This window comes from Hyaena hyaena, unplaced genomic scaffold (genome assembly GCF_003009895.1).
Source record: "Hyaena hyaena isolate Hyena2069 unplaced genomic scaffold, ASM300989v1 scaffold_322, whole genome shotgun sequence".
In the NCBI taxonomy this organism is placed as follows: domain Eukaryota; kingdom Metazoa; phylum Chordata; class Mammalia; order Carnivora; family Hyaenidae; genus Hyaena; species Hyaena hyaena.
In genome coordinates this window covers 1,461,896-1,606,074 of record NW_024080954.1, presented here as the reverse complement: position 1 = coordinate 1,606,074, position 144,179 = coordinate 1,461,896, and the positions used below count along the sequence as shown (strand labels likewise).

The 144,179-nt window shown below is 40.0% G+C and overlaps 4 protein-coding genes and 1 pseudogene across 5 annotated transcripts; 2 read left to right on the top strand and 3 right to left on the bottom strand.

Moving 5' to 3' along the window:
• Positions 1 to 33,674: 33,674 nt before the first annotated feature.
• On the top strand, positions 33,675 to 37,925 carry EEF1A1 (eukaryotic translation elongation factor 1 alpha 1). Its single transcript, XM_039248918.1, has 4 exons — positions 33,675 to 33,756; positions 34,742 to 35,804; positions 35,894 to 36,128; positions 36,223 to 37,925. The coding sequence occupies exons 2-4, from the start codon at positions 34,776 to 34,778 to the stop codon at positions 36,345 to 36,347; spliced, it is 1,389 nt and encodes a 462-aa protein (XP_039104849.1). The 5' UTR covers positions 33,675 to 33,756; positions 34,742 to 34,775; the 3' UTR covers positions 36,348 to 37,925.
• Positions 37,926 to 47,516: 9,591 nt separating this feature from the next.
• On the bottom strand, positions 47,517 to 73,225 carry MTO1 (mitochondrial tRNA translation optimization 1). 2 transcript variants are annotated; one of them, XM_039248935.1, is made up of 12 exons: positions 72,921 to 73,225; positions 69,156 to 69,355; positions 68,958 to 69,075; positions 63,246 to 63,535; positions 60,658 to 60,770; positions 60,380 to 60,570; positions 60,014 to 60,144; positions 58,639 to 58,843; positions 58,389 to 58,560; positions 53,584 to 53,702; positions 49,754 to 49,914; positions 47,517 to 48,053 (listed from the first exon to the last, which is right to left on the bottom strand). In XM_039248935.1, the coding sequence occupies exons 1-12, from the start codon at positions 73,135 to 73,137 to the stop codon at positions 47,892 to 47,894; spliced, it is 2,079 nt and encodes a 692-aa protein (XP_039104866.1). In that variant the 5' UTR covers positions 73,138 to 73,225; the 3' UTR covers positions 47,517 to 47,891. The 2 variants fall into 2 exon arrangements, with proteins under 2 accessions (XP_039104866.1, XP_039104867.1); XM_039248936.1 differs by lacking the exon at positions 47,517 to 48,053 and having other exon boundaries at positions 49,767 to 49,885.
• Positions 73,226 to 79,293: 6,068 nt separating this feature from the next.
• CGAS (cyclic GMP-AMP synthase) lies at positions 79,294 to 105,793 on the top strand. The gene is made up of 5 exons (XM_039248930.1): positions 79,294 to 80,128; positions 87,743 to 87,962; positions 93,837 to 94,073; positions 101,148 to 101,250; positions 104,485 to 105,793. The coding sequence occupies exons 1-5, from the start codon at positions 79,499 to 79,501 to the stop codon at positions 104,834 to 104,836; spliced, it is 1,542 nt and encodes a 513-aa protein (XP_039104861.1). The 5' UTR covers positions 79,294 to 79,498; the 3' UTR covers positions 104,837 to 105,793.
• LOC120242951 lies at positions 88,272 to 88,360 on the bottom strand (annotated as a pseudogene).
• A 3,678-nt stretch (positions 105,794 to 109,471) lies between the features above and the next one.
• DDX43 (DEAD-box helicase 43) lies at positions 109,472 to 126,759 on the bottom strand. The gene is made up of 17 exons (XM_039248933.1): positions 126,446 to 126,759; positions 124,695 to 124,750; positions 122,685 to 122,811; positions 121,523 to 121,654; positions 119,194 to 119,275; positions 118,182 to 118,338; positions 117,867 to 117,985; positions 117,323 to 117,433; positions 116,748 to 116,889; positions 115,890 to 115,990; positions 114,921 to 115,008; positions 113,417 to 113,544; positions 113,130 to 113,239; positions 112,670 to 112,808; positions 111,920 to 112,007; positions 110,983 to 111,132; positions 109,472 to 109,524 (listed from the first exon to the last, which is right to left on the bottom strand). The coding sequence occupies exons 1-16, from the start codon at positions 126,693 to 126,695 to the stop codon at positions 111,019 to 111,021; spliced, it is 1,944 nt and encodes a 647-aa protein (XP_039104864.1). The 5' UTR covers positions 126,696 to 126,759; the 3' UTR covers positions 109,472 to 109,524; positions 110,983 to 111,018.
• Positions 126,760 to 144,179: the final 17,420 nt, after the last annotated feature.

The window sequence follows — 144,179 nt, the reverse complement described above, 5'->3', positions numbered from 1 at the left end:
TGGCTTTATAGAGGGTTCTTTATAGAGGATGAGTCCTTTATAAATCAATAACAATTATAAATGTAAATGCACCACCACAGCCATTTATCATAGTGCTCATCATCTATCATAGGCACAGAAAATGCCCAAAACTTTTCCCATTTTTCTGAAGAGTTAAAGGATTTCTGCTGTTAATACTAGCTTAAAATATTTAAATGAGGTTTTCACACTTCTCAGAAAAGCCTAGACTGGAGAGAGCTAAAATAATCCACATATACCTAAAAATGAGCACTGCCTTTAGAGTTCAAATTAATTTCCCTATTAGAGAGAAAGGCACAGCCAAGGCAGCTGCCGTGGTTTTCAGTCCTTGGATGTAAATTTTCTGCCCTCAAGAGCAGCTCGAGCTCTCCTGAAACAGCCGCGGCAACCGGGCCAGCTCGGCAGTGCCTTCTCCAGGGGCTGATTTAGCTTCTCCCTCTGCGCTCAGTGGACAATTATAGCTGGGTTTCAAGTACTGACTGAAAAATTAACAGTCTCTAGAGTAATGAGGGAAATTATCAAGGCCACTTGGCCCCGGGATTGAGAGCCTGGAGTGGTAGGGCCTGCAGGGGACTTTTTTTTTTTTTTGCTTTTTCCAGATGTACGAGGCTGTTCACGCTCTGGGGCTACCTTCATCCATGCTTAGATGGACAGAGAGGATTCTGAGACCCTTCCCCAAAAACAAATCAACATACACGTGTTTTCCTGCTTTCCTCAAGGTCTTCTCAGAACAAGAGGTCTGGCTTCTTTAGGAATGTCAGGAAGAAATGATCTAAGACCCCTTTCTAAACTGCCTGCAGATGATCTGTGTTATATGACCCAGGGGAAGCCAGAAATTTGGAAAACTTGTGACGGGCTCAAAGATGCAAGGACTGGCTTTCTCCTTACCCTGTAGGGATGTTAAAAATAGCAGTGGAATTATAAAGAGACATCTCAATCCTCCAGGAGAAAGAGGCTATCCATAAATGCAGCGTGGTTTATACTTAGAGAGCGAGGCCAGACCGTGGCTCTTTCATTCCAGCAAAGTGTCATCCAGCTGCTTCCCTAACACAGAATTCACAGTTGGGGAGAGAAGACAGGAGCAGCAAGACAAAGAGAAAAATAGGGCAGAAAAAAAGAAAGCTAAACTGAAGAAATAGTTTTAATTTTTCCAAAAAGTACACCTAGCAGACGAAGAAACATGAAGATATAAAGTAATTAGTCTTGCCCTGTTCTCCCTCCTTTTTAGTTAGCCAGTGGTTAGGGGGTTCTTTCCATAGATTTTTCCATTCTCATACACATGTGCATGACTTAACATAGGCACGCCTGAAAGTAGAAAGCAGGGAAAAAAGAAAGAAAACCCCCTATTCACAACCCTATTAACCAGAGACAACCACTGTCAACATTTTAGCGTATCAGTTTCTTGCACTTTTATACTAGAGAGGAAAAAGAGACTCTAAAGAGGAAGAAAAATGAAAGCAGATGAAAGGGGAAAAAAAGATGGTAAACATTTACATCAAAGATAGCATTATTAAGTGTTGAAAGCTTCTTGCCTATCTAAGAAGTCCAAGTACATTCCTCTCTCCCAAGAGCCTATTGAAACAATGGAAGGTAAAAACTAAGGAATTATGTCTATTTGCATTTAAGAGTGATCTATAATTCCTAACTCCTGGGACTGATATTATTTGCATTTCTAAACTGAAAACTCTTGCTTCCCTAACAACCTGGAGTTCAAGCCTACGCACAAAGTTCCGCCAAAGTGAAGTGATCGATTGTGAGAGTTCTTGGCAACAGATGCAGGAGGGCATGAGTTCAGAAGTGTGGGTGGAGAATTGAAAAATACCAACTGTTTTTTCATGCTTGAATGTCTATAGAATTACTTGGGGGAGCTAGTTAAATGGACACAGGTCCAAACCCCTCCCCAGAGATTGTTATCCAGTGAATCTTGAGGTTAGACAAGGCCCCCAGATTTGCATCGTTAGCCTATGTCCTGGGTAATACGAATGCACATCAGTCATAGACCTCACTTTGAAAAACACAGCATGGCACTGAAATTTAGCAGTCACTTAGGTGGGAGGAAAAAACTTTTTCAAGTGAAACAGAGTTCAACAGATTTTTGGCTCCAGGACTTTTGAGAGTCTTTACGAGGCTAATGGCCACTGTCAATATCCTAGTGGAGACAGTATGCTGAGTTTTTCAAACTTCTTTCACTGAGAAGGACTTTATCTTGCCCAAGGAACATCTCTGCATTAGTGTTCTGTGGAACACACTTAGTGTTGCCAGTTTATTTGAGAATCACTTTCTTCCTGTTTTCTGTCTTATGTTACCACTGGTTTTTTTTTTTTTTTTTTTTTTTGGTCTTGGATACTGCAGTAATCAAATGTAAGAAAAATCAAGAACTTTCTCTTTAACTTGTTTTCATAAATCTACCATTCTTCTAACCTTTCCAAGGGCTGTGGCATGATTCCAATATATGGTAATCTCAGGATAGACACTGCAGGAAGAATATATTTGAGATAAAGATGAGGAGTGTTAGATTCCTTGCTAAACCTCTGGGGTGGTGGCAAAAGGCTTTGGAATCTGTCATACTGGGTATCAAAACTTGCCACTATCTGCAGATCTATAAAAGGCTAATGTCTCTGAATCTTTGTTTCCTCACAGGCAAACTGGAAATAATAACACCTATTACACTGTCAGGCCCATTTGTGAAGATTAAATGAGACAGTATTTGTGAAGCACTTGGGCCTCGGTCAATAAACGTTCATTTACCCTTAACAAAGGTTTATCTCTTTGTAAATCATTTACTGGAAAGAGCTGAATGCTACTGTAAAGATTTCACTTTAGTGATTAAACTTTCATTTCTGTTAGGTTTGGAAATCAAAAGGAAAGTCAGATGGGAAGGTATACTTTGGTTTTACATATGTAGATCATTAGAATGTTTCCGATGGAGCTGTATCCCTTTCCCTATTATGATAATACCTAAGTTGTTGAAAAAAGTAAACAATTTTTAATTTTTAATAGCCGATATTTTATAAGTGAACTAGAAAATGTTTACTACACTAATAATGTAAAGAAAATTATAACTAAAAACATTATAACTAAAATTCATTCCCATGTGAGAACAAATACTGATTATTTATGCTTTTACGTAGGGTGGTTTACTTCTTGGGGTAACTTCCCGATGTTTTTACTTCTAACAGTAAAAAGCTGCTAGGATTTCATGGGGCTTACAAAATCCAATTTGGGGGAAGGGAATTGCTTCCCACCTCCCCACTGAAGGAAGTGAGAAATAATCAAGATGTCATCAAAAGATATTTTTAAACAGCATTTTGGAATAATTTTAGATTTACAGAAAATTGGCCAAGACAGTACAGAGACTTTCCATATACTCTCAGGAGAAGATTTATTTTAAAAAATAACCTAAGTACAGGGGTACCTGGTTGGCTCAGTTGGAAGAGCATGCAACTCTTTTTTTTTTAAATTTTTTAATGGTTTTTATTTATTTCTGAGAGAGAAACAGCGTGAGCAGGGGAGGGTCAGAGAGAGAGGGAGACACAGAATCTGAAACAGGCTCCAGGCTCTGAGCTAGCTGTCAGCACAGAGCCGGATGCGGGACTCACACCCACGAACCGTGAGATCATGATCTGAGCCAAAGTCAGATGCTTAACCGACTGAGCCACCCAGGTGCCCAGAGCATGCACCACTTGATCTCAGGGTCATAAGTTCAAGCCCCACATTGAGTAGAGATTACTAAAAATTAATACATAAATAGAGGTAAAAGAAAAATAACTTAAGTACTTTGTTCTGGGTGAACATCAGGAGATGTACACATGCAGGAGATGGTTACCCTGTGTGCCCTTCATTCTAACTCAAAGGAGTATGTAACATAGTACTAAGTAGGCTGGTTGAATACCTTGGTGGCAGCTGGCCTTGACCTATAGATGACACTATCGACCAGCGTCGAATGCCTCAGTGAAAGGAATCAACACTTCAAAAAAAATCTAAGTAGGAGACATTCTGGTTTCTTTCCATTCTTCCATAAACAAAACTTAGTGGCCTTATGTCATGTCTGCTGGGGACTGACATAAATGATCTCTGCAAATATGATAGGCAGCAAGTCACATGTCTACCTTCCTTGATGGATTCCAGCACTGTAGCTTTATTTTAAAACTTTAATTAAATTTAGATTTTAAAAAGTTTTGAATTTTATTTCAGTAATTTCTACACCCATTGTAAGTCTCAAACTCATAACCCCGAGATCAAGAGTTCCATGCTCTTCCAACTGAGCCAACCAGGCTTCCCTAGATAAAATGTTTTTAATTTTAACATTAATATGTTCTCTTTGCAGCATTTAGCCCCAAATAAAATACATTCTTGTAGGTGAGGTTGTCTAGTATGAACTTCTTACATCAGCATGGCCTTTTTGTCTAAGCACCTTACTCTCATTCAGCTGAATCTAGCAATAGCCATTATTTATAGATCATTGGATTAGGAAATAAATAAGTTATTTTTCCCATGTTAACTCTGTATTTCCTTCATGTAGGAGATTGTACTAGATAACCTGAGTGGTGGAATAGGGGAAAGAATTTGCTTTGGAGTCAAGCAGTCAGTTGTGTGTTGCCACTTTAAGTAATTTTTAAAAATTCTCTTTGTCTCTGGGCACCTGGGTGGCTCAGTCAGTTAAGTATCCAACTTCAGTTCAGGTCATGATCTCGCAGCTTGTGAGTTTGAGCCCCACGTCAGGCTCTGTGCTGACAGCTCAGAGCCTGGAGCCTGCTTCAGATTCTATGTCTCCCTCTCTCTCTACCCTTCTCTCTCTCAAAAAATATACTAAAAAATAATAATAAATAAATAAATAATAAAGTTTCTCTTTGTCTCAATTTCCTCACCTGTATCTCATTTAATAGTGGCAAGTGACAAAGTTCAGAACATACTTTACTAAATGTGGCACCATAGCACATTGAATTTTTTCTTAATGTTTATTTATTTATTTTGAAAGAGAGGAGAGCAAGTGAGAGCAGGCAAGGGGCAGAGAGAGAGAGGGGGAGGGAGAGAATACCGAGTAGGCTCTATCCGTGCTGTCAGTGCAGAGCCTGACATGGGGCTTGAACCCACAAACCATGAGATCATGACCTGAGCTGAAATCAGCAGCTTAACCGACTGAGCCACCCAGGTGGCCCAGCATATTGAATATTTTAACTGAAGGAATTTGAGGGGCACCTGGGTGGCTCAGTCAGTTAAGCATCTGACTCCAGCTTAAGTCATGATCTCATAGTTCATGAGTTTGAGCCCCACATAGGGCTCTGGGCTGACAGCTCAGAGCCTGGAGCCTGCTTTGGATTCTGTGTTTCCCTCTCTCTCTTCCCCTCCCCCACTCACGCTGTACCTCTCCCTCTCTCTGAAAAATAAACAAACATTAAAAAAATAAAATTAATTAAATAAATAAATAAACTGAAGGGCTTTGAGAAGCAGCAGGCACAGAAAGGACTTTCTGACCAACACCTTCTTCCCTGAAGTGGGTCATAAGATCTTCCAGGGAGAGGTGCCCTTCTTATACTTAGAGGAAAGGAATATCTTTATCTCCAAAGGCAAAGGAATGCCGAGAGGAATCCTAATGAACAGGCCTTGCTTTGTTTGCCCCAGTTTACTACCTTTAGCTCACACTCTTTTGTCCTATCTCATTTTCCCACAACTTTCCACTCTTCATCAAACCTAGTATAAAAATGCTTAGGCTTAATTGTTTCTTCAGGTCTTCATTTCCTTAATGAGGGCTCCTGTGTCATATACAGACTAAGTTATACAAATCGGCGTGTTTTTCTCCTATTAATCTACCTTTTGTCAGTCCAATTACAGGGCCCCAACTTGGTCGAGTGGTAGGAAAAAGAAATTGTGCCTCTACTACATTAGGACCAAATGATACGATCTGTAATGCAATTACTTGTAGCAAATGGGAGTGCTCAATGAATTAATAATCAATTCATTATGGTTTCTTGTGCATTCATCTTGTCTTTCCCACTGAACTGTACGCTCCTCAAAGGTACAGTTCTTTTCTGTCTTCACTGAACCTAGCACAGCACTGAACAGGGAGTGAACTCCAGTTGACGATATTATTGTATTTTCATTCTCCAAATTACCAGCTGGTTTGAATTTTAATGAAAGCTGCTCATGAGGTGATATTGACTCACCAAACTCTCACAGTTGCAACATAAGCCATACAAATTAAGTAATGTTTCAGCTTTAATAAACAACACCAACAAAACCCCTAGCTATTTAATGAGGTTATTACAAAACTACTTTTCCTGTACTGGAACAGTTCAACACTGATGAAGATAAAGTTCAAAAGCGATTAAGTGGGTCTAAGTGTGAATGAATTTGGAGGGTACAGAGGATGAGGTCATGCCTTATTGTGTGACCAGCGGGTGTGAGTAACTTCAAAAAGAGCTATTGGAAAAGAATAATTAGCAAGGCTTTAATTAAAGTGCAGTTTGTAGTCTTACCTTAAAGAACAATAACCTGAGTAAGATCTTGTTTTTTGATCAGTACTTTCACTGTTCAAACATGAGTGGGACTTGACATCCTAAAGAAATGCTAAGATGTTTCACCAATTGTGAAACTCAATGGGCCTAAATAAGCCATAAAGACCTCCGAGCAAACATTATGCTAGTGAAGAACAGAGGTAGGGAAATTACTGGGGCCCACAGGCCAAATCCGACTGCCTGTTTGGTAGGGCCTGAGAACCAAGAAAATTTTCACATTTTTAAATAGTTGAAAACAAGTCAAAAAGAAGAATAACATTTTATGAAGTGAAAACGAGATGACATTTTACCTTCAGTATCTTTAAGTAAACTCCTACTGGGACACGGCACACTCACCATTTACACATCATCGATGGCTGCTTGGGCCCCACAGTGGCATGGTGGCATGGTTGTAACAGGGGCCACATGACCAGCAAAGCCAAAAATGTTCACTATCTGGGCCTTGTCAACCCTTGGTAGAGACTATAAAAGAGGTTTAAACCGAGCTCAATAAATGACTTTAAGTAACATCTAATGTTCTTAACGTGTCATTAATATTTTCTATTGAATGTCATTGAATCAAGAACGATTGTGTTCTTTTCCGTATGGGCACTGAGGAAGGGCGGGGCCTATGGCCCAGAGCTGGCTCTTGGAGGTGCAACAAGGCCTGTGAGTTTTGAAGATGTATGAAGACTTTCATGACAAATGTTTTCTAAAACCTTCTCATAGAGGACGGCTGCGGAAAAACCACTAGGAGCACAACTGCACATCCATCAGAAGTTCACAGGGAGCTGCAGGTGAACGTTCAAGTCCTCAGCCGTGATGTTAAACCTTCTTCACCACCTTAAATGTGGCATGAAATACATTAGAAGGAAAGAGGAAGAATTGGTCAAGGAGATGTGAATAGAAGCAAATGATGAAAAGTAATATTTTATTTGGCATTGATCACCTCTCAATAAATTATATAGAAAAAAAGGTGTCTCTATAATACATTGTTTGTTGTTTTCATGTTATTTGACGTCTGAGAACAAACTCCCATTTTCCTTCATTCTCACACTTTATTTCCTTCACTCTGACCCCAGAAGCATGGGTTTTCCTGACACCAGCTAAGTATCCTAAGATTCAATTCAGCTCCCGTCAGACACTGTCTACCTGGAGTCAGCATCGTATCCCACAAATTAAGCACTCAGTCCTGCATCCTGCCCCCAGCTTCAGATGCCAATCAGCAGCACGGTTCCCATAGCCTCCTCGGGCTTGATAATTTGTTAAAATGGCTCACAGAACTCAGAGAAACACTTACTTAAGTTTACTTCTTTTATTATGAAAGGTATGACTAAAAAAACCCAGATGAACAGCCAGATAAAGAGATGCAGGGAGCAAGGTGTGGAGAAGCAGAGAGAAGCTTCCTTACCCTCTCCAGACACACAATCCTCCCAACACTTCCACGTGTTCAGCAACCCAAAAGCTCTCCAAACCTCTCACTTTTCACATTTTTATGAAGGCTTCATCACCACAATCAATGATCCATCCTTAATTCAATCTCTAGTCTCTCTGTCCTTTCTAGAGGAAGGGGATGGGGCTGAAACTTCCAAGCTTCTAACCGTGGTTTGGTCTTTCTGATGACCAGCCCCCCATCCTGAAACTATCCAGTAGCCCACCACGTGTTGCCTCATTAGAACAGAAGATGGTCCTATTACCCAGGAAACCCCAAAGGATTTAGGAGCTGTGTCAAGAACCAGCTGTAAGCCAATTGTAATACATATCTCATGCACAACCCTTTTACCCACGCTTATATCAGAATACAGAGGGTAAAAGGCTTGGTAAGTGTCAGATGTATCCCTAAGGATAAGGTAAATAAAAATGCTTTCCTGAACAGCTTTAAAACTTAAAATTTAAGAATCTAGCATTTAAGGTGTGCCTGGCCATCTCAGTTGGAAGAGCATGTCACTCTTGATCTTGGGGTTGTAAGTTTGAGCCCCACAATAAATAAATAAATAAATAAATAAATAAATAAATAAAAATAAAAAATAAAAGAGGGCACCTGGGTGGCTCAGTCAGCTGCGTTTCCAACTTTGGCTCAGCTAATGATCTCTCAGGTTGTGAGTTCAAGCCCTGTATCAGGCTTTGTGCTAACAGCTCAGAGCCTGGAGACTGCTTTGGATTCTGTGTCTCTCTACTCCATCCCTGCTTATGTTCACTCTCTCTCTCTTTCAAAAATAAGTAAATACTAGCCATTTGCAACTACGTAGATGGAACTAAAGGGTGTTATGCTAAGTGAAATTAGTCAGAGAAAGACAAATATCATATGACTTCACTCATATGAGGAATTTAAGATACAAAACAGATGAACATAGAGAAGGGAAGCAAAAATTATATATGAAAACAGGGAGGGGACAAAACATAAGACACTCTTTTTTTCTTAATTTTTAAAAATGTTTTATTTATTCTTAAGAGAGACAGAACACGAGCAGAGGAGGGGCAGGGAGAGAGGGAGACACAGAAACCCAAGCAGGCTCCAGACTCTGAGCTGTCAGCACAGAGCTCGATATGGGGCTCAAACTCACAAACCTCGAGATCATGACCTGAACTGAAGTCAGATGCCTAACTGAACGAGCCACCCAGGCACCCCAAACATAAGGGGCTCTTAAATAGAGAAAACAAAGAGAGGGTTGCTAGAGGGGATGTGGGTGGGGGAATGGGCTAAATGGGCAAGGGGCATTAAGGAAGACATTTGTTGGGGTGAGCACTGAGAGTTATACGTAGGGAATGAATCACTGGAATCAACTTCTGAAATCATTATTGCACTATATGCTAACTTGGATGTAAATAAATAAATAAGTAAATAAAATTATAAAAATAGATAAATAAAAATACGATACAATAGACACTTTTTAAAAAAAGGATCTAGTACTTAAAAGTCTGTCTTTGGTAGAAAGAAGAGAGGTTACCAGGGCCTAGAGAGAGGAGGAGTAGGGAGAATTGTTATTTAATGGGTATAAAGTTTTTGTTGGGGATAATGAAAAACTTTTAGGTATAGAAAGCTGATGGTTACCCAACATTGTAGATGTATTCAATGCCACTGAATTGAATACTTATGAATGGTTAAAATGAAAAACATCATGTTATGTGTATTTTACAATAAATTCTACTCTTAGGGCACCTGGGTGCCTCAGTCATTTGAGAGTCCAACTCTGATTTCAGTTCAGATCATGATCCCAGGGTTGTGTGATGGAGCCTGCCTAAGATTCTCTCTCCCTCTCCCTCTGCCCTTCTCCCCTGCTCATGTGCTCTCTCTCTCTCTCTCTCAAAAAGTCAATATAAAAATAAATAAAATTCTACTTTTCTCATCCTTAAAAAAGCTGTCTCTGGGTTATTTGAAACTTTTGATTATTTTCTATACAGAAGGTACCTGACCCAATGATTTGTGTACAACACAGAAGGGAGAAGAGATATTTGACCTCTTTAAGCTCATTCTTTATGGCTATTTTTAACCTACTTGGGGGAGTAATCAATTACTCTTCAATTCTCAAACTCAAACTTGATAACTACAAACTACAAAACAAATCAATACCAGGACAAAAAAAAACAAAACCAAAAAAGCACGTAATAAATAAATCAGGAACTTGGAGAAGCAAAGTAGTGATGAGAGCAATGTGAATGATATGCTCTTCTTCCTACTGGATTCTAAAAACTTGTTTTTGACTACTGTTTATTAGAAAGAGGTTATTTCAGCAGTGGGAACTCAAAACTGATCATGTGATTTCTAACACCATAGTCATGATTTAAAATGTCATTAAAACACAACTGGATGACCAATGGATAAATCAAATTAACTGCCTATATGTAGATAATGTATATTTTGTGTACTTATTATCAAAGATAAACAAAGCTGGACACTATCATGATAGGGAAAAGTTCTTAAAATTTTTTGTTTATTTATTTATTTATTTATTTATTTATTTTCAGAGAGGATGTGCACAGGCAGGGGAGGGGCAGAGAGGAGAGAGAGAATCCCAAGCAGGATCCACACCATCAGTGCAGAGCCCAGCGCAGGGCTCGAACCCAGGAACCATGAGAGCATAACCTGAGTCAGATGCTCAACTGACTGCACCAGCCAAGCACCCCAAGAGCAGGTTTTACTCAGTGATATACCATTGTAATAGGAAAGCACAGTGTGAACTGAACTTGACTTGAACTTGACAGAGGTGGCTGGGCATTTCATATTTATTTTTGTTTATTTATTTATCTTGGGGGGGAAGGCAGGGACAGAGATAGAGGGAGAGAGAGAATTCCAAGTAAGCTTGGCACTGTGAGTATGGAGCTCCATGCGGGGCTCAAATTCACGAACCATAAGATCATGACCAGAGCCAAAGTCAGAGGCTTAACGGACTGAGCCACACAGGTGCCCTGGGGCCTGGACATTTTAAAGGGAGAATGAAGAAATAGGGAGGGGGTGAATGAAGATTCAGTAGAGTCAGGGAAGTGAAAAATTACAAAATGCAGGAAGAGGGGTTTTGATGCATGTGAAACCTCTCTGGGTTTGTTAACTGACTCTTATGGAAGTTAGGCTCCCAACCATCCACAGAGGCCAGGAGACAGGGGACTCATCATCAAGTGTTGGCTAAAACAAACAGTAAATCCTCTTAGCAGCCTTGAGTTTTCTCTGCCAGACACTTTAAGGGGGAGCTAGGCTCCTCCTAGGGATGTGACCTTGAGCTGTTAGAAATATGTTAGTATTGTGTTCAAGTCTTTCTAGACCAAGGTTGAGGTCTAGTCTAGGAGAGGTCTCAGGTGCCATGAGTTTGATCAAGAAGACTATCTTAGTCCGTGTAAACACATGATAACTTAATGACCTGAGAGCTTTAGGAAAGGAATTTGAGATTTTAACAGTATCCTGCCAAAGGAATTTTAATGTTTGGGGATGATTAGTTGAGACTATTTAATTTTTTAAAATAATTTTATTGAGAAATAATTTACACATCATAAAGTTTACTCATTTTTTCAATGCATGTTTCATCGATTTTAGTAAATTGACTGAATTGCACAGCCATCACCATAATTCAGCTTTAAAACATCTCCATCAGAGACAATTTCATCTTAGTAAGTTATAAAGACTATCCTCCAAGTGAGCATAGTGACAGAAGAGCATAACATAGCAGAAAGACTCTGGGCTCTGACGTAGAGACTCTGGTGAAGACCCACCTCAGCTCCTACCAGTCATACAGCATTGTCTTGTCATTTCACCTATTAGAGCTTCTCTGTCTCCCCTTGAAAATGAGAATGAATGAGTCATGAGGATAAAAGGTACAGCATAAGGAATATAGTCAGTGATATTGTAATAGGGATGTTTCAGGATAGATGATAGCTATACTTGTGGTGAACATAGCGTAACGTGTAAACCTGTCAAATCACTATGTTATATACCTGAAACCAATGTAACATTGTGTGTCAACTATACTCAAATGAGAGAGAGAGGGAGAGAGAGGGAGACAGAGGGGGAGAGAGAGAGAGAGAGAGAGAGAGAGAGAGAGAGAGAGAGAGAGGGAGAGAGAGAGAGAGAGAGAGAGAGAGAGAGAGAGAGAGAGAGAAAGTGATTGGGCCTACCAAATAGGAATATTCTCAGAATCAAATAAGAAAATGGGTAGGGGTGCCTGGGTGGCTCAGTCAGTTAAGCGTCCGACTTCGGCTCAGGTCATGATCTCACAGTTTGTGGGTTCGAGCCCCACATCTGGCTCTGTGCTGACAGCCAGCTCAGAGCCTGGAGCCTGTTTCAGATTCCGTTTCTCCCTCTCTGTCTGACCCTCTCCTGCTCACGCTGCTTCTCTCTCTTTCTCACAGAAATAAATAAAACATTAAAAAAACTTTTTAAAATAAACAATAAAAAATGTTTTTAAAGCTTTTTAATTTATTTTTGAGAGAGAAAGCACGACTGTGTGCCGGGACAGAGGTGGGGGGGTTTTGGGGGGTTGAGGGTGAAGGATCAGAGGATCTGAAGCAGGCTCTGTGAGCTTTGGGGGGTTGGGGGTGAAGGATCAGAGGATCTGAAGCAGGCTCTGCGTGGACAGCAGTTATGGGCTCCAAACTCAGGAACCATGAGATCATGACCTGAGCCAAAGTCAAATGCTTAACCAACTGAGCCACCCAGGCACCCCAAGCAGATGACTCTTAATCTCATTGTTGTAAGTTCAAGCCCCAATTGGGAATAGAGCCCACTTTTAAAAATGTAAAAAAAGGTTTAAATAATAAAATTTTAAGGAGTGTCTGGCTGGCTCAGTCGGTGGAGCATGCAACTCTTGATCTTGGTATTGTAAGTTTGAGTCTCATATTGGGTGTAGAGATTACTTAAAAATAAAGTCTTAAAAAAAAATCTTATTCCTACTAACCACTATTAAAACATGAGTATACATTCCAGACATTTTGAAGTACAAAAATTGATGCATATTATGTCCTCCAAAATTCAAACATTACAAATATGTATGAAGCACAAAATGAAAATACTCTTTCTTTACCTCCACCTCTGAGGAGGGCAAAATTCTTAGATGACCTCAAGTTTTCCTGTCTCCTTGGTGTACTTACATGTCCTGGTGTACAGGGATGCTGAATATGAAGGATAGTCAACCTCAACATAGATTATCTGAGTTTAACCTGACAACATGAGTCTTTTAAAAGCAAGGTATTCTCTGGCTGGTGGCAGAAGAGGAAGTGGTAAGTTTGAAGTATGAGAAAGATTAGGCAGACCTGAAGATAGAAAGGTTCACCTGACGAAGAATGCGGACAACTTTGGAGAGCTAAGAGCAAGCAGCCCTCACTACTGGCTGCAAGGAAATGGAAACTCAGTTTTACAACTAAAGGAACAGAATTCTGCTAATAATGATTCTGGTTGCCGATTTCCATGGGGGAGGGGGTGGGGTGTAGCTTCCCCACACCGCCAAGCAATTCTAGAATTTTTTTTTTTTTAAGATTTTCATGTTGTGGTTTTTGTAAGCAATCTAGACACCCAACGTTGGGCTTAACTCACAACCCTGAGATTAAGAGTTGCATGCTCCACAGACTGAGCCAGCCAGTCATACTGCCCCCCCACTTCCACTTGCTGTTTTAAGTAAGTTCTATCTCTGCCCAATGTGGGGCTTGAACTCACAACCCTGAGGTCAAGAGTCACATGCTGTACCAGTTGAGCCAGCCAGGCATCCCTCAACTTGATTTTGACACAATATGCCCTGAAGTAGCATAGGATCCCACAGGTTAGGGGCTCATTCCTACAAAACAATACATCTCCTGCCCCCTACTTGCCCCCCAACTTGAGATGCCAGTCCCTAGCTCAGGTTACCACCTCTGCTTCTGACTGACTGGCTATAAATTAGAGGTTCCAACAGCCCCCACCCCCTCCTTGGGTTCAACCAATTTGCTAGGATGGCTCACAAAATTCAGAGAAACATTTTACTTAAATGATTCCAGTTTACTTTAAAAAGATAGAATTCAGTAACAGCTGGATGGAAGAGATACCCAGGGTAAGAAACAGGGACAGGACGCAGGGCTTCACCAGGTGTGCCACTCTCCCCAAATTTACACAACCTGGGAAACTCTGAAACCTATCCTTCTAGGTCTTCAATGGAGGATTCACTACACAGGCACGATTGATTAAATCTTTGGCCATTGCTTGTTCATTCAACCTCCAGCCCCTCTCCCTTCTCGGAAGATCAGGGGGGATGGGACTGAAAGTAACAACCCTTTAAATACAAAGCTGGTTCTCCCTTCTACCAGCCCCTATCCAGAGGTGGGGTCCAAAAGTTACCTTGTTAACATAACAAAAGACACTCTTTATCAGTCTCCTCACTTAGGAAATTCCAAGGGTTTTAGGAGCTCTATGTTAGAAATACGATGGAGACCAAATATGTACTTCTTTCTATAAATCATGGTATCACAGTCAGCAACTCGAATGAGTTTGGAAGTGAAGTCCACATGAGAACTTCACCTGGCTGATAATTTTTTTTAATGCTTATTTATTTTATGAGAGAATGGGAGAGGGGGCAGAGAGAAGGAGACAGAATCTGAAGCAGGCTCCAGGCTCTGTGATGGACATGAGGCTTGAACTCACAAACTATGAGATCATGACCTGAACCGAAGTTAGAGGCATAAAACGACTGAGCCACATAGGCTCTCCATCTGGCTGATAATTTGATTTCAGCCTTGTGATTCCCCACACAAAGAACCAAGGCGCACTGTGCCTGACTTCTAAATGTTGTTGTTGTTTTTTTTCTTTTTTGAGGGAGACACAGAGAGAGAGCATGAGCAGGGGAGAAGGGAGGAGAGAGAGAATCCTAAGCAGGTTCCACACTCAGCGCAGAGCCCGACTTGTGGCTACATCTCATGATGTTAAGATCATGACCTGAGCTGAAATCAAGAGTTGGACGTTTAACTGACTGAGCCACCCAGGCACCCCCTTGACTTCTAACCTATAGAAGGCATAAGGTGATCCACTAGGTGTTAGTTTAAGTCTCTGAGTTTGGTAATTTGTTACACAGTAATAGAAAACTAATAAAACCCCAGTCCCACTTCTCAGGAGGTAATCATTTAACACACTTTGGAGACTTCCCTTCCAGATATTTCAACTCTTATGCAAGTCTGTATTTAAAGGGGATCACTGCTATTATTTGCAAATTATTTTCTTCATTTAACATATTGTCAGCATCTCTCAATGTGGCACTTGTGTATGTTTTATAAGACGAATCTGTAGAAGCTTTGTCAAAGGGTATGCTACTTAAAATTTTACAAGTCTTTCAAATTACCTTCAAAACTAAGGTAAAATTACTGAAATTTGGCTTAGTTGTTGATTAAGCAAGTGTTGTTTCTAGATATAAATATCTATTTTGGAAGAGTCTCAAAATTCTCCTGAGATTTGGCAGGATATCTTTCCAAATCCACTTGTATGAACTTTTATTTTTTATCTCAGACACCCAAAAAATATATATATTTTTAAATCTCCAATATTGCCTACTTGAAATACTTATTTTTTAGTCCAAAAAGCACGGTCAGCCAAAACTTGGAAGCAACCAAGGTGTCCTTTGGACGGTGAATGGATAAATGAACTGTAGTACATCCAGACAATGAAATGTAATTTCCCTAAAAAGAAATGAGCTATCAAGCCACAAAAGAACATGGAGGAGGGGGTGCCTGGGTGGCTCAGTCGGTTAAGTGTCTGACTTCGGCTTAGGTCATGATCTCACAGGTTCGTGGGTTGGAGCCCCACATGGGGCTCGGTGCTGACAGCTCAGAGCATGGAGCCTGCTTTGGATTCTTTGTCTCCCTCTCTCTTACCGCCCCTTCTCCACTTGCACACATACTCTCTCTCACTCTGTCACAAATAAATAAACATTAAAAAAAAATTTTAATAGAAAGAACATGGAAGAAACTTAAATTTACATTATTAAAGGAAAGACGCCAATCTGAAAAGGCTACATACTATAGGATTCCAACTATATGACATTCTAGAAAAGGCAAAACTACAGAGATCATTTTTAAAAAAAAATCAGAGGTTGCCAGGGTTTGGGAGGAAGGTGGAATGAATAGGTGAAGCATAGAGGATTTTTAGAGCAGGGAAACTACTCTATATGATACCATGATGGCAGATATATGTCATTATACATTTGTCCAAGCCCATGGAATGTGCAACACTAAGAACCCTAATTAAACTGTAGACTTTGCACATGATAATGTAGGTTTATCAGTTGTAACAAATGTACCACTCTGATGGGGGGGGGGTGTCCTTTCTGGGCCTGTTGACCAATGCCGGGTAAGAGAGTCAAGGACAGAAAGCAGTCGTAAAAAAGAAAATCCTTTGGTAACAGGAGAGCCTGGCTCTAAAAATAGCCACCCATATAACTAATTATGGTATGTCTACAGTAATAGAAACCCAGGGTCCACAAGGATGGTGTGAGCACTTTTCCATTCCCTCGAGGCCCCACTTCCTCCAGTCCCTGTCGATGATCACCCTGTGTTGATTTGCTTCTAGCATTAAAGCAGTCTTCTGTAATAAAAGTATTGTTTTGATCTGTGCAGTGTCAAGTGCTTTCATTTGCTCTCACTGAAATCTTTTAAGACTACTCAGGGTCACTTACAAATCCCAAACAGATAACGTAGGACTAACCATAAGCATTCTATCTGATGGAAATTTTTCCCCTTAACTTCTAGTTGGGCACTTTAGAAGAAGAAATCCTCTGTGGCTTTAAGAGTTCAACCTTGGACTTCAAAATAATTTTTTAACAAGTTAAGGCAAAAATTGCCTTTAGGTAGAAATTACTAACTATAATTTAGTAGTGTACAGCTGCATGTGCAAGGACTTATTTTTTTAATAGACTATTTTTTAGAGCAGTTTTAGGTTCACAGCAAAATTGAGCAGAAGGTACAGAGATTTTCCATATATCCTTTGTCCCTACATATGCACAGCCCTCCCCAACAGCAACAGCATCCCCCACCAGAGTGGTACATTTGTTACAATTGATGAACCTGCATTGACACATCGTTATCACTCAAAGCCTATAATTTACATTTGAGTTCACTCTCAGTGTTGTACATTGTGTGGATTTGGACAAATGTATAATGACATATATCCACCATTATGGTACCATACAGAGTAGTCTCCCTGCCCTAAAAATCGTCTCTGTTCCACCAATCATTCCTCCCCCACTCCAACTTATGGCACCCCCTGATATTTTTACAGTCTCCATAGTTTTGCCTTTTCCAGAATGTCATATAGTTGGAATCATACAGTATGTAGCCTTTCCAGATTGGCTTCTTTCACTTGGTCATATGCATGTAAGTTTCCTCCATATCTTTTCATGGCCTGATAGCTCACTTCTTTTCAGTGCTGAATAATATTCCATTATTGGGATGTATCACAGTTTATTCAAGCATTCACTGCCTGAAGAACATCTTGGTTGCTTCTGAATTTTGGCAGTTACACATAAGCTTCTGTAAGGGCACCTGAGTGGCTCAGTCAGTTGAGCGTAATTTCAGCTCAAGTCATGGTCCCAGGGTCATGGGATCCAGCCCCAAATTCGGCTAGGGCTGAGCATGGAGCCTGCTTAAGATTCTCTCTCTCTCTCTCTCTCTCTCTGTCTCTCTCCTTCCCTCTGCCCCTCTCCTCTGCTCATGCTCTCTCTCTCTAAAATAAAAATAATGATAATAATTTTAAAAACACAAATAGGCTGCTGTAAATATCCATATGCAGGTTCTTGCGTACGCATAAACTTTCAACTCTCCAAGGACTTTTTGTTTTTATTATCCATTCCTGAAATTTAACTAGATTGTCCTCAGTTATCAAATAAGATCAAGCTGCCAATAAAATGTAACTGAAAGAATTGTCTTTTTTTTTTTTTTTAAGATCCTATTATTTTTAAGTAATCTCTCCACCCAGTGTGGGGCTCAAACTCACAACCTGCGTTCAAGAGTTGTATGCTCCACCAACTGAGCAAGCCAGGTGCCCTGAAAGTATTAAGTATTATTTAAACTGCTGAATTAAGTTTCAAACATGTCTATTGATCCGTGGAAATAAAAAGTGGTTCTTTTTAGAACAAGGCCTTTTTAAGGGAACTGAACCTACATCTACCTGAGAGAAGAGGAAAGGTGCTTCCTCTTCCATTCTGTATGAAATAAAATGTCCTTCAGCATTTGTCCTGAATTGAACGTTTAACTGGGCTTTCAAGACTTCAATCCTTTGCACAGGTATTTATTAATATAAGTGTGTCCTAATCAGTGCTGAGGATTAAAAGATGGACTTGGGTCCTTCCATGATAATGCACCAAACTGAATATCCCGCTTTGTTTATTCTAGAACAGGATTTCTCAACTTTAGCCCTATTGACATGTTGGGCTGAATAATTCTTTGTTATAAGGGGCCGCCCTGAGCACTGTGAGATGTTTAAGTAGGCCCAGCCTCTAACCACTTGATGCCAGTAGCATCCCCAAGTCATGACACTAAAAAATGTCTCCACACGTTGCCAGTTGTCCCCTGGGAGAGACATGGGTGAAATCACCCCTGGTTGAGAAAACCCCTGGTTTTAAAACCACACAGAACTACTCTGTTTTCCTGAAATAAGTCATGAATTTACAGGTCTCAAATTACCGTTTTCTCAGCCCTGAATGACTGTAGAAAGCCTTTACTCTTTCTTTTTTTCTTTCTTTCTTTTTTTAGAGTTTTTAAAAAGTTATTTATTTATGGGGCACCTGGGTAGTTCAGTCAGTTAGGTGTCCAGCTTTGGCTAAGTTCATAATTTCATGGTTTGTGAATTCGGGCCCCATGCTGGGCTCTGTGTGTGTCTCCCTCTCTCTCTGTCCCTCCCCTGCCCTCTCTCTCTTTCTCTCTCTTTCTTTTTCAAAATAAATAAACATTGAAAAAATTTTTAAGTTATTTTCTTAAGTAATCTCTACACCCAATATGGGGCTCAAACTCATGTGATCAAGAGTCACATGTTCTGACCGAGCCAGCCAGGCACCCCAGAAATCGTTTAATCTTTCAAGGCCCACATTCTCTATGAGGATTCCTCTGGCACAGAGAGAGACCCCAATAGTGAACCGTATATACCTGATCCCTCCTTACTTTCTCAAGGTCTGTGGGGCTAAGGGGCTTATTGGGTTGGGGAGGCTTAGTTTGTCCTACAAACTAGGACAAACAACTTGGTTCTATAAAAAAACTATGCAAAGGAAACAGTGCTAGATTTGAAGAAGGAGGGCGCAGTACAATGGGTGGAGAGAGAGCCAGGGCAGGCTTCCCTGGGAAGGTGACTGAGGTGAGATCTGAGGAACCAGTCAGATTTAACCAGAAGTGGGAGGTACACTCAGCCCCTGTCGGGAGCAGGGAGCATCCCCACACACTGTTGCCTCGAAGGAATTTATAATCTAAAGAGAGGGTCATACAAAAAGTAAATTGTTTTTCAAACTTCATTATTGTTTTAATTTTTAAAATTTATTTTCAAGTTAGTCAACATACACTATAGTCTTGGTTTCCGGAGTAGAACCTAGTGATTCATCTCTTACTATGACACCCAGTGCTCATCCGGAAAAGTGCCCTCCTTAATGCCCATCCCCCATTTAACCCAGCCTCCCAACCCCCATCAACCCTCAGTTTGTTCTCTGTATTTAAGAGTCTCTTATGGTTTGCCTCCCTTTCTATTTTTATCTTATTTTTCCTTACTTTTCCCTGTGTTCTGTTAAGTTTCTCAAATTCCACATAGAAGTGAAATCATGGCATCTGTCCTTCTCTGCCTGACTTATTCCACTCAGCATAATACCCTCCAGTTCCATCCATGTTCTTGCAAATGGCAAGATTTCATTCTTTTTCATCTCCGAGTAGTAAAAAGTACTTTCAGTGCGACAAATGTTATACAAGCCTTGCAAAAGGTGATGGAGAAGCACAGAGGAGGGGAATTCAGGAAAGATCACTAGTATAAAAACTAGGTGTAGTTGTTGTTCTCGCTTCACAGGCATAAAAACTGATGCTTACGAGGCAGAGACCTGATCCAATCAGGTGTCTCCAACCCCAAAATCATGCTCTTCCCGCTCCTCCGGTTTCCTCCCTGTGGCCACAGCACTCCGCCTTTCTCTCCTGTTTAGCACTGCCTTCATCCTAACATGTATTATATGGCAACATTACCCTAACTCTGGGATAGTATATGTAGCTTTGTTTAAATACTGTTTCATTATGACAACATATGTCAAAAATGATTTAGAAAATTATCAGCATTTTCGTAACATTATTTATGTTACTCTAAAAAGATTGCCATCTCCTTCTCAAAGACCACTGAAGAATAATGCTTAAAAAATGGTTATTAGTAGGGTTCCTGGGTGGCTCAGTTGGTTAAGTGTTCAACTCTTGAATTCAGCTCGGGTCACAATCTCATGTTTCATGAGATCAAGCCTAGTGTCTGGCTCTGCACTGACAAGGAGCCTGCTTGGGATTCTCTCTCTCTCTCTCTCTCTCTCTCTCTCTCTCTCTGCCCCTTCCCTGTGTCTCTCTCTTCTTCAAAATAAATAAATATTTTTAAAAATGACTATCAGTTTTCTCATTAATAAACTGGGTATAGTAACAATACAAACCCATAGGGTAGCTGTACAGATTAAATCACCATGCATAAAACATTTAGAACAGTTCTGGTAGAGGTCGAAGCTTAGTAAATATTATAATTATTGAATGAAGGGATGATTGATGAATGCAATGGGTGGGTAGATGAATAGGGACATGCCTTTTCTCAGTGAGCTCCCTCAATCTTCACCACCCTCTACTTGTTTCTAAGCCAATCACAGGTATGAATGTAATCAACTCCTTTTTTTAAAGTCACATGGAAATATCATTCTCTATTTGCTAAACTGACATCAGGATAGTGATGTCTAGAAATGTTCCCTGTCCTCGCCAGGCCTGGGGTGAACCTATCACTCCTAGGCAAACCTAAAAAAAATCAAACAAGAAGGGTACCTGCCTGGCTCAATCAGTAGAGCATGTGACTCTTGATCTCAGGGTTGTGAGTTCAAGCTCCATGATGGGTATGGAACCTACTTAAAAAAAAAAAAAATTAAACAAAAAAACATTGTGCAAGTCCAAACTCAAAAAAGAAAAAGACCAGGGGACATTAGGAGGGCTACTGGTAAACCAGAATTTTGAAACAGTTTGTAATACCAAAGAAAAGTTTTTATGATTGATTGGTTGATTCTCAAACTGGAGATAGCATGCATGCGTCCAGGAAGAAGTTTACTTGAGGAGAAGCAGATTGCAGTCCCAAATTTCTTATTCATTCATTCATTCATTCTTTAACGAATGTTTATTGACCATCTACTATATGTCACGCACCAGATACCAAAGTAAAAAAAAAAAAAAAAAGTAAGAAAAGATTTTTGTTCTCCTGAAATGTATATTCTAGTAGAGGAGACAATGCTGAAATAGTCCCGGAAAGAATCAGATAATTACATGTTGCAATAAGCTTTAAGAAGGAAACAAAGAAGCGGCAATAACAGGGAACCTTTTTTGATGTGATGGGATCCCTCTAGAATGCAAGGTATGAAGTGAAACCTGAGAGAGGAAGTGAGGCCACCACGCCTGTGTCCTTTCCTTTGCTCATCTTAGAAATTCTTGTGGCATTGTGCCATAAAAAAAGTCACGTGAGCAAAATATTCCTGTACCAATATTGCTTCATTTTATGATGAGTAACCAAGACAAAATGCATTTTTGTCCAGTTTCATAGATGCCTGTCTTCTAATTCCAGTTGAGCATTCTGACACGGAAGGTTCCCAGGTTCCATTCTGTAGCTGCATATTTTTTATGTTCTCCCACACTCCTGTTACATGACGGACATGTGCACATCTGAAGAAGGTTTCTGCAGACAACTTTTGCTTGAGGTTAGGAATCTAATAATAGACTCCTTCTGCCGACTGGCTCTTAGTTGCTTCATTTGACTGTTAAAGTTTGGTGTAAGAATATAATATTTTCAACCATAGGAAGACTTTGATAGAAGCCAGCTTAATTTAGTAGGAGACATTATTTTTTTCATTGTTGAATATTTAGAGACCTAGGGGATCATCATATAGTCAGGTATTTTTTTGCTTCCTTTGCATTGTTGTGGAGATTTTTGCATTTTTTTTTTCATTAAAATACAGTGTTGGTTATAAATCTACTGAAAGTAGCAACAGGAATAAAAACTTCAAAAAATCTTTTCTCATCAGTTGTGGTTTTTTAAATATTTATTTTTGAGAGAGAGTAAGTGGGGGAGGGGCAGAGAGAGATGGAGACAGAGAATCCCAAGCAGGCTCCTTGAGGTCGGCATAGAGCCCAGTGTGGGGCTTGAACTCACAAATTGTGAGATGAAGACCTTAGCTGAAATCAAGAATTAGAGGCTTCACTGACTGAGCCACCCACGTGCCCCTCATCCGTTCTTTCATATAATGTTTTTTTGTTTTTAATAATTTTTTTAAGGGGCACCTGGGTGGCTCAGTCAGTTGTGTCAGACTTCAGCTCAGGTCATGATCTCACGGTTCAGTTCATGGGTTCAAGCCCCGCGTCGGGCTCTGTGCTGACAGCTAGCTCAGAGCCTGGAGCCTGTCTTCAGATTCTGTGTCTCCCTCTCTCTCTGACCCTCCACTGCTCATGCTGTCTCTATCCCTCTCTCAAAAATAAATAAAACATTTAAATAAATAAATAAATAAATTTTTAAATATTTATTTGTTTGTTTGTTTTGAGAGAGGGAGAGAAAGAAACAGAGCTCAGTGGGAGAGGAGCAGAGAAAGAGAGAGACAGAATCCAAAGCAGGCTCCAGGCTCTGAGTTGTCACCACAGAGCCAGATGCAGGGTTCGAACTCATGACCTATAAGATCATGACCTGAGCTAAAGTCAGACACTTAACCACTGAGCCACCCAGGCACCCCGTTTTTATATAATGTTTTTAAGAAGATACTACATTGATGAAGGAACTAAAAGATGAAGGATGAAAGAGCAAAGCTCAATAAATAAGGTTAAGAAATTTGCCTGACGACACATAGTCGATGTCAAAGCCAAGAGAATTCAGGGCTCTTTGACTCTAAAACCATAATTTCAGTTATTCTATGTAGTAAAAATATAGTATAAAACAGGAATAAAGAAAATGTTTATGTGAAACATTGATAAGCTTGCTCAAAGTGGAGCAATGGAAAGCTATAATAAAGTAAATGTATATTACATAATTATTATATGGAAATGATAATGCCACCAAACAGTACATATTTGCAAAGTCAATTATAACCATTTAATTATTTTTAACCAATACAATCTTGGACAGTATAATTATTTCCAATCTTATTATAGGATACCTTATAGAAATAATAGTGATTAAGATAAGCAAAGTTTAAAAGCCACTTCTAGGTATGCCTGGGTGGCTCAGTCAGTTAAGTGTCCAATTCTTGATTTCAGCTCAGCTTGTGAGTTCATCGTGAGTTCAAGATCTGTGTTGGGCTCTGCTCTGACAGTGTGGAGTCTACTTGGGATTCTCTCCCTCTCTCTGTGCCCCTCCCCCTCTAAAATAAATGAATGAATGAATGAATGAATAATAAATAAATATTTGAAATATAAACATAAATTAAAAAATAAAATCCATTTCCAATGTGTCAAAATAAGTAAAATCTATTCACAAAATCATTTAACAATTTTTAAAAATATTTAAAATGGTGTCTCTCATAGACAGCATACAGTTGGGTCATTGTGATTTGTTTTTTTTCTTAATCCATTCTGACAAATTCTGCTTATTAATTGGAGTGTTTAGTCCATTAATACTTACTGCAACTGTAGAAATGGTTAGATTTAGGTCTATCATCTTACTATTTGTATTCTTTGTCCCATCTGCTTTTGTTCCTTTCCTTTTTTTGGATTGTTTAAAAATTCTTTGAGAATTTCACTTTATCAAATGGCTTTTTAGCTTTATCTCTTTGCATTACACTTTTAGTATTTGCTTTATGGGTTACAATAGACATACTTAACTTTTCAGTTATTAGAGTTAATATCAGCTTTTGTACAATGTAGAAACCTTGCACACCATAGGCCCATTCACCCCCCAAATCTGTCCTTTAAGCTACAGTTGTTACATGCACTCAATCCACATCTATTATGAACCTGTAAATGAATGTTAAAAAATTTGTGTTTTAAGTAGTTTTATATATTTTAAAGACATTAGGAGAAAAGGCACTCTTTTATATTAACCTAGATATTTATCATTTCCATTTTATTTCTTCCTGAAGTTTTGAGTTTCCATTTGGTATTATTTCTCTTAAGCCTGAAGAATATCCCATAGCACTTTTTATAGTAAAAATCTGCTGGCAATAAATTCTCTTAGTTTTTATATATATTAGGATATATATACATATCTCCAAAAACTAATCTATTTTGCTTCATTCTTTTTTGTTTGTTGGTTTTTTCCCTCTATTTTTCTAATTTTATTGAGATGTGATTGTCATTTGATAAATTAGGTATATTTAAAGTATACAATTTGATTTTTCATATATACCAAAAATGGATGGTAATAAACTGGTGCAGCTACTGTGGAAAACAGTATGGAGGTTTCTCAAAAATATAAAAATAGAACTACCCCACGATTCAGTAATTGCACTATTGGTATTAACCTACCCCCAAAACCCAAAAACACTAATTTGAATAGATACATGCACCCCGTATGTTTATTTCAGCATTATTTACAATAGCCAAACTATTGAAGCAGCCCAAGTATCCATCAACTGATGCGTGGATAAAGAAGATCCATGGTGTGTGTGTGTGTGCGTGTGTGTGTGTGTGTGTGTGTGTGTAATGGAAGATTACTCAGCGATAAAAAAAGAATGAAATGTTGCCATTTGTAACAACATGGATAGAGCTAGAGAGTATAATGCTAAGTGAAATAAGTCAGTCAGAGTAAGACAAATACCACATGATCTCACTCATGTGGAATTTAAGAAAGAAAACAAAGGAGCAAAGGAAACAGAGAGAGAGAGAGAAACCAAAAACAGACTCCCAACCATTGAGAAGAAACTGATTGTTATCAGAGGAGAGATGGGAGAGGGGATGGGGTAAATGGGGGACAAGGGTTAAAGGGTACACTTACCATGATAAAATAAAATTAAAATAAAATAAAATAAAATAAAAAATTTAAGAAGCAACAACAAAAAGCAGATGGTACTAGAAACAGATAGCAGTAATTTAAAAGGTACTATACTATTTTTAAAAATAATTATTTATATTTTAGAGACAAAGAGACAGAGTATGAGTTGGGGGGTCGGGGAGCAGAGAGAGAGGGAGACACAGAATCTGAAGCAGATTCTAGGCTCTGAGCTGGCAGCACAGAGCCTGACACCAGGCTCAAACTCCTGGAACGCAAGATCATGACCTGAGCTGAAGTTGGCTGTTTAACCAACTGAGCCACCTAGGAGCCCCTATACTAATTTCTTTTTAAAAAGGATGCAAGACATTTAATCTTAGAAAGTACAAGGAAGTGACAGGGCTTTAGAATTAGGGGTGACAGTTGATACTGCCTTTAATTTTTAAAAATTCTAGTTATAAATTTTTTTTATCATTTCTAACTTCATGATTATTCAAAAATGGCATCTTTAAGAGTCTGAAAAAGGGGCTATGAGATAGATGGGTGTCTGAGTCACTTAGTTGGTTAAGTGTCCAACTCCTTTTTTTTAAGAGAAAAAAAACTCCTTAAAAATTTTTTTCCAATTATTTATTTATTTTGAGAGAGAATGCAAGCCAGGGAGGGGCAGCGAGAGAAAGTAAGGGAGTGTGGAGCCCATTGTGGGGCTCGAACCCATGAACCACGAGATCATGACCTGAGGTGATTTCAAGAGTGAAATGCTTAACTGACTGAGCCATCCAGGTGCCCCAAGGGTCTGACTCTTGATTTCAGCTCAGGTCATGATCTCACGGTTCGTGAGTTAGAGTCACGTGGTAGACTCTGAGCTGACAGCATGGAGCCTGCTTGGGTTTCTCTCTCTCTCTCTCTCTCTCTCTCTCTCTCTCTCTCTGCCTCTCCCCAGCTCTCTCTAAATAAATAAATAAACTTTTTAAAAATGGGGGCTATGAGAGAAATTAGTAATTAACTAAAATGCAAGGATGTTAAACACAGAGCTTAAAGCAAGGTAATTGTGGCCTTTTTTTTGGAAAAGAAACTTCATTCTGTGACAAGATTCCAGTTAATGAGGATCCTCCAATAAGAAAAAGGAAAATAACAAGCAACAATTCAGATTTATTGAATGCTTCCCAGGTGCCAAGGCATTGGGTTAAGTACTTTATATTGATTTACTTACATAAGCTTCACCACAATCCCATGGGGTAGATACTATTTATTATCGTCTGCACTTTATAGATATGAAACCTGAGGTTTAGAGAGGTTAGATTCCTTGCCAAACATCCCCTCCCTAGGGGTGTGAGAGCCAACAGAGATTTGAGTGAAGGCTTTCTGACTTCAGAGACGCCGCACTCTGAAAAATGCTGTATATTACAGACAACAGGTAAAAAACAAACAAAAAGGAAAAAACAAACAGTTCCATGACAGTTACTGTTCTGACTTGGTGAAAAAAACATTTCTTATCTAATTTTCATAGCAGTCTTATAGGGTAGGTATTATCATCTTCTTTTTACAGATGAGAGAGCTGAAGCTTAAAAAAATAATAATAATAATTTCCCCAGAGCCACACAGTCAGTAAGTGATGGATGCAAGACTTGAACCCATATCTTTCTGCCTCTGAAGCCCCAGTGTTCTACACAAATTCCTCAGGGGCCTCAGTGAATACCAAATAGTTGTATCTTTCTTTTTTTTAAATACTTTAAAAATGTTTATTTGTTTTTTGAGACAGAGAGAGAGAGAGAAGGAGAGAGAGACAGAATCTGAGGCAGGCTCCGGGCTCTGAGCTGTCAGCACAGAGCCCCATGTGGGGCTCAAACTCCTGAGCTGCGAGACCATGGCCTGAGCAGAAGTCGGCTGCCTAACCAACTGAGGCACCCAGGTGCCCCTTTCTCCTCCCCTCCTCCTCCTCCTCCTCCTCCTCCTTCTCCTTCTTAAATCCAAGTTAGTTAACATATAGTGTAATAATGATTTCAGGAGTAGGATTTAGTAATTCATCACTTACATATAATACCCAGTGCTCATGCCAGCAAGTGCCCTTCTTAATGCCTATCGCCCATTTAGCCCATCCCCAGACCCAACGCCCGGCCAGCAACTTTCAGTTCTCTGTATTTAAGAGTCTTTTACGGTTTGTCTCCCTCTGTTTTTCTTATTTTTCCTTCCATTCCCCTATGTTCACCCCAAACAGTTTTACCTTGTTCTCTGCTCCTCTCTGCAGAAGAGCAAACTCTTCCTCTCACCTAGTTTTCTGAGGCAGTCACCCAAAACCTATCCCCTCCATGGCCTCCTTCCACTGGCTGCCTCGGGCGGTTCCTAACCAACCAAGGTGACACTGTACTTCCCCTCCCGCTGTCCTCTCCTTCCCCCCCTCCCCAATCTGAGTCCCTCCAGAGCACTCAGAAACACACGAGGGTTTCCTGGTTCCAGAATTCCTTCCGCCTGGAGCCACCTGTTTACTGTTAGCATTCCCTCTCCCTCACTGTCCAGAACTCTGCTACACACACCATCCAACCGCGATTGTTTATCAGCTCAGTGTCTAGCTAAGTGCCTGATGTGCTGTTTATGTTCAGTGAATGTTTTATGGATGTATGAATAAAAACGGACCTCTGAGGTCCTCTACAATGACCAACATATACTGAATCCCATCATTCAAAAGTCTCTGCCACTTACAGAACCCATCCGGTGTGTGCCATGTGTATTGCTGAATCTATATAGTTCTAATGCTTAAATGAAATGGACAGATAGTACTCATTAGGATGAATAATGACATGGGTTGAGTAAATTTCTCTATATTTTGAGCAGATTTTTCTTGTTTTTTGAAAGGGTGAATCACTATTTTCTAAGTATAATGAGCATTAGCATTTGTAAAAATAGTCCACATCTTAAGACATGTTATCTCATGTAAGCCTTATGATCAGTTCTGTGAAACAGGTGTTATTAGATACTGTATAGTAGCATAATGAGCTCAGGGGTGATGAATTCAAGGTCATACAACTAATCGATAGAATTGATAGGAACAGGGGCGCCTGGGTGGCTCAGTCTGTTGAGCGTCCGACTTCAGCTCAGGTCATGATCTCACGGTTCGTGGGTTCAAGCCCCGCATCGGGCTCTGTGCTGACAGCTAGCTCAGAACCTGAAGCCTGCTTCAGATTCTGTGTCTCCCTCCCTCTCTGACCCTCCCCTGCTCATGCTGTCTCTATCTCTCTCTCAGAAATAAATAAAACATTAAAAATTTTTTTAGAAAGAAAATAATTGATAGGAACAGACTCCAGCTCTTTAGTTCAGTGTTCTTTCCACTATGTTACCTATGAAGACATGGAATCCTGAAAGTGAATGTTGCCTATAAAATGCAGATTCACAAAAAAAATAGTAAGGGGAGATTATCTTTTCTTTCTTACTAAATGAGAGAGCATTTATTCTAGTAAGCACTAGTCTTAGAATCATGAGAGCAGTAGTAGAAATATCTTTAGTTAATTTTCCTGGCATAGTCTTCAGACTTTCTCTAAACTGATTAAAAAAAAAAAAAGACTAATGTTTCACTGTACTGTTTTACTATGTATATGTATTAGCTATTTCCAAATTGTTATGAATAAAAAGATTCTAATGAGTTTATTTTCTTTACTGAGTCAAGTTAGTGTCATACTGTATACCAACCGAGGATAGGTATTCTCCAAAAAGCTTGCAGAAACACCCTCTTTACTAGATAATTGAGTGCCCCCATATGTTTTCATGTTGTTGCATGTTAGAATTGTGAAGTAGGTACTAAATAGGAAGAAAGAACAGACCCATGTTACAGATGCACTGAGAAACCAAGAACTGCTGGCCCTCACACATCTGTAAGCAGCAGATCAAGGACTGAATCCCTGATTTTCTGACTCCGATGTCACTGCAATTTTCATTTTCTAAGCTGCCTAGACCTGCCGATAAAAGTTATAGCTAACACTAGGTCAGATTACCTGGGTTGCAATGTTGCTTTGCTGGGCCCTAAAGTACTCATAAGATCTGCAAGATGTATTAAGTAAGAAGCAATGTGATATATTGTATTTTACCATTTTGTGCAAAAAAGGGAAACCTTTTAAGAGAATGTATGTCTGCATTTGCTTATTATGCATAAACTTTCAGTTGCCTACAGGTTCTCCATCTGTAAAATGTGGGTGATGGGATTTCATTAAATAATACAAATATTAGAACAGTGCCGGTAATACTGAAGTACCATTTTACTTGGAATCTGGATCCAAATAATTCCAGCTTAATCATATTTTAAAACACCCCTTTAAAGATAATTTTCAATTGCATAGGCAAAATGAAAATGTGGCAAGCCACGCCAAAATGTAATTACTTAAAGCTGCTTTAAATTAGGCCCAATAGCAGAGTGATTAGCCAATACTGAAAGATGTTTGGTGAACCACAATTATAGATCTTAAGGAACTATTGCTGTTCACCCTTTTACTAAACTTAATAACTAAAATCCTTTTTTTCCCTAAATGGGGTCATGCAGATGTTTACTACAATGTACTACTGTAGTACTCCAAATGGTATGAATAACTTTAAGGAAAAATCTTAAACAACATATGACCTTAGATTACAACCTAAAAATAGATTTACAGTCTCAGCAATGTTACTGTTGCCATTTTAACTTTAAGTTAGTAAAAGACATACTTTATCTGCTGTAAAGTCATGGGGAAAAAAACTACACTAGGATTATGTTCAAAACACGGGGGCTAGGAAAAGGGGCTTAAAAAAATTTTTTTTAATGTTTATTATTTTTGAGAGAGACAGAGACAGAGACAGAGACAGAGAGAGAAAGCACGAGCGAGGGAGGGGCAGAGAGAGAAAGAGGGAGACACAGAAACAGAAGCAGGCTTCAGGCTCTGAGCTGTCAGCACAGAGCCTGACCTGGGGCTCGAACCCACAAACTGCAAGATCATGACCTGAGCTGAAGTGGGAGGCTTAACCGCCTGAGCCAGGTGCCTCAAAAGGGCTTTTTAAAACCAATACCTGCTTCAGCCTTTTAGAGGCCAGACAAGGTAACAAAAACAGACTCCCACCCGGAGCCATATGGGGTTTCCTGTCTCCTCCCCAGCGTTTTCTTGCTTTCTTCCGCAGTCCGGGGACCAAAGAAACAGACCTCATGGTGGGGGCGTGTCCAAGGGCGGGCCAGGGTGGCCTCTGTGCTTTGGTGACCCGAGTGTTCGGGTCTGGCGGCCGACAGGTGCCCCAGCGCACCCACGAGCAGCCGCGGGGAAAAGGCAGCCAGGTGTGCGCCTTGCAGCCAGGGACCGCCGGGTACTGCCGGCGCCACCCCAGTTCCCCTTCCTCGGAACCTGGGTGCTCCCCAAGCAGCGCGCGACTTCCTCGGGACTCGAGTTCTGGTCGCGTTCCGGCCCCAACCGAGAGCAGAATGTGACCTCTGCCTTGAGAAAAGGTTGTGGCTAGTGTCTAACCCTGACTCACAGTATGGCTCGAGATACCTCCCACCCCTCAAAAGTCTGGGTCATTCCTGCAACAGGAGTAAGAGCACCTAGTCAGTGATGCCCAGTAAGTTACTTAGATATAAATCAGGGACTTATGCATAATTTTGCTGTTCCTTAGGTTCTATTTTTAAAATGCATTTATGAGGTATCTACTCATCTGTAACCATAGGACCTTGGGAAAGACTTGCGTATAATCTGGGATGGCTTTGGAGTCATACTTCTTTAATTTTCCATTCTTTCCTGGGCATAATTATGAAAGTTTCACTGTCTTTCTTTGCTCCCGGAACATTCTTGGGCCATTCTGCTACTTTATTTGGAATGCTGGATTGTTTTTTTTCACCATCCCAAAGGGCTGTAATGTTGAAGTACTAGAAAAATTAAAAGTAAGATTTGACTCAGGAGCTGTACTTTTTTATAAGTATCTGTGGAAGTATTTGTGGGCATATACTCAAGAATTCTAGTGTCCAATGTAGTGCTGAATACACAGACATAGCTATAAAAATTTCTTTTTTAATTATAGTGGGTCCATATTTTCAGACAATAAATCAACTGAAAATACACATATGTCCAATCATTACAGTTTTAGGATTGTATAAAAGTACTTAGGTGTGCAATGTCACATTTTAATGAACTGTGCAGATTTCAGAGAGGTCACATTTCTCACTTTTATTTTACTAAATGGAAATCATCTTTGATACTTTTCCCTCTTACCAACATCCACTTTCATTTGACTTTTTGGAGATTAGACGTTAACTGCAGTTTTGGATTCCATGTATAACTTTCAAATACTCAACGTTTAGTCTTCTTTAGTCTTTGCTTCCTTCCCTCATATCACTAGCCATTTCTTTACAGTTTCAAAATTTTGTCATTCCTGTTAAAATTTTATTTATATGGCCTAGTATTATCTCCAATAATGTTCAAATCTAACGCATTTGAAGTTTGCTCAAGAAGGCATGGAAAAATAATAAATCTAGGGTGACACCCTAATTTAATTTTACATAACACAGTGTGCAGTTAATATTACTATGATGTACAATTATGACTGATTGTGGGAATCTTGTTCCAAAGAGAATAGTAATTAATTAATATTTCCAAGGAATTAAACAAGAGCAGAGATATTGCATTGTTCTATTGGTAGTGACTGATTTTAATTGGTATTTCTTACATTTTAATCTCATTACGAACACTGACTAGCATATCAAGATAATTTTATTCCACATGTATATGATTGGGTAAGGGCACTAGGATAATGCAGTGTGACAAAAAAAGAATTTATGAAAGAAAAAAAGCTAGAAATATAGACTTAGAAAAGGGTTCTGTTGCTACAAAATGAGTAGTCATATGAACTTCAAGGGAAACTTTATATGGCCTGGTTTCTTTCATGAAAATTCTCTCTAAACGAGAAGGCTAGAAACCTCCTAATGAAGAAATTTAAAAAGACAAAACCAAAAAACCCCCTCATTTTGCTAAGTTTGTATCTACAAACAGTGGTAAAATAAGAAGATATAGGAAGGCTATTCCAGAAGATTTCTTTCATTTAAAAAGAAAAAAACGTACCTGGGTTGTGAGAAGTAAGTAAAAGCTAAGATAGAACTATATTCTACAGTGAAATAGTAAGCAAGCCCCATACAAGTTTGCCTTTAGCTGCTTCCTAGTTGTTTTATATATTCGTTTTCCCCTTCCAATTTGATTGTGGGTTCCTCTCCGAAAAGAAGGATTTCTTTTGCACAAGCCACAGAACTTCGTTTAGCACTGGACACATAGTAGGTTTCAAGCATTTGTTAATAGATTGGCTCTAGGAGTTGTAGTGATGTTCCACACGTGGAAGAGACATACTGATGTAGTAACTAGTCATTAAAAATAAGTTTTCTTTAAAGGAGCATTTCTCAGAGCTGCCCTGATTGCCGACCAAAAGGGCCTCATCCGGTTTTGCCCTAGAATTAAGCTAACATTTAGTTAAACTCAGTAAGACGATAGAAAATGATTCCATTTATTTAAATGGGATAGGCCACTTGAAAAGCAGTGATTTCGCAACAAGTATCGAGCATAGGAAATTGCGTAGATAAGATTGCTAATGCTGTAGATCCGTTTCTACATGAGATCAAGTGGAAAGACTGAAATTTGAAAAATTCTTTTTAGGTTTCTCATGCTAGCAATCGAATGAGTGTACACTGGAAAAAAAATGTACCACGAGAGTTAGACACACACAAGTCTCTTTACAGCGTAATAGAATTAGAATTAAAAAGCAAACTGTGGGCTTGAAATCAATTCTAAATTAAAACACTAGACGTCTGGAGTACCATATGGGGTGAACGTGTGATACGGGCTTCGATAAAAGCAGCTGGCTTTGAATGGACCAAGCCAAGAGACCAGACCAAAGGCAAATTCGTTAGGGGTTAGGGTCCCGGCCACCGAGTTGAAACCCTCGCCGAATCACCGGCTGTGAAGGCGGACCCTTGGGTCCTCCGCCCCTCGCTGCCCTGGGTGCCTGGGCCGTGTACGCTTCTGCAGCCGGGCGGTGATCAGAAGGCAGGGTCGGGGGAGGAGCCCGCCCGGGGCGGACAGGCGACGAGCAGTGGAAGCGGCCCAAAGGGGTTGTCCCGGTCCTTCGAGAGGACCGGGCTAAAGACTGGAGGTATATTGCCGAGGGAAGGCACACTCCACACCACCTATGCTTGTTAAACCGGGAACCGTAGAGGGACTATTCTGTACAATCCAGCCCGGCACCCTTCTGGCCGCCCCACCCCCCAGCTGGAGCCGAAAGTAATTCATACAAAGGAAGACTCGCCTCTTGCCTTGGGGAATCCCAGGGACCGTCGTTAAACTCTCGCTAACCTAGAACCGAGGGCTCGCTCGACCCCACCTCCCCACCCACTCGCTCTCGTCATCATCGGGATCGAAAGGAGCATGCGCGAGATGAAGTGTGCTCTTCAGTGGGCTGAGCGCACATCGCCCACGGTCCCCGAGATGTAGGGGGGAAGGGATGGCGATTGAACGGGTGCCTGGTAGAGTTGGCGCGGGGTAAACTGGGAAAGTGGTGTCGTGTGCTGGCTCCGCCCTCTTCCCCGAGGGTGGGGGAGGATCGTATATAAGTGCCGTAGCCGCCTTGAACGTTCTTTTTCGCAACGGGTTTGCCGCCAGAACACAGGTGAGTACCGGGTGTGGTTTCCGCGGGCCTGGCCTGTTTGAGCCGGCTGCGGCCCTCGCGTGCCTTTTATAACTGCCGCGCCATCCAGCCGTTTTGCGAGGTTCTTGACCCCGAATTTCGGGCTGTGAGTGGGTGGGAGGGTTCGCGGCCGGGCGCCTTTTTAAGGACCCTCCCTCCCCCTTCGCCTCGTGCTTGGGTTGAGGCCTCGCTTGGGCGCTGTGGCCGCCGCGTGCGAATTCGCGGCACCTTCTCGCCTGCCTTCTTGCAGTCTCGAGCAAATTAACGTGTCAGGAAAAAGCGGCTCTGGTTATCCGCGTCGAGACAGTTTAGCGGAGGTTGGTCAGCATCTCAACAGGGCGGGCTTTTTCGCGGTCGTCGGGTTTTTGGGGTTGTGGGGCCGCCCCGGGGCGCGGAGGGCGGCGGCGAGGCCCGCTCGTCCCGGCGCACATGTCTGGCGAGGCGGGGCCCGCGAGCCGTGGCCATCGAGTCGGGCGCGGGAAAGTCCGGTGGAGTGGGCCCGGCGACTTGGTGGCCAGCCTCGCGCCGCGATGTGCCGTCCCGGCCAGGCCGGCCCGCTCGGCACCAGTTGCGTGCACGGAAAGATGGCCGCTCTCCGGCCCTGCTGCAGGGAGCTCAAAATGGAGGACGCGGCGGCCCGGGAGAGCGGGCGGGTGAGTCACCCACACAAAGGAAAAGGGCCTTTCCCTCTCCGGCCGCCGCTTCCTGTGACCCCACGGTGTACCCGGCGCCGTCTTGGCACCTCGGTTTCTTCTCAACGACTTGGAAGCAGGCCTTCCTCGAGGGGGAGGGGATTTTGTGCGGTGGAGTTAACCCCACGCTTGGTGGGTGGAGACGAGAGTTGGGCCAGCCTGGCACTGGCTGTAATTCTCCTTGGAATTTGCCCTTTAAGAGTTTGGATCGTGGCTTATTCTCCAGTCTCTGGGACAGTAGTTTTAAGGTTTTTTTTTTTTTCCTTCCAATGTAGGTGTCGTGAAAACCACCGCTAAACCTAATCCAAAATGGGAAAGGAAAAGACTCATATCAACATCGTCGTCATTGGACACGTAGATTCGGGCAAGTCTACCACTACTGGTCATCTGATCTACAAATGTGGTGGGATCGACAAAAGAACTATTGAAAAATTTGAGAAGGAGGCTGCTGAGATGGGAAAGGGCTCCTTCAAGTATGCCTGGGTCTTGGATAAACTGAAAGCCGAACGTGAACGTGGTATCACCATTGATATTTCCCTGTGGAAATTCGAGACCAGCAAGTACTATGTGACCATCATTGATGCCCCAGGACACAGAGACTTTATCAAAAATATGATTACAGGCACATCTCAGGCTGACTGTGCTGTCCTGATCGTTGCTGCTGGTGTTGGCGAATTTGAAGCAGGTATCTCCAAGAATGGGCAGACCCGTGAGCATGCCCTTCTGGCTTATACACTGGGTGTAAAACAGCTTATTGTTGGTGTTAACAAAATGGATTCCACTGAGCCACCCTACAGCCAGAAGAGATACGAGGAAATCGTCAAGGAAGTCAGCACCTACATTAAGAAAATTGGCTACAACCCTGACACAGTAGCATTTGTGCCAATTTCTGGTTGGAATGGTGACAACATGCTGGAGCCAAGTGCTAACATGCCTTGGTTCAAGGGATGGAAAGTCACCCGTAAAGATGGCAATGCCAGTGGAACCACACTGCTTGAAGCTCTGGATTGCATTCTGCCACCAACTCGTCCAACTGACAAGCCCTTGCGTCTGCCCCTCCAGGATGTCTACAAAATTGGTGGTATTGGTACGGTCCCTGTGGGTCGAGTGGAGACTGGTGTTCTCAAGCCTGGCATGGTGGTCACTTTTGCTCCAGTCAACGTTACAACTGAAGTAAAGTCTGTTGAAATGCACCATGAAGCTTTGAGTGAGGCTCTTCCTGGGGACAATGTGGGCTTCAATGTCAAGAACGTATCTGTCAAAGATGTTCGTCGTGGCAATGTGGCTGGTGATAGCAAAAATGACCCACCAATGGAAGCAGCTGGCTTCACAGCTCAGGTAACACTTGAAAGTGGCACAAAGTTCTCATTTATTTAACTGCCATACCTGGTCTTTTGAGACTCCTTAAACGCAACTCCTTTTCTCAGGTGATTATCCTGAACCATCCAGGCCAAATCAGTGCCGGCTATGCACCTGTGCTGGACTGTCACACAGCTCACATCGCCTGCAAGTTTGCTGAGCTGAAGGAGAAGATTGACCGTCGTTCTGGAAAGAAGCTGGAAGATGGTCCCAAGTTCTTGAAATCTGGTGATGCTGCCATCGTTGATATGGTTCCTGGCAAGCCCATGTGTGTTGAAAGCTTCTCTGACTATCCTCCTCTGGGTAAGGATGATTTGAGTGTAATTTCAGACTCCACTGAAGCTGGGAAATAACGGAGTATGAGTTTCTGATGACAATCTAAAATTTGTTTTAATAGGCCGCTTTGCTGTTCGTGACATGAGACAGACGGTTGCTGTGGGTGTCATCAAAGCAGTGGACAAGAAGGCAGCTGGAGCTGGCAAGGTCACCAAGTCTGCCCAGAAAGCTCAGAAGGCTAAATGAATATTATCCCCAATACCTGCCACCCCAGTCTTAATCAGTGGTGGAAGAACGGTCTCAGAACTGTTTGTGTCAATTGGCCATTTAAGTTTAATAGTAAAAGACTGGTTAATGATAACAATGCATCGTAAAACCTTCAGAAGGAAAGGAGAATGTTTTGTGGACCATTTGTTTTTGTGTGTGGCAGTTTTAAGTTATTAGTTTTTAAAATCAGTACTTTTTAATGGAAACAACTTGACCAAAAATCTGTCACAGAATTTTGAGACCCATTAAAAGAAAAGTTTAATGAGAAACCTGTGTCTTCTTTTGGTCAACACTGTAACCTTGTACTATTCAGGTAAAAGATTAAGTTGCCCCCAACCTGTTGGTGTTAACATCTGCTGAAACTGAGAATTGGGTTAACTTTTTTTCCCAAGGCTGGGAAAGTTTTTTTCTCCCACCTTGACTAACTGAAAACAAGTACATAGAGCTTAGGGGGAAAAGGGGTTTTGTGCAACACTTAGTTTAAAACAGTAACACCGAAAGGTAGGTTATAAAAAGTTAAACTGTAATAATACCAAAGTCAACGTGTTGCCTATAAAATTTGTATACAATCACTATTGCATAAGTGATCTACATTGTCGGATTTGAGTTTCCCAGTTAATTGTAATGCTTTTGTCACATTTCTAAATCTTGAAGGTAGCTAGAAGTTCTCTAAAAGGTGAGGTATTCAATAACAATTTGTATTTAACAATAGAGTTCATTGTATCCAAACTGTAGGGGAACAAAGTATATACTGGAAGTTTACTGTCCTATAAGAACTAGAAACCCACCTCCAATAGGAATTTTCATCTAAGCCAAGGTTGAGTGAAGAGGGAACATTGCTGCACTGGAGATTTAAAAACCCAAAGTGGCAATACTCCGCCTAAAAGAGGACCCATTTCGGACTGGAGTGTAGGGTAAGCTTTGTTTTTAGTTGAAAATGTTTTGGAGGTTTTGTTAAGTGTCCTTCCAAAAAAGCATTCCCTAATTTGAAGCAATAAAATAACCATTGGAAGATTTGATGGGTGAAAACTGAAGAAGAGCTCATTTAAATTCTGGTAATTTTGTAACTTCTGTAAACTATGCAGTGACTGGTAAATTAACGTTGACAACAATCTAAAGTATTTGGCTTTGGATAGCTGGCAATTCTCTTAACACTGGTGCATTTGATAGAATGTTCTGTGGATCTTGACTTTATTCTGTAAAACCCTATTTGACCAGTAAATTTCAATTTGCTTTGAAATATGGCAAAATCACATGATACCTTGTGTTTTCTAATGCAAACGGTTACTAAGTGGGATGTGTCCTATAACTTAGTGGTCATAAATGAGAATTGCAATTGAAAATAACTTTTCTAAACTAGGTAAGATGCTTGGTCTCTTGACAGAACTACCAGAGGCATTGTAAATTAAAAGTTAAGATTTTTGTCCATGGCTCCAAAAGACCATTTTTTTCCCCTCTTTGTATAAATATGTTGCTTAATACTGGTTTATGATTAAGGGAGGGGAGATAGGTAAGGTTCTTAAACGGCATGTCAATAAATGGTAGCTGGTATAAGAAGTCTTGTGTACTGGAAGGGATTTTTGTTCGTCTTGCCTCCCAAACAGAAAATGGCTACCACTAAATGGAGAAAGGAGAGTAGAAGTAGTGTCCAGACAAGCTTCAGTGGGGCTAGTTGAGATGCTTAACTCCATAGAACCCAGTGCCGTATAAATAAGCTTGTGAAGACCACTGTCTGGTTTGAGCACCACCTACTGGTAGTCCCTACGAATTTACAAACTAGTTGAGGCTATAGTAGCTCTTTAGCGTTGAATTTTATGTACTGTTGGGATTAAAATTTAAGAGTGGTTTTGTAAAACTAGAATTCCTCAAACATGTTTGACCCTCAACCATGTTTTAAATTGGCCAACTAAGTGTTGAATTCACCCATGTTTGCAATCTTAATTTGTTCTAGGAGTGCTCTGATCTCAGAATAATGGGAAGCTAGTAAGGCATATTTGATTTTCAAATTCTCTGGGTGTTCTCAGACTGCCAGAATAGGCAGTCAAATTAGTTTTGACCAAATCAGCTCAGTTTTAGGCCTTTTTCCCCTTAATCTTACTGGTAAGTAAGAGCATGAGAATTTTGGGTTCTGCCCAAAAGGTTATTGGCTGTGCAAGTAACGCAGTGCTCCTGATTTTTAGGTTTTTTTCAGTATGGAGTTTAAGAACCCTGGTGAATATTACTGGACTTGACTCACATTTTAGTTCATTTCCCTGGATAGCAACCAAGCTCTCCACCCAAAGCAAACTTCTTGGCCTTAAGTGTTGACATCCTAAAATGAGCAACTCTGGAAAAAGGGTAACCATAAATTTCTTGGGTGTTAATGTGGCTTTAATAGGCTTTAGATTGGTAGTATGTTCATTTGTTAACAACGCTGTAGGAATATTCAACTTATCAAGGTTGAATTATTGAAGGTTTCTCTGGTTCCTTGGAGTGAGTTCCAGGTGTTCTGCAAAAGAATATGCTGTTACAGCTGAGAGGAGGAATAAAATGTTTTCTCCTTTTTACCTTGCTGAAGTTTTCATTACTGCTCTGTTTTACAATGTCTTAATTCACTCCCAAACCCAGAGGTTCTTTCTCATCCAGTGGCATCAAAGTCCACCTCCGTTACTGACAGTTCTCAATTTCTGTGACTTAAAACTAAAATTAAAGCTTAACGTAAGTAATTATGTCTAGGAAACTGCCACATGGCTCCTGAAAGGTAGTTGATCCTTGGAAACCTTTTGAGAAGGATTGTGATTTTGTATGATTTCTAAATAGGAGCTAAATGTCCTGTCACTGGCAGGAATGTGTGAAATTGTCATTGACCTTGGACTGCCCTTATTATAAGGAGCCTGTTTATGTGTGATAGGTTTTCTTGTGTAAATACTTTGCAGTAGGTTCACTGGGTTGTATGACCAGTGTATGTATGCCTTTTGTAGGAAATTGCCAAACTAGTAATCGGTGATTTTTAAGCTGCACCAGTTTCTAGGTACTGGAGGTAGAACTGGACAAAATGGACAGATCTTGCCATTTGAGTTTAATCTAGTTGGGGAGATCCTACCTTAAAATGAGTAGGTAATTCTGAATTGTAATGCTAAGGAGAAAAGGATACTGTGAGGGAAAAGAGTAAAAGGGACAACAATTTGGAATGGCTAGGAGAAGGTACTTGTCAGGAATAGCTTGAGAGATCTGAAGGACAAGTAGGAGTTACTGGAATACATGAAAACAGACCTCAAAATGTCTAGTGAAAAGCCTCATAAGGACATAAATAAAAGATTTAAGGAATGTAAGCCTTATTATAAAATATATAACCTCAAATCAACAGTATATTCATTGAAATTTTTGCTTCAATATGCTCATTGTGTATGTCAATTGTTGGGGGCCAGAGACCACAACCTTAAAAGTATTCACCTTTATTAGAGATAAAGTGATCTTTATTAGAGATCGAGTGGCTCCTAAGTCATCCTATTGCAAATATATTTGTGGATGCGTAAGTGGGTAGTCCCTTATGTTGACCTAAGAGCTCTATCTGCCTGACTTGGACTTTGATGAAAAGCTGCCCCTTGAATCTGATGGGCATAATTGTCTATCTCTTAAGATTGTTCAGAAGATGAAATGAGTTGGTGTGGACTCTAGCCCACTACCTGGCCTATAATAATAAACGGCCAGTAATAAAGGTAGTTCTTACAGTTAATGGAAGATTAGTTGCCTTAAAGTTTTTTAAATGTTTGTTCTTAGAGTGACAAGAGCAGCAGAGGAAGTCCCAAGCAGGCTCCATGCTGTCAGTGCAGAGCCTGACACAGGGCTCAGACTCCTGAACTCTGCAATCACAGACCTGAGCCAAAATCCAGTCAGTTGAACCAACTGAGCCACCTAGGCACCCCAAGGAAGAAGAGTTGCTTTAAAGCAACTCAGTTGTAACTCAAACCTATTTTGCATTATCACGTTTTTTTTTTTAATAAAGCTTATTTTTGGAGTAACTAGATTCATAGAAAATTTGGAAAGATGGGATAAAAGTTCCTGTATACCCATCACGTAATTTGTTTCCCCATTACCATCTTCCACTTCCATAGTAGTACGATTGTCACAACTGAAAGCCACATTGGTATGCTACTGTTAATCTCCGGGCTTTATTCATAATTCAACAAGGATCCAATCTACTGCACCACTATCTTGGTTACTTTCAAAAACTCCTATTGAGGTGCACCTAGCTCAGTTGCTCCAGTCATGAACTTGGAGTTGCTCTAGCTCCCTCATGCCCTCTCTCTCCCTTCCTTTCTCCCCTCTCCTCTGCTGGAGGCACAAAGCTAACTTCAGGTCCTCTGTCCTGCTCTCTTTGTCCTTCCCCCTCCTCTGTGCTTTCTCAAAAATAATGAAAAAAATCTCAAAAGGGAGCTGACATCCCTGATGTGTATCATTTTGTTGAGGTGATCTTGAATCTGGAGCCTGCTATCTAAATTTTTTTTTTTTAATGTTTATTTCTAGGAGAGAGACAGTGTGAGCAGGGGAGGGTCAGAGAGAGAGGGAGTCACAGACTGAAACAGGCTCCAGGCTCTGAGCTGGCAGTCAGCACAGAGCCCGACGCGGGGCCCGAGCCCACGAACCGCGAGATCATGACCTAAGCGAAAGTCGGACTCTTAACCGACTAAGCCATCCAAGCGCCCCAGGAGCCTGCTATCTAAAAGCGACTTTGTTATTTATAAATCTGATATTCACAATATTTAGATTTCTTTAGTTTTACTTAAATTATTTCTAGGTTCTAAACAAACCAGGTCCAAAATCAGACCTGAGATACTGCACTAGAGAACTGTTTTTTCTTTGCTTATGATGGTCCAGCCACCTGCAAATTTACCTAACAAAATCTAGGTCCTATTTCACCATTTTGATCACAAGATAATCATGATGAAAGTCTTAACAAGTGTTTAGTAAAAGTGAGGTGAGGTAGGTAATAGCTTTAAGTTTACTCTTTTTTTTGACAGACAAAAATAAATTGCTGTGCCACTTAAGATGAAAATGGGAGTAAAATCTATACTAGGAATTTAAATTTTTGGTCTCTAACCAATCATGATTGGTGGTTACTCAAAGATATCGAGTTATTTTAGCCTTTTATCAAAATGACATCCAGAAGTGAGCAAAGCAGCAATATATGCAGTCTGGGTATTCCCTTTAACACAAATTTCTTTTGAGGCATGGTCTGAAATACAGATTATTGCTTACATAAAGCAGAATAGGTTTGAAAATAGGCATAAGTCAAAGGTAGGTAGTTTTGCTTTTTCTACTGAGAGTAACTGGCAGCAAAGATGACAGAAGACCATGTGGTATCATCCTGCAAACATGGTTCCCAGAGGTTAAGTGACTTGGTTAAATTTTCAGTAAAATCATGTGGTTAGGGGAATATTCTAGTTGGTGGTGTGATAAACTGTAGGGTTACCACATAAGCAATTTGAGGTTGGAGTTCAGAGCTATTTGGAGCCACCCAAACTGAGGGAGTGGTTCTTTCAGCCTTCTGATGAGGGCATCTGCAAGGCCTCTGAGGCCTGGGTTGTAACCCCTGAAGTGTAAGGGGTGCTGCTGTGTCGTTGTAACAAAGGAAGGGCCTTACCCACCCTTGACCTGGAGCCCATCTTTTTAGCTATTGTCAACCTTGATTGATTGACCCTTTGGACATCTCTCTTGAGCCTCCTACAAGATTCTGTGTAGAGCTGCCATACTCATTTACTGCCATTTCAGTAAATGTCTAACAAGAAATGAGGTGATTTTTATTCAGTTATGTATGGTTGGGTAAAGGGAACATTTTCTTGTAGCTAAATCTTTATATTGAGATTAGGGAATACGTCTCTTGGAACTCCGTTTCTCCTATTTTATGTAACTGTTTATGAGTATTATGTCTTCAAAGCCCTGGTGTCGGTCTTTGAAGTTTGATAAACTACCCTCTCTCCCCACCTTTAGGTTGTTCTTTGTGAAGTTGGAAATACAGAAAATTCAGTAAGTTTCCTTTTCATTGCTTGAAATGTCATGAGTGCTAGTCTTGTGTGATACACAGTCTAGAATGTTTCCTTCTAAATTCAGATAGTCTTTTTTTTATGTATTTTAACGTGCTGATTTAAATTTTGATTGTCATGTTTTAAATAGTGTAGACCAAGTCCAAGACAATTCAAAGCAACCAACATAAATAAAAACTAAATTTGAATTATGAGGTGCACTGGGTTTGGAAAATAGTTGTTTAGTCTGGCAAACACTAAAAAAGTACTATTGTCTTCCAAATATGTGAAGAGTATTTTAAATCTGCAGAGAATGCTGTTCAAAGTGAAATTCACATTCTAAATTCTCCTAGAGTCTCTAAACTCTGGAATAACACTTAGATTCAGTGCTATAATGGTTCATTAAGCATGGCAACTCCGTAAATACCTAACATGAAATAGGCTACAAAAAGCCAAAAGAAAGAGACCTGGATTGTTCAGGACAGCTGGAGAAACTTTTCATACAGTGGAGGACTTCTGGTCCTTACTTAGGAGGAAACAGATCATTGAAAGTTGCAGAAAAGGTATTGTGAAGTCAATACCTGAGATCCATGCTCAACAACAACTTGCAGTTATACTTTAATCACGTCACTTAACCAGGCTACAGCATAGGAAGAGATCAGGAAGTTGTTTTTAAGTTCTTAAAAAAGTCTTCCTTTGAGAAATACACAGATGTCAGAGAATATTGATGTATTGGGGTTTTTGCACTAGGGAGTAGTGCTATTTATTCAGATTAGTTTTTTTCAAACTTTTTTTTACTAGGATCCACAGTAAAAAATATTTTTTTTTGCAACACATATAAACAGTATTTCATTGCATGAAAGCTGTTTTCAATTGCAAGTCACAAATGCTGCCAATTGTAAGATACGATTGACTATAGACTTTAGACTATTGACTAAAGACCATAATAATTTAGAGATGATAAAATTAAAGTATCTTAATATTTGTATATGAAATAGGGAAACAAAAGTGTCAGAAAACAGTACTTCTATCACCTATGACAAAAGTTGTCATGACTTGCTAATGAATTGCAGCCAGCAGTTTGAGAATGTTGATTCAGAAGTCCGTTAACTGTCAAAATGAAGTTCTAAATCAAAATGTGTCCTTTCTTTAGGGTATAAGAGTCTAGGGTGTCAACCTACACTTGTCCAGACAGGCATTCAAGTATGCCCAAAGCTTACATTTGAAAAAAATATGGCCTTGCTCACAAATATATCCCATCACCCTTTGGAAGGTGGAATGGTTTTCCTTTAGACTTGAATTTCTGCACAACCGAACAACTCTTCGTACTTCAATCAACAGTACAGATTATTGGTATTTTACATTCCTGAGGCAGCACACTGTAAAATTAATTGCAATCTAGTTTCTGCCAAAAGCAGCTGAAACAATGGATATTTATGGAGGCAAGCCAGTGGTTCTCACATTTGGCTGGGCATTGGAATAACCTATGGAGTTAAACATGTTAAACATGGATACCAAGACCTTTCTAGGCCAACTGAATCAATTGCTTATGATAAAGCATGGCCCCCTACTTTTACAAGCTCTGTTAACGAATTTTGATGTCTAACCAGGTTTAAGAATCCTTGCTCAAGGGCTTGCCAATCATACATTCCTTTAGAGGCTTGTTTTGTTTAAAAAACCGCTCTATTGACTGTAAAATATACCCTTTTAAAGTGTTCAATTCAGTGGTCTTCAGTATCTTCATAGAATTGTACAGTCATCGTCACAATCTAATTTCAGAACACTTTCATCACCTAATAGAAAAGTTACCCTTTATTAAGGGCAAAGAAGCCACCCCAGGAGTCTCCTTTTACCATTTGTTGGGTTAGTTTGCACACAAGCCTTAGGCCCAAACTGGGGTTGGGAGACTGCAGTGACCTAGCCTGGCTTAAATTAATGAAGATTTAGCTCCTGGGACTGTGAAGGAAAGAGTGAACAAAATCACGGTTCTTTGGAAAGGGCAATGGACAGATGTGATTGTTAGGAAGACAGCCCAGCAGTGTTTATCTTAGGCAAATGAGTTATTATCTCCAAGTCTTTTTTCCCTTGTCTCCAGAACAAGGACAGCTTTATCATGGGCTTAAGTGCAACAGTTCACTCCCTATCTGACACACAGAGAACATTATTAGGTAGTAGCTACTTTTATCTTTTATAAGATCACTAGCAAAGGCATTGTTTTCTCTAAGAGGTCATGCAATAAGTTTCTCTTAGATTTTCCTAATAGGAAGAAGTTTTCTCTTGGTCTCCTTGATGAGACAAAACCATGTCATTGACAGGAAGCTTGGAGCTGGAATTTTAACATTAAAGTTTAATCTGCCTTTTCCTCAGTCGATCCTTAATTTTCTTCTCTTTAAAATGTCTCCAGTATATTTTTAGAAATAAGCAGGGGATAAATTGTCAGTAAATAAATAGGTTTTAGAGCTGAGCTACATATACAAATTCATTTAGCTTTTTAAAAAAATTGTGGTAAGACATACACAACATAAAATTCCCCATCTTTACCACTTTTAAGTGTTTAGTGGCATTGTTGTGCCACTACCGTCCTCCAGAACTCTTCAGTGATCATCCTCCAGAACTCTTCGGCTTGCAAAAACAAATTCTGTACCCTTAAACAATAACTCCGTCTTCCTCTGTCCCCCCAACACCATTCTGTTGTCTCTAGGATAATCTGACTACTCTAAGAACCACATATGAGTTCATCCATGTTGTAATGTGTCAGAATTTCAAGGCTGAAAAGTATTTCACTGTTATTTATGTACATTTAGTTTACCCCATTTATCTGTTGATGGACGCTTAGGTTGCTTCCACCTTTTAGCTATTGTGAATAATGCTACTATGAATGCTACTACTAATAATGCTATATGACCCTTGAACAGGGTCTTCAAGACCTTGCTTTCAATCCTTTTAGGTATATATCCAGGAATGTAATTGCTGTGTCATATAATAATTCTTTTAATTTTGGCAAGGGGAGCAGCTACACCAATTTACTTTTCCATGAACAGTGCATAAGGGTTCAAATTTCTCCACAGGCTTGCCAATGCTTGTTTTTGTTTATCTGATAATAGCCATCCAATTAGGTGTGAGAGGACATCTCATTGTGTATTTGATTTGCATTTTCTTAATGACTAGCAATGCTGTGCATCGTATCTTTTCATGTGGTTATTGGCCATTTGTATATCTTGTAGGGGAGAAATATTCAGGACCTTTGCCCATCTTTTAATTGGGTTATTTGTTGTTGAGCTGTAGTTGTCTTTTAAATATTCTGGATATTAGGGGCACCTGGGTGGCTCAGTTAAGCGTCTGACTTCGGCTCAGGTCATGATCTCACGGTTCGTGGGTTCGAGCCCCGTGTCGGGCTATGTATTGACAGCCAGCTCAGAGTCTGGAGCCTGCTTCAGATTCTGTGTCTCCCTCTTTCTCTGACCTTCCCCTGCTCACGCTATCTCTCTCTCTCAGAAATAAATAAAACATTTTTTAAAAAAATAAATATTCTGGATATTAGCCCGTTATTCAATACAGGATTTTTCTTCCATTCTGTGGGTTGCCTTTTTACTCTTTTGTGTCCTTCACCTGACTCTTACATTAGGAAATAGTAAAAATCTGCTTCATAAATAAAATGAATATCATAAAAATAAACTTCATATTAGGGGCAGGAAAAACACAGATAGTACAGGAAGATAGGGAGGAAAGGAAGCTGAAGAAATTGTGAAGACAAGAGTTATGGAGATAGAGAAAGGCAAACACAAGAGTATAAAATTCTTAAGATTTATTGTCATTTTTATCCCATTTAATTCACTTTTAGTTTTGTCATCTATTGCTTTTAGTAATATTCATTCATTCAAAAAGCATGCCCTGAGTGTCTACAGCTGTGGCACTGCAGGCATTCAAGAGGTTTATATTTTAAGAGGTTAGGGGAAGCCAGATATTGCAATAATGGTAGAATGAAATAAATACAACAATAAAAGTATTGTGAAGAGGGAGCCCAAGAGGAACAGGTTAATTTTTTAATTATTATGTGTGAGTTTTTTTAATGTTATTATTTATTTCTGAGAGAGGCAGCATGAGCAGGGGAGGGTCAGAGAAAGAGACACTGAATCCGAAACAGGCTCCAGGTTCTGAGCTAGCTGTCAGTACAGAGCCTGATGCGGGGCTCGAGCCCACGAACCATGAGATCATGACCTGAGCCGAAGCTGGACGCTTAACTGACTGAGCCACCCAGGCACCCCACGTTACAAATGCTTTTTACTTGCTACTGATACTACTTTAATGGAAAGACTAAAATTAGATGAAACAAATCCGTGAAAACTGAGCTATATTCAAGCAGCCATATAGGATTATAGCAACAAAATATTTGGCTGCCTCACACCCATAATCAGGCTTAACAAATACTGTAGCCAGAGTGACTTCAGGGCCTTTGGTACTGTCTTAAGTATCTTCTTTGGCCTGAAGCTGACATGGGAGCTTCTCCCTTGATTGATACCAGATATCTGAGTTAGCATTTCCAGGGACAAGCAAGGCTCTCTGGCCCACTTGTCTGTATTCATCCTCTAGTCTATCTAGAAAGGTCAAGATGTCTCAGCCAGCCAGCCAAAGGGCCCAGGTGGTCATCCCACCCTAAACCCTGTTACAACACAGAATTGAAGTACTGAAGAGGAAGAAGAGTGGCAGCACCATTCCAGCTTTTCTGTCAATTCTGACCTAAAAACATGGAAATGCTAGTTAACAGTTACTAAGGATTTGTCTTTAGTGTTAAGAAATTGGGCCATAACAGTTTCATAAGAAAATACTGTAGGATATAAAATAACTACCTTTATTATCCCTTCAACCAGGTTGCCAAAAAATTTTCCATATGGAGGATCCTAGGAAACTGATAATTTCTATTTCATAGGGTTTTCATTGATGTTCAAAGATAATTACTGGTGAGGATTTCCTGGAGAAGTACAGGAATCTTAGAAATCAACTTTCATCCTACATACTACATTTTTAAGTGTTGGAAACCAGTTGGATAATTCTAGATGATTTTGTATAGTCTCAAATATGAAGTCCTAAGAATCTGAGGGCTTTGAAATTGCCTCCTAATGCAAACAAAAGACTACTAACTTTCAAAACAGGTTTAAACATAAGATTTTTACTTTGGTAGTATTTAATGGACAAAGTCCTTATGAGTAAGCAAATCTGTGAACTGAAGTTTTTTTTTCTGGTTTATGTGTGGATCCACTGAGATCTCTCTTTGATGAATACTCCCATTATGTTAATAGGCTCACTGTATTAGAGCACCTAAGATGAAGAGTATAAATGAAGACTTTATAACTTTCTTCAGATACATAAAGAAGCACAGTTATTATAATCTCTGTCCTCTTCATATATTAATGACAAATCCATAATAACCTAAGGTTATTTTAACAGGTGCTAAACGAGAATACAGTACTTCTTTTCGCCTCTCTCTACTCGTACTATTTAAAAGTCTTCTATGAACAGAAAGCTATAACTGCCTTTCTTCCAGTCCGTCTGTGTCACAAAGGCATTGATGAGTGTTGGGCAAGTTGTTCACAGCCGCCTGTCTCTGCTGAGTGGTCTTCACAAATCGGAGCAGATTGATGATGGCAGCAGGTGTCACTCCAGGTATACGTCCAGCAGCCCCAATCTAAGAATTAAAACCATAAGGGATATAAGTCAGTGATGAATCACTAAATTCTACTCCTGAAGCTAATACTACACTATATGCTAACTAACAAATTTAAATAGAAACTTGGAAGAAAAAAAAAAAAACAACCGTAGGAGAAACATAAGTGAGCTATGTCAAAATCAAATCTATTTTGCTCCTAATAACAACCTGTATATTATAGTTTATAAAATATTTTTAAAACTATTATCTTAATGTATCTTCAAAATAACTATAAAGTAGATAAAGGGAATGTGATTATTATTAATACCTTCATTTTATAAGTTAGGGAAAATTAGGCTCAGAAAAGTTCAAGTGACTTGTCCAAGATCATATATCTAATAGAGGGTTAGACTACCTACGTTTTCATTAAACTAATGTAACCACCTCAGCAGTCCCTTTAATCTCATTAATATTTCTGTGGTATATTTTTATAGTGAAATGTATGAATATTCACTCAAAGTGGTATAAAGACTACATAATATCATGTCAGTTCAGGTTTGCTACCAGGTTTGTCTACAACAAAGACTTGTCAGAGCTTTTTGTATCCTAGAATTGTGGATAAGGGATGTGAACTCCAATGACCAGTTCTGTCCAATTGAACTTTCTGTGATAATGGAAATTTTCATAACATTTTCACTGTAACAATGCACTGTCCAATATGGGTAGCTATTAGCCATATGTGGCTATTCAGCACCTGAAACATGGCTAGTATGACTAAAGAGCTGAATGCTGAGTTTTATTTAATTTTAATTAATGTAAATGGTCACATTTAGCTAGTGGCTATCCTATTGGGCAGTGTAGCCTATGATTACCCATAAAAACCCAAAATGAGTAGGATATACAGAGTTATAAATTTAAGGCTTATTTGCTTGGTTTCTATTTCTTATTTGCTATGACTATTGCTAAGAAAATCATGTTTATATTGATGGAATTACTCCTCCCTTTAAAAATAATTTTTTTCAAAAAATTTTATAGGTCATACTTTTGTTAAATGCCTTTTACTTTATGAATCACCACTAAAAAAAAAGCCACTGCCTATTAAACTATGATACACCATCCATTTTTAAGATACAACTCAGTTTCAGAAATGTTAAATGTGCATCTCAGAATCAGTAAATATAGCACTGTCAGTGTAGGCCCTGATGCAGGGCTCAAACTCACCAACTAGGAGATCATGACTTGCGCCAAAATCAAGTCACTTAACTGACTAATAAAGTTTTTAACTTATTCATAGATGCTTACACACACACACTCTTAGGCTGAAGTGTGGGGTGAGGGACCTCTTTGACTCCCCTCTACCTTCTAGTAGCTTCTAAGCCAACACTGTGGAACTCCTAATGAAGATTCCCAGCAGTGATTTGAAAACCACTCACATGTATTATATTTTAAAATAATGTGGTTTCTCTTATGTCATGAGTTATATTAGTTTGCACTGATGGGTTAGCACATGGTTGGGACTAGAGAATAATTTTAATCAACCCAATTCTTGATTTCTAGTTACTTACTTAGACTGTTTTTTCATCTCTCAAAACATACCAATATCTTTCATACAAAGAGATATAATAAGAGATTAGATTTTTTAATGATGAAATAAAGTATTAATTATGTGACCGCTATAAATCCAGGTTTAATAAATTAAAGCACTAGCTCTTTATCCCATCCACTGCCTGATTTCTTACCGTCTCTGGGCGACTGAAATGTAGCTTCTCTCGAACTTCGTAAGACAAAGACACATCTCTGAGAGTCAAATAATCTAAGTCTTTTGGCAGCTGGAGAGCTTCATCTTGCTGAACTTCCTTTATTTGTTGTTGCTGATAGAACAACACTGACTCATAAATGGCTGGTGAACAGAATTAATTATGTTATGATACTCCTATTAATAACATATTTAAAAACATTTTTTTAAGGTTTATTTTTGAGAGACATAGTATGAGCAGGGAAAGGGTGGAGAGACAGGGAGACACAGAATCTGAAGCAGTCTCCAGGCTCTAAGCTATCAGTACAGAGCCCCAGACTTGGGGCGTGAACTCATGAACCATGAGATCATGAGCTGAGCCGAAGTCAGATGCTTAACCGACTGAACCACCCAGGCGCTCCAAGAACTATGATTTTAGAGCTTTTTTACAATTTACAAAAAACTTTTATTTTTAATGTTTTTGTTTTTTGTTTTTTGGTTTTTTCTGAGAGAGAGAGACAGAGTGCAAGCAGGGGAGAGGCAGAGAGAGAGAGGGAGACAAAGAATCCGAAGCAGGCTCCAGGCACAGAGCCCGATGCAGGGCCTGAACTCATGAGCCACAAGATCATGACCTGAGCTGTTGGAAACTTAACAGCCACACAGGCGCCCCCCCCCCCCAAACTTCTGTATATAATATCTCATTCAACAGTTTTTCCAACACTACAAGGTAAGTGCGGTAAGGGTTCCCGTTTCCAGATGAGGAAATTGAGGCTAAATCAGAGGGAGTATCTTGCATAACAACTACAACATTCTGTCTGGTAGTTTATGGCATGTCCTTTCATTTCAAAAATTGAGTAGAACATGTGACTTTTTATTTCTCTCTCTCTCAAAAAAAAAAAAAAAAAAAAAGAGTGAGATTAGGAGAATCTTAAGCAGGCTCCATGCCCAGCACAGAGTCCCAACACAGGGCTCAGTCTCACAACCCTGAAATCATGACCTGAGCCAAAATCAAGAATCAGAGGCTTAACGGACCGAGCCACCCAGGCATCCTAAGCATATGATTCTTGATCTCAGGGTTGTGAGTTCAAGCCCGATGTTGGGTATAGAGATTACTTAAAAATTTAAAAAAAGCAAAATCTGGAAAATTAAAAATAGAAGATATTTCTCTTCCACTCAGTGCAAATTTTTCCTCTCAGTGCAAACCCTCAGTAGACTAAGGGCTATAACTATAAGCTGTTTCTCTAAGAAAATGTTTTTCAGAATTATAGCTTGATATGGACATAATCTTTAAAAGTAGAATTTTTTTTACATGTAACACAATATAAGGTTTTTATTAAGAAGCTAAGTTAGAAGGATAATTTAGCAATTATTTTGTAAAGCATTCTGTTCTTAGAAAAATAAACTCAAAACCTGTTTTAAAATTTAAATTGAGGTGGTCATTTCTATCCTGTCAAGAAACCAGTCTTCCTTAAGATGTTCTGATTCTATGTTTCTTTTTTAAACGTTTATTTTTGAGAGAGAGGGAGAGAGGGACAGTGTGAGTAGGGGACGGTCAGAGAAAGAGGGAGATACAGAATCCGAAGACAGGCTCCAGGCTCTGAGCTGTCAGCACAGAGCCTGACACAGGTCTCGAACCCACAAACCGTGAGATCATGACCTGAGCTGAAGTCAAACGCTTAACTGACTGAGCCACTCAGGCGCCCCTGGGCCTTAGCTTCTTTATCCACAAATTGTAAGGGCTGACCCAGATGACTTCAGATGGTCTTTATGGTAACAAAGGATAGTTGTGAGGTGCACAGGCCTTGTAGTCAGACAAGTTAGGTTCAAATCCTGGCTTTGCCACTCACCAACTGTGTGACCTTAGGCAAGTTAGCACTTAACTGTAAAGTTAAGACAATAATGCTAATACCTATCCTTCACAGGACAATTCTATTCTTTTTCTTTTTTTTAAATGTCTATTTTTGAGAGAGAGACAGAGCGTGAGTGGGGGAGGTGCAGAGAGAGAGGGAAATATAGAATCTCAAGCAGGCTACAGGCTCTGAGCTGTCAGCATGGAGCCCGAAATGGGCTTGCACCCACAAACTATGAGATTAACCCACTGAGCCACCCAGGCGCCCCCACAGGACAATTCTAAATACCAAACAAACCTGCATGTAAAGGTCTTAATACAACATTGCAATATGACAAATTAACAAAAAAACTATAATACAATTATATGACTTAAAAATAGACCTTATATAGGATCATGGGATATAAATGAGGTAATGTATATGTTAAACGCATATTAAATTTTTAAATATATACATAATAAAACGAGAGAGAATACAAAGAAGAATCTGAAATTGATTTCTGCCATTAAGAAACTTGCTATCTGGTAGAGGGTCCATGCAGTGATTTGAAAACCACTGATATATTTTAATCTAATGTTTCTATTAAGCCATGGATATAGAATCTTTCTATATGCCCGTGTCTTTAAAAAACAAGGTAAAATAGTAGCTACTCCATGGCTGAAACCAGTGTTTCCTATGAACAAGTTAAAGATAATTACTCTGGATTATTCTAACTCAAACCTGGTGATTTATGGAACAAAGTAAAATTGCAAACCAAGTTTAAAAAACAGAATTTAGTCACCTGTTCCCAGGTGTTCCTGAATGTTCAATAATGTAATTATTACTTAATAGAGAAATTATGAAATTGAAATAAAAGTATGACATTTTTACACATTAGTATACTACTAATGCCTTGTCATTTGCAGTTTTTGTGAGTTTCCCATTATTGCTAGACTTTTGTTAACTTGCATGGTGGGATGGTAGGTGGTACTTAGGTCATCCTGTATGTACAGCCAAAATATAGCAAAGTGGTATATCTCTCTGGAACTAAAAGAAATGCCATCGCTATAAGGAATACAGCATTCTTACCACCATGGCTGGTCCCCAAGGAATTTAAAGTGCTTTCCTATTTGAACAGTACATCATTATCCAACTTTTCCTACCCTTCTCCCCATCTCTCTTGGTTCCTTGCCTTTTTCTCCACATAATTTTCCAGCCCAGGGAAAAAACACCTGTCAAAATGCAGAAGGTGATGTTCTCAGTATTTTTATGTTTGAAATTTTTCATGATGAAAAACTTTAAAAAAAATACAGCCCAACTACAAAGTTATCTGTAGCTTTGATGGTCAGTGCACTGACCAAGAGTATGAGAGCATGATATGTGTCATAATGTACAGGGGCAGGCTCTGATTTCTTTGCCTGATACAAAATAAGTATTTGTTAATGGTAGAGTATTCCAGTCTATTGTCAAAGCCAAAGACACTATTATTTTTCTCATTATGAGAACATCAGATGGAAAAATGTAAAAAGGAAGTTTAAGGGAAACTACCTAGGGATATTGTTAAAATGCAGATGGGCACCTGGGTGGCTCAGTCAGTTAAGGGTCTGACTCTTGGTTTTAGCTCAGGTCATGAATTCACGGTCATGAGTTTGAGCCCCGAGAATCCCTGTCTGGGATTCTCTCTCTCCCTCTCTCTGCCCCTCCCCTGCTCGCTCTCTCTCTCTCTCAAAATAAACAGACTTAAAAAGAAAATACAAATGTGTTTACTCAGTTGAGGCTGAGGCACAGTGTGAGATTCTGTATTCCTAACAAGCTCCCCATGTGCTGCAATGCTGCTCGCCTGGGAACCCCACTTTGACTAGCAGAGAGCCTAAGACTATGCTGGTTCTATGGTAACGATGCCTCCTCTTAACATAGAGCTTTATCTTAATGGATCCGCTTTCCATAATTTGCACAAATGGAAAAGAGAACACATAGGCATGTTAAGTAAAAAATTATTTTCTACCTTCTATTTTCAGTCTTTCAGCTAGTTCTTTACATTTAATGTACTTCTTCAAGGGCTCTGGAACAGCTGTGGCTAATAACTTCATGTCAACTTCTTCATATTTCAGAACATCTAGAGCTCTGCAAGTACACAAAAGTTTCATTAAGATAGGAGTCCAAAGGGGTGCCTGGGTGGCTCAGTCAGTTAAGCGTCTGACTTCGGCTCAGGTCATGATCTCAGGGTTCGTGGGTTCGAGTCCCACATCGGGCTCTGTGCTGACAGCTACCTCGGAGCCTGGAGCCTGCTTCAGATTCTGTGTCTCCCCCTCTCTCTGACACTCCCCTGCTCACGCTGTCTCTCTCTCTCTCAGAAATAAATAAAAAATATTAATTAAAAAAAAAGATAGGATTCCAAAAAAAAAAAGGAGTCCATATCATGTAAGCCAGATTAAGAACAAGATTCCATGAAAATAATACCAAATCTCTGAACTAATACTATTATCAATAGATATTCTGGCGTACCTGGGTGGCTTAGTCAGGAAGATCAACTTTGGCAGGTGATGATCTCACAGTTTATAGGTTTGAGCCCCACATTAGGCTCCATGCTGACAGCTCAGAATTTGGAGCCTGCTTTGAATTCTGTGTCTCCCTCTTTCTCTGCCCCTCCCCTGCTCATGCTCTGTGTGTCTCTCTCTCTCAAAAATAAACATTAAAAAAATTTTAATAAAAAAAAGATACTCTTAATTCTTTCCAAGTACAGTCACCAAATGCAGTAACATCTGCAACACAGTAGAACCTCAATAAGGCTAATGTGTAATTCTCCCCAATTCTCTCCTTTTCTTTATTATGAGAAATAAGCTGTTGGTAAAGACTGCATTGTTATCATCCATTTGGCCTCCCTTTCTTGTAAGGACAAAATATCAATCTGATAAGAAGGATTTGATTGAATTCTCTAAGAATTTGCATCTAAGCTCTTGTCCCATGAAGGAGTCATCCTCTTGCATGCCCAAAACCAGCTGAAGATCTCTTTCTTGCTTTTGAGAACTCTCCAAGTCAGAGTAAGAGGCCCTTAGGTGTATATCTTAAGTCTCCGCAGAATAAACTGATGATAAAATGATGGTCAAGAGCTTTTTTTTTTTTTTTTTTTAATGTTTCTTTTATTTCTGAGAGAGAGAGAGAGGCAATTTCTACTGATTAGGAAATTTAGGCAGCTAGTTCTCAGTTCTACTTTCACTACCAGCTCTGGATAGGCTAAGTTCTCCTGGGCCAAAGCAAGGGGGAGAGGAGAGCAATATATGCAGCTAATAGAGACGACTGCTAAAATTCCCAGGCATCTTTCACAGCTCACCAAGAGAACATGCTTAAGTACAAATGCTGACAGGTATTTCAGGTGAGATTTGCAATAACTTGATTCATTGACACTTAACTAGAGAGAGAAACTTCAGGTATGTTTCATCTTCAGGTATGACAGCTCCTTAGGCCAGTTTAATCCCTTTTAAACTGATCTCAGACTCCTTGGTATCACCCACTCCCACTCTCTTGCCCTCCCCTAAGATGGAGTGAACTAGACCAGTTCTTGCTCTGTTAATTATTTACATGTGGCTTTTTGGTTGTAATTCATTTAAAAGGTTATTGCCAGGGCAACTAAAAGCAGTATATAATGAATTCCATTGTTGTCAAGACCTTAGTTCTACTTGGTTGAACTATGACACTGCCCTAGGCTCACCTCATTCCTGTGGTCCCAAGACTGCAAAACATTCTGCAGTTTAGTTCTCATTTTTTTTTTTTAAAGATTTTTTTATTTATTTCTAGGAGAGAGAGAGAAAGACAGCGTGAGCAGGGGGAGGGTCAGAGATAGAGGGAGTCACAGACTGAAACAGGCTCCAGGCTCTGAGCTGGCAGTCAGCACAGAGCCCGACGTGGGGCTCGAACCCACTAACCGCGAGATCATGACCTAAGCGAAAGTCGGACGCTTAACCGACTAAGCGGGTTCACGTGTTTGAGCCCCGCGTCGGGCTCTGTGCTGACTGCCAGCTCAGAGCCTGGAGCCTGTTTCAGAGTCTGTCATTCCCTCTCTCTCTGACCCTCCCCTGCTCACGCTGTCTCTCTCTCTCTCCTAGAAATAAAACATTAAAAAAAAAAAAAAAATTAAAAAAAAAAAAAAAAAAAGAAAGTCAGATCTGTTCAGCCAAGGGTCCCAAGTCTTCCCAGGCCTCCCAGCCAACCTACTTCACTGTTTATTCTATTACCATAGTTATGCATTATCACCCTTGTGGATGCTTGACTCATTTCTTCCTCAGATGGCCTGCTCTAGGAATGTCCAGAAATTCGGGGCAGTTCTGCTGTGCTCTCAACTAATTACAGAGGCCTCACCTCATAAGCTACCATGAAACCATATAACCCTAAGTCTCAAAGGAAAACGGCTGGATTATGTTTTAAACTATAGAGCATTCTGGAGCACACCTAATGACTAACCAAAATCACCTTGGAATCTAGCAGGATGGTGATCTCAAAGAATAGCCCTTGACCATCCAACTTAATATTTAAAAAAAAAAAACAGTTCATTTACAAGCCTTGGAGCTGTTCTCAGGTCTAACCTTCAAGATCTACTTTGAGTCAAGCCTAAGCCTCAAAGTTCAGAGCTCTGACACAGAAAGGACAAGTTATCGCACTACAACAGAACTTGAGACAATCTGACACATATGTGTATTTTCCTATAATTCTGGCAAGAAATGCGTGTGCAATTATTTGTGTATCTCTTCAAAGTCTGGTTCAACTTGTATTTTTAGCACAGAGCCTAGCATGTACACAGTAAATGCAATAAATGTATTTAGACCAATTTTCTATCTTTCTAGCTTTATAAAGTGAATTCATTTAGGGAGGCTGAATGCTAGACTGTAAGTATTCTGCTGAAATCAAATGTAGTAGGGGGGTGCCTGGGTGGCTCAATCGGTTAAGAGTCTGACTTCGGCTCATGTCATGATCTCATAGTTTGTGGGTTTGTGCCCCACTCAGGGCTCTGTGCTGACAGCTCAGAGCCTGGAACCTGCTTCAGATTCTGTGTCTCCCTCTCCCTCTGCGCCCCCTCCGCTTGCACTCACTCTCTCAAAAATAAAGATTAAAAATTTTTTTAAAAACCCAAAAAATGAAAAACAAATGTGGGGACTGAGACCCTAGTTTCTCCTGAAGGGAAAGATAACCTGAATTAAAAAGAAAAGCGTTTGGCTAAACTATTGTTTTTTTAATCACCTTAATAAAATGGCTACTCCTAGGATTAGTTTGGTGAAAATGTCAAAGTGATAGCCTTTTCATTCATATTTTTATTCACCGATTAGCATTTTAGATTGTGTTAGAAACAGTTAGCCTGCTTGCAATGTTATCTCAATACACATTAGTCACCTTTAATGCAAATTCTAATTATATAAATTTGAAAGAGTGCAATATTTGTCAAAACAAAGCATGATGTTATAAATTCTCTGCACGAAGTCTAAAACAATGTGAACCTTCCTAAATTTAAACACACACCTGAAATACTGAGTGGATTTTATAAACTATGTTTATACTATTGCCATCTCCCAGTGCCACTTGGCTGGTAAATAAATCTATCCACCATCCTCACTTGGCAATCAGGCTGTTGTTCCTGTGACTAAGAGTTCCTACTTACTCAGGTTCTTTAACACTGATCATCACTGTAATTAAAAATCTGCTTAATATCCTCTATTACCTGCCAGCGCTCTGGGAAATTCCTGTGAAAATGAAAACTTGGGAACAGAAGTTATAAATGGTAAGAGACCGTGATGAGATGAAAGTCAAAAAAGGACACATTATGCTGGACTGTTAATCAAGGAGAAGGCACTGGAAGATTAGAAACAATAAAAAGCAGTAATAAATAGGCATACCTTTAAGTCCACAAAATCCCTCACAAGGAAAACAGGCTTTTTAAAAAAAAAAAAAAAAAAAGGAAAAGTATATTGGAGACATACCTGCAAGATAATGCCACCATATTTGCTTCTAAGCTACAATGATTTTACATTCTGCCTTCTGGGCACCTCCCCACCTGAGTTAGCAAACATTTTTTTTTTATTAAAAAAATTTTTTTAATGTTTTTTTTTAAGAGAGACAGAGAATGTGTGTGTGGTGGGGGTGGGGACAGAGAAAGAGGGAAACACAGGATCTGAAGCAGACTCCAGGCTCTGAGCTGTCAGCACAGAGCCCATCATGGGGCTCAAATCCACAGACCACAAGATCATGACCTGAGCCAAAGCTGGACACCTAACTGAGTAAGCCCCCAGGTGCCCCAGAATACATTTTTTTTAATGAGAAAAAAAAGTAGTGATGCAGAGTTTGAACTGTGTAAAGTCCTTAGGAACATATCTATGAAGCAAAAGCTCTATATTAATGTCCTTCAGATTCAGAGTCGATATAACCAGAATGATAAAAGGATGAAATAAAACCCTAAACGTATCAAGGGATTGTTCAAGTGAGTCTGCAAAATTTAAAATACTCTGCTTAGTCAAAGAAGTTTCTAATTGCTCCATACTTATAAAAGAATGCAGATTGACTGTATTTCTTGGTGTAACCTCTAAATCTTAGGAAAGCCAGAACTCAATGGGAGCCACAGAAATATATAAAAAAAATGAAAAAATAATTTAGAGTCATATATATTTTAAATACAGAATAAAGAAATAAGTTATAGCTAAGTGATTCTGAGAAGAAGCCAAAAGTAAGCTACGTTCATTTAAAATAGGGAATCCACAGGTAATGTTTCTCTGAAACAATCTCACTTTTCTGTAAAACATGAGAAAAGTATATATTAAAAGTGCATACCTGAGAGGCAGACTTTTATCAATACTTATAGAAGCCTGTGGAATTAACTTTTTCCATTTAGAACTTGAAAACTCAATGGATTTTAGCACAGAAATGCCTTCTTCCAAAGAAGACTTCATCCAAGAAGCTCTTTCATATCGTTGTTGTGACACACAGCCAACTTCCTTATACCCTAGAAGAGAGGGAAAGAATATGAGAGAGGTTTTAAGGAAGACTAAATATGGCTTCAGGACTCAGTGAAGAGAGATACCTCGGGACGTAAGCCTGCTGTCGGCGTTATCAGGGCGCAGTGACAAACGGAACTCTGCTCGGCTTGTGAACATGCGGTATGGTTCATTGGTACCCAGTGTGGTGAGGTCATCAATTAAGACTCCTATGTAGCCTTCTGTTCGACTAATGACAAAAGGAGGCTTACGCTTGACCCGAAGACTGGCATTGATTCCAGCTATCACACCCTACAAGAGGACTGAAATGTTTAAAAGGCCATTATGAACTGAACAGTGACCTACCCTATTAGAACACTACCTGGAAAAAACAGCATGGGATAGTAAGAAAGCAAGGACTGCCCAGGAGTGATAGAACAGAGAAAGAAAATGTGATTCTTATTCAAAAACCAAATACAGGTAATGTACCACTTTAGAGTGCTGTATTTCATTGTTTTGAAAAATATTTAACATTCCTGATAAGCCTCAGGTGGGCTAATATATTTTAAATCCACCCATAAAACTCTTCTAGCCTTTTCCCACTCACAAGTAAAAATAACATAACTTCTCATTTAAAAGGAATATGATAATTTTCTTTTTTTTTTTTTTAATTTTTTTTTTTAATGTTTTATTTATTTCTAGGAGAGAGAGAGACAGCGTGAGCAGGGGAGGGTCAGAGAGAGAGTGTGAGTTATAGACTGAAACAGGCTCCAGGCTCTGAGCTGGCAGTCAGCACAGAGCCCGACGCGGGGCTCGAACCCACAAACCGCGAGATCATGACCTAAGCGAAAGTCGGACGCTTAACCGACTAAGCCACCCAGGCGCCCCGATAATTTTCAATAATGTTATGTTAAAAGAACTAAATTTTGTCTTTAAAAAAATTTCAGGGGTGGCTGCCTGCTCAGTCAGTACAGGGTGTGACTCTTGATCTCAGGGATGTAAGTTCAAGCCCCAGGTTGGGTGTAGAGATTACTTAAAAATAAAATCTTAAAAAACAAAGTCAGAAAAAAAACTAATCAAACAAGGAGCTCAGAAAAGAGAATTAAAACCGAAAGTGTCTGGCACAGCATAAGGAACACAGTCAATGATACTGTAATAGCTATGTAATGGGACAGATGGTAGCTACATTTGTGGTGAACACAGCATAATGTATAAACTTGTCAAATCACTCAGTTGTATACTTGAAACTAATATAACATTTCTGTCAACCATACTCAAATAAAAAATAAACAAAAACAAAAAACAAAACCCACAAGTGTTTTCAAATAGCAGTCATCCCTGTATACCCTGAAACAGAAATAATTCTTTCACTACAATATGAGTTGTATAAGATCTATATAGTTATCACAGTAGATGTTAAAAGGAGAAATACCACTTAAATAGTCCTTTTCTGTTTATAGTAACATCTGAACAACATCTTACTTGAGCCGCAGCTTCCTCATAACCAGTAGTGCCATTTATTTGGCCAGCAAAGAAGAGCCGTTGCACCAAATGAGTCTCAAGAGAAGGAGAGATCTGACGGGGGTCTAAGTAATCATATTGAACCCCATAGCCTGGCCAAAGAATGAATGATACAAAATAAGTAAAAACAGAGCTAGATTTACCTCAAAGTAGAGACGTAAAGATGATCACTAAATGCTCTTGAAAAACAAAGACTATTTTAAAATGCATAGATGTTGGGCTTTGTCTTCTGAGGCTCTAAGCAACCATGACTATAGCTAAGACCTCCTCACTGTCTACTGATGTGATGCTGAGTTCATATCGAAGAGCTGCTGTGATTCTCTTTACCTGGTTGAATCATTTTAGCTTTCTCCAAGCCTTTGATGCACATGATCATTTTCTCTTGTAATTCAGCTGGTAGTGTCACAGATAACCCTTGGGGGTAGATGAGGTCAGAATCCATGCCTTCAGGTTCCAACCAAACCTGATGTAGACGGTTTGGAAAACGTAAAACCTTTGATTCAATGGATGGACAGTATCTGGAAAAGGACAATGAAATTCAAAAATTTAATGAAGCAAGCAAAAGAGGGTTGATGTCACTCCTTAAAGTAATGTTCTGTCCTTACCGGGGTCCTCTTGTAGTTTCCTTAATGTGACTATTAAGGTGCAGGTTCTCAAGGACAATCTCATCCACTTTAGGGTTGGTGTGAGTCAAGTAACATGGCAGCTGATCTTCTGGCTAAAATATAGGAGCTACTTAAAACAATGTTCTGCTTCTTTACTAGTTTGTCTTTTACTTAAATAAATTACACACATGATAGCACTTAATTTTATAGACATTAAACCTATGCATAATGCTGAGCACTACTTAGGGAATATTCTTGCCAAAAACAACCCAAAAGGTGAGCCTAAATTTAAATAAGCCTCTAGATCTACCAGTTTACAGGGAATACAGAAGGTGAACGAATGTATTTAAGGTACCAGAAGGATGAAATAAGAGAAATCCAGAATGTGAGAAACTCTAGAGAACAGATGACTCAGTTTCTTCCACATATGAATGTCAAAAAAAAAAGGTGGGGGGAACTGTTATAAGGCATATCATCCAACTCAATGTGTGGTCCTTATTTGATAGGTATGATAATGCTTTGTGGTTGGTTTTTTTTTTTTTTTTACAAAGTTCTCATCTGTTAAAGACATATACCAAAGTATTTATAAGTGATATCTGGGACTAGAGCTTTAAAACCTAACAAGAAGAAACATGTTAAAGAAAGATGAAACAAGAATGCCAGAAAATGTTATTTGTTGAAGTTGGGTGATGGACACAGAGATTCATTACACTGTTATTTCTATTTTCTATAAACTTGAAAATTTATAATAAACAGATAATGTACACACACACACACACACACACACACAGGTATGTATCTATATCTATTTACAATAAGAAAGTTGCATCACAATTTACATTTTACCAAAGCAAAAATATAAGTGACTTACTCAAGACAGCAGAATATTTGGAGCCACTTATTAATATAACAATCACCAGAAGCTAGGACCATCAATTATTAGTCCTCAGTTCTAAAGATACAATGTTTTTTTAACTGCAAAGGCAGTCAAAAAAGTATCCTGTACTCTTCAAAAATACCAGTATCATGAAAGACTGAGGAACTGTTCCAGGTAAAGAGAAATGACAATTAAATGCAGTATGTAATCCTGGATTGGAAAAAAAAAAGGTTGCTATAAAGAACAATATTGGAATAATCAGCAAAATCTGACTATGAACTTTGTAACAAATAACAGCAATGTATCAATGTTAAATTACCCAAATTTCATTACTACAACCAGGTTATATAAGAGCATGTATTTGTGCTTAGTTGAAATGCATACTGAAGTATTTAGAAGTAAAGGGTCATGATCTCTACAACTTACCCTCAATGTTTTGAGAAAAAAAAAAAAAAGAATAAGAATATATGTGTACAGGGTGCCTGGGTGGCTTAGTCAGTTATGGGTCTGACTCTTGGTTTTGGCTCAGGTCACAGTCTCATGGTTTGTGAGTTTTAGCGCTGCATCTGGCTCTGCACTGATAGCATAGAACCTACTTGGGATTTCTCTCTCTCTCCCTCTCTCTGTCCCTCCCTGCATGTGAGTTCTTTCTCAAATAAAATTAAAAAAAGAATAGGGGTGCCTGGGTGGCTCAGTTGGTTGAGTGCCCAATTTTGGCTCAGATCATGATCTCACAGTTCGTGGGTTTGAGCCCTGTGTTGGGCTCTGTGCTGACAGAGCCTAGAGCCTGCTCTGGATTCTGTGTCTCCCTCTCTCTCTACCCCTTCCCCGCTCATGCTCCGTCTCGGTCTCAAAAATAAATAAAACATTAAAAAAATTAAAAGAAAAAGAATATGTATATTACTGTTTTATAGATTAAATATATATATTTCTGTATATAGGGAGATAAATATGGTAAAATATTAACAATGGGTATGAATTTCAATGGTTTATAGGAGTTTGTTTTAATCGTTTTACAATTTTTTTTTTTTTTAAATGTTTATTTATTTCTAGGAGAGAGAGAGACAGCGTGAGCAGGGGAGGGTCAGAGAGAGAGGGAGTCACAGACTGAAACAGGCTCCAGGCTCTGGGCTGGCAGTCAGCACAGAGCCCGACGCGGGGCTCGAACCCACGAACCGCGAGATCGTGACCTAAGCGAAAGTCGGACGCTTAACCGACTAAGCCACCCAGGCGCCCCTCGTCTTATAATTTTTATGTAGGTCTGAAAGTGTTTCAAAAAAGTTTAAGTAGGTAAAATTACTGAAGAAATGAAAGTTAAGAACTTATGGGGAAACACCCAATTAGCCAAATTAGCTAATCCTTTTAAAGATTATTTTTTTGCACCCTAAGCAATAGTGATATAAAGTGAATTGTGAAAAGTAGAAGGGAAGAAGAGAGAAAGGAGGAGGGAAGGAAAGAGGGAAGGAAGGACGGACGGAAGTAAGAAAGGAAAGGAGGGAGGAAGGAAGGGAAGAGAGAATGGAAGGAAGAAAGGAAGGAAAAAGGAAGGAGGAAGGAAGGAAAGGAGGAAGGAAGGAAGGAAGGAAGGAAGGAAGGAAGGAAGGAAGGAAGGAAGGAAGGAAGGAAGGAAGGATGGAAGGAAAGAAGAGCTATATCCTGCTATGAATAGCCACTGTCAGCTGTAAAGTTAGATTTTCTTCAATTATCCTACCTTAATCCATACTGTCTCATTGATAAAACTGAATGGTATGGATGGATTATCTGGCATCTGCTTGTTTAGAATGCTGAAATTAATGGACTCTTTGGCAATTCGGGGTGGAGTCCCAGTCTTCAATCTTCCCACCACAAACCCCAACTTCTCCAGAGTCTGGGCCAACCCTATGGAAGGCTGATCCCCTAAACGTCCTGCTGGATGCATTTCCAATCCAATTATAATCATGCCTCTCAGGAACGTCCCCGTAGTCAGAACCACACTCTCTGCATGTACGGTGCTTCCATCCGCTAGAGGTTAAGACAGAATAAAAAATGTGCTCTGTTAACAAGGATCAAATTGGAATGTGACTATTTTAAATTAGAATTACAGAAAGGGGCTCCTGGGTGGCTCAGTAGGTTAAGTGTCAGACTTTTAATTTCCACTCAGGTCATGATGTCATGACATGGGATCGTGGGGATTGAGACTCTCAAGGGGCTCAATGCACAATGCTGAGCCCAAAGTCCTCTCTCTCTGCTCCTCCCCCACTCATGTGAGCACACGCATGCTGTCTCTCTCTCAAAATAAACAAACATTAAAAAAAAAAAAACTACAGGGGCATCTGGATGGATCAGTACACTGGTTGAGCGTTCAACTCTTGGTTTCGGCTCAGGTCACAGTCTTGCAGTTTGTGGGTTTGAGCCCCACACAGGGCTCCATGCTGACAGTGTGGAGCCTGCTTGGGGTTCTCTTTCCCTCTCTCTGCCCTCCCCCGCAACTCATGCCGTGTGTGTTTGTCTGTATGTCTGTGTGTGTGTCAAAATAAATAAGTAAACAAATAAACAAACAAAAACTACAGAGAAACTTTAGAAACTTAAGAAAGAATTTTAAATGAGTTAAGAAGGCTATATGCTATCAAGAATTCAAGAATGCTGGGAGGTAGAAATATAATAACATCTAATATAATAACTGATTCACATGTTTCTAAAATCATGTCACTACTAAAAATTTAGTTTCAGTTAATTTTTAAAATTAATTTTATACATCTAGTTAAACATGACTGACTAACTACCTCATATGATTACTTCTCTCTCCTAAAACTCCAAGAAATAATGAAATGAAACAAAGGGGCAAAAAAGGTTATAAAACCACAAGGACGGGTAATGGGAAAGAACTTGTCAAAAGATGAGAACTTTCTGGGACACCTGGGTGGCTTAGTTGGTTAAGCGTCTGACTTTGGCTCAGGTTATGATCTCGCATTTTGTAAGTTCAAGCCCCACATCAGGCTCTGTGCTGACAGCTCAGAGCCTGGAGCCTACTTCAGATTCTGTGTCTCCCCCTCTCTCTGCTCCTCCCCTGCTGTGCTCTCTCTCTCAAAAATACATAAACATTAACAAAAAATTTTTTAAAAGATCAGAACTTTCAAAGTTCATTTTCAGAAGACAGAAAGCAGATGGAAGAACAATAACTGATCTAGCAGAGGGGAGAAGGATATAACTCAAGAATCTGAGGAGAATATACCAATGAGAATGAAGTAATTCACCCTGCAAAGCTCACAAGCTGGGGAACTGTAAATGAGAACTGAGGAACATAGAAACAGGTTGGAGCTGAAAATGAAACAGTTAATTAACTCTCTATATAAAGGTTTTATGTACAGACAGACCTATCTTATAAGAGAGAGTCATTGTTTAGTGAGTACTAACAATCAAACCAATTAGAATGATGAAAATGTTCTGGAAATGGATTGTGGCAAGAGTTGCACCACATTGTGAATGTACTTAATGGTATGGAAGGGTATACTTAAAATTGACCAAAATGCCGACTTTTATGTTATGTACATTTTACCACAATAAAAATTGTATTGTGCCTATAAAATATAGAAAGGTCAAAAAATAGGATTTAAAGATCCTAAATTAAGTAACAGACAACGTATAAACATTTTATTTTATTATTTTTTTTTAATGTTTATTTTTGAGAGAGAGACAGAGAGAGGAGGAGACAGAATCTAAAGCAGGCTCCAGGTTCTGAACTGTTGGCACAGAGCCCAATGTGGGGCTTGAACTCACAAACCGCAAGATCATGACCTGAGCCAAAGTCGGAGGCTTAACCAACTGAGCCACCCAGGTGCTACAGAAGTATAAACAATTTAAAGGTATAAAGGTCTACACTAATTAAAACAATATAATTCTTAAATCTGGAGAGGAATGGAGGAAGGGGAGAGAAAAGGAAATGAAAATAAAACTTATTTAATAAGTATAGAGGAAGGAAAGTCAATAAACACTAACAGAAGAGAAGATTTAACATATTATATAAAATTGTAGTTACTAAGGTAAATCACTAGAACAAAAACACAAACTTTTAAAAAAAGAAGTAGCTCCCAAAAGCAAAGCAAATACAAAGACACAACAGGGGTGCCTGGGTGGCTCAGTCCATTAAGCTTCGGACTCTTGATTTCAACTCAGTTCATGATCTCAGCCGAGCACTGCGTGTGGAGCCTGCTTAAGATTCTCTCTCTCCCTCTGCCCGTCCACAACTTGTGCTCGAGCTCTCTTTCAAAAAAACAACAGCACAGAACAGTGTGGATAATATGCTATTGCTACATGAAAAAACTCACATATATATCTGTATGCATGAAGATATATAGATATACAGATGGAGACTCCACAACAAACTAGAAATGCTCATGAGGAAGAAAATTGGTTGGTTGGGGAACAAGATGAGAAAGAGACCACCTTTTCACTCTTCCTCATGTATATGTATTCCCTACTCAAAAATTAATAAATCTATAACAAAAATTAATTTTAAAACAGGGGAATTAACTTAAGATCTGTATTTGAAATAATGAGATTCTCTAGCACAGCCCTCTTGACATTTTGTTCCCAGAATGCCAGCAGACAGCCATAGTAGTCCCCCTGGCAGAAGACTGATTCTTCTCCTTAATTAGTCATTGATGTTTGGTACCTCAGCAACAAAAAGGCCAGTCCAACCCCTAATTGCCAGATTATAGAGATTGGATAGAAATAAAATTTAATTGTGCACACAAATATCTTCCAGTGTTTTACTGCCTCATTTAAAAATCTGGACCACTGAAGTTCCCTATAGACTTGAGGAAGGTCATGTACATGAAAGTAAGTGGCTAAATAAACAGAATAAAGAATCTGGAGAAAGCAATACATAGATCAAAGGAAACTTCAAACTGGTAATTAAAATCTTTATATGAATTAAAGAAGATATTAAATGTGCTCGCTTCGACAGCACATATACTAAAGAAGATATTCAGAAACCAAAACAAGATGCTAAAAAAAAAGACACTATTTATAAATGGAAATACGGTAAAATTTAAAAATCCATTACAGGGGCACCTGGGTGGCTCAGTTGGTTAAGCGTCCAACTTTGGATCAGGCCATGATCTCACAGTTCGTGGTTTCGAGCCCCATGTCAGACTTTGTGCTGAATGCTTGCTCAGAGCCTGGATCCTGCTTCAGATTCTGTAGCTCCCTCTCTCTCTGACCCTCCCCTGACCACGTCGTCTCTCTCCCTCTCTCAGAAATAAATAAAACATTAAAAAACAATTTTTAAATAATAAATAAAATAAACAAATAAATAAAATAAAAATTCATTACAATGATTTGGAGAATAAATTCAAGGAAGTATTCTAAGAAAGTGTGTCAAATGACAAAAAAATGAAAATAGAAGCCCAGAACACCAATCCAGAAAGAGACAGGAGTTACAGGGAAAAAACATGAAGAAATAATAGAAGAAAAAACACAGATCAAGGACAGATTTCTAAATTAAAAGGGAATGCCTAGGATTTCACCACAATGAATGAACAAAGACCAGACTAAGGTCCATTATTTTAAAATTTCAGGACACCAGAGACAAATATAAGATCCTAGATGCTTTTAGAAAGGAAAAAAAACCTTTCATATACAAAAATATTTAAATATGTATGCATTGAGTTTGTTTTTTTTTCTAAGATTTTATTAAGCAATCTCTAGACCCAGTGTGGGTCTTACACTCAGAACCCCAAGATCAAGATTTACATGCTCACTAACTGAGCCAGGCAGGCATCTCAAATATGCATTGTACTTTTTAATAGCAAACCTGGAAGCTAGAAGATAATGGAACAAGACTCTCGAAAGTCTCAGAAAAAAAAAAATTAACTAAAATTATATTCTTAGACAAATTAAGAGTCAAGACTAAGGGGAGACATTTTCAGATGTGTTTAAACTCAAAAAAATCTACCTTCCTTGCATCCTTTCTTAGGAAGCTACTGGAAGCTTCAGAAAAATGCTTCTCCAGAAAAATGAGGCAATGAGAAAGACTGAAGTCCCGAGAAACATGGGATGATGTAACACAGCAAAGTAGTAAAAAGAAGGTTCAAATGACATCTGTGCAGAAGGCCTAGAGAGCAACTGCCCTAATTATAGCAGAGGGTTGTAGGGGGCTGGGGAAGTTGATGTCTCTGGGAGGGAAGTAGCAAAGAAAAAACAGAATAGACAGATCACTTGACTACTGAAATAGAGTTTTTTCCCTAATGAGAAAGCTGAACAAGTACACAAGTAAAATAAGCAAACAAAAACTAAAGCAAATATTAACCCAAAGCAAAGACGTATATAAAGGAAAGTGTATATAATACACTACTGAGATCTCAGTGAACAATATTTAAAAAATCATAATATAAATATACTATCAACTAAAATGTATGGCATAACTACATTAGAAGGATAGAGGGAAGGAAAATAGGGGATTAAAAAGAACTACTATAAAAAAGTTAATAGATAACATCTAATACTGCTAATTTAGGTAGTACAAATATAAGTATATTATTTAGTAATATGTAAGTATATAGCAGAAATGAAACTGAAGTGGCTAATCTGTAAAGGGAGTTAATCATAGAGATAATTGTTTTTCTATACAAACTTTGTTTTTGTTTTTTGTTTTTTCATACAAACTTTTAAATTCAATTTGATTTTTGTTAAAAATTATGTGCATGTATTATTTTGATTAAAAATTAATTTAGAACTCCTGGGGACCCTGGGTGGCTCTGTTGGTTAAGCATCCAACTTTGGCTCAGGACATGATCTCATGGTTTGTGGGTTTGAGTTCCACGTCTGGCTCTGTGCTGACAGCTCAGAGCCTGGAGCCTGCTTCAGATTCTGTGTCTCCCTTTCTCTCTGCCCCTCCCCCATTCACACTGTCTCTCTCCCTCTCAAAACTAAATAAACATTAAAATATATTTAAATATATATATAACTTCTTTAAATAAAAAACATAAACATAATAACATTGTCAAATACAAATAAAAAAAACAAAGTCAGAAGTAGGAAAAACAGAGGTACTTGGCTGGCTCAGTTGATAGAACATATGGCCCTTGTTCTTGAGGCTGTGAGTTCGAGCCCCGTGTTGGATGTAGGGATTACTTAAAAATAAAATCTTTAAAAAGAAAAAAAAAGAACTAGGAAAAATAAAAATTACAACAGAAGGATGAGGAGAAAAACGCATGTATGTAGGCTATAGAGTCTTACTAGGATGGTATAAATGAGCCCAGAGTTTGACTAAGCTTCATGAAGGTCAAGATGAAAGGAGGAATATAATTTTTTATACAGTTTTCCTCATCCATGAAAATATAATAATTTCCTAGAATAAGCAAAACATCTCCATGTTCTGCTCTAAAATTTTTTTTTCACATGGAGTTTAACACTGTTATTATCATCTATAACCAGTACAAACCTAAAACCACACCACTGACACGGCATTTCCCAGTGTGCTCAGGCTCTGGTTCTGTAAGAATAAGATCTTCTACAGCTCCCTCCTGAACAGTAAGCAGTGGTGTACTTAGAATTTCTTTCTGTCAAAAGAGAACGCAAGTTGAAACATAACAGTTAAATAATCACTACAGTCTCTCCTGTTTTGATGCCCCATTCTTACCTGCATGTTCTGCTTATAGAGTTTCCTATCAATCTGAGCTCTCAGACCCCAAACAGCTGGTCCCTTACGCCGGTTTAATACTTTGTAATGGACACCAGACTGGTCACAGATTCGAGAACACAGGCCATCCAAGGCATCAACTTCCCTCATTAAGTGCCCTTTGCCAATGCCACCAAAGGAAGGATTACAGGACATCTGACCTAAAGAAAACAGGCAAAATAAATATATACACATTTGCACATAGTGAATTTAATAGGGAAATGTCTGTACAAGTGACTAGAATCAGCTCATATGATAGATTAAAAAAACAACAACCCTGAAACAAACACTAGAAAGGAACTTAGAAAATCCCAATGGGATGCAAGAGTTATTCAGGACATTTTGGAAGACAAACCATTGACTGTATTTTCTTTTAAATCTTTTCCTTGACATATTTTTATTGGTTCATTAGCTTGCCTTTTCCTTTAAAATGTGGTTTTGACATGAGAGACTCTTGAATGCTGAGAACAAACTGAGGACTGATGGGTATGAGGAGGAAGGGAAGGGGGTAACGGGCATGGAGGAGGACACTTGTGGGGATGAGCACTGGGTGTTATATGGAAACCAACTTGACAATAAACTATTTTAAAAAAATAAAAAAATAAAATGTGGTTTTGAAATCCTCACTTCATGAAACCTTCCCAAATCAAGCATACTTTTAAGAAGTCCCTTAGCACTAATTCCCTGTTATAATGAATTATGTCTTCCATAAATGCCATCTGTTGTTTCCTTTTTGCTTATTTTGCAAAATAATTAAATTATATCAGCTTCCTGAAAGTAGAAACCATACTTTATATCTTCCCTTTAAATTCCCCCAGTCTGATTTGGAAGTCTAAACTCATGCGGTTCCCTCAAAGGTTTTTAAGGGAGGTGGAGGGGTAGGAAATCTATGTCAACATCTGTCGGTCTACTGCAGCCACCTCTAAGCTATCTGCAAGTTTTTATAGTCTCCATAAGCAGGCTGAATAGTGCTGTGATTAACAGTATGGGTCAGGAGTGAGTGAAAGGGATCTGGCTCAGTTCCTAGATCTACCACTTATAAGCTCTGTCATTTTGGCAGGTTATCTAATTTTCTCTACCTCAGTTTCCCTCCTGTAAAAACAGGGATGATAACTACAGTAGATTATGTCCCCCCTTCCTTTGATTCACAATTTTATTTCACTAAACTCTATGAGCATAAGCTCAGGGAGTGTGATCTAAACTCAGTAGAAATGAATCTTTAACAATCTAAGTAATCCTGTTTCTACTTGCCAGTGTCTGTGTTAAGAGTGGGAAATAAGTCATGAGGGGTGAACTATTGGGAATGAAGTCTCTAGAAATGGGATTTATTTTCCTCTTTAAAGAGATACAGGAGGGATGCCTGGGTGGTTAAGTCAGTTAAGTGATCGACTTTGGCCCAGGTCCTGATCTCACAGTTCATGAGTTTGGGACAGCTCGGAGCCTGGAGCCTGCTTTGGATTCTGTGTCTCTGTCTCTGCCCCTCTCCTACTCGCATTCTCTAAATCTCTCAGAAATGGATAAACATTTAAAAAAAAATTTTTTTAATTAAAAAAAAAAAAAAGAAATACAGGAGTGGGGGTGTGTGCTTGGGTGACTCAGCTGGTTGAGTGCCCTGCTCTTGATTTTGGCTCAGGTCATGATTCCAGGGATGTGGGATCAAGCCCCACGATGGGCTCCACACTGAGTGTGGAGTCTGCTTAGGATTCTGTCTCTCTCTCCCTCTGCCTCTCTCCCCAGCTCACACTCTCTAAAATAAAAAAAGGGGTGCCTGGGTGGCTCAGTCGGGTAAGCGTCTGACTTTGGCTCAGGTCATGATCTCACGGTTTGTGGGTCTGAGCCCTTCGTCAGGCTCTGTGCTGACAGCTCAGAGCCTGGAGCCTGCTTTGGATTCTGTGTCTCCCTCTCTCTCTGTTTTTCCTCCGCTGGAACTCTCTCTCACTCTCAAAAATAAATAAAGATTAAAAAAAAAAAAAGAATAAAGAGATGCACAAGTCTTTTCCATTGTGAAATGCAAAAATAGTTTTCTAAAAAGTATTATTTTCCAAGTTAGTAGAAAATAAAAGACTTTCTGCCTCTAACTTCATTCTCGGCAGATGATATGACTAAATCACAACACGACAATTCTTGTATTCTCCCTTCTTAGATCAGTTGAAGCTTCTAGTCAAAGCTATCTTTCTGAGGCCAAGTAGAAATATTTAAGATGCTCCACTATATTAAATTAAATCTTAAAAATGAGATTTTGATTTAAAAACAGATTTGTCATCTACTAAGCTCATCTATAAGAATTATTATCCCTGAAATATATTTATTTAAAAAGAAAACAGGTAAAATAATATGAATATGGGTTTGGATAAAAATCTCTTTATCCCTCACAGAACTACATTACTTATATTTAATGGTCATCTTAGTTCAATAATACTTTCAATTAGAGTTTTGAATTATTATTGAAAGGCAGTATCATCATTATTTTTAAAAAATGTAAACAACACTGAAATGTATAATAAGTAAAGTGTAATCTTCTGGGTAATCTATCAACTCTCTTTAAAAGAGTCACTGTTGGGCGCCTGGGTGGCTCACTTGGTTAAGCAACCGTCTTCTGCTCAGGTCATGATCTCATGGTTCGTGGGTTTGAGCCCCATATGGGCTCTGTGCTGACAGCTAGCTCAGAGCCTGGAGCCTGTTTTGGATTCTTTATCTCCCTCTCTCTGACCCTCCCCTGCTTGGGCTGCCTCTCTCTGACTCTCCAAAGTTAAAAAAAAAAAAAAAAAAAAAAAAGAGTCTCTTAAAAATTTTTTTAAAAAAATAGGAGTCACTGTTAACAGTGTATGTTTCTCCACAGTTAGGAGCTGAATGGCAATTTTTAAAAAGCACTTCAGTATATAAATATGTGATTTATTAACAATTTTTGCAAAACACAGTTAATACTTCAACTGCTGTTCACTCTTAAGCAAAATGCAGGAGAAAAAATATAGGCATGCATAATTTACAAAATGATGTTTTAGCTAGCATCCATTATAGATGGAGGAGACCTAGAGAGAGGTCTTGCTTTAAATTATAGCTGTCCACCCATTGCCTGTTAAGTGAGAAAAAAGCACTGCCAGTCGTGAGCACAAAATCAGAGGACTAACACCTAGCGGATAGGTGATGGCAACAAAAAGTACCATCATTCTTCAAAAGGGCTTCACAAAATGTGGAAAAAAACACAACAGTCGTTTAATAAGTAATTCCTAATATGGGGGGGTGGGGAGTGGGGAAAATAGGTGATGGAAATGGAGGACGGCACTCGTTGGGATGAGCCCTGGGTATGTGAAAACCAACTTGACAATAAACTGTACTTTTAAAAAATCAGTAATTCCTAATAAATGTTAATTCACTCGTTTTCCAAAGCAACAAGCTAGTAAAGGGTAAATGGCAACAATGAAGCAAGAAGCTATCAGCTCGTATTCTTAAAATTTCCCCCTTTCTAAGGCACGGTCCCCAACTCCACCAACTAACTACTGTCAGCAGCAAGCACAATCCCTGGTCCAAAGAAAAGCCCAATCCAGGGTTCGGGGCCGGGCCCAACTGATTTGTGAAATTCGAATCAGGATAAAACCACAGACACTAGGATTCTCGCTAGCTTTGAGGGAGGGAAGAGGCTGTCCACAACGGGCCCCGGGAGAGGGTGAAGGGGCATACTGGCAGCTGGCGTCCTGGGCCACCCTCCACTGTACCCGCGCTCCTCACCGATCGTGTCTACGCGGTGGGTGAGTAGCAGGGTCCGGGAGCCGCACCGAGCGGCGGCGGCCGCCGCCTCGGTCCCGGCATGTCCTCCGCCGATGACTATCACGTCAAACTTCGTAGCCAAGGGCGCCGCGCTGTCACCGCTGAACCGGGCCAGCGTAAGGCGCTTTTTGGTGAGGGAAGCCGCGACCCAGGGACCACAACTTCGGAGAGAAAACATGGCTGGAGAAAGGCCGAGTCTGACTCTGAGCCTGACACGAACTAGGCGCAAAAATTTAGGGTACGAGGGAAAGTCTTCCGGGCGCAGCCATCTTTGTTCTGATGTCAGAGCGTCGCAGTTCACGTCCAGCGCCTGCGCTGATTGGGGCTTTGGCGGGACTTTAAAGGCGAAGCGAGTCCTGGTTAACAGCGCGGGTGGCCCGGCCGGTGTGATCCTGGTTTTGTGGTCCGTGCAGGTTGATTACTAATGGCTGTGAATTGTTGGTTCTTACGTGGTCATTTTTTGTCCTTCCTGGAGAGTGGCAGCTCGAATCGCCAGGTGGTCATCTACAGACGATGATTTTGAGCAGTCTGCCTTAACAGATTCTTTGAATTTTCCGATACAGTATCACCTGGACTTCTGTTTGTTACTATAAAGAGTAGTCTCTAAAGAGAAGTAGATTCGAAAGCAGCTGAACTATATTCGTGGATGAAAGATTCATGATGGCTAATTAGGGGAATGGAATGGTTGAAGGTTAAATGCCCGGCCTTTTGGAAACTGACATTTTTAAAGCCTTCCTTAGAAAGGAAATGGTTACTGGTTACTGAAACAACCCATGTGGCAATTTTATTGTGCTGATTATTAAAATCTATAGAATGCGTAATATTTGTTGTCTTACTACATTAACAATAAGCATTCTTTATATACAATTTAAACTTTACAGAAATAAATAAATACAGAAATAAATCTTTGAGAGTTAAAGAACCCATAACTTACCTCAGCTCTTCTGATACCCACCTCAGTGATCATTGTCAGCATTTTGTTGCTAATGCCTCTCAGCTTTTTAAAATATAAATACTAATGCTACTATTATTTTGCACATATAATACTATGATTATATTATTTTTTAGTTTGCTTCTTTTCTTTAACAATGTATTTTGGACTCCATGCCATGTATATAAGAATCTATCACATTTTAACCATAATTTATTTAATTAACTGCAATTACTGGGCATTTGGCTTGGTTTATAATTCTTTAAAATTGTTTTTAATGTTTATTTTTGAGAGAGAGAGACATACACACAGAGAGAGACACAGAGAGAGAGAGAGAGTTGAGTGGAGGAAGGGCAGAGAGAGAGGAAGACAGAGACTCCCAAGCAGACACGGCGCTGTCAGCACAGAGCCTGATGTGGGGCTCAAACTGTGAGATCATGGCCTGAGCTGAAACCAAGAGTTAGACATGTAACCGACTGAACCACCTAGGTGCCCTGAATTGTTTGTAATTTTTAATATCATGATCATCCTTGTACATACATCTCTTTAATTGTATGGGGCTCTTCCTATAAAAGAACATACTGTGGAAAAGGATTCCTCAATGTTTTAATTATTGATGATGGCTAAATTAGCTTTCTGAAAGCTTTGTGTCAAGTGCATTAGCAGCGTAAGACTATTTCATTAACACTGTAGCCAGGACTGGATTTTAATTAAGTTTTAAGTATAGAGACGATGGACATTTTATGTGTCCTTCCTTCATAGTCATATCTTGACACACTCTTTTGTCTTCTGAGACATCAAGCTATTATGGCTTTCCTCCTATTTTTCTGACTACTCCTTCTTGTATATTTTTCTGGTTCCTCCTTCTTGAGCATCTTGCTCAAGTCTAAGCACACAACCCAACCAATCTCTAAAGCCCATCTTTAGGGCTCTATCTCCTGAGACCACTCCCAATACTAACTCTGTAGCAGGCTGGGGTCCAATCAGGAGATAGAAATCACACAGTAGGTATTTAATATAACAAACATTAACTATATTGGGATGTATGACGGTCTCAGTTGGTAGAGTATGCAACTCTTGATCTTGGAGTTGTGAGTTCAAGCCCTATGTTGGAAGTAGAGGCTACTAAATAATTAATTAATTAATTAATTCACTCTTTAAAAAAAGATTAAAATAAAAGAATATAAGATATAAGGAAACAATATACAGTACTCTAGGGCTGAAGGAGAGTACCCAAGTAAGAATGAATTCAAAAGGGGTTCAGATCTCAATTGCAGAGGGCCTTCAGAGAGTATAGGCTACATAACACGGGGCTTGCAGAGGGAGCAGCAGCGCCACGTGGACCTCCTGGGACACAGGCTGACTTCACACAAGGCTTGAAGAAGGATCAACTTCTTGGTATGCGACTTTCTGGACCACAGGCAGCTTATGCAGGCCAGGCAGGGATCTTGGGTCCCCAGTCCAATAACTCTTAGATCGGGAATCACTTTCTGGGACTATTGCCGGGGTAGAATCTACCAGATGTTCTCACACCCACTAGTCTGTCCTTTCCCTTGCAACCTCCTTCCACTCCCTCCACTGCGTTGGAAATTGCAGGAAACCTCTTCCTCCTCCAGCGTCCTCCTGCCACCTCTACTGAGAAAGGTTGACATAGTGGATACCTGAAAAAAGAAATGCTGAAGGGAACTCTGTCACTTATCTGACAGCATACCTTGAAGGGTATATAAAGCCCCTGTCTGAAAGCAGTAAGTTGATAACTGACACAACATCCTAAACTTCACTAGTTCCTGCCACACTTGCTTTTGTTTGAACAACTAGGCATAGTCTCCCCTTAGGTCCTTTGCATTAACTTTTCCTTCTGCCTGGAACATTCTTCTGGGTATCCTCTCCTTTAAAACTTTGCTCAAATGTCACTCTCCCAGTATTTTGGTGTTGTACCATTCCTCATTCCTGATCCCTCTTACATTGCTTTTTCCTTTTTTTAAAAGTTTATGATTTTGAGAGAGAGCAAGTGAGCGCAGGAGGGGCAGAGAGAGAATCCCAAGCAGGCCCAGTGTGGAGCTCGAACTCACTGTGAATTCAAATCTCTTGGCTTTTCCTATGAGATGTTGTCCAAGATCTATATCAAGACCCAACTAAAAAGTCATTCCCTCTATGATCCAGACACTGCCGCAGCAAGATTGAACAAGGATCAAAATTTTTTCCTTTGACAGGTCAGTAGCAAAGATACGTGATTCTGGCCTGGTGGATTGCTTACACATTTTTGGTTAGGAAAACATTAGTGGACATTCGAAGATTTGGAAATAGCTGGAGGACAGCATTAAGCTAGCTGTACAGTCATTTACAGGATTCCATGATACACAGCTGGAGCCGCTGGAGGAGAAAAATAGAATCACAGATCAGAGGTCTTCAGAATGAGGTAGGTATACCCCTGGGCATCCCGGAAGACTGCCCAAGTACACTCGCAGTTTTAAGGAAATGAATTTCCATATTTCAACTTCCATTTTACTTTTCCCTGAAATTGGTCTGCTTGAGAACAAGCTTGACTACACAATAGTCCTCCTTCCATTTTACAAGAGAAAAATTACACCTTTCTCACATCACAATTCAAACTAGGACTCACTGCCCTGGGGCAAAAAACATAAACAAAAAAATGTCTTTGTACCAAAGATGATCTATCAAAATATTGCTTTCAGGAAAATCTTTTAAAAGAGTCATCAAAGGGGCGCCTGGGTGGCTTAGTCGGTTAAGTGTCCGACTTTCGCTTAGGTCATGATCTCGCGGTTCATGGGTTTGAGCCCGGCGTGGGGCTCTGTGCTGACTGCCAGCTCAGAGCCTGGAGCCTACTTCAGAGTCTGTGTCTCCCTCTCTCTCTGACCCTCCCCTGCTCACGCTCTCTCTCTCTCCTAGAAATAAATAAAAATATTTTAAAAAAAATAAAAGTCATCAAAGAATTTTGTCCACTAACAGATGAATGGATAAACAAAATGTGGTATAAACTTACAGGAGAAATATCCAGTCTTAATCAGGAAGGCTAGGGGGTGTCGCAGTGGCTCAGTCAGTTGAGTGACTGACTTTGGCTCGGGTCATGAACTCACTGCTCCTGGGTTTGAGTCCCATGTTGGGCTTTGCACTGATAGCCTGACAGCATGGAGCCTGTTTCAGATTCTTTGTCTCACTCTCTCTCTGCTTCTCCCCGTCCTGCACCCTGTCTCTCAAAAATAAATAACATTTAAAATAATTATAACATTAAAAAAATTTTTTAAGGGGCGCCTGGGTGGCTTAGTTGGTTAAGCGTCCAACTTTCGCTTAGGTCATGATCTCGCGGTTCGTGGGTTCGGGCCCCGCGTCGGGCTCTGTGCTGACTGCCAGCTCAGAGCCTGGAGCCTGTTTCAGTCTGTGACTCCCTGTCTCTCTGACCCTCCCCTGCTCACGCTGTCTCTCTCTCTCTCTCCGAGAAAGAAATAAAAAAAAAAAAAAAAAATTTTTTTAAGTAAGGCTGACAAGTTCTACAATATGGATAATATGGATAAACCTTTGAGGATATTATCTTAAGTAAGATAAGCCAGTCACAAAATGACAAATACTGTGTCATTCCACTTACATGAGGTACCTAAAGGAGCCAAATTCATAGAGACAGAAAGTAGAAGAGTGGTTGCCAATGGCTAGGGAGAGAGTAAGAATCCGGAGTTATTATTTAATGGGAAGAGTTTCAATTTTACAAGATGAAGAATTGGGGAGATGGATGGTGGTGATAGTTGTACAACAATGTTCATGTATTTAATGTCATTGCATTGTATACCTAAAAATAGATTAGGAAAGTTTTTAAAAAGTCAAAGCATTCCAAACACAGGGGGTTCCTGTCTAATATGTATTTATGTAAAGGGCTTGGCTTTAGAAATACATATTTGAAAGCCTGTATGGAGAACTTGGGAATCACAATGGCCAAAGCAGCATGGATTATTTGAAATGTGTCATTTTTGGGGCACCTGGGTGGCTCAGTCGGTTAAACGTCCGACTTCAGCTCAGGTCATGATCTCACGGTTTGTGAGTTTGAGCCTCACGTCAGGCTCTATGCTGACAGCTCAGAGCCTGGAGCCTGCTTCAGATTCTGTGTCTCCCCCTCTCTCTGATACTCCCCTGCTCACACTCTCTCAGAAATAAATAAAACATTAAAATTTTTTTTAAATAAAATAAAAAGTGTCATTTTATAAAACATTTACTTTTGAGAGCAAGAGTGAGAGAACTCACAAGTGAAGGACGGGCAGAGAGAGAGAGGATCCAGGCTCTGAGCGGTTAGCACACAGCCTGAAGCAGGGTTGGAATTCATGAACCGTGAGATCCTGACCTGAGTAGAAGTCAGAGGCTTAACTGACTAAGTCACCTAGGCGCCTCTAAGTGCCATTTAAAAGAAGTTTATAGGGCGCCTGGGTGGCTTAGTCGGTTAAGCGTCCGACTTTCGCTTAAAGGTCATGATCTCGCGGTTTGTGGGTTCGAGCCCCGCGTCGGGCTCTGTGCTGACTGCCAGCTCAGAGCCTGGAGCCTGTTTTAGAGTCTGTGACTCCCTCTCTCTCTGACCCTCCCCTGCTCACGCTTGCTCTCTCTCTCTCTCTCTCCCCTAGAAAAAAAAAAGTTTGTTTATTTATTTATTTTTGAGAGAGAGAGAGAGAGAGACAGCAGAGGAGGGGCCAAAGAGAGAGGGAGACAATCCCAAGTAGGCTTAGACCCCACTGTAGGGTTGGATATCACAAACCCTGAGATCGTGATCTGAGCAGAAATCAAGAGTCAGATGCTTAACGGACTGTGCCACCCAGGCGGCCCTGTAAGTGCCAATTTTTGATGGGCTTTTGAGAACCAACGGATAAAACTCATGGATAAGTCAATTTAAGACTATGTGTGCTTTTAAAAAAGTCAAATAAAATTAAGTATTTATTCCAATTGCAGTTCTCATTCCATTCCCGCCTTGGAAAAGTTGAAAATTTCCTATTTCTCATTATTAAACATTTTTCATTACCCTTACTTAAACTTACATTTAAAAAGTTTCTCTCAGGGCACCTAGGTGGCTCAATCGGTTAAGTGTTTGTTTGACTTTGGCTCAGGTCATGATCTTACCGTTTGTGAATTCAGATCCCCCCTTTTCTCTGCCCCTCCCCTTCTGGTTCCCTCTCTCTCTCTCTCAAAAATAAACTTAAATAATTTTATTAATAAAAAATAATAAAAATAAAAGTTTCTCTGTCATCTTCAATGTGCAACAAGGTCTGCAGTTCTCCAAAATTCTTTAAGGCAGTGAGCGAGCAAATCTATCAAACTTCGTTTCAAAGTTCCGGAAAGTTTTTCTGCTTCCCTCTGGTTTCGTGCGCTTCCTGCCCAGCCACGTCGCACGTCGCCTGTCCCGCAGGGTGAGAAAGTTAGCATCTCTCTCAGCACGGCGGGCGGGGCGTAGGTCCCCTAGAACTCCCAGCGTTCACCCTGGGTGCGTGCTCCCCGCCCTTTTCCCTGCCTTCCCGCCAGATATTTAAGTTTCATTTCTCGCTCTGCCGGCTTCTCCTTCCTCGGCCTTTTCGCGAAGCCGACGCTCCCTGCTTTCGCCGAGTAGAGAGCGCCAGCCATGGATCCCCGGCGCGGAAAGGCCCCTCGGACAGCTTCAAAGGCCAGGGCGGCTACCTCCAAGGCTTCGGCTCAGGGAGTTAAGGGCCCCCGGCAGGAGCCCAGCGAATCTTCGTCCGCCACTGGGGCTGCCCGGCCCAACGCACGGAAGCGCGGCGGCGTCGGGGCCTCAGGATCCCTGCGGAACGGCACTCCGGGCTCCCCGGAGAGACTGCAGGTCCGCGCGCGGGGCGCCCGCGCCAGAAAGGCGCCTCTGGACGCCGAGGACGCGGTGGAGGGGCAGGCGGTTGCGGCGCCGAAGCTGGAGTCTCCGGCGGCGGGGCCGTCCCTCCCCAGGGCTAGTTCTCGCCGGAGGAGCGGCGCGCGCGCCGCCGGGGAGCGAAGACCCCCGCCAGAGCCCACGGAGGGCCCCGGCCTTGGCCCGCTGGTTTCAGCCCCGGGGGCGGCACCCGGCGCCTGGAATCCCCGAGCGGTGCTAGAAAAATTGAGGCTGAGGCGCCAGGAAATCTCATTGGCGGCGGACACTGTGAACGGGGTGGTGGACCGCCTGCTGCGAAGCTTGAAGCGCGGTGATTCCGAGTTCAAAGATGTCGCGCTGCTGCGCACCGGAAGCTACTATGAGCATGTGAAGGTGAGCCGCCCAGCGCCCCCCCTCCGGTTCCCGGAGGCTCCCTGGGTCCGACTCCCTCGTCCCTGCCCCCAGCCTGTCGAATAGTCCCAACTCGCACGGTCCCTCACTTCCCTTAGTAAGTAACTCAGACTCCTGTTCTTTTGTGCCCTGTGACATAGTTCTGTCTAGAAAGAGGAACAGTTCCTCGTTTCTCCATCTATACATCCAACGAACATACAGCTTGGTTGCCAGCTATTGTCAAGACACTTGCTATTGAGGGAATTCAAATATATAGATGCATTCATGCAAGCAGATTTGTACTGAGTTTCTGTGCCAGTGCTATATTTGGTGTTGCCTAGTCAAATTCTGACGTGGACAATTAGGAGTGGTCTGCAAAAAATTCCACAAAATTAGTGTATCTAAGAACATTTTTCCTATGGGAAAAACACCTTCCAGCCTCTCCTCCCTGCCGGCTTCCTCTCTTCCCGATTTCTTATCCAGGTGTTATGGGAAGCTCACAGCGAGTGACGTTCTTTAAAAATTAAGAGAAAGGGGCGCCTGGGTGGCTCAGTCGGTTAAGCGTCCGACGTCAGCTCAGGTCATGATCTCACGGTTCGTGGGTTCAAGCCCCGCATCGGCTCTGTGCTGACAGCCAGCTCAGAGCCTGGAGCCTGTTTCAGATTCTGTGTCTCCCTCTCTCTCTGGCCCTCCCCTGCTCACGCTGCCTCTCTCTCTCTCTCTCTCTCTCAAAGTAATAAATAAATAAATAAATAAAGACTCTAGTTTAAAAAAAAGAAAAAAGATAAAGAAAATTAAGAGAAAATCTCCTACAGATACTAAAAAACATACTCCCTAAATACACATTCATATGTGTTTTTAAGCATGTATTCCACAGTTCCATTTGTTTGTGTGTGGCCGAGTTATCTTCATTCCAGTATGAATTGAAGATTTGGGAACAGGTTCCTGACTGGAGTTTGTTTCCTGACCAGTGGCAGATTTCTAATTGTGTTTTGACCTAAGCTATCAGGTTTTCAGAGCTGTGCTATGCACCTCCATTAGACCTGTAAAAGATCTTTGGAGTAGCATGAATAGAAGCAGAGGCTGAGAATATTTCCTTATTAGGTAATCGTAATTTATTTTAGAGTTATGCATTGGCTTTGTTCAATTAACTGCTCTCCAGAGGTAGATGATTGTTAAACTCTAGATTTAGGGTTTTAGGATTATAAACTGTTAAAATAGCAGTCCAAATATTATGCATCTTTGTATCTCTAAGCCTTAACACATAGCAAGCATTCAAGCAAATGCCACCTGGTAGCTTTCAGTGAAATTAGCCTTTCATATATTTTTTGTTTTGACTACCATCTAGATTTTAAGCTCCATTGTCACGGAACATTTTACACAAATTGCAGCCTAAACAGCTGCTCATTACATTGGTGTGGACTCAGTGATGTTTTTGTTTATTGTCAAAAAGACAATGTATGTATCAGTCTTTGAATCTTAAACTCTTGTAGCCTGAGGACTGTATAATTCAATCTAAAAGTTTTTTGAAAGCCAAGTGAGCAAAACTTTAATTACATTGTCTTAAGTATGATTCTTATTCTCCTTCTCTTTCTTTTCTTATTCTTCAGAAAGAGCTAGAGCAGGGGAGGGGCAGAGAGAGGGAGGAGAGAGTATCCCAAGCAGGCTCCGCATTGTCAGCCTGGAGCTGGTCTCGGGGCTTGAACTCCAGAACCTTGAGATCATCACCTGAGCCAAAATCAAGAGTCAGTTGCTTAACCGATTGAGCCACCCAGGTGCCCAATTAAGTATGATTCTTACTGCATAAGTATCTATCAGTTCAATTATATGTATGTAATAGTAAGACTTTTTAAAAGGGATTATTTTAGGGAGAGTGTGCATGCATGGGGGAGGGACAGAGAGGGAGACAGGATCTGAAGCAGACTGTATTGACACCAGAGAGCCTGATGTGGGGCATGAACCCATGAACCATGAGGACATGACCTGAGCTGCAGTCTGTTGTTTAACTGACTGAACCACCCAGGCAGAATGAGACGTTTAAAGAACAGATTCCAATCAGAACAAGTCTCTCTCTCCCTCTCTCTCTAAGTAAGCTCTATAACCCCATGGGGCTTAAACTCAGGACCCTGAGCTAAGAGTCCAGTACCCAACCGACTGAGCCAGCCAGGCACCTCAATTTTTTTAAAAAAAAATTATTTAAGTAATCCCTACACCCAGTGTGGGGGCTTGAACTTACAACCTCAGATCAAGAGTCATATGCTCTTATTGACTGAGCCAGCCTGGTTTGCATAAAAATTCAATAAAGGCATCTGCATAAGTAAGTTTTATTACTCCTTTTCTGATCCTGCACTGATGGAAGAAATGGAATGAAATTGATTTTTAAAAAACTGATTATAAAATATATACATATTCATTGTAGAGTTGATTTGCTGCCTGGCTCTAGCAGTTAATCCTCTAGCAGGCTCCCATGCTGTTCCCACCCAAATACCACTTTTGTCAGCCTTTTCCATATTCACCCCTTTTCTGTGACGATGTCCTTGGGAAATTAGGAAAAGGATAAAGAAGAGCAATATTATTCCTGTTAATCTTATTCACTGTTATCATTTTGGTGTATTTTCTTCTGTTATGCATACACTGGGATTTCAAAATTGGATTCCAAACTCTTTCTAATTGCTAAAAAGGATAGACATGAGATACATTTCTTAGTATCTTATTTAGCTGGTTGCATATTGACACATACTTATTCATATATTTTGTTGTAATATTGTCAATTTCTAGATGAAAATTTGGAAGATTTCTTATAGAAATTCTCCATGTCATTGCCCTTCTATAATATTCTCTTTGCTTCTTTGCATTTTACTAAGTATATAGTTTGGGCTGAGTGAAAGTTGTATAGAAATCAAGTAATTGTAGTGGTTTTAGCCAGTGGTACATTAACCAGTAAAGAAATAACTATAGCCACATGCAACAACATGAATGAATCTTACAATTCATTGTAAGAGGGGTAAAGGAACACATAAAGCCCATGTAACAAAGCAGGAAAAAGAAACAAAATACATAAGATCAGAAAAGGAGTAATAAAACTTACTTATGCAGATGCCTTTATTGAATTTTTGTGCAAACTATTAGAAATACAGTTGACCCTTGAACAACACAAGGACTAGGGGCACCAACCCTTCCCCACCCATGCAGTCAAAAGTCTATATATAACTTCTGACACCCCCAAAAACTTAGCTACTAAGAGCCTACTGTGGACTGGAAGCCTTTTTGATGAACAGTATGAGTAATACATACTTTGTATGTTACATGTATTTATATACTGTATTTTACAATAAGGTAAGAAAAGAAATGATAAGGAAGTCGTGAGGAAGACACAATTCATTTACAATACTGTACTACAAAAGAAAAAGTGTATAAGTGGACCCACTGAGTTCAAATCTGTGTTGCTCAACTGTTATCAGTGAATTTAGCAGGGTTACTGGATACAGTAAAGTCAGTAAACAGAAATCAAAGTACTTCAATATTCTAACCACAAAAGTGCAAATGAAATGTAAAAGTGTCATTTACAATAGCATCAAGAACATCAAATATTTAGGAATAACTCTTGCTAAAGATGATAAAAATTTCAAAACATTGCTGAGTAAATTTGAAAACTGACTAAATAAATGGATATCCATATCATGTTCAGGTTTCCTCAAGTTGATCTATACAGATTCAATGCAATTCAGTCAGAAGCCCATCAATTTTTTTGTTTAAATTGACAAGCCAATTATAAGATTTATGTGGAAATGCAGAGGACCTAGAACAGCAAAGGCAGTTCTAAAGGAGAAAATGTTGGAGGATTTACCCTACCAAGGAGAAACACGTACTATAAAACTACCCTAATTAAGCAGTTGTTATTGGTACAGTGATAGATAAATAGTCCAGTTGAGTAGAAAGTTCAGGAACAGACCTGCATATATAATTCAGTTCAGTACAAAACATATGCAGTAGTGTAATTCAGTGGGAGAAAGGATGATTTTTTTCAGTAATCAGTATTGGATCAATTGTGTATACCTGACACCCATCTACTACACATGATACACAAAAATTAATTCAAGATATATAACAGGGCACCTGGGTAGCTCAGTTGGTTAAGCATCCAACTTTGGCTCAGGTCATGATCTCACTGTTCATGACTTCAAGCCCCACGTTGGGCTCTGTGCTGACAGCTCAGAGCCTGGAGCCTGCTTGGGATTCTGTGTCTCCTTCTCTCTCTGCCCTTACCCACTCATTCTCTCTCTCTGTCTCTCTCTTTCAGAAATAAATAAACATTAAAACATTTTTTAAAAAGATATATAATAAACCTAAAGATGAAAGGTAGAACAACAACAAAGCTTCTAGAAGAAAGCATAGAAGACTATCTTCATAATAATAGGATATACAAATATTTCTTAAACAGAACACTAAAATTGCTAACCATAACAATAGATAAATTTGACTTCATTAGAATTAAGAACGTCTGCTCATTAAAAAATACCATTGAGGGGCGCCTGGGTGGCTTAGTCGGTTGAGCGTCTGACTTTCGCTTAGGTCATGATCTCGCGGTTTGTGGGTTCGAGCCCCGCGTCGGGCTCTGTGCTGACTGCTCAGAGCCTGGAACCTGCTTCAGATTCTGTATCTCCTTGTCTCTCTGACCCTCCCCTGCTCACGCTGTCTCTCTCTCTGCTAGAAATGAATAAAACATTAAAAAAAAAAAAATACCATTAAGAGGATGAAAATGCAAGCCACAAACTGGGAGAAGATACTCTCAGTATGTACATTTGACAAAGGACTTGGATACAAATCAATAAGAAAAAAATAGACAAACCAATTTAAAATTGGGCAAAAACCTTGAAAAAATGCTTTAGTGTATAATCCAAATAACAATAAACACAAAAGGTGTTCAACATGGTTAATCATCGGGTAAATTTAAATTAAAACCAGCATGCGATTCTACTACACATGTATCTGCTAGGATGGCTAAAATTTTTAAAGACTTGACAATTTCATCTTGGAGAAGATGTGGGGCAACTGAAACTCCCTTACCTTGATAAAGGAAGGATATGTTGGTACAACCCTTTTAGAAAAATTGAAATTTTCTTCTAAAGACATGCTTATCTGGTGGTCCAGCAGTTCAGCTAGGCATATATACAATAGAAAGGAGTACTTCTGTCCACCAAAAAGCATATATAAGAATGCTTAGAACAGCTTTGTAATAGTTAAAAACTGGAAATGATCCAAATACTCAACAACAGAATAAGTAAGTGTATTGTGATAAATTGCATTAATTCAATGGAATACTGCATAAGATGAAAAAGAACAAACTACATATACACATACCAATATGAGTAAATCTCATAAACGTTAAATGGAAGAAGTCAGATGTAATAGAGTACGTTTTATATGATTCAGTTTATATGTTGTTTCCAAGCAGGTGAACCTAGTCTATGGTGTTAGAACAGTAGCTACTGTTCGTGGAGGGTTCCTGAGAGGGAATGGGAGTGAGAGAACCCTCTATGCTCTGTAGATGAGAGCAGGGTAGTGCCCACAGAGGTTACTGGCTCATTTTGGGATTCAGCCATTTTTCTTGAATAAATCCTCTCTGGATTCTTGCAAGTCTCTGATTAATTTGCCAACCTGAAAAAGTTGAATTGACTACTTCTGCCCATGTTCTTGTTGCTTTCATGGAAGAGTGGATTTTCAGAGGCTCTTAATTCATTCCCACTGATGTCACTCCTAAGTATTTGACCCTCATATTATACCCTAGTCATGTTAGGCTGTCAGAACAAAAATACTGTAAACTGAGTGGCTTAAACAACACAAATTTAATTTCTCAGAGTTCTGGAGGTCCAAGATCAGAGCGCCAGCATGGTTAGTTTTTGGTGGGGACTCTCTTCCTGGCTTACAGACAACCACCTTCTCCCTGTATCCTCATTCTGTTCCTTATGTGTGGACAGTGAAAAAGGGATCTCCCTCCTTCGCCTCCTTTTCCAGCTCCTCTGAAGGTCACCAATCCTATTAGATTAGAACCCTACCCTCATAATCTCATTTAACCTTAACTAACTTCTAAAAGCCATGTATCCAAGTCTCCAACTCACATTTCGGGCTAGGCTTCAATATATTAATTTTGGGAGGACACAATTCAGTATACAGGATAGTACATCTCAATTTGGACTAGGCACATGGTCACTAGACTTATAGGTACCTTCTTGAACAGTACAGTCCAATAGCTGTACTTGAAGCATGCTCTTGACTAATGAAAGATTTGTGGCTTTTTCAATTTTATTTATTTATTATTATTTTTTTTAAACGTGCATTTATTGGGGCACCTGGGTGGCTCAGTCGGTTAAGCATCCGACTTCAGCTCCGGTTACGATCTCATGGTTCATGGGTTCAAGCCCTGCGTCAGGCTCTGTGCTGACAGCTCAGAGCCTGGAGCCTGCTTTGGATTCTGTGTCTCCCTCTCTCTCTGTCCCTCCCCCACTCATGCTCTGTCTCCCAAAAATAAATAAACATTACAAAAAACCTTATGAAATAAATAAAATGTGCATTTATTTTGAGAGAGAGAGAAAATACGTACATGTGTGCATGTGAGAGGGACAGAGAGAAAGGGAGAGAGAGAATATCCCAAGCAGGCTCTGAGCTGTTAGCAAAGAGCCCAATATGGGGCTCCATCCCACAAACCATGACATCATGACCAAGACGAAATCAAGACACTAATGCTTAACCAGCTGAGCCACCCAGGCTCCCCTGTGGTTTTTAAATTTTTATTTTATTTTATTTTATTATTTTATTTTATTTATTTTATTTTATTTATTTTATTTTATTTTATTTTATTTTATTTCAGAGAGAGCACACGAGTTGGGGAGACAGGCAAAGGGAGAAAGAGAGAGGGAATCTTAATGTGGGGCTCAATCCCATGACCCTGGGATCATGACCTGAGCTGAAATCAAGAGTCAATTGCTCAACCAGCTAAGCCACCCACATGCCCCTTTGCAGCATATTTAATATAAGAAAAATGATCATTTATTATAATTGCTGATTCATTTATTATTGTGAGGATGAAAAAGATTCTTTGAAGCTCCTAAAATGCTGTTGTTAAAGACAGTAATGCAGTGCATGAATCAGAGCTCTCACTCACTTGGGTGACCAGAAGCTATAACAAGATGGCCTTTGCTCAACTAGCCAGCACGTGGCTACACACATTTTTTTTAGACCATTGGGACAAGATGGTGGCTGCAGTGTGTATCTTGTCACATAAAAGATAGCATTTAAAGGTTTTTAATTTTATTAAGCTGTAAATTCAGAAAAAAACTGGTACAGATTGTAAGACTTGCACAATATCCTTTAAAATTGTTCTAAATTATGAAAATAATGCATACTCTTGGTTTTAAAAAAGGGTATGGAACCTACCAACCAAAGCAACAATACTCTTCTGGCTCTACCAGTCACATTCCCAGAGAATATAATTATTAGGGATCTCACTTTTCAAAGTAAGGGTTTAAGTGGAAATTTCAAGAAAAAAATTGTGTTGTTTGGAAAATATTCACAAGCAAGGGTTTTTTTGTTTTTGTTTTTGTTTTTACTATTTTTTAGGTTTCTGCTCCTAATGAATTTGATATTATGTTCAAACTGGGGGTCCCCAGAATTCAGCTAGAAGAGTATCGCAACAGTGGTGCATATTACTTTGTGAAGTTCAAAAGAAATCCTAAAGGAAATCCTCTGAGTCCGTTTTTAGAAGGGGAAATATTATCAGCTTCTAAGATGCTGTGCAAGTTTAGGAAAATCATTAAGAAAGAAATTGAAGACATTGAAGGTAAGATTTTTGACTTTTGATTCTCTTTTGAAAACTATTTTGAGAGGGGGGAAGAGAGAGAGAGAGCACATTCATGTGTGCGCACAGGGAAGGGGCAGAGAGAAAGAGAGAGAGAATCACAGGCTTCACATGGAGCCTGACTCAGGGCTTGATCTCAAAAACTGTGAGATCATGACCTGAGCTGAAACCAGAGTTGGACACTCAACCAACTAAGCCACCCAGGTGCCCCTTGGCTTTTGATTCTTAAAGGTCTAACCTTACCTACTAATTGCCAATGTACACTTCTCTCCTGATCTTCCCCCACCACCACATTAGACAAGTAAAGTGCCTTCTTCATAACAGGGTTTGAGGGAGGGACATGTCACAGCGGCTGGAACACCCAGTCATCACTAAAGGATCCTCTCCTGCTCTTGACCTCCCTGCAGCAGACTGTTAACCACTTGCTCCTAGAAACAACTTTGCTCTTGATTATAGTTACTACATTTTCTTGGTGTTCTTCCTAAAGGTTGATTTGTTCTATTTTGGTTTCCAGTGGATATTCTCTGATTGGCTGCCTGTGCCACTGGGTACATGTGATTGCATGAAATCTCTGGGATCCCCTCTTGAAGCTTGTAAACACAAATTGCATTAAGTGCTCTGAAGAGAATGAACTGGGTGAAGTAGTAGCAACTGGGCTGGAGTAAGACCCCAAGGCAGGAAAGAGGTTGGCAAGCTTAAAGAACAAAAAGAGGCCTATGTGGACAAGTGGAAGAGTGACATGAAACACAGTTGAAAAGGTGGCCAGGAGCCAGACTGTGCAAGGACTTATAGATCCTGGACTGATACCATGTTCATTGAGAGGTCAGGTTTTAACTAGGGAATGATGATTTGCTTTGTATTTTTAAAAGCTTACTCTGGCTTCTCTGGAGAAGATATTATAAAAAGGCAAATAAGGAAAAGGAAAGAAAAACATTGAAGTAATTCAGATGAAAGATAGTGGTGGCTTTGGTGGATGTAGGAATGGAGAGAAACAGATAGATCCAAGCTGTGCTTACTTCTGGATTAAGTTTAGAGGTTCAAGAGGATTGAATTAAAGAAGGGCTCCTGGTTTCTGACTGAGCACCTCTGTGGATTGATTGTGTGATTTTCTAAGATGGGAAGGATTGAGGAGAAATGTATTTTGGGGTATGAATTAGGAGTTTTTGGCTTTGGATATTTTAAGTTAGAGATTCCTGTGATACGTTGAAGTGAGTGTATCAAGTCTGTAATTGGATATGGGTTTGAAGCTCAGAGGATATGTTTGGGTTGTATGTAAACATATAAATGGCATTGGCAATGGACGAGACCCCATAGGCAGAAAGCATTGATTGATTTATTCGCGAATCAGTATTAATTGACCATCTAATGTGGCAGATGTTCTAGGTGTTTGGGATGTAGTAATGATGAAGTAATAGTATATTATATTAGAATAAAATTATATTATTATAGTAGAAGTATATTAGAATAGAATATAGTAAATAGATGAAGATCCTCACCCTTCTGTACCTTAGTTATGTAAGGGCAGACATATAATTCATAACAAATGGAAAACATAATTGTCCTAACTACCAGAAAGTATTAAGTCCTATGTTGAAAAGTGTTGAGGCATAGGATGGGGGAGGGGAGTTGCAGTGTTAAGTAGAATGGTAAGAAGAGGACTCCATTAGACGTTGGGAAGAAGAGGAGGGGCTCTTTTGCAGTGTTTTGCAGAACGAGTGCTCAGTGTGTAGAGTGCTACTGACATTTGGAAAACCACTGGATTTGGTCTTCAGTTTTGTGGGGGTTGTTGGTAACTTGGACTTAGCAATTTCGATGGGGTCATGAGCATGCAAGAGAGAAAGGGCAGGGATGCAGTAGAAACATCATGTGTAGGCATATCTTTACAAAGTTTCAGCTGTAAAAAACGTAGAAAGATGGGTAAGTGTGGGGAAGAGGCAGGTTGGGGTCAAGAGAGAGGTATATTTTAGAATGAGAGATACTGGGGCGCCTGGGTGGCTCAGTTGGTTAAGCATCTGACTTTGGCTCAGGTCATGATCTCATGGTTCGTGGGTTCGAGCCCTGCGTCAGGTTCTGTGCTGACAGCTAGGTCAGAGCCTAGAGCCTGCTTCAGATTCTGTATCTCTTTCTCTCTCTGACCCTCCCCTGCTCATGCTGTCTCTCTATCTCTCTCAGAAATAAATAAAAACATTAAAAAAAATTTAGAATGAGAGACACTGGAATCTTTGTATAGACAGGAATAATCCAGTAGGGAGGGGGCAGCACTGATGCAGGAGAGAGGCAACAGTTGAAGAAATAGGTGCTTAAGAAGGTAAGAAGGAAGGAATCCAGACACCATGTGCAGGAGTAGCCTTTGAAAGGTGGGTGTACACTTTCTCAGTAGTAATAGGAGGGTAGAAGGGTATAATGAGTAAGAAATGGGTAGTTTTGCAGATCTAGTAATAGCAAAATGAGGGCATTCTGCAGGATTTTCTCCTTGTCCTCTGTCTTCTCTCTCACTATGGTCCCTTCCATAAGCCTTATCGGGGAGTAGTCTTTATTGCTTATATACCTCCCAGTCCCAAAGCCGGTATCTCTCATCTAGGGGCACTGAATTTTTGACCACCAAAGCCATCTGCCCAGTGGCCACCTCCTGTTGGGTGTTCCCCAAACACCTAGAGCTCAGTGTGTCTAAAATGAAATACATCAGGGGCGCCTAGGTGGCTCAGTTGGTTGAGTGTCCAACTTTGGCTCAGGTCATGATCTCGCAGTTCATGAGTTCAAGCCCCACGTTGGGCTCTGTGCTCACAGCTCGGAGCCTGGAGCCTGCTTCGGATCCTGTGTCTCCCTCTCTCTGCCCTTCCTCTGCTCATGCTCTGTCTCTCTCAAAAATAAATAAAACATTAAAAATTTTTTAATTAAAAATAAAAATAAATAAAAATGAAATAACATCTCACCCCAATCACTTTCTTCCTTCTGCATATTCCATATTGAAGAATCAAATCAACATCAATCATTTCCCAGGCCAAAATCCTGGGATGGCATTCTAGAATTCTATCTTCTTTCTTACCTTACAGATTTAGTCCATCTACTAGTTCTGCTGCTTTGAACCTCTTTAATTCCTCTTACTTCTGTTACTTGTGTCTTTAAACAAAAATACAAACTCTGTATACTGTTGACTTTTGAACAACAGGGCAGTTACGGGCACCACCCCACATAGTTGAAAATCTATGTATAGTACACATAATAATCTATATATAACTTAACAAATAATACACAAAATAGTCTGTGTATAACTTAACAAAACTTAACTACCAAGAGCTTACTAATAAGTAAACAGTTGATTAACACACATTTTGTATATGTCTTATATACTACATTCTTACAATAAAGTAAGCTAGAGAAAAGAAAATGGTAAGAAAATCAAAAGTGATGACTACATCAAAATAAAAAAGTTTCTGCAGGGTGAAGAAAATAATCAACAGAACTAAAAGGCAACCTACAGAATGGGAAAAGATAGTTGCAAATGGCATATCTGATAAAGGGTTAGTATCCAAAATATATAAAGTACTTAACACCCAAAAAACAAATAATCCAGTTAATAATGGGCAAAAGACATGAACAGACATTTCTTCTAAGAAGACATGCAGATGGCCAACTGACACATGAAAAGATGTTCATCATCACTTACCATCAGGGAAATGCAAATCAAAACTACAATGAGATATCACCTCACACCTATCAAAATGACTAAAATCAAAAACACAAGAAACAACAGTTGTTGGCGAGGATGTGGAGGAAAAGGAACTCTCTTGCACTGTTGGTGGGAATGCCAACTGATGCTGCCACTCTGTAACAGTATAGAAGTTCCTCAGAAAGTTAAAAATAGAACAACCCTATACTCTAGAAATTGCAATACTGGGTATTTACCCAAATAATACAAAAACATTAATTTAAAGTGATACCTGCGCCCCTAAGTTTATAGCAACATTAATTACAATAGCTAAGAAATGGAAGCAGCCCAAGTGTCTACTGATTGATGAATGGATAAAGAAGATGTGTTCTATATACACAATGGAATATTATTCGGCCATAAAAAATGAAATATTGCCATTTGCAATGACATGATGGAGCTACAGAGTATTATTTTGCGTGAAATAAGTCAGAGAAAGACAAATACCATATGATTTCACTCATATGTAATTTAAGAAACAAAACAAAGGAGCAAAAAGTGACACACCAGAGTACTAACCACTATATGATCACAACCAAGGAACAAAGTGACAAAAAGAGAGAGGCAGACCAAGAAACAGATTCTTGTTTTCTCTATTTTTTCCTTTTTAAAAATATTTATTGAGAGAGAGAGCATGCATGAGGGAGGAGCAGAAAGAGGGAGAGAGAATCCCAAGAAGGCTCCACTCTCAGCATAGAGCGGGAGCCAGGGCTCAATCCAGTGACCATAAGATCATGACCTGAGCTGAAATCAAGAGTTGAATACCTAACTGACTGAGCCACCCAGGCACCCCCAAGAAACAGACTCTTAACTATAGAGAACAAATTGATGGTTACCAGAAAGGAGGTCAGTAGGGGGATGGGTTAAATAGGTGATGGGAATTAAGGATGCACTTGTTGTGATGAGCACTAGGTGTTGTGTGGAAGCATTGAATCACCATATTGCATATCTGAAACTAATATTACACTGTATGTTAACTAACTGAAATTTAAAAACTTTAATAAAAGAAAATCATAAGGAAGAGAAAATACATTTGCAGTGCTGTACTGTATTTACTAAAAAAATTCTGCATAAGTGGACCTGCACAGTTCAGGCCCTGTTGTTCAAAAGTCAACTGTATTTAAGGTGTACAACATGATGTTTTAATGCACATATACATGGTGAAATGATTTCAGCAGTCATGCACATGAACTTATCTTCTCACATAGTTGCCTTTTCTCTGTGTGGTGAGAGTACCTGAAATCTACTTTCTTGGCTCCTTTCTAGTATACAATGTAGTAGGATTAATGACAGTCATTGTGAAGTACATCAGATCTCTGTACATACTCGCCCTACATAACTGTAACTCTGTAACTTTTGACTAACATCTCCCCATTTCTCCCCACTCCCCAACCCTGGTAACCCCCTGTTAACCACCATCCTACCTTCTGCTTCTATGTAGTCTACTTTTTTTGATTCCACATTTAAGTGAGGTCATACAATATTTGCTTTTCTGTGTCTGGCTTATTTCACTTAGCATAATGCCCTCTAGTTTCATCCATGTTGTCACAAATGGCAAGATATTCACTTGTTAAGGCCAGATATTCACATGATATTCCATGGCATGTATATACCACAATTTCTATATTCATTCATCCATCCATGGACACTGAAGTTGTTCCATGTCTTGGCTGTTATGAATAATGCTGTAGTGAATGTGGATTGCTCCCCACATCTTCATGCCCAGTGCCTCTGTGGTGCCACAGGCACACACCCCCTGTGTCGGGCTATTGCTGTGTTCTTCTCGATTGCCTGTCACCTCTCTCCCATTCATCTCATCTCTTCTCCAGGAGTCCCTCCAAAATGCCATCCATAAATTTAAGTTAAACGTTAATCACAGCACTCCCAAAGCCCACAGTCTTCATGGGCTCCTCATGATTTATACCAGACAGAATCTTGACAGTGCTTCCCCATGGTAGGTATCGATAAATATTGGTGATATGAGGAAAAATACTTCTTTGTGGGGTCAGTTTCACTTTAGAACTAATCTGCACCTTACACTTAGCACTTTATAGATCTGCAATTATAGATGTATTATTTTCCCTGTATTTTCAACGAAAATTGGATTGATAAATGCTGTCTTCCCTTTTATGTTTAAACTGATACAGATGTCATTGTCGAGAAGAAGAAGAAAGGGAGCCCTGCCATAACGCTTCTTTTTAGAAAACCTAAAGAAATATCTGTGGATATAATCCTGGCTTTGGAAGTAAACACCAGCTGGCCTGCTAGTACCAAGGAAGGCCTGCCTATCGAGCACTGGCTTGGAACAAAAGTTAGAACCCGTCTAAGACAGCAGCCATTTTACCTGGTACCCAAGAATGCAAAGGAAGGAAATGGCTTTCAAGGTATCTTGAATATGAAGGTTAAGTTAAAAACATATAAAAGAGTTGTCTGTGGTTTCTTTCTCTTTTTTTAAGTAAGCTCTATGCCCAGCATGGGGCTTGAACCTCCCACCTGTGTTCAAGATTTACCTGCTATAATGACTGAAGCAGCCAGGTGCCTCAAGGGCTGTTAATATACTAGGGCAGTGTAACCAGTGCTGTTGGCATTTCAAGAGCCACCAGATTAAATAGACTATAAGAGGGGTGCCTGGGTGGCTCAGTCGGTTAAGCGTCTGACTTCGGCTCAGGTCATGATCTCATGGTTCATGGGTTCGAGCCCTGCATCAGGCTCTGGGATGACAGCTAGCTCAAAGCCTGGAGCCTGCTTCGGATTCTGTGTCTCCTTCTCTCTCTGACCCTCCCCTGCTCACACTGTCTCTCTCTCTCTCAGAAATAAATAAAACATTAAAAAAAAAAAAAGAAATAGACTATAAGATGGGAATTGGGTGAGAAACAGAATTGAAAAGGGCATAGTTGTAGTAATAATGTCAAATAACTTGGCTTCAAAATATCATCTCACCCACATTTGAAGTTTATTTTTTGTTTGTTTGTTTTCAATAGAGAAAGGCAGTACTGGCCTTGGAGTCAGACTGCCCTTGATCTGAATCCTGAGGCTTCTTCTCTTACTAGGTGTGTGATCTTGGGCTAGTTAACCAAGCCTCTCAAAGCTACCTGAAAGTTCATGGGAAGAGAAAAAATGAGACAGTTTATGTAAAATCCCTAGTTCATGGGGCACCTGGGTGGCTCAGTCGGTTGAGTATCTAACTTTGGCTCAGGTCGTGATCTCACGGTTCTTTTTATGAGTTTAAGCCCCACATGGGCTCACTGCGCTAAAGCCAGAGTTTGCTTTGGATCCTCTATCCCTCTTCTCTGACCCAACCCCATATATTTAATAAACATTAAAAAAACAATAAAATCCCTATTTCAGCATAAAGCATTTCTATATTATTTTTTTTAATGTTTTATTTATTTCTAGGAGAGAGAGAGACAGCGCGAGCAGGGGAGGGTCAGAGAGAGAGGGAGTTACAGACTGAAACAGGCTCCAGGCTCTGAGCTGGCAGTCAGCACAGAGCCCGACGCGGGGCTCGAACCCACGAACCACGAGATCATGACCTAAGTGAAAGTCGGATGATTAACTGACTAAGCCACCCAGGCGCCCCAGCATTTCTATATTATTAATGCTATCAGAGTCTAGACTCTCATTCCCAGCCATACTTCTTTCCTTCTGTCTTCTTCCCCTTCCACTGGTCCTCATGCAGCTAGCAGACCTTTGCAGCCTCAGCTACAGTTAGTCTTCTTACCTGTGTACTCTGGCCTCACCGGTAAGGACAGGTTTTCAGATGGTGATCTTGGGTAACATTCAGGTTCTGAGTTAGTATGCAGGTAAAACATTCAAGGCTGAGGTAGTCTACAGATAAAACAACTAAAATCAGGTTAGCTGATTATTTTATTTTTCTCTTATAAATTAAGGACTTTTGGTACCTAGTGATGCTGGATTCCAGGGAATCACGAAACATGTGAACCATGTTACAAATTAATATTTTGAACAAATTCTGGAATTCATCGATCATGATTAATTTGATGGCTTATGTTTTGTGGACGCATGATAGCTTTTTATATTGCGCATATAGAGGAGTTGTTTTCTGCAGGAAAAGTTGTTTGTTAGAGGATATCACATATATCATTATTCATAATTTTATAAAAGCAACATAGCTTTCCGTAAAGAGGAGTTGCACTGCTGGATAATTTCTAGAATAGCTGCCCCAAGAAACCCTTACCTATGTGATACAGAAATCTTAACAGGACCCGTACCACCCTCTTATTGGGCTGCTACTGACCGTTGTGGGCAAGACTGGAAGACAAATCAGATTAGAGATGAGAGAGTCCTTCAGTGGCCCCGTGGCTCTACAAAGGGCAATGTGATTGGGTAGTTTGTCACATCCTTGCATAAAGATGAAAATGGAGGCTGGTGATGGGTGCTCAGCTGACCTTTGCTCTCTGTTACCCTTGGCTGTTTTCCTTTTATCATTTCAGATTATCTGTGATCAGGCAGGGATACCCCTCAACCCCCGTCTCTCTGTATCTGAAGGACCGAACACAGGGGCATGTTAGCAGTGAAAATATTCATACTAGATTGCAGACATGTGTAACACCTATTTTAGTTTTTCTCTTTCCAAACATTTTACTGTAAATTTTCTGACCTTACAAGCTACATTTTAAAAGTATGATTTGTTTGGTTTTTACTTATAGATTTTTAATAATTTAAAAAATCTTTCTACCTGTTTCAAAATAATACCAGCATTGTTATCAAGAGTCTAATTAAAAAAAAAAAAACTTTAAGATTTTTTGTAGTTCTTTTGTTCTTAAGATAAAAGGACAGTCAAAATACCAAGCTTAAATCCACCTGAAAGAATTTTTCCAGTTGGTTAATCTACCCAACTCAAAATAGTTAGGTTGGTTTGTTTCATTATGGTTTTAAATTTTAGATGCTAGATTTTCAATTTTGATTTAATTTTGTCTCATAAGTGTATATATATATATATAATATAAGGTATTATATTATTTTATAATGTATTATTATATATATTATAATTATAATATAATATAAGTGTATATATATATATATATATATATATATAAGGCATTCACATGGTTCCAAAGTCAAAGCGACAGAAAAAGGAATTCCTGGAGGACCACGGCTTCCATTCATGTTTGCTCTACACTGTTCTCTCCTTCCCTGATTGGAAACCCTCTTTATTGTTTTTGGTTTACCTTTCATGTAAGTAAATCCATACCTTTATCTTTTAAGATAAAAAGTACACCTTCCTTTTTTCAGTTAGTAAGATATTTTGAATATAGAGCTATGGCTCTATATAAAGGTAGCACTCATTTCTTTTGTCAGTCTGTTTTTACAGCTGGTCAAGGAGTAAATCCATATATAATTTTGCTGGACATTGCCAAGATCTCCCCCAGAGGGATTGCACAATTTGCCTTCCTACAGCCATGTATGAGAATACCTATTTCACTCTCAGCCTTAGCAACAAAACTCCTTAAACTTTGAAATTTTTGCCAATTATTCAGAGTGAGAAATGAAATCTCAATGTAGTTTTTAAAAATAAACTTTTAACTTTAAAACAGTTTTAGATTTGCAGGAAAATTGAAAAGATAGTACTGAGTTCCTATATACTCCATACCTATTTCCTTATTTTTAACATCTTACATCAATATGCTACATTGCCGCAATTAATGAGCAAATATTGATAATAGTGTTGTTAACTAAAGTCCATACTTAACTCTAATATTCTTAGTTTTTACCTAATGTCTCTTTTCCTGTTCCAGGACCCCGTGTAGGGCACCACATTACATTTAGTCATCGTGTCATCTTAGGCTCCTCTTAACTGTAACAGTTTCTCAGTCTTTCCTTATTTTTGATGCCCTTGATGATTTTGAGGAGCACCAGTCAGGTATTTTGTAGAATGTCCCTCATTTGATAGGTGTCTGATATCTTCTTGTGATTAAACTGGAGTTCTGGGTTTTGGGGCAAAAGACAACAGAGGTAATGCCATTCTTATCACATCTTATCAAGGGCACATGCCACGAATGTGACATAGCATGGTTGTTGTTGACCTTGATCACCTGGCTGTTATAAGCCATTTGTCAGGTTTCTCCACTCTTACTCCTTTCCCCCTTTTTCATACTGTTCTATTTGGAAAGAAGTCACTGTGCACAATTCACTCTTAAGAATTGGGGATTTGGGGCACCTGGGTGGCTCAGTAAGTAAGCATCTGACTTTGGCGCAAATCATGATCTCACGGTTCAAGGTTTCAAGCCCCACATCAGGCTCTGTGCTGATAGCACGACCCTGCTTTGGATTCTCTGAATCCCTCTCTCACTCTCTCTTTCCCTCCCTTGTCTCCTCCCTCCCCAATAAATAAATAAACATTAAGAAAAAAAAAGAATGGGAAAGTTATGCTCCACCTTTTTAGAGCACAGTATTCACATAAATTATTTGGAATTCTTCCTCATGGGAGATTTGTCTCTTTCCCCCATTTATTTATTTACTTAAGCAGTCATATCAGTAAGAACTCATGGGCATTGTTTTTATGTTAAGCTATAATCCAGTACCACTTAATTTTATTGTTTAAATTGTTCCAGCTTTTGCCTTTGAGAGCTCTTCCAGTTGGTTCCTGTATCCCTTGACATACTCCGCCATAGTTGGGTGTGGGGTTCAGCACTAATTCACTTTCTTTCTGGTAACTACAAAAGACTCCAGGCTCATCTAGCATATTTCCTGCCAAAGTCCTAGAATCAGCCATTTTTCCAAGGAACCCTGGATCCTTTTATTGGGAAATGTACTAGAAACCAAGATCTGGGTACTATGCATGCTCTGCTTCTAGAGTGTCATACACTCAGCTAAAAGAGCAAGGAAATACATAAACATATGTGACCCCAGTGTGTACATATAGCTGTAAATATTTCTATGTGTAATCACCTGTCTTTATATAAATTATACATGCCTACATACTGATGTCTCTAACTATAATCCATTACCACGTGGATTATTCTAAATTTCTCTCCTTGCTATCAGTTACCTCTCCTTACAACAGTGAAAACCCTGGCTCCCAGCATCTGTCACCTATTAACTGTTCAGTTCCAGTATATATATTTTCAGAATTGTAAACCCATTTTCATGTGGAAGCAATTATCAACTGGAATACAGAGGTTATGTACAATTTCTTTTGCCTTCAGTCTTTTAGATGACATTTCCAAAGTAACTTACTTTGCTTCCACCTTCCTCCTTCAGGGAGGTTTTTTGCTTCTATACCTGCCCCTTTCAAGGAGGTTGTTTCATACATTTGTAATACAGTTAGAGTCCCTTCTGCTGGTCTGCATTATTTCCTGGGCTTACTTGGCCTCTAGTGACTTTTTAAAGTTATCATACTTCAAGGTTCACTGTGCTATAGAGTTCTGATTTTGACAAATGAATTGTATCATGTATCTGCCCTTACATAATAGCTTCATTGCCTTAAAGAGCCCCCTGTGCTTCATTTATTCAACCTCTGGCAACCAGTGATCTGCTTACCATCTGTATAGATTTGCCTTTTCCAGAATGATATAAGTGGATTTCATAAATGGATTTATATGGTAATGAGCACCCTTAGCCCAGTGCTACCTTTTCCATATATTCATTGTCTACATATTGTGTAGCTATTACTAAACTCTTTATTCTGTCAAATTAAACCTTTGTCTGGGGGCACCTGGGTGGCTCAGTCGGTTGAGCATCCAACTTTGGCTCAGGTCATGATCTTGTGGTTTCTGAGTTTGAGCCCTAAGTCGTCAGGCTCTGTGCTGACAGCTTGGAGCCTGGAGCCTGCTTTGGATTCTCTGTTTTCCCCTCTTTCCTTCTGCTCCATCCCTGCTTGCTCTCTGTCTCACTCTGTCCCTCAAAAATGAATAAACGTTTAAAAAAAAAAAAAAAACACCTCTGTCCTTGGGCTATACCATACTGCCATACATAATGTAGCTTTATAAGGCTTGATATCTGGTAGAGCAAATTCTCCCACTTCCAGAGTGTTTTAGATATTCCTAAGTCTTGGTATTTTCATTAAAATTTTGGTATCCTCTTTTCAAGTACCACAAAAACATTTTTTTAAAATTTTGATTGTGAGTACATTGAATCTATAGATAAATCTGAGGAGACTTGATATAGTATAATAATGAGTCTTCCAATCCATGTATAGGGTGAACATCTCCATTTATTTAGATTTCCTCTAATACTTCTCAGTGAAGTTTTAGAATTTTCTGTCAAAGTTTTGTGTATATTTTGCTAGATTTACTCATAGGCAGTTGTAACTTTTTATTATGAAAAGTTTTAAACCAATAGGAAAGTAGACTGAAGAACATATTGAATTTACATATACCTGTCACCCAGCCTCTTTTGTATTTTCTACCTACACAATTATGTCATCATCTGTGAACAATAATAGCTTTGTTTCTCCCTTTCCCATGCTATGTCCCTGTTTTTCCTCCCTCAGTGTGCTTGTTAGGATAGCCAGTGCATGCTGAACGGAAATGGGGATAACCAGTATCCTATCTTCCTAATTTCAAAAGAAAAACTTCAACTTTTTACCTTATATTTATCATGTCACTCTTTTTTTCCTCTCTTAAATCTACTCTACCTTTGCTGAGAGAGGTTTTTTATTTAAATTACAAATATTAAATTTTAAGGGTGCCTGGGTGGCTCAGTCGGGAACACGTCCAACTTCAGCTCAGGTCATGATCTCACAGTTCATGAGTTCGAGCCCCACGTTGGGCTCTGTGGTGACAGCTCAGAGCCTGGAGCCTGCTTTGGATTCTGTGTCTCTCTCTCTGCCCCTCCCCTGTTCTCTCTTTCAAAAATTAACATTTAAAATATACATTAAATTTTATTAGCTGCATTTTCTGCCATTATTGAGATGATCATATGTTTTTCCTTTATTCTGTTAGTGAGACAGTATATTGATTAATTTTTAAAGTACAAATCATATTTCTGGCATAAAAACAACTAGATAATACGATAGAACAAATGTAAAAGAGTTAGCCATGGGTAAACTCTAGAAGCCGGGGGAAGTCCATTCTATTCTTATATAAACTCCCCCAACGAAAAGTTTCTCTCATGGAAATGTTCCCTAGTTCATTTTACATGAATACCAAAACTTACAAGGATGGCCAAAAAAATAAAAAATTTGAATCAGTTTTCAGATTATTATTGAAACAAAATATTAACAAACTGAATTTAGCAATTTATAAAAGGTAATACATACATCTTGTCATACTAACTGTATTATGCTCCCCTCCATTTTTTCTATTTCAGCTCATTTGCTTCAGATCACTTGTTTTAATATGTAATTACATTATTCATTTTTGGTCTGTCTCCTTTTAGAAATCTTCCAGAGTGATATTTTAATGAAGGAAATCACTTAAGGATTGTGTTGTTTATATTTGGATGCTTTTGGTAAAGTGCTTTTCTTTTTTTTTTTTTTTTTTGTGGAAATTAAGAAGAAACATGGCGACTATCCTTCTCTCATATTGAAAAGGACATTTTGAAAAGTCATGGACAATCTAAAACCTGCTGTGAAATTAATGGAGTGAAATGTTGCAGGTAACTTCCTTATTTTGTTAAATGGCAGATTACCAATGGAATGTTTAATTCTTTGTTAATTTCATAGCTCCAAACTGAAGATGCTCATTGTTGAGGTGAGTCCTGGGGGCAGTGCATGGCTGGCTTGACCCTGGAGTATTATCTCAAGGGTGAGCATGAAACCAGGGAAGCCAGATCTAAGGGACCGAGGAAATAGTGTTAGAAGGCAAGGCCAGGGAGCATAAGTCCTGAACCTGAATCAGTTGTATGAAGTAGGACAGAGTAAGAGGATATAAACATTCGCCATGGCTAGCCATGACAATTGGATGTGTTTTAATAGTCTGGTTGCTTTAAGGTAATAAGCATTAATGTCACATAGTGGTAGGAGACCAAAGAATCACTCTTATTGGATACTGGTGCTTGATTTAAGATGGTTTATTTGTGGTGAAGGCCAGGGACTGACTAGCTATACTTGAAACAACACTAAGAGATAGGTAATTATTTTTCCTGTTAACATATGTACCTTTAGGAGCTGAGATTGAAAAGAAATAATTTGAGTTTAAAGTTGTGTAGTAGATGGGGCGCCTGGATGGCTCAGTCGGTTAAGCGTCTGACTTAGGCTCAGGTCATGGTCTCGCTGTTCATGGGTTCGAGTCCCCTGTCGGGCTCTGTACTGACAGCCAGCTCAGAACCTGGAGCCTGTTTCAGATTCTGTGTCTCTCTCTCTCTGACCCTCCCTTGCTCATGCTGTCTTTCTCTTTCTCTCTCAGAAATAAATAAAACATTAAAAAAATTTTTTTAATTAAAAACTTTAAAAAGTTAAGTTGTCTAGTAGAAGGATCACAAAAGTTGAAAGGTCAAAGAATGCCCCACATGCAACCACAGGAAGTTAATGCTTTGAAACAGGCATTAAGAAAAATGTAGGGACGCCTGGGTGGCTCAGTCAGTTGAGTGTCCGACTTCGGAGGTCATGATCTCCAGGTTCATGAGTTCGAGCCCTGTGTCAGGCTCTGTGCTGACAGCTAGCCTAGAGCCTGGAGCCTGTTTCAGATTCTGTGTCTCCCTGTCTTTCTGCCTCTCCCCCACTTGTGCTCTTCTCTATCTCAAAAATAATAAACCATAAAAAAATTTTTAAAAGCAAAATGTATTTCTTGGGGTGCCTAGGTGGCTCAGTCAGTTAATTAAATGACATCAGCTCAGGTCATGATCTCACAGTTCATGGGTTCAAGCCCCACATCAGACTCTGTGCTGAAAACTCAGAGCCTAGAGCCCGCTTCAGATTCTGTGTCTCCCTCTCTCTCTCACTGTCTCTTTGCCCTTCCCCCACTAGTACTCTGTCTCTGTCTTTCAAAAAAAAATAAATGTTAAAAAATGTTTAAAAAAAAAGAAAAGATTAAATGTCCAACTTCAGCTCAAGTCATAATCTCACAGTTTGTGGGTTCAAGCCCTTTGTCTGTCTCTGTGCTGACAGCTCAGAGCCTGAAGCCTGCTTTGGATTCTGTGTGTGTGTATCTCTCTCTCTGTCTCTCTTTATTTTTATTTTTCTATTTTTTTTAATGTTTTATTTATTTCTAGGGGAGAGAGAGAGAGAGAGAGCATGAGCAGGGGATGGTCAGAGAGAGAGGGAGTCACAGACTGAAACAGGCTCCAGGCTCCGAGCTGGCAGTCAGCACAGGGCCCGACGCGGGGCTCGAACCCACGAACCGCGAGATCATGACCTGAGCGAAAGTCGGACGCTTAACCGACTAAGCCACCCAGGCGCCCCTACATTTATTTATTTTTAAAGAGAGACAGAGATGGGGCCCCTACATTTATTTATTTTTAAAGAGAGACAGAGATGGGGCCCCTACATTTATTTATATTTAAAGAGAGACAGAGATGGGGCGCCTGGGTGGCTTAGTCGGTTAAGCGTCCGACTTTCGCTTAGGTCATGATCTCGCGGTTCGTGGGTTCGAGCCCCGCGTCGGGCCCTGTGCTGACTGCCAGCTCGGAGCCTGGAGCCTGTTTCAGTCTGTGACTCCCTCTCTCTCTGACCATCCCCTGCTCATGCTCTCTCTCTCTCTCTCTCCCCCCTAGAAATAAATAAAACATTAAAAAAAAATTAAAAAAAAATAAATGTAAATTTAAAAAAAGAAAAATATATTCCCTTTTTTATTTTTTAAGCTTAAAACATTGTTTTAAGTTTATTTATTTATTTTGAGACAGAGAGAGCAGCGGAGTGGCACAGAGAGGGAAAGAGAATCCCAGGCAGACTCCACATCATCAGCATGGAGCCCAGTGTGGGGCTCAAACCCACAAATATGAGATCATGACCTATGCCAAAACCACAAGTCAGGTGCTTAACCAACTGAGCCACCCACCCAAGTGTTCCCCACCTTTTTAAGTTTTATTTAAGTAATTTCTATACCCATGTGGGGCTTGAACTCATGTCCCCAAGATTAAGAACTGTACCCCCCTCTGACTAGCCAGCCAGGAACCCCCCTAAAATATACATTTCCAGTAAGGCTAAATAGTTTTATAAACATTAAATTTTGTCAGCTACTAAATAACTGGATGAATAATTAAATATTTGCAGCTTAGTAAGACAAAATCATTTTGTAAAAATCATTTATTATTTAAGTAGGCTGTATGCCCAACATGAGACTTGAACTCATGACCCTGAGATCAAGTCACATGCTCTACATATTGAGCCAACCATCTCCCATTCTGTAAAAATTACAATGAGATTTTTCTAGGTACTAAATGACTGGATGAATAAATATCTGCCAGTTTCATATGGTTGAATTCATCCTGATAGGATAATATATTTAAGCTAAAAATAAGGAGGGAATAAAATGTTTTTGAAACTTCAGAGCATATATTTGAAAACATAATCAGGTTTTAGAATTGCCTATAATTATATTTATATATCTTCATTGTTTTTTTGTATTTTTATATTTTACAACATCTGTATTGTTTACTCTATCTTTTTTTTAATGTTTATGTATTTTTGAAAGAGAGCAAGCAGGGGAGGGGCAGAAGATCTGAAGCAGGCTCTGTGTGACAGCAGAGAGCCTGATGTGGGGCTTGAACTCATGAACTGTGAGATCATGATGTGAGCCAGAGTTGGACACTTAACTGAGTGACCCAAGCTCCCCTGTTTATAGTATATTTTTTCCTGAAACAGCTGAAAGCTTTTTGGGGAATGAAGCAGGTTTGGGGAATAAAGCAGGTTGTAATAAATAAAAATAAGTGGTTTTCTTTTTTATTCGACAGGAAAGATTGTCTAAAACTAATGAAATATCTTTTAGAACAATTGAAAATAAAGTTTGAAAAACGAAAGGAACTGGAAGAATTCTGCTCTTACCATGTGAAAACCGCCTTCTTTCATGTATGTACTCAGGAGTCACAAGACAGTCACTGGCACACCAGAGACCTGGAGCTCTGCTTTGATGACTGTGTGACATACTTTCTTCAGTGCCTCAAGATAGAACATCTCGAGCATTACTTTATTCCTGGATTTAATCTATTCTCTCGGGACCAAATAGACAAAATAAGTAAAGAATTTCTGTCACAGGAAATTGAATATGAAAGGAACAATGGATTTCCAGTTTTTCATAAATGTTGAAATTATATTTTTAAAAAGAATCAATTAGAGTTTATAATATTGAAAGAAATTTATCACATCAGTGATTATTTAAAATGAATATAAATCATTTAATCCTCTGTTGTCCTAATGAATTCTAATCAGTATAAACAGATTGATTATCCTAGGAAAGAGATTAGTCAGGGAATAAGAAGCAGGAGTGTTTACAATCTAAGAAAACTTTACCAGACTGGAATGAAAAGGACAAAATACATATCGCCTGAATTAAATTCATCAAGCATTTACTAACACCACTTCCCACCTAGCACAAATGTGTGGAAGGTTGCAAGAGACAACATTAGAAATGATCATTGCTTCCATTAAAATGGTAATTTGTTCAATGTTCAAATATATTTAGAAGCAATGTCCTGTCACATGCCAGAATCAGTAAGAAGGAAATGAAAAGATAAGTTCTACATCATCTCTGCATGTCCTAGGAAATCTATGTCATAACAAAATATAGAATAATACACAGGTAAATATAAAACATGCAACTTACTTTAATTTTTAGTAACACTTTTATATGTATTTCTGAAAAGGTAATAAATGCACATGTCCAATAGTCAGAGAAACAGGTACTTCCAAACCTGATATTTCCAAATGTTACCCTTTGTCCTCTGTGCTCACACAGCATTCAACTTAGAAGTAGCCACTGTTTGTTAACTTTTTCCTATTTGTATATTTTGCACATTTTCTACTGGCAATTTTACTATATTCTCAATTTTTGTACAAATTCTTATAGTTAGGATACTTAGGCATTGTTGGTTGTCTGTGTAACAAATAACTTGTCCCCTTGTGTGGAGTGTCTTTAGCATTTTTGGTGTCATTTAGTAAACAAAGTTTTAAAATTTTAATGTAGTTGAATGAATCAGTCTTCTCCTTTATAGTCAGTCTGTGCATTTTATAGATCCCGTTTAACAACCTACTACATTTGAACATACTAAGAAAGATTAGACATTTGGAGGAGAGTTTTAGGCACAGTGAATGCTAAATAAAAACTAACGTGTCCAAGAAAAGTCTGATTTGATAATATGGCGCAGCTGTAGTTATATGTGAAGTTAAAGTTAGGAGGATAAAGAAACAAGCTGACTGCCTGTTTATAAGGCGATAGTGAGGTGGCGGGGTTGGATTCTATAATTTTTTTAATTTTTTATTTGAGAGAGACAGCGTGAGCAGGGGAGGGTCAGAGAGAGGGAGACACAGAATCTGAAGACAGGCTCCAGGCTCCAAGCTGGCTGTCAGCACAGAGCCCGTTGGAGGGCTCGAATCCACGAACCGTGAGATCATGAACTGAGCTGAAGTCTGATGCTTAACCGACTGAGCCACCCAGGCGCCCCGGATACTAATTTCTTATTGCTGCATAACAAGTTATCACAATTTTAGTGGCTTAAAACACATTATCTCAGTGTTTGTGGGTCACGATTCTGAGCATGGCTTTGCACGGGGCCTCAAGGCCATAATCAAGGTGTCACCTGGGGCTGCTGTCTCACTTGGGGCCAGACGGAGAAGGAGCCACCTTTGATGGCAGTATTTATGTCCTTGCAGTGATAAAGCTGCAGCCAGAGGTTGCCCTTAGCTGCCTTTGGTTCCTCACCATGTGAGCCTCCCAGCATTGGCAGCCCACACAACATGGCAGGTGGCTTCCAAGCTCAAGGGAGGGAGAGACTCCAGCAAGAAGCTGTACTACAGTCATATTTAATGTAATTCCATATAACCATGTACATTCCATATCTTTTACCATTCCAGTTGGTTAGAAGCAAGCCACAGGTCCCACGCACACTCAAGGGATAGGGAATCCCTCAAGAGTGTTGTGTGTCAGTTTGGCCAACTATAAACATAGGGGCACAACAGTCCCCACAAGACGAGCCTTACCTGACACCAATTGCAGTTTCAGGAGATTCCCAAAAGCATTCTTAGGTTTGATAATTCACTGGGAAGATTCAGAAAACTCATTGAAGCAGCTACACTCTTAATGGTTGCAGTTTATTACAGGATAAATACACAGGTTAAAATTAGCCAAGGGAAAATCACTCAGCAGACTGAGCAGGATACCTAACACAGAGCTTCTATTCTCCTTTCCCTGTGGAGTCGTGGATGCATTCTTCTCTTGGCATCTGTGTATAACAATACACATGAAATACGGCCAACCAGGGAAGTTCCCTGAGCCAGTGTTTTATTGAAACTCAGTAGTTGACTCCCTACATGTTGAACCACTCTGGAGGTGAAGTATTATGATCCAAAGGCCCACCATAAATCACTTTGTTAGGCTTTCTGGGTTGTTCCAAGGGCTTAGTAATTATCTGCCAGAAGCCAATGAGTTAGGTTCATATCTTTATTAGCTAGATATACACCCCAGGAGGTTGAGTCCTGGAGTCACCCTAACAGCATACCCATCACAGGGTTGATTTCTCTTACAATGGGAAATCAGTGGATAATATCAAATTAGAAAAACCGAGAAAATGTAATATAAACAAGTTATTTAGATGAAGTGGTTGCATCTTGCCAATGGAAAATGAAGGAGAAAAAAGGTCTGAGGACTACTTTATTTTTTTTTAATATTTTTATTTATTTCTAGGAGAGAGAGAGAGACAGTGTGAGCAGGGGAGGGTCAGAGAGAGAGGGAGTCACAGACAAACAGGCTCCAGGCTCCGAGCTGGCAGTCAGCACAGGGCCCGACGCGGGGCTCGAACCCACGAACCGCAAGATCATGACCTAAGCGAAAGTCGGACGCTTAACCGACTAAGCCACCCAGGCGCCCCTGAGGACTACTTTTTAAAAATAAGTTATATGGTCTCCAACCTTCCCCATTGGCACCAGAATCAGTGCTGATTGAGATCAAAGTTAATATCAGAGAGGCAAACGTGCTTCAGAGGGGCTGCCCAGCACTCTGAGCCCAGGGCCCTGTCTCCTACTCAGTCTGAGCAGGGCCCAGCAGAAATTGGGCCCTGATCTCCAGGGCATCCCCCCTGAAATCTGGCCCAAGGGACCCCCTGTGGCTCTAGTGGAAAGCTGCTTCTGGTTTTTCTCTTGAGAATGAGCTGGGGAGGGGCAGAGAGGGTACATAGGATCTGAAGCTCTGTGTTGACAGCAGAGCCTGACCTGGGCTTTGAACTCATGAAACCATTAGATCATGACCTGAGCTAAGTCAGACACTTAACCCTGAGACACCCAGGTGCCAGGGTGTTTTTGAAAAAGATACTGTAGGGATCCCATCTGTCCACATTCCTTGAAAGAGCCCAAGGATTGCTTTCTCAGAGAAGGAAAACAAAACTTCTAGCAAGGAACCTGCTAGAGAGGACCTCTTTTTTTTAAGACATGCAGTATCCCTGGCACCCTGACCACCACTCCTGTGCTGTATGCCCTGAATGTGGAGAAGATCTGGACACTAGAAACTTGGAAATGTCTGATAGAGGTGATCTTCCAGCTAGCTGGAGACCCTTGGCTCTGCCCCCACCTCCACCCTAGGCCATTGTTCTGTATTGTCTTTGAGGGGCCGCTGGGTTGGGATCAGGAGATGTGGCCAGAGCCTCACCAGTGCCGTGTCCAAAGTTAACCAAAGTCTGCAGGGTCCCTATGAAGCCCTAGGCCCCAGACAACTCTCTCAAATCTCCCTGCCAGCTGTCAAAAGAGAAAAGATTGTCTTTCTGTGCTGCAATCTGGATTCTGACTTAGTCTATTGAGCTTCCTCTGGTAAACTTATGAAAATGTTCACATATACACAGAAGTAGAGGATAATATATCACCTTGCTTCCAACAAGATCATTTCACTCTTCTGGTTTCATCTGTGGTCACTGAGTTTGAAATTATACATTTTTCACTTCTAGACGTTTTATCTGGTTCTTATTCTCCTATGCTATGGCACTTTTTAAATATTTTTGAGAGAGGAGAGAACATGCAGAAGCAGGGGAGGAGAAGAGAGAGGGAGACACAGTCTGAAGCAGGCTCCAGGTCTAGGCTGTCAGCAGAGCCCAATGCGGCGCTGGAATTCATGATCTGTAAGATTGTGACCTGAGCTGAAGTCAGATGCTTAACCAACTGAGCCACCCAGGCTTCCCTTCAGGAAACTACTTTTGTATGATTGTGTAGTAAGAGGAGGTAAAGCCAAAGTCTTAATACAAGTAACTATCATGTACAGAACAAGAAAACTACTCAAATTATAAAGGGAAGTTGGGGAATGTGATTAGTCCAAGAATCTTCCATGGAAATGAATTTTTTGAGGACTTACTTTAGCCTATAGGCTGAAACAAGCGCTGTTGCATATCCTGGTCTCAAATTTTTACTCTTTCATTTAGAAGAAGGTAAAGTGTAATCATTTAAGAAAACAGAATTAAAGGGGTACTAAAAATGACAGATCACTTTCCCTTTATCTTTTTCACTGCCATGACATCTGAACAGACTTTGACTCTTTAAAGACTGACCTTAATAGAGCAGCACTTCAGGAGATAAAATGTACTTTTATTTTTAAAAAGATAAGTGGGAAACTAATGCTACATTCCTTAATAACCATGAAAAAAATTAAACTCAGAGTTTAAATGTTTGATTTTATTAAAGGTATAAAATACTGAATTCTATCTTATTTAACACTATTATTTTAGAATAAGTCATCTCTTCACACAACCAGTATGTTTGCAGTATTTCCACATATCTGAAAGTTTCTAAGGTCTTGAAATCTGAAAAAATAAGTAGAGAAAATCAAACTGCAATTCAAGCCTTTAAATTTTAATCTGTGATAAAATTCATAAACAAAACCTGCCAGGCTAACCATTTTAAATACAGTTTAAATACACTCGTTGTCTGAGAGCCACTCTGCAAACTTTTATCTTGCAAAACTAAGAATCTATAGCCATTAAATATCAAATTTTCCCCCTTTGACTGGTGCCTGAAAACCACTTTCTCTAGGAATTGACTACTCTTAGGTACCTAGGTTAAGTGGAATCACACAGTATTTGTCCTTGGCTGGCTTTTTTCACTTAGCATAATGTCCTCAAGGTTCACCTATGTTGTACCTATGTTGTCAGAATTTCCTTTTACCAATTAGCTTCTCTGTTCATGCCTGGATTGCCTTCACCTTTTGGCTATTATGAATAAAGGTGCTGTGAGCTTGGGTGGACAACCCTCTTAGGGACCCTGATTTTATTTCTTTTGGAGATTATAGCCAAAAGTCAGGAACTGCTATTTTGCAGTGGATGCACACCATTCCCACCAATAGCACACAAGGGTCCCAGTTTTACCCTTCCTTGTCAAAACTCATTTTGTGTATTTGATAGTAGCTATTCTACAATAGCCATCTGAATGTGTGTGCGGCAATCTCAGTGCAATTTTTATTTGCATTTCCACAGTGATTAATATGGCTGAGGATCTTTTCATGTTCGCTGTCCATTTGTGTATCTTTAGAGAAATGTGTATGGACGTCCTTTGCCCACTTCTTAATCAGGTTGTTTTGTTCAGTTTTAGTAGTTCTCTATATCTTATAAACACTAATATCTTCAGATATGATTTGCAAAAGAAAAGCTAGAGGTATTAATGTAAGCAAATGTAAATCAGAGACAAATACTATTTTACTCCTGTGGGATTTAAGAAAAAAACAAGAAGACAGACTTAGAGAACTGATGGTTATCTGAGGGGAGATGGTTATCTTAGGGGAGGTGATGGGAGAGATAGGTGAAATAAGTGATGAGCACCAGGTGGCTGTGTGTTCAAAATATCCTCCTACTGGACATATGAATTCATATGGCCCATACTGGACATTTAGGTTATTCTTCTACTACAAATATTGCAATAATGAATCTTATGTAGACATATTTATAAAATACATTCCTGAAGTAATTGCTGAGAAGGTATTATGTATTTGTAATTGATACATTATCAAGTTTCTCAGAGCTTCTTACAAATTTATATTTTGACCAACTCCATTATACTCTACATGAGATTTCTATACCACTTAAGATAATTTTTCAACTTTCAAATTAATACAACTCTAAATGAGATATATTTCCTAAATTTAGATAACAGGTAGTAATAAGCCTGTTATCTTTATTGTGCAAATGATTCTTCGAGATAATGCCAATTGCACTAAACACATAACAGCGTAGTTAAGGAAAACAGGCAGTTTGAAAGTTAAATTTTACCTTTTTTGTAAGTAAGCTGGTACTTTAACAAGGGCATTAGTAATAACACGTTTTGTATTTCCCTTGGGTCTTCCCCCATTTTTCTCTTTCTCTTCTCAGTCTATTTGCCTTATATCGTTCAGCCATTGCTCTAAGTTCATCTGGGATGCTCTGAAACATTAAATGCGTGTTACTAGGAATGAGATTTTTTCAGAGTAAAAGCTTTTCTTGGGTGCTTAAAAAAAACTGGAATACTTTGAGAGCTTGAGCAGGTAAAGGGTAGAGAGGAGACACAGAATTTAAAGCCGGCTCCAGGCTCTAAACTGTCAGCATAGAGCCCAACAAAGGGCTTGAACTCACAAACCATGAGATCATGACCTGAGCTGAAGTTGGATGCTTAACCAACTGATCCAACCAGGAGCCCTAAAGTAAAAGCTTTCACAGTTCGAGGGTTTGAGCCCCATGTTGGGTTCTCTGGCTTGTCAGCCCAGAGCCTGCTTCCAATCCTGTCCCCCACTCTCTGCCCCTCCCCTGCTTGCTCTCAGAGGTTAACATTAAAAAAACTATCATTTATCAAAAAATAAATGAATAAAACCAGACAGATCTTTAAAAACTACCATGACTATGCTACCATTGCCTGCTCGCACAGCCCTTCACAGTTGCTTGCCAGTCCATTAAGTGCCATAACTGGTGCCACTTTATGTTCTCTTAGCATTGGGCCTGAATGTTCCCTTGCTAGAATGTTTCCCTTCTCCGCCCCGTTGGCTTCTTCCCCAGTATGATCTCCACTGGTGCTCACTGCCGTTAGATCAGTTTCCCCAATTATAGGCTTTAGCCCTCTTAACATGTTTAATATCTGTTCTCACCTGACAAGCACTCTAACGACTGGCACTTCGAATACATGAAGTTATTTGAACACTAGAAAAGTGATAAAGAGTTCTGAGTTTTTGATTCTCACCTGGCGTGTTCTTTCTAGAATATTAATTAACTCGCCAGCAATACTCCAATCATTTCTTGTGATGAGAGTAATGGACGTTCCAGTTTTCCTATAAAAGGGAGGGGGAGCTCATGTAATTCATTTTAATTTGTACTCATGATTCAGTTAGCAAAATAAAATAGCAAAACCTCAACTTTTCCACAAGCCCAAATATGTATTATGCCTTAAAAGTTAGCATTCCAACAGCAATTTTGGAATCTCAATAGTCTGGAGCTGTTTTGTTTTATTTTAGAGAGGAAGAATGTGCATGTAAATGGGGGAGAGGCAGAGAGGAGAGAGAGAATCTCAGGCAGGCTTCATGCTCAGTGTGACCTGGTATCATGACCTGAGCTGAAACCCAGCATCAGATGCTCAACTGACTGAGCCACCCAGACACCCCGGTTTCAACCATATTTGCAGGGTATTTGTGAGTGGTGCTCTCACTGGGGAAACAGATCCTCTTCCACAAGGACAGTAGAGCAACCACTGGGTGTAGTTCAGTGTGACCCTACAGATATGAAGCAAAGAGTAGAATAAGAAACAGCTGCAGCTAATCAAGGGGGGCTCCTGGTTGAATATGAAATAGGCCAATTGGACAGGAATAAAGTAGCAAAGCAACTGACCTAGACAATTTACAGGCAAATTACAGGCAAGACCAAAAATAACATTTTTCTAGCTAAGAATCACTTGTGGAGTAATAGTTGGCTTCTTTCATACGTAGATTGACCTTACCCTGCTCTTCCAGTCCGGCCTACTCTATGTACGTATTCTTCAATGTTCCGGGGGAAGTCGTAATTATAAACGTGTGTGATGTCATGAATATCAAGACCTCGAGATCCTAGATCTGTGGCGATCAGTATTCTTACTTTACCTAAAGAGTAAAACCAAAAGAATATATGTTCTTGCATAAGCCAACCCAAGACACATCACCAAAGTGTATTCTCCCCTAATATCTAATTGGGTGAACCATTATTACTTTTAATATTAAAACACTTAGAAGACAGTGAAAATGGGAAAGGGATTTACAGTCTTTTTTAAAAACTGCTGGCAAGTTACAACACAATACACATAATTGTTCGGCCTTACTGCAAATTATTACCTTTGCAATAATTTAAATTATTAGTTTAAATATTAGTTCTTACAATTTGGATAGCTCTGAAAATCTGACTAAAATATTCCTGAGTGTGCATACCTGTTTTAAAGTTTTCTAATGCTTTTTCCCTATCTTTTTGTTCTCTGTTGCCATGTAGGGACTCCACTGATATATGTTGCAGAATCAGGTCACTCGTTAAGTGATCGGCACTGAAAAAGATGAAGTCGGTGATCTTACGTGCTTATTCTAATACCATTATCAATTCACTACTTTGACTACTAGCAGACAACAAAAATTATAAGACATATATACCCTATTTGAAATTACTATACAAATAGGGCTATTGCTAAACATGTTTGATGATTCAATGATATAAAAATACTTACACAGCTTTTCTGCTAACAAAGACGATGACTTTCTCTTTCTGAGACATGCTTTCTATAAAATCTTGTATATGAGATCGCTTTTCTTCTTCTGTGGTGACAATTATGTTTTGTTTCACTGTACTTACAGCCTAAAGGAGTCAAATACCAATACATCAAAATGGATAGGCAGACACAATACACATCTATTGCTATCACTGGTTAAGTTTTAATAAACTGCTAAGGGGGAAAAAAGGCAGATCCTCTCAAAATGACCTGTTTCTACCCAAAGATTTATTATTGTTCGGCCTTGTGCTTCATACTGATTCAACCAAGCCAGAGTTGGAAATTTGAATACTTGGCAGTTAGTTGAGCAATTAGTTACCATTGTTGGAAAATAAGCAGAGGGCGGGCTCATGTTATTAATAACGGAGGATGATCAGTTTAGGACCAGAGTTTCCATTCAGAATATTCTGACACTTTAATGCAAAATCTAAAAATATCAGATACAATTTAACCCAGAGATAAAATAGATTTTAATCTTTTAATGAAAGGAATGCCATATCTACCCAAACTTTTCATGCATTCTAATGAAATGAGCATTGACAATGACCTGTCACTAATGTTTGTGATTAAAAGATCAATTTTTATTTTTTTAATGTGTTTTATTTTTGAGACAGAGCATTGACAGGGATGGGGCAGAAAGCGGGGGGGCGGGAGGGGATGACACAGCATCTGAAGCAGGCTCCAGGCTCTGAGCTGTCAGCACAGCTGAACCATGAACTGAGATCATGATCTGAACTGAAGTTGGATGCTCAACCAACAGCCACCCAGGTGCCCCAAAAGATCAATTTTTCAATAGTGATTAACTGAAGTCAACTTCAATTAAGTGGAAGGCCGTAGAAATTTTATACAGGAGATAAAATGGGGTTGCCTGGGTGGCTCAGTCGGCTGGGCTGCTGACTTCGGCTCAAGTCATGATCTCTGGGTTCATGGGATCCAGACCCTCGTCAGGCTCTGGGCTCTGTTCTGACAGCCAGCTTAGAACCTGGAGCCTGTCAGAATCTGTGTCTCCCTCTCTCTGACCCTCCCCTGCTCATACTTTCTCTCAGAAATAATACATTAGAAAAAAAATTTTTAAAAGAGACATAATGGAAATTTTTATGGATTGTATAGGTACTGATATCTGAACGTACTGATCCATTGTAACTTCACCAAAACAGACACACATTCACATGTTGACCTTGTTCAGATTCTGATTTTAACAATATTAATAAAAAATGAGATATCAGGGAAATAGGAAAGGAATGGATATTTGAGCGTATTAAGGGATTAAAACTTTAGATGTGAGATAAAAGTATTGTATGTTAAAATTAGTCTTCAATGTATACTGAAGTTTTAATCAGTGAATCACACAGCTAAGATTTTCTCTAGTTAGGGAGCAGACAGAGTAGACATGCCAAAACACAAATTATAATCCTCATAATTAAAAAATATTTTTGGTAATAGTAATAAAAAACAAGCTTACAACTAGGTCCAAAGTACCAACGTAAACAATCATAGGATCTTTCAAATAAGACTCTGCAAGTCGACGGACAGCATATGGCCACGTTGCACTGAATATATGAAACATTAAAATATTATGAAACAAAAAGTATTGTTTCCCTAAGAATGCTATGAATCAGATTACCCATGGAAGACAAACTGAGTACTTTTAAATAAGGAGGATTTTTATAGAATGTATACTTCACAAAAGATCACTCAACTAGAATGAAGCTACTAGATGAAACTTTTAAATAAGTTGAATAAACAGGTTTACAAACTAAAAGTGATGGAGACCTATGCCTTAATTTCTAAGGTAAAATGAACTCAAGGGTTAGATTAGTTTTCTCTTGCCCGCCCCCCCACAAAAAAACAGTATTTTGTCAGCATATTGTCAGCAGTCAAAAAACCAAGTGCATATGCAAAATAAAAGCATTAAGTGTACTGAATGGACATCAAAATTCAAATGTTTCTTCATCCATACATAATCACCTTTTGTACTTTCAACAGTAATTTTAACAAGGGAACTGTTAGTAACAAATGAGTAGGTTTAATATATTCCCAATTATATACTATTCTTTTTAATGTTTGTTAATGGCACAAAGTTTACATAAGTCATAAGAAAATCAGGCTCATTTAAATGACATTGGTTTTCAGTTTTATCTTGGCAAAAAACTATTCAGTAATAAGGACAGGGGACTGTTTTCAAATGTGAGGCCCTCAATCTCCCCTCCATGAGTTCCCTGTATGTTTTCATACCTGTAACATACCTTTAACTTAGGAAATCTAATAGCTCATCATTATCCTAAGTTGAATTGCTATACAAAGTGATGACATGTCTTTCACCAAAGCATCGCAGATAATTTCATGCAATTCTCAAATACTGTAGAGAATTAAGAATGGAGTCTAGTCCAGTGATTTCTATTCTGGAACTAGCAATTCAGCATGTACCTACCTGGTCATAATTGTCTGCCTGTCTGGGCGCACGTCTAATAAAATCTTCATTATCTGGGGCTCAAACCCCATATCTAACATCTTGTCAGCTTCGTCTAACACCTGCATTAAAAAATGATTTTGGCTACATTAGATATGGGAGGTAACTTATCTATCCTCTCCATTAACATACTAAAATAAAGTAATTCTTTCTCTTAAGCCACTAGTTTTTAGAATGCCCATTTATTTTGAGAAAGACAGTGGGAATGGAGGAGAGTCCCACACAGGATCCCTCTCACCAGTAAGGTGAGATCATGACCTGAGCCAAAATAGAGAGTGGAAAGAGTCTGATCCTTAACTGAGACACCCAGGCACCCCTTAAGCCACTATTTTAATTTCTTCAGTACAAGTAGGTGCGGATCTGCAGTTATAACACAGATTGACATTTTTTAAGCAGTCTGAGCTGTTTCTTGATCTAATGAAAAAAATGTTAACTGTCTAAATAAAATATCTACATGGATTTCAACTTTCTTCTGTACCTGACATTTTCCAACATTTATAAAATTCAAAGTTTTTTTTTAAATAGAATTCTTAATAATCATTAAGGTATTAGAGGTAATGGAACATATTCCTAGGATTTAAAACCATTACAGGGGCAACTGGGTGGTTCAGTTAAGCATAGACCTTTGGTTCAAGCCCTGCATCGGGCTCTGTGCTAGCAGGGAAGCCTGCTTGGGATTCTCTTCCCCTCTCCACTCGTGCTCTCTGCCTCTCTCAAACTTAACAAAATCATTACAAAATGAATAGTATTCTTAAAGTCTGTTTTAGTTAAGAATTCTGTTCTTCCTCCGAGTATCCCAACCCCTCACTCCATGATTACCAAGTAAGTAATGCTTCTCAGGTCGACAAAGTTATTCATCTGTAGATCATTTAGTCTTCCAGGAGTTGCAATGATAATATCGACTCCTTTTTTCAGTGCCTGTATTTGATCATTTCTATCTCCTCCACCATATATACAAACACTTAAAAAAGAAGAGGTACATGTTTAGGCAAGGAATGTCCCATTACAATGCAAAATCCCAACCAAAACATTGTGTACAAAATAAAACCAAAGGTATGTAAATCAGAAAGTGAAAGATACCTTCTGGGTAGTATTTGTCCCTTTTCTATGACTATCCACACCCACTAGCCCTCAGTGATATACCCTAAAGAATCATATTTGTATCACTTTTACTTGATGTCACTGCCTGATCTTTGATTTAGAGTGGGGTAATGCCTGACCCATACTGAGCCAATCAGATTCTCTAAATGTGTAAAAAATGGGGACAATGAACAATAAACTACCTGTAAAAAAAAAAAAGATGACTTGCTATAAAAAAGGAAAAAAAGGGGACAATGTATAAAGCTACGAATTATTCAAATGCTGATACAAAAATAGACAATGAAATGACATACCTTTTAAGGCCTTTATATGAATACTTAGAACATTCCTTTTGAACTTGAAGAGCCAATTCCCTAGTGGGTGTAAGGACTAACATCCCCGGTCTGTTCCTTTTTTCTTTAATTCTTTGGAGAAAAAACAATTATTAACATACCTGTCTCAGTTACATACGGTACATTCTTTCACTGCTTTCAGAGTTTGTAGCAATGAATGTCAGAAGTCATATTCACCACAAAATGTGGACTATAGAAAAATGGCATACCACAATGCCCAAGGGCCCAGATACCAGCCTTCATTTAATATGGCCAATGCCTTCCTGTGTCAAACATTCTTTCACAAATTGCATTGGACATGATAATTTAAACATTTCCAGTATTTCGCTATTTAAGACTACTTACAAATACTTTGTCAGCTTATACTCTACGGAGCACAGTATAAGTGCTTTACCCTGAGGCTAAGCATACTTTGACCAATGCAACAGAGAAACTTTAATTGCATTTTTGATATCCATTATCTCTTAAGCCCCTATGAAGAGAACTGAGCTGTAGAAATTCTTACACTGGTTGCAAATCCAGATGGATGAATCCAGGCATTAAATATGACAATGTCTTCCCAGTTCCAGTCTGAGATACTCCTATAAGATCTATTCCTTGCAGCACTATTGGCCAGGACTGTGACTAAAACAGAAATATTAAAAATGCATCTGTTAGTCAAATGCTCCCCACTCCCTGGCCCAAACTTCTTTCAACCTTTTTGCTGGGCCCTAGTCGTACAGGGGATGCTCAAGGGATAGTTACTCTCTGGCAACTTTAACTTCTAATAAGACATTGTTTGGGGGGAAAGATCAGTAAACTATTAGAATCAAAAGGATACCTGGATAGGTGTCGGCTTCCTGAATCCTGCCTTTTTAATGTTGTCCATGACATCTGGGTAATGTTTAAAGGCCTCCTCAAAAGTACATGTAGGATTTGGTATCTGACGCTTCTGATCATTTTTCAAGTCATCACACATTATATTATAATTTTCTTTCCTTTAAGGAAGAAATAGAGTATTAGTGGCTTTGGTCAGTTTATTCCCAAACAGAAATCTTTCCCAGCATTAGTTCATCCTATCTAGAAATTCAACTGCAACTCTTAAACTACAGAAAAACAAATAGAAGTGAGCCCATCTTTTTCTTACCAGATATAGTTAACAGGAAAAAAGATACATCATGTGGGCCAATGAGATTTCATGGAAAGGTGAAGAACAGAGCCTGAAAATCACATACTTTGTGATTTAAATCAGAGTTGGCAAACAAGGCTCTCCAATGTCCATATACATTTCCTTAATTTATCCTTAACAATCCTGTCAATGGGAATTACTCTCATTTGATAAGTGATCACTTGTCGATCTGAGTCTGAGTCCTATCACAATCCTAGAATAACTGTTCTTTCTGCTCTCCCCTAACATCTTAGCTTTGTAACAAGACTGAGAGAAATCATGTTGCTCTTAGGAACCTTTAATTCCAAATAAGCACCTGAACAGATGCTGATAGTCATATGCCAACTTATGATTTACCAGTTGTAGAGATAATTCTCTAAAACTGCTGTTCAACACAGTAGGCACTAACCACACATGAGTCTTAAATTTTTAAGTTAAAAACTCAGCTCTTCAATTATACTAGCCATGTTTTAAAAATTCAATAGCTATGTAAACAGTAACTACTGTTTTGGACTGTCTTTTTTCAGTCTTTGCAGAAAGGTTTCTTGGATAGCAATTGTCAAATAGTTCATGTAGGATGTAACTAAATTTGTGTGAATACCAGAAGTATAGTCTTCATATCCAGTAATATCAAATGTTTGCCTAATGAGTTAATAAAAATACTTAAATGAATAAAACTACTCACCTCCAAATAGCCACTTGCTCTTGTGTCATTGAACTTGTTGTTTCTGACTCTATGTAAAAGTTTTTCTTAATTGCAGGTAAATCTGGAACAAAGATGAACATTAAAACTTTGATAAATCAGGATTTATATTTCGTTCAAATTTATTCAATGTAACAGAAATCAAACTAAAACATTAAATTCACCTTACAGTTTTAGACCATTCTTTGCCAGTCAGGCTTAGTCTAGTCTCTTAAGAGATCTCCTGTTCTGGTTTGTCTTTCAATTACATTTTTCATCTGAGAAAGAGAGGCTAATAAAGTTTAAGAGAAAGAATGCTTTACAAGACAATCATGCCAACTGATGAATTTTCTCCAACACAGTAGTCTGATTTTCTTTTCTTTGAAGGTCCATTTTTGTTTACATAGAGTATTTCATATTCCACTTTGAGGCTATGTTTTCTTTCTTCTATGCCTAGCATACTTCCTCCACAAACTTAAATCTTTTCTGGACCCCCATCCTAGATCTCCCTACCACATACTCCTCAGGGTGGCACTGGTAACTTAACATGCAGATAGACTGACCACTGAAATAATCATCGTAAATATTTCACTATTAGTGCATCAGCTTTTTAATTTAGAGAGAGCATAAGTGGGGGAGAGTAGGAGAGGGGGAGAATCTTAAGCAGGCTCCACTCAGTGCTGAGCCCATCACACATTTTAGATGATGTTGTATTGCTGCCTTGTGATAGCCAAAATTAGTGTCTGAATTTAGACTGATATTTAGTGGATATGATATGAAACATACTCCACATAATTCCAAGTGAGAATCTCATTTAAAATTAAAGCAAATAAAAGACCCTAACCTCTTCAAGAACTGTATGGTTTTTTTTTTTCTTATTAAATATTTTTCCCTTTTTATTTTGCTCTTGTCAGCCAGGACACTCCAGAATCAATTTTTCCTCAACCACATCCAACAATGTTAACCCCTTACTGTTGTCATGTTCATTGCCTTCATTTTCTCCTTGGGCCTGGTTCTTTATTAAACTCTTGCTACCTCAAATAAGTTACCTCAAATAAGACAGAAGTTTAATTTTTAAAGTTTACTTTTTTCTGAAGAGAACTCAAATGGAGAAGGGACAGACAGACAGGGAGACAGAATCTGAAACAGGCTCCAAGCTGAGCTGTCCATGCAGAGCCGGATGTGGGCCTCAATCCAACTGAGCCATGAGATCATGACCTGAGCCAAAGACAAATGCTTAACCGACTGAGCCACCCAGGCTCCCCCATTAAGTTTAATATTTTAATTTCCCATTTATAGCACTGATTACAGCATAGAAAACACAAATTTTGCTCCAGGGACTAATAGCAACATTTAATATCTTATTATCATTTTTCATATTGATTTCATTACTGGAAATAAGACCCATTGTAAGAGAATGAAACCCTCAAGAGGATGCTGCCCACTGCCCCCACTTTCTCCATCTGATCTACCCAAACGGAATCCACTCTAACCAATTGCTACCACTGGGGAGGCTGGGGGAGGGATCCACCATTATTTCTCCATAGAATTTTGATTATAGGCTGGAGTTATTCCACCTGCACTTTTCTGTACAACTAATTCTAAGTCTTAAATATATATCATCTTTTTAATATATATGATCTTCTGCTTTTCCTACTTCCAGCCCTTTCTACTGCTCTCTCACTCTTCCTCTGCTGGTAGTAGCCATGTGCCCCTGGTTTCCCCTCCCCCTTGTATGTGGGGAAGAAGGATTTGGAGCAGTTACCCTTCTTTCCCTCTTGCTGATGGGCAGATTCAGCAAGAGCATCCATATCCTTACTGTGTTTGGAGTGGGTTTGATTCTGTGTGAGGCAGGTCCTAGGGGCAAGGGAAGGGAAAAGCAGTTCTTCCCTCAGCTGGCTGTCATCAAGCTGCAGGCCCCCCTCATCCCAACTCACAGCTGAGACAGAAACCACATTACCGTGACAGCCTCCAACCTATTGCCAACCTTCCCCTTCAATCACCCTGACCTCTGGTGCTCTTAGCCTTGTTCTGACCATTATCAGTATGAGTATTTGGGTGCAAGTAAAGGGAGGTGGGGGGTGGGAGGGGATGGAACCAACTTTCTGTAATTTATATTGTATGTTTTCTTCAATATGTAACCAATCAGTAGCTTGTCAATATACTCAGCCAATTGATTAAAAAAACAAAAACAAAAACAAAAACAAAAATAAATAAAAACAAAAAACCAAAAACAAAACAGCAAAAAACAAAAAAACCCTCAAGGTTAAAAAACCCAAAACACCAAGAGGTACACCAACACTAAATGAACTTGTTAGGATACAGCACTAACCTTCCCACTTTTTCTTTTTCCATTTCAAAGCATCTTCTCGAATCTGATCCCAATCAATCAATGGCTGATTCTCTGTACTATTACCCTCTGTCCTTAAATCTCTTCCAACAGAAGGTTGGAATGCAACAATATCTGTTAAAATATTTATCAAATTAGTTTAAACAAATCCTAATTGTATAAATTACCCCACTTTACTGTTGTGTTTAAAAAAACAGACAATAGGGGCTCCTGGGTGGCTCAGTTGGCTCAGTCATAATCTCACAGTTGGGTTGGTGAATTTAAGTCCTACCTTGGGCTCTGGGCTATCAGCATGGGTTTCTCTCTCTGCCCTTAGCTGGCTCATGCACACCCTCTCAGAATACAATAAACTTTAATACATACATACATACATACATACATACCAGAAAATAATGCTTAAGATACAAAAAGCGGGTTTTAGGACTATAATACTATAATTTGTATTGTTTTTTCAGTTGCCAGATTTACAAAATGTAAAATTTAAATTAGTATGAAAGCCTGGTGTTTGCTAATAAACCACATATTAATCTTTACACTAATCATGTGGCCATTGTCACCCTAGGTTAATGAATCTTAAAGGCCTCCCAGAGTTTCCTAAGTAAGGGGTAATGCTGCCACCAACTTCAGATGCAGTTTTACTTTCCTATTTCTCGAAATGGCTCAATAATGGCTTTTTCTCTAGTCCGATTTCTGAGATTTTTAGGTAAACTGTCTAACACAGGGCTTAAACTCATGATCCCAAGATCAAGAGTCAGATGCTCTACCAACTGAGTTACCCATGTGACTGAGATTTAAATGCCAAATAACTAGGCAGTTTTCAAAGTTGGTCACATTCTAGGGAAGAGAACATAGTATCAGAAGGCCAGGACTAATGCTTCTACCATTAATAGTGAGTGCATTTAATGGTTATTTTGTTTTTTCTCACTTATCTGTTCTTAAAAATAAAACTGCTAAGCTTGACCATAGAAATTGTTTTGAGGAAAATATGTATTCTGGCATTTCGAAGGAAAAAATCCATAACAGAAAAGATTTAATGACAGCAATCAAGCTTTGTTATCAGGAAAGGCATCAACTATAATGCCCTGTAACAATGAATGCAGTCTTTAAATTTCTAACAAGGATGTACTAGACAAAAATTACTTACCAATTTTGGGTTTGGGATTGTAATTTTCTTGTTGTTTAACAACATTATCTATTGCTGTTTTGGCCTTGGCCTTCATTCCCCTGGTACCAAATATTCTGACCTCCGCTTCTGGATAACCTTTTATTATCTAGAAGCAGGAGAAAAATAGGTGAGACTCAATGTAGGTGAGACTGAAGTCTTAACCATGCCCTCCTCCAAAGAAAAAGAAAAACTCAAATTCAAACAGTATAAAAGTTAAGTAAATCTAGTATTGCTATCAATGTCTAAGTTCTAAATGGAAGTGATTCTTCATTCTACAAATCTACCCTGAGATTTACCTCCTGGTTGGATGAAAAGGAAAAGGATAATCTAAATTTAAAAAATAATGTGACAGGGACACCCATGTGGCTCAGTTGGTTAAGGTCTAGGATTCTTGATTTCAGTTCCCTGTCATGATCTCATGGTTCACCAAGCCCCTCACTGAGCTCTGAACCTGAGAGCAAGAGCATGTTTGGGATTCTCAAAATAAATTTAAAAAATATTTTTAAGACAGAGAGACAGAACATGAGCAGGGGAGGAGCAGAGGGGGAGACATAGAATCTGAAACAGGCTCCAGGCTCTGAGCTGCCAGCACAGAACCAGATGTGGGGCTCGAACCCACAAACAGCGAGATCATGACCTGAGTCGAAGTCGGACACTTAACCAAATGTGCCACCCAGGCACCTCTCAAAATAAACATCAAATAGTCACATCCTTAACTTATGCATAATCCCAAACATCATGGATTCAATAGTATCTCAAAATTGCTACAACAAATGCTATCTTAGGCTGGTGATTTCAAAAAAGTTTATCATTTGCACTATTTACACACAACTCTGTAAGTTCTTATGTTTGAGAGGGAATGTGTGCAGGGGAGAGACAAGAGAGTGAGACAGAGAATCTCAAGAAGGCTCCTCAAGGTCAGTGCAGAGCTGGATGCAAGGGTCAATTCCATAAACCATGAGATCATGACCTTGAGCAAAAACCAAGTCAGATGGTTAGGGAAGCCTAGGTGGCTCAGTTGGTTAAGTGTCCAACTTAAGCTCAGGTCATGATCTCAGTCATTTGAGTTCAAGCCCCATGTTGGGCTCTGTGGGGACAGCTCAGAGCTGGGAACCTGCTTTGGATTCTGTCTTTCTCTTCCTGTGAAGAAAAAGCTTAAAACAAATCAGATGGTTAGCCTACTGAGCCACCCAGCCTCTTGTATAAGTTCTTGAAATGAGGCTGAAATGAATGCAGAGAAGATGGGGAGAAACCCTCACAGAATGGGGAAGCAGGTCTTAGACCTCCCTGATGAGCAGGAGTTAGATCAGTTAAGATTGGAGAGTGTCAGGAGCCCAGCTGTAAGTACTCAAGGAGTTCGGGGAGGGAGTTGAAGGCAAAGGAGGCTAGAGGTTAAAGGAGCCAGATCAAGTGGACCAAGCTAAGGAGTCTGGACTCCTTAAGAGCCTGAGATACTATGAAAAGTTCTTATGCGGGAAAAGAAAAAATTATGAACACAATTTGTGTTGCTCTGGTCACAGTAGAGCCCAGTGAGAGGGGGATAAGACTAGAAGTTGGGTGGACAATTAGAGGATAATGCCCCAAATGATGGGATTCCCCTTGAGAAACACAGGGAGTAGAAAGGACTCAGTGACAGACTGTTGCATGATGGGAGGGAAATAATCTGAGATTTCTGTCTTGGAAACTGGGTGAATGATGTTGCTGAGACTGGGAACATAGGTGCAGGTCAGGGTTTGAGGGGATGGAGTCCAGGAGGCACAGGATGAATATTCTCCTGAGATCTCAACTGTCAGGAAATTCTCTCAAGATTTTTACTTCCAGGAGTCACAAAATCTAGACTGGAAATGGACCACAGTATGGGACCATTCCTGGAAAAGAATGGTAGCCTGAGGCTTTGACAGTTTTTCTAAACCACAGCATGTTAATAACTAAACAGAAATCATAGTTAGAAATGAACTATGCTCTTTGAGGATTTAATAGACCACTTACCTGTATTTTTGTGTTCGTTATACTCTGTATCTCTTGTATTTTTGACCCACCACGACCTGTTTTCAATAGAATATTTTGAGAGTTAATCAAAGCCACAACCGGGTATCACGCTTATGAGAATGGGTATCAAAAACATGGGAGACAAGTTGGTGAGAATGTGGAGTCAAGGGAAGCTAGTGCACTGTTGGTGGGAATGTAAATTGGTGCAGGTATGGAGGTTCCTAAAAATACTAAAAATAGAACTACCCTATGCAATTCCGCTCATGGATGTGTGTCCAAAGGATACAATTTCAAAGATCCTTCCATTTTCATTATAGCATTATTGCATTATTCACAATAGTCATGATGAGATTAAAACAACCTAAATGACTATCAACAGGTTACTGGATGAAGAAAAATATGCTATAGGGGTGCCTGGGTGGCTTAGTCAGTTGAGTGAGTTCAGCTCAGGTCCTGATCTCAAGGTTAGTGGAATCGAGCCCCGCACTGGGCTCTGTGCTGACAGCTCAGAGCCTGGAGGCTGTTTCAGATTCTGTCTCCCTCTCTGCCCCTCTCCCACTTGTGCTGTCTGTCTGTCTCTCAAAAGTAAACACTAAAACAATTTTTGAGATTTAAAAATTTTTTAAAATTAAAGATATAGTATAAACATATTAAAAGTTGTCAGCCTTCAAAAAGTAATCCTTTTTTGACACCATGATTGAACCTTGACAAGATTAGGCTAAATGAAACAAGCCAATCATAAAAAGCAAATACAGCATAACATTCCTTGAGGTACCTAATGTAATCAGGCATAGAAACAAAGATGGGATTTGCCAGGGATGGGAAAAAGGGAAAATGGTCATTTTCAATGGGTAGTTTCATCCAAGATGAAAATATTCCAGGGATCTATCACACAACATTGCTTTTACAGCACTGTACTGCACTCAAATTTAAGCTTAAATATGGGCTCCAGAACCAACATTAAGGGGGTGCTCTCTAACACAGGTTCTGCACTATCACAGGAGCTCAGGAAGTGTTCAGTGCATATTTTTTAGTGCAAAACTAGGGGCTCTCATTTATGGAGCATCACTCTTCAGATCTTTTAGTCTGAGTCTCCTTGAGGGAACAATGAATCTCTACCTGGTCTATCAATCATCTCTATTTAATAGTAGCCTGCAAAATGCTGCTGTTTTCCAAAACAGGTTTAGAAAAGGGTAAAACAAAGTATTAGTTCTCATAGCTAATAGACAAATTGCTCGAATTTGTCCTCAGTCTTAATGGCCACAAATGGGACAAGTCTCCATTCCTATAGTTTCTAAATGTTTTTCCATAGTGAATTTCTAAGACTCAAGGTATACTAAGGAAAAAGATCCTGGTTTTGAGCAAAACTCAAGTAAAATAAACTGCATGCAAGATATGACTAATGTTCTGAACCCTAATAGCCTACACCTTTAATGGCTCTACATAGTGCTCAAAGAAACAGATTGGACTCAGCACTCCTTTGTTGTCCATTTTGGGTTAAGCTGTGAAAAGGCCTGACCTTTCATTCCAAACATTTGATAAATCTAGTTTGGTCTCCCAAAGTATCATCTCCACAAAATTTCTAAAAGTGCAGTAAATTACATAATCCTAGCATCAGATGCTATTAGAAATACAGATAAAGACCTTAATCTCATTAGATGACAGCTGAATAGAAGCTGCGAGTAGGGTGGGGAGGCCCTGGCCCTGGCCCCGGGCCCGGCCCCGCCCCGTTTATCCAATCTTTCACTTACCGATCACAGCGCCGACCCACACGGACTTTAGCCCAAAGCAGAGCGGCGGTTCGCGGGCACCAGCCGCCCCTGCCTGCGGGAGCCCAGATGGATACCTCCAGCCGCTTCCTCCGCCGCTCTTAGGCACCCCCTGACCTCTTCGGTTTGGATCCTCCGTCGGCCTTCTTTCTGGAGCCCGGGACACTGACGAGCTTCGTCGGGACGCAACGACCCACGAGGAGGCGTTGGCGTTTGCTTCTTGCCGCGACATAGTTTTTTGACGATCTAGTGCGTCCGACGTCGATCCTGGTGAGGTCTGCCGCACACCTCTGTGCCGTAGTGATACTCTGCAGGGGTAGCCACGCAGCCGCTACTTAAGAAGCCCGCTCAAGGCTCGCCCCGCCCTTTCCCCCGCCCCACCCCGCCCCGGCCATGTATCCATTGGTGGACAAGACGTTGTGGGCGGGGCCCTCACAGTTTGACCAATCCACTTTTTTTTTTTATCATATGACGGCTACTTGAGTCAATGCGCAGGTTTTAGGTTCCTTTTCAGGCGTGGGACTTTCGAGGGTTCACTTTGTGCTTTGCCCTACAAAACTCCCAGCCCAACCAACCACCCTCCATCTCAGTTGTTTTAGAAACCTTTTTTAGCCATGACTCGTAAACATCAGCCATTTTTACAACATGACCCAGTACATACCTAAAAATTTTGAAACAAAAGATTAACAAAACAGCATTTACCGTTGATATAAGAGCAGCACTTTGATACATTTAATCCAATATTCATTTTTAAAGCATTGTCATCCGCAAAATTTAATGAGCCATAGTTTAAAAAATCTCTGGACTGAAAAATGCTTCTTTAACGCTTCACACAACACTTGACCCTGAATGTTTGCTGTATTAGAGTTAATGATATAAATTTAATGAATGCCTAAGCACTCGTCATTGTAGCATGGCTCTGTGGCTGGATGTATTATTTCAGTCAAGTAAGTTAGGAGTGCTCCTGCTTTGATTAGGATCTTTGAATTATCTAAACAAATCTCAGTTCACCCGTCTATCAAGGTATTTCTTTATTATGCTAGGTTCTGTGGTCGGTGCTCAGGAATGAAAAAAAAGTGTACCAAACGTAATCCATCCAGGTTGAATGGGTTAATTCACATGGGACTAACTGTAACTTTTCCTTCCTTCCTTTCTTTGTTTTTTCTTTCTCCCTTTCTAAGTAGGCTCCTCAAGGAGGATCAGAGCCCAAGGCAGGGCTTGAACTCATCACCCTGAGATTAAGACCTGAGCTGAGATCAAGAGGCTGAGGCTTAACTGACTAAACGACCCAGATGCCCATACCTGTAATTGACTAAACGACCCAGATGCCCATGTAAATCATGTCTGGAGAAATAGAATTACAGTGCCATTGAAGCACCAAGGAAATATATAAAAGCGTAAATGTGTTCTGTATTTAATATCCATTCTCTAATCATTATGTGAAATGGATAGTATTAATGATCTTTAGAGAAGAATTTTGTGGGATTAGATTTCTAATCCAATCCAATCTAGTCTAATCGCATCAAGTCCTAATATTCTTTTGAGGGATTTTGCACATAGGTCTATGAGAAAGAGGTCTGTAGTTTTCTTGCAATGTCTTTGCTTTTGATATTGAATCAATGCTGGTCTCATAGAATGAGTTAGGAAGTTTTTCTTTATCCTATCTTCTGGAAGAGATTGTAGGAAATTTGTGTAATTTCTTCTTTAAATGTTTTGTAGGAATCACTAGTTAACACATCTGGGCCTGGTGCTTTCTGTTTTGCAGAGTTAAGTGTTGATTTAATTTCTTTAATAATATAGATATAATAAAAAGTTTATTTCTTCTTGTGTGAATTTTGGCAAATGGTGTCTTTCAAGGAAATCATCAAATTTGTGGACATAGAGTTGTTCATAGTACTCCTTTTTAAAGTCCATAGGAGGGGTGCTGCACCCCTAAGTCATGTTGAGCGTCAGACTCTTGATTTTGCTTAGGTCATGATTGCAGGGTCATGGGATAGAGGCCTGCATTGGGGAGCCTGTTTGAGATTCTCTAAAAAAAAAAAAAAAATTATTTTATTTAAATAAAGTCCATGGCATATATAGTGATGTCCCAGTTTTTATTTCCAATACTAGTAACTTGTGTCTTCTCTTTTTTTTTTCTTTGTTGGCCTGACTAGAAATTTATGATTTTATTGCTCTTTTCAAAGAATCAGCTTCTGGTTTGATCCATTTTCTCTGTTGATTTCCTGTTTTCTTTTTTTTTAATATATTTTTATTTATTTATTTTTCTTAAATAGTTTATTGCCAAGTTTGTTTCCATATAATACCTAGCGTTCATCCCAACAAGTGCCCTCCCCCATGCCCATCACCCCCCTTCCTCTTTCCCCCACCCCCATCAGCCCTCAGTTTGTTCTCAGCATTCAAGAGTCTCTCATGGTTTGTCTCCCTCTCCCCAACTATTTTTCCCTTTCTCCCCCATCGTCCTCCGTTAGCTTCCTCCTAACCCACCTATATGTGCAAACATATGGTATCTGTCCTCTGCCTGACTTACTTTGCATAGCATAACACCTCTAGTTCCATCCATGTTGCTACACATGGCCAGATTTCATTCTTTCTCATTGCCATGTAGTATTCCATCATATAAATAAACCACATCTTCTTGATCCATTCATCAGTTGATGGACACTTGGGCGCTTTCCATGATTTGGCTATTGTTGAGAGTGCGGCTATGAACATTGGGGTACATGTGCCCCTATGCATCAGCACACCTGTATCCCTTGGGTAAATTCCTAGCAGTGCTATTGCTGGGTCATAGGGGAGTTCTATTGTTAATTTTTTGAGGAACCAATTTCCTATTTTCAATTTCATTGATATCTGCTCTAATTTTTATTATTTCTTTTCTTCTGCTTAACTTGTATTTAATTTGCTCTTCCTTTTTTATTTCCTAAGATGGAAACTTAGATGATTGACTTTAGATTCTTTTCTTTTTTTAAAGTTTATTTATTTACTTATTTTGAGAGAAAGACCACAAGCATGTAAGAAAAATAGCATGAGCAGGGGAAGGGCAGAAAGAGCTGGAGAGAGACAGTCCCAAGCAGAGAATCTATACTGTCAGCAAGGAATCTAAGGCAGGGCTCCATCTCATGAACCATGAGATCATGACCTGAGCTGAAATCAAGAGTTGAGGGGCGCCTGGGTGGCTTAGTCGGTTAAGCGTCCGACTTTCGCTTGGGTCATGATCTCGCGGTTTGTGGGTTCGAGCCCTGCGTCGGGCTCTGTGCTGACTGCCAGCTCAGAGCCTGGAGCCTGTTTCAGAGTCTGTGATTCCCTCTCTCTCTGACCCTCCCCTGCTCACGCTGTCTCTCTCTCTCCTAGAAATAAATAAAAACATTTAAAAAAAAAAAAAGTTGAAATTATGTGTCTGACCTTAACCAACTGAGCCACCCAGTAGCCCCTAGATTTTTCTTCTTTTCTAATATACACGCATTCAAGGCTATAAATTTCCCTCTAAACACTCTGTGTCTTTGGCTTGTCTTTTCTTTCTCTTAACAGTGTCTTTCACAGAGCAGAAGTTTAAAATTTTAAGTATTGTTCTATTTTCTTTGTTGGCTTTTTTTTTGTTTTTTTTGTTTTAAGAAATCTTTATGTGCAAAGTGAGGCTTGAATTTACAACCCCTAAATCAAGAGTCACATGTTCTATGGATTGAGAGAGCCAGACACCCCCAATATTATTCTAGTTTTTGAAGAGCTTCCTTCATTTCATCCTGCCACACAAAGGTGAATTCTACCAAATATAAGTAAGAAATTATACCAATTCTCTACAATCTCTTCCAGAAGGTAGAAGTGGAGGAAATACTTCCTAACTCATTGAATGAGGTCAAAATCACCCTAACACAGTAGTGAACCTTAAAGTAAACTATGGATTTTGAGTAGTAGTGACTTGTCCATGGGGGATCATCATAGCAAAGAATATGCCAGTATGGTGACATAAGCTTAAGGGGGAGGGGGTTGGAGGGCAGGAGGTGGGAGGAGTATATAAGGAAATCTGTGGACTTACAGCTCAACTTTACTATGAACCTAAAACTGCTTTATGAAAATAAAGTCTATCTTTGTTTTTGTTTTTAAATGTTTTAATAGTTTATTTATTTTTGAGACAGAGAGAGACAGAGCATGAGTGGGGGAGGGGCAGAGAGGGAGACACAGAATCTGAAGTACGCTCCAGGCTCTGAGCTGTCAGCACAGAGCCTGATGCGGGGCTCGAACCCATGAACCTGAGATCATGACCTGAGCCGAAGTCAGACGCTTAACCGACTGAGCCACTCAGGTGCCCCTAAAGTCAATTTTTGAAAAGAGGGATTTTGTGTCAAGCTCTTCACTTTGGTTTTATTTTTAATTGGATCAGCTAATTTTTGCCCCTTGGGCAGTGGACTAGTAAATAACATTCTAATATTCTATTTTCTTGCTTGGTGAGAGGTGCTTTAAAAAGGCATATCTAAAATGCTAATGACAGGGGCGCCCGGGTGGCTTAGTCGGTTAAGCGTCCGACTTTCGCTCAGGTCATCATCTCGCGGTTCGTGGGTTCAAGCCCCGCGTCGGGCTCTGTGCTGACTGCCAGCTCAGAGCCTGGAGCCTGTTTCAGTCTGTGACTCCCTCTCTCTCTGACCCTCCCTGCTCACGCTGTCTCTGTCTCTCTCTCCCCTAGAAATAAATAAAAACATTAAAAAAAATTTAAAAAAAATAGTTTAAAATGCTAATGACAGGTACTTTTATATATTTTAAATTATTCAAAAAATAGAGCAAAATGCCTTCCCTGTCCTCCAAGATCTATCTGTGACATTAAGCCTTTCATGATTAAAAAAAAAAAAAAGGTGAAATCTTTTACTCTAGATCCTAGCTAGAACTTAGAACATTCACTAAGCAAGTAGAAAAGTAGTGTGGCTGTGGGGCTTCCAGGTCCGGTCTACCCTCTACTTTTCCCCTCTAGACACAGAAAAAGATAAAAAGGTGGAATTTAAGCACGATTTTGACCTGAGGGCCCCTTAAGCCTGTGCTTTCTTTCTGCAGACTGAAAGGTTTCCACTCGTTCACACCCTTTATCTCCGGGAGGGGTCTGACCGCCAGCTCCGGAGGAGAGAGAGGACTTCTCCCATTCTGGAGACAGGCTAAATCAACCCCACTCCGCAGCTCTATCTCCCTTCTACCCACTTAACCTCAGAAGGTGCACCGGAGCCTTTCTCTGCTGGCAGCAGTTGAGGAAGATTCTCTAGTCTCCCAGGTCGGAAGTCGAGAAGATGCGCGGTGGTCCACGCTCTCCCTGGCACCGCTTCCCTCTCACGTCGAAGCTCTAGAGGCCTCCGCCCAGGTCCCGGCCTGGCCACAGCTTCTCCTAGAGTTTGCACAACGGCGGGGTCACGGTCACGGCCGGCCGCTCCTGCATCGGCTGTGGTGGTGGGGATTAGGGGTCCTCTGTATTCCTCGGAGGAAAGTATCATGGTCTCAATACCATCCCACAAGGAGGCATCATACCTTCCTTGGCTCCGGAAGCAGTTAGATGAGCAGTTTCAACTTGAATTTAAGCACATACCAAGGTGTGAATTCAGTGGGAACCATAATTTTGGAAAATAGACCCTGTAGGGTTTAACTTGTCACCTGAATCAGGGTGACACTATGTAGGACATCTACAATCAGCCATGCTTATCTTCTCATTTCTTAGAAAATTCCTGTGAGGTGGTTGTGGGTGTTCCCATTTCATAGATGAAGAAACTGAGGTCAGGGAGCCACTGTGCTTGAGAACCATAGGTGAATGTGATGCCAAAGCAGGGCAATTTCTGCTGCACCAGTCTGCCTCTCAAGGCCCTGTGGGCAACTTCCAGGAGGAAGGGGATTTCAGCTTTGAACTACAATCCCTACGAAGAAAAAACTGTTTCACTGCCAATAAGGATAGTTAACTTTAGCTTCAAGATGATTATAGAATATGTGTTCACATGTTTCAATAATGAAAACATAATCTAGAGATAAATTTATTACTCCCAATTTTTTTCCAGGCAAATTTCTGGGATCCTTATTGTATGTAGTCTGACTTTTACCCTTAAATTTTATAAAAGAGGCATTTTCCCCATGTGGTTAAACATATATTTCTTTATTATTTACAGTACATTCTTATCTGTTTATAATTTGTCTTTTTATTTCACATTGGGAGGGCAAGGCATAGAGGATAAGTTTTAATTCTAATTTAGCAAAAAACTATCATTGTTCTTTTACGGTCACAGCATTTGGAGCCATGATCTGGTTCTCTTTACCCTCAAATTCTATAAACATCGATCTATATATTCTAATAGCATTGCCTTTTAAAAGATGCAAAATTAGGGGGGCACCTGGGTGGCTCAGTGGGTTAAGTGTTGGACTTTGGCTCAGGTCGTGATCTCATAGTCCATGAGTTCAAGCCCCACATCAGGCTCTGCGGTGACAGTGCAGAGCCTGCTTGAGACTCTCTCATCCTTTCTCTGTCCCTCCCCTACTCACACTCTCTGTCTCAAAATAAATAAACTTAAAAAAAAAAGACAGAAATTTTATTCTTTCTGGAAGTCTTTTATGTGTATATCAGATAGCCATCCAAATTTATTTTCAAAATATCCAATGCCCCATCGTTTTGAAATAATTTTATTATATACCATACTATTTTGTGTGTGTGTATATATATATATATATATATATATGTTTGTTTATATATGCATATATATGCATGTATACAGGTATGTATGTATATGTATGTTTGTATTTTGAAGGTCGAGCTGACAGGATTTGTTTATAGGTGTAAAATGAGATACAAAGAGGAAATCAACCAGGTGAACAGTGGTGGCCTTTACTGAAAGGGAGAATACTAGGGAAGGGCGGGCGTGGGGAGTAGGTTTAAATGAGGTACCTATTATAGTGCAGGTGTTGGGTAGGGAGTTGGATATATCAAAAAACTATTTTTCTTCTCTATGATTCTTTGTAATTTGATACAAAGTTGCAAAAGAAAAAGGCAGTCTCTAAAGAAGAAAAAGTTTGTCATCCTTTTACTAGTAATTCTACATCTGAGTTTCTTTTTCAGTGGAAATATTTATAACATGAAACAAGTTATATATGCAGATAATAACTGCTAATATTTACTGATTTCTACTTGCTTGGCACAATTAAGGGCTTTACATGCATTAACTCATTTAAGCATCACAGTTCTAGGATCAAGGTACTATTATTATCATTCTCGTTGTACAGATGGAAAATGAATGACTGAGAGGTCAGACACCTTGCCCGACGCCACATACAGCCAGTGAGTGGTGGTGAAGGGAGTGTAGAAAGAGAGGAAAAGGAGGATCCAAAATTCGGAGCAAACAGTCATCGTTGAAGGTAGAACGTCGTACAGTCTAAACGTGCCAGCACATCGTGATGTAGATTTATTGAACTAGATAAATATTAGGAGCCAGAAATTGTCCTGAGCTCTTTGCATGCATTAAATTAATTTAAGCTCCTGAACAATCCCACAAGTATTACTATTTTTCTTGTTCAACTTTTACAGATGAGGACATCGAGGAACAAAGAAGTTAAATAAATTGCCCAGAGTCATAAATTCAGGAAGTGGCAAAGCTGGAGCTGAAATCCATAGTTCTCTATTCCTTTTTTTTTTAATTTTTTTTAAATATTTTTATTTATTTCTAGGATAGAGAGAGACAGCGTGAGCAAGGGAGGGTCAGAGAGAGAGGGAGACACAGACTCTGAAACAGGCTCCAGGCTCTGAGCTGGCAGTCAGCACAGAGCCCGACGCGGGGCTCGAACCCACCAACCGCGAGGTCATGACCTAAGCGAAAGTCGGACGCTTAACCGACTAAGCCACCCAGGAGCCCCCATAGTTCTCTATTCCTTTCATAAACACTTGGTGCCAGGCTCAGTACCACCTGCTAAGAAGAGCTAGAGAAAGGAAGACTTGACCCCGCTCCTCAATGAACTCCAGCCTATCTGAGCAAGCAAACGCAAATCGGACCGTTCTTTCGACCACTTTGCCTTCGGAGGTCCAAAAATGAGGCTGTGAGCCCTAACTGTGTCACGTTACTTTACGTTGAAGGTACTGTGTTCATATGGTGCCGGTGGGCGTAGGGATAGCGAGGAGTTGAAAAGTCGCCCCCAGCCTTCCAGAGCGCCCTACGCGCGGCTCGGGGGGGGGGGTCGTCACAGCCAGCGTCGGGTCTCCAGCGGCAGCCGGTTGGGTGCACGCGCACGCAGCGGCGCGCCTCGGGCACATCCGGGCCACCAGGGCACGCCAGGCCCGCGCCTGCAGCACTGGGCTGCGGGATCCGGCGACCGCGGAGTACGCCCTGGCCTACGGCGCCGGGCCTCGCCGTGGCTTCCCCGGTTTTCTGCGGGCTGTGGCTTACAGCTTGCACCCGGACCTGATGGTGGCCTCGCGCAGGAGCAGAGGGAGGATTTTTCCGTTAGGCTGAGGACGCATCGGTCTGCGACTTTTCCAGATTTCAAGAGGAGCACCTGCAACCCCGGCAGTGTTTGACCTACTCGTAGAGCAGGCGTCGAAGATTTTTATTGAGGGCTGGAATTGGGCCGCCCACCAGCAGGCCTGCTTAGGCGCACTCCTCCTCCTCTGGCCACCCCTGGTACAGTGTCTCGGCCAGCTGAGGCCTCTCCTCTCCTGTGTCCCCTCCTCGCCGCGCGCACAACCCAAGCACCAAATCACACACTTCTAGCAAGGGACCGAGCTCCTGCTGCAAGTGCAAATTCTGGGCCCCGGGGCGGCTGGGCGAGTCTGAGAACTAAGGGCAGGGTGGGGATGAACCCAGGGACGGCCCTGGGTGGGGAGCGCCATTCGCCTTTCCGCAAGGCGTCTCGGGCTTTCTGGAGCCCAAGTCCCGCCCTGTCGGTGTTTGGGGAAAGCGCAATCCTCGGGGTCCCTGAAGATTTAACCCGGTGAGATGGAAGGGGAGGAATTGGCACGCTCTCCCCCAGCCTAACCTCAAAGGGTTCCCACCACATGCTCAACTCAGTCCCAAGGGAAAAAAGCGGGGGACAGGATTCCTCTGGTGTCTCTTTAGGTGGATGAGGGATTTCCGACAAGCCGGGATTGCGGGTGGCCCTGTGGACTGCTGAAAGTCTTGTGCTGGTGGCGTCGTTGCTGTTGTTTTTCCTTTCGGAGGCAGAGAAGGAGAAGCTAATGGAAGCCATGACTATCGTCTATATTAGCTGTTGGTGAGAAAACTCTGGGATACCAGGGTCTTTCCTTATGCTCATCTCAACACAAAGTGAGAATGGGTGGGCTATGTGGGTGTACGGGTGTGGACATCAAGAGCCCCATACATTTGGAGTTATGCCGCAGAAAGTGCCTGCCCTGGTGTGTGTGCGTGTGTGTGTGTGTGTGTGTGTAGAGGGAAGAAAAATTATTTGCCCTCTACTTTTCCAAGTTCTTGGCTGAAACCCCTGTAATAAACGACAGATTAACAAGAGAAAGATTTAGAAAAAAATAAGCAACACCCCCTAACCCTTTAGGATTTAGGCTTAAATACCATTTTTTTTTAAAAATCCCCATTTTTTAAAAATGTTTTATTTATTTCTAGGAGAGAGACAGCGTGAGCAGGGGAGGGTCAGAGAGAGAGGGAGTCACAGACTGAAACAGGCTCCAGGCTCTGAGCTGGCACTCAGCACAGAGCCCGACGCGGGGCTCGAACCCACGAACCGCGAGATCATGACCTAAGCTAAAGTCGGACACTTAACCGACTAAGCCACCCAGGCGCCCCTTAAATACCATTTTAATAGGAAAAGAGGAGGAATGTAAGTCTCTTAGGGGAAAGTCAGTCGTTTTTAGGAAAGATAAATGGGTCCCTAGAAGGAAAGATGTGAGGTCTGAGGGTTTGTGACAGTTTACCTGGGTGGCATCCATTTTTTATCAATCTTAACCTCCTTGATGAGACTCTGGCCAGGAGGGGTTTATGCCAGTTGAGTTCCTTTTGGAGCATGTCTTGGTGGGCAGAAAAAGGGAGTTCAGAGAAAGCCTGCTCCTGCATTTGTTGTTTTTCAGCCACCTACAGCTCAAAATAGTGTATCAAAGCAGCTTATTTGGGAGTGGCATATCCTGAACTCCTACAGTCATTTTAAGGTATCATTCTGTTACCTTTCATTTGCTATTAATAGAAACTTGTTTTAAAGATCACAAATCGTTCTGTTAAAGAAATAAAATTTCAGTTCTTTAATACTGAGTGAGATGATGACTCTTGTCCACATACTTAGCACATTTTGGACTGCAGTTCTGGGTGGTGTGCAATGTAGTAATTTTAGAAATCACTGCAATATAATTTTAGAACATTTCTATCACACTGCCCCCCAAAAAAACTTTGTCCATCTACAAGCACTCCAGGCTCTAGCCACAGGCAATCTTCTGTCTCTATAAAGGCTTACATAAACATATAAATCCTATAATATTTATCTTTTAGTGTCTGGCTTCTTTCATTTATTACGATGTTTTCAGGGTTCATCCTACTATGCTATGGCATGCATCAGTATTTCCTTTTTTAAAATTATTTTTTAAATTTACATCCAAGTTAGCATATAGTACAATAATGATTTCAGGAGGTGAATCCAGTTATTCATCCCTTACATAAAACACCCAGTGCTCATCCCAAGTGTCTTCCTTAATGCCCCTTGACCATTTAGCCCATCCCCCCACCCACAATGCCTCCTTTTATTTTTTTTTAAATTGTTTATTTTAATCAGAGGGGGAGTGTCAGAGACAGGGGAAACAGCGGATCTGAAGCTTTCTCTGTGGTGAGAGCAGAGATCCCAGTTCAGGGCCTGAACTCACAGTGAAATCAAGTCCGGAGCCAAAGTCAGACGCGTAATAGACTGAGCCACCCAGGTGCCCCAAGTATTTCCTTCCTTTTAGTTGCCACCTATGTTCCATTGTATGGACATAGTACATTTTGTTTATACATTAACCAGTTAATAGACATTTCGGTTGTTATCATTTGGATGTCATGAAAAAAAAATGCTATGAATGTTTGTTTAGAAGATTTTTCTCTCGGGCAGGTATCCAGGAATGGTCATGTAGAAACAGGCAAACTTTCCCAAGGTTGCTTTTGACATTCCCACCAGAAGTGTTATGTGGGTTGTAGCTTCTCCACATCCTCAATATTTGTAATTGTCTTTTTGATTATAGACATTTTTGGTGCTATAGATCTGTTTTGTGCTTTTAATTTAGTTTTCCCTAACAATGCATGATATAGAGGATACTTTTATGTGCTTATTGGCCTTTTGTATGGTGAAAGATATATTAACATATTTTATCCATTTTTTCTTAATCCATTTCTATCTAATTGGTTGTCTTAATAAGTTGTAGGATCTATATATATCCTTTATAGAATATATGATTTGCAAGTAATTTCTCCCAGTGTGTGGTCTGTCTCTTCACTTTGCTGATGGTGTCTTTTATTTATTTTTTTTAATGTTCTGTTTATTTTTGAGAGAGATAGAGACAGCATGAGCAGGGGAGGGTTAGAGCGAGAGGGAGACACAGAATCTGAGGCAGGCTCCAGGCTCTGAGCTAGCTGTCAGCACAGAGCCCGATGCGGGGCTCGAACCCACAAACCATAAGATCATCACCTGAGCTGAAGTTGGACGTTAACCGCTGAGCCACCCAGGTGACCCTGATGGTGTCTTTTAAAGCACAAAGCTTTTTGATGAACTCCAACTTATCAACTTTTTCTAATGTTTATTTTATTTATTTATTTTTATTTTTATTTTTTTATTTCTAGGAGAGAGAGAGAGAGAGAGACAGTGTGAGCAGGGGAGGGTCAGAGAGAAAGGGAGTCATAGACTGAAACAGGCTCCAGGCTCTGAGCTGGCAGTCAGCACAGAGCCCGACGCGGGGCTCCAACCCACGAACCGCGAGATCATGACCTAAGCGAAAGTCGGACGCTTAACCGACTAAGCCACACAGGCGCCCCTTAACTTTTTCTAAATCCCTTTTGCTTTTGGTATTACATCTTTTTTTAATCTGTTTCTCTTTTTTTTGAGAGTGAGCTCTAGAGAGAGAGAGAACTGGCACGAGCATGAGCAGGGGACGGGCAGAGAGAGAGGGAGACACAGAATCAGAAGCAGGCTTCAGGCATTAAGCTGTCAGCACAGAGCCTGATGTAGGGATCAAGCTTGTGAACAGCAAGATGATGACCTAGGCTGAAGTTGGATACCTAATCGACTGAGCCACCCTGGGTCCCCTCTTTTGGTATTATATATAAAAAATCTTTGCCTAGGGGCACCTGGCTGGCTCAGTCAGTGGAGTATGTGACTCTTCATCTTTCAGGGTCCTGAATTCAAGCCCTACAATTGGGTAAAGGGCTAACTCTAAAAAAAAAAAAAAAAAAAAAAATCTTTGCCTAAATCAAGGTTAATGAAAGGTTACTTTTTATGTTTTCGTGAGCACCGCTACTGGGTGTAGAGCTTACTTAAAATCTTTGCCTCAGGGCAGCTGGGTGGCTCAGTGGGTTAGGTGACTGTTTCTGTTCGCTCAGGCCCCGGGACCCTGAGCTCTGTGCTGATTGCATGGAGTCAGCTTGGGATTCTCTCCCTCTCTGCCCCTTCCCTGTGTGCGCTCTCTCTCAAAAATAAATAAACTTAAAAAATAAATTAAAAAAAATTTAAATCTTTGTGTCAGGGCACCTGGGTGGTTCAGTTGGTTAAGAGTTCTACTTGGACTCAGGTCGGTTTGTATGTTCCAGCCATGAGTCAGTCTCTGTGCTGACAGCTCAGATTCTGTGTCTCCCTCTCTAAGAGCTTCATAGTTTTAGCTTTCGCATTAAATGTCTCTTTTTTTCTAAATATTTTTTAATGTTTATTTCTGAGAGACAGAAAGAGACAGTGCGAGCAGGGAGGGGCAGAGGGAGAGAGACACAGAATCCCAAGCAGACTCCAGGCTCTAAGCTGTCAGCAGAGAGCCTGATGTGAGGCTTGAACTCACGAATGGTGAGATCATGACATAAGCTGAAATCAGTCCCTTAACTTACTGAGCCACACAGACACTTCTGCATTAAGTGTCTTAATGCTCTTATGACTGGGATTTTCTTAATTACTTTTTTAGGTTGTCCCTTGCCAATATATAGAAATATAACTGATTTTTGTGTATATTGATCTTGCACCTGGTAACTTTCTGAACTCATTTCTTATAGTAGTATGTGTGTGTGTTCCTTAGGATTTCTTACATACAAAATCTTTTTGTTGTGGGTAAAAACAGTCTTACTCCTTTTCCAGTAATCAAGCTTTTCATTTTTTTGTTGCCTGATTGCACTAGCTAGGAACCTCCAATACAATATTAAATAAAAGTCAGAGCAGGCATCGTTACCTTTTTCTTGATTTTCGGGGGAAAGAATTCAGTCTTTCACCATGAAGTACAACATAAGATGCTAGTTGTGTTTTTTGATAATGACCTTTATTAGGTTGAGGAAATTGCCTTCTATTCCTAGTAGTGTTCTTATCATTAATACATGTTGGATTTTGTCTAATACATTTGATGAGGGACCATAAGGCAAACTGAGGGCCAAGCACAAGCTAGCACAACCCTCCCCCCTTTTGCCCCAGGGTGGGATATGTGTGACATTCCTCAGGCACTCCAGGCTGCCCAAGAACAAAGGAAAGGAAAAACAATGGTTAAATTGATAAGAGTCTCCATCAGTTTACAATGATCTCATCAATAAACTAATCTCCAGGAACTCCCTACTATTTTAATACTGCTTTAGCTAGAGGGAAAAACAACCTTAGCTTGACAATACCTAGGCTTCCAGTAATCTATAAATCCTCTTTAGCATAGGAAAATCCCTTTAAGAAACTTTTTCTTGACTTTACTGCCCCCAACTCCAAAGTATATAAGCAGTGACTCATCACAATCCCAGGGCACCTCCTTCCTGCCATGGGTCCTGTCCCCATGCTTTAATAAAATCAGCTTTTAGCACCAAAGACATCTTCAAGAATTCTTTCTTGGCCCTCGGCTCTGAACCCCACCATCACCCAAAAACACTGTTAATATTGTCTGCATTTGTTGAGATGATCATATGTTCTTTCTTTTATTGACATCGTATGTCACATTAATTGGCTTCATAAAGTTTGAACTTAAGTAATCTCTACACTCAAAACGTGGAGCTCAAACTCATGACCCCGAGTCCCATGCTCTAATGACTGAGCCAGCCAGGCACCCCACAGCAGTTTGTATTTTTCTAGGAAGTTTCCCATTTCATCCAGGTTACTTAATTTGTTGGCATATGCTTGTTCATAGTATATTCCCTTATAATTCTTTATTTCTGTAAGGTCAATGAATATATCCTTTTTCTGATTTCACTTATTTAAATCTTTTTGTCAATCTTGCTAAAGACTTGTCAGTTTTGTTTGTCTTTTCGAAGGACCCGCTTTTTACTTGACTTTTTTCATTTTCTGCTGCATTATGTTTGACTTTAATCTTTATTACTTCCTTCCTTCTGCTTGTGTTGCATTTACTCTTCATGCGCTTGTCATTTTCCCTCTTGGCAATCCTTCTGCTCCCCCTGTCCTCATCATGTCCTCCTGGCTCGAACGCGATTTTGTAAACTACTTGATCAAGAAAATAGAGGCAGCTGGGTGGCTGGCTGGCTCAGTGGGAGGAGCATGTGGACTCTTGATCTTGGGGTTGTAGGTCTGAGGCCCACATTGGGTGTAGAGATTACTTAAAAATGAAGTCTTTAAAAAAAGTAGAGGCAGGGGGCGCCTGGGTGGCTTAGTCGGTTAAGCGTCCGACTTTCGCTTAGGTCATGATCTCGCGGTTCGTGGGTTCGAGCCCTGCGTCGGGCTCTGTGCTGACTCCCAGCTCAGAGCCTGGAGCCTATTTCAGAGTCTGTGTCTCCCTCTCTCTCTGACCCTCCCCTGCTCATGCTGTCTCTCTCTCTCTCTCTCTCTCCTAGAAATAAATGAAAATATTTTTTAAAAAAGTAGAGGCAGTTGACACATTTCCCAAGACTTCCCTGCCCTTAGGGGCTATTTGTCTTATCTTTTTCTTTGAATATCCATGCTACCAAGAAGCCTGCATTCACCACCCCAAATTCTTCAGCCCAAGCTCACCCTTTCCCTTCTGCGAAGTAAATCCTGCTCCTGTTTTTATAATAATTTTTAAGATGTTTATCTATTTTTGAGAGAGACAGAGACATAGCGTGAGCAGGAAAGGCGCAGAGAGAGAGGGAGACAGAATCCGCAGCAGGCTCCAGGCTCTGAGCTGTCAGCACAAAGCCCAACAACGCAGGATGGGTCGAATTCATAAACCACAAGATCGTGACCTGAACTGGTTGGATGCTTAACCAACTGAGCCATCCAGGTGCCCCAATTCTGCGCCTGTTTTATTGGAACACTACAGCCTTTGACAAAGTCAAAGTTCACTTCCTTAACCTTTCCTCCCTCCCCTAAGATACATTTTCTTTAGTGAATTTCAACGGTGGGATTTGCCAACAAGTAGCTTTGGGCTTCAGCTTTTCACACTGGCTGTTTTACTCTACATTACCTAAAGTGAAGCTCTCTAGTGCCTGAAGGCAGAACTCTGACTTAACTGAAATCCAAGCAAACCAATTTCCAAATCCTGTTTGTAAACCTGGGTCTCCTTTTTTCCTTTTTTGAGCACTGCTATCTCTTGTGTTCTAGACACTTACTCTGTTCTGTGGCCTCTGTGAACTAATTTCAAATTTATAGATAAATCAGAATTTTTTAAGACTACATGCTAATTGTACTTGATCAGTAGAATATCTAAACTCTTTTTTAAAAATGTTTACCTTACCTGTTTACGTGTACAAATCATATGGCTGAAGCTCAATGCATCTTCAAAGAAGCTGTAAACACCATCCAGATCAAATGAAAGAATATTACCAGGGTCCTTTGGACCTTCCCTTCTCTTGACATGTTTTTGAACTTCATATAAATGGAATCATACAGTATTCTTCAGCTTACACATGTTGTAGTAGATTTAGGAATAAAGTTGTTGAATCACAGGATACAAGTATGTTCATAAAACAAGCAGCTATGTGGGTAATGTGAAAATACTGCTGTGTCAAAGAACTGTAATCTGTCACCACATCTAGCCTTTTTAGATGAAAGGGGTCACCCACATGCCCTCCTCTGCTTCTGAAGGATTATTGTTTTTTAATTTACTTTTTAAATGTTTATTTATTTTGAGTGAGACAGAGTATGCAAGCCTGGATGGGGGAGGGTCAGAGAGAGAGGGAAAAAAAAAAACCAAGCAGGCTCCACCCTGTCAGTACAAAGCCTGATCAGCACATCAGAGCAAAGTGGCTTTGAATCCAAGAACCATGAAGTCATGACCGGAGCCAAAATCAAGTGTCAGACTCTTAACCAACCGAGCCACCCACCCAGGGGCCCTGAAGATAATTTAAATTGTGGAGAGGCTGTTTTAAAGGATGTTGTAGGGGCGCCTGGGTGGCTCAGTCGGTTAAGCGTCCGACTTCGGCTCAGGTCATGATCTCATGGCTTGTGGGTTCAAGCCCCACGTTGGGCTCTGTGCTGACAGCTAGCTCAGAGCCTAGGGACTGTTTTGGATTCTGTGTCTCCCTCTCTCTCTGACCCTGCCCTGCTCACGCTCTCTCTCTCTCAGAAATAAATTAAAAAAAAAAAAAAGGATGTTGTAGAAATGCTTCTGGTACCGATGGAGAGTGACAGTATGTACTCGTAATATTTAGCTATGTTAGCATAAATATGAGACACTGAGATTAGGGGCAGAATGTCCAGACATATGGGAAAGCCTGGTTATCAGTTCATAGGCAGAAGAACAACGCACTCCTGAGGGAGTGTTCTTATTATCATGAACAATTTATTTATTTATTTATTTATTTATTTATTTATTTAATTTTTTAATGTTTTATTTATTTCTAGGAGAGAGAGAGAGAGAGAGACAGCATGAGCAGGGGAGGGTCAGAGAGAGAGGGAGACACAGACTCTTCATGAAGCAGGCTCCAGGCTCTGAGCTGGCAGTCAGCACAGAACCCGACGCAGGGCTCGAACCCACGAACCGCGAGATCATGACCTAAGCGAAAGTCGGACACTTAACCCACTAAGCCACCCAGGCGCCCCTATCATGAACAATTTATATTGAAGACATTTAGAATTTTCTGAAAGTCTGGCTAACATAGGTGTTTGAATGTTCTGCTTATCCTTTCTATCACACCTGAAGAATGAAGATGGGATGGACAGGGAGATCATGAGGAAGATGTGCTGGCTTAAAATGCTCCTTCATAATGGTTCTGGTGTCTCTCTCAGTGGAGTTAGAACTCAGCATTTCCTAGGCAGGAAACACAAAGTCAAGCATCTCCATACACCACCCTCCCACCCCAACACTCTTTTGGGATAAGACATATAATGACGAAATATTAAATCCTACTGCTATGGCTGGGGCACCTGGGTGGCTCAGTCAGTTGAGTGTCGGACTTTGGCTCAGGTCATGGTCTCACAGTTCATGGGTTCGAGCCCCGCGTCAGGCTCTGTGCTGACAACCAGCTCAGAGCCTGGAACCTGCTTCAGATTCTGTATCTCCCTCTCTCTCTGACCCTCCCCTGCTCACTCTCTCTCTCTCAAAAATAAATACAACTTTTAAAAAAAATAAATAAATCCTACTGCTGGGGGAAACACAATAAACACCATTTGGAGGTGTTGAAAGGGCTCTTGAGGTTTTGGCTCCAGGTCCTGT

Excerpts from the sequence above, each read along its gene's own strand:
- EEF1A1 (XM_039248918.1), top strand. The coding sequence starts at position 34,776 with ATGGGAAAGGAAAAGACTCATATCAACATCGTCGTCATTGGACACGTA. Across the intron at positions 35,805-35,893 it reads CAGCTGGCTTCACAGCTCAG|GTGATTATCCTGAACCATCC; the intron begins GTAACACTTGAA and ends TCCTTTTCTCAG. Across the intron at positions 36,129-36,222 it reads CTCTGACTATCCTCCTCTGG|GCCGCTTTGCTGTTCGTGAC; the intron begins GTAAGGATGATT and ends TTGTTTTAATAG.
- CGAS (XM_039248930.1), top strand. The coding sequence starts at position 79,499 with ATGGATCCCCGGCGCGGAAAGGCCCCTCGGACAGCTTCAAAGGCCAGG. Across the intron at positions 80,129-87,742 it reads GCTACTATGAGCATGTGAAG|GTTTCTGCTCCTAATGAATT; the intron begins GTGAGCCGCCCA and ends ACTATTTTTTAG. Across the intron at positions 101,251-104,484 it reads AATGGAGTGAAATGTTGCAG|GAAAGATTGTCTAAAACTAA; the intron begins GTAACTTCCTTA and ends TTTATTCGACAG.
- MTO1 (XM_039248935.1), bottom strand. The coding sequence starts at position 73,137 with ATGTTTTCTCTCCGAAGTTGTGGTCCCTGGGTCGCGGCTTCCCTCACC. Across the intron at positions 69,076-69,155 it reads TCTATAAGCAGAACATGCAG|AAAGAAATTCTAAGTACACC; the intron begins GTAAGAATGGGG and ends CTCTTTTGACAG. Across the intron at positions 60,771-63,245 it reads ATGAGACAGTATGGATTAAG|CCAGAAGATCAGCTGCCATG; the intron begins GTAGGATAATTG and ends CCTATATTTTAG.
- DDX43 (XM_039248933.1), bottom strand. The coding sequence starts at position 126,695 with ATGTCGCGGCAAGAAGCAAACGCCAACGCCTCCTCGTGGGTCGTTGCG. Across the intron at positions 124,751-126,445 it reads GTGGGTCGGCGCTGTGATCG|GTCGTGGTGGGTCAAAAATA; the intron begins GTAAGTGAAAGA and ends TATTGAAAACAG. Across the intron at positions 117,986-118,181 it reads GGAAGCCGACACCTATCCAG|TCACAGTCCTGGCCAATAGT; the intron begins GTATCCTTTTGA and ends TTTCTGTTTTAG.